Below are 144,179 nucleotides of genomic sequence, written 5' to 3'. Positions count from 1 at the left end.
GTCTCCAATTTTTTTTCATCTAAACCTTCCATTTAATGGGCCTTGCTTTGGATCTCCAACGGCCTCAAAATGAATTGTTCAGATCAGACAAAGTTAGGATAATTGCCATAGAGGGTGCACCTCATTGTATTACAACGAGGCCGCCCTCTACTAATTTAGTCCTCTATAAAGAGGTCATTAAGGCCCTGTTTGTTTTGGCTTTTGAGAACCAATTGTGAGACCAAAATTGATTATTGCACTCAAATTTAGGTTTAAGCCCCCTTTTTTGGATTTTGAGAACCAATTGTGAGTCCAAACCTGATTTTGGACTCACAATCAGTTCTTAAAACCCAAAAACAAATATGGCCTTAATTTCAAGTTCAATAAGGACTCACAATCAGTTCTCAAAATCCAAAACAAAAAAGGGCCTAAATATCTTAGCAAAAGAAATTTGAAAATCGTTACCCCCGCCCACCCTTTCAGCATTTTTTGAAGAGTAATGCTAGGTGGACCAGTTGCAACAGAAGAGGAGACCGAACAAATCAGTTGTTGCCACCACATCACATGTGATACAATTGTTCCTTTGTTTTAGGAAACTCACCAAAAATTTGATTTTTTTAAACACACAATGCTTTCTCATTGTTGGTTTCTCCCATAGGTCTTAATCTCAGTTACCATATCATTTTCCTTTTTTCAACGATACCCTCATTTTCTAGTACTACCACCCGTTTTAAGCGAACAAAAGGGGTGCAAATATCATCTCCCTAAGTAAAAGTAAAGTCTCATCTTACCTAATAGAAGACATCCCCTGACTTCCAAAATAGAGCCTGTAGCTTTTGAACATGGAGTAGTATGTGTTCATGTCCTTGTACATATCTTGGCCTAGCGCCCAAGCTTGTAGCGAAGAAATGAAGGGGAATTCACCATCGTTTGTTCGAAACAGACATACATTGATATTGTCGCTTTTTGATAGGAAGATCACTTCATGAAGAATGGGTTCTCCCCCGAGGATAGTAACGACGGTCGCCCATTGGTTTCCGTTTAAATGAAGATCAAAGGTAGGAGGTTTCGAAAGTCCGTCATAGTTGCCGTAGTAAAAACCTGCTTGAATAAGTACCTTGCTGGAACTATCATACGAAGATTTCGGAGTAGGTAATGTGTAGCAGTTCTTGTTTTGATTCGTAAAGAAACGGAGGGAATTCATCTGCTCAGATAGAGAAATCCCTGAAACTTCTTTGTTTTGTCCTGTTTTAATGAAGTCACCATCTGTTTTCCACGTAATTCCATTGTCTGTGTATTCTTTATCACTTCCGCAATCGATACTTACTTCTTGCTCACCTATGGTTGCTGAAATACATGATAAAAAAGAGAAAGAAATATGTTGGGAGAAACTTACCAAGAAAAACAATTTCTAGTGAAACATGGAGGCACATTATGAATTACACAATCCTTAAGAAAAATATGACCCCACTTAAGAGAGATATCTAGGACATATGTTGCCCCACTTATTAGAGTGTATGAGATCTCATCATTGGATCGTCTAGGTGGTAGATTAGACAACTAAGCTAGATAAGGTAACTAGGCTGCATGAGGTAGCTAGGCTTAGACAAAGAATCATACCATATTTATCGTATTTTTATGATTATCCTTTTGAGTATTCTATATAAACACTCGTTGAGGTTCTTTGTAATAAACTAAGTAGCATTAATAATTAATCCCTTCAACCTCTTTTTATATTAGGATAGTTGTATATAAGAAAAAATCAAAGAGAATGAAATCACATATTCATCTAGATTAGGCAGTTACAGATTTGGTTAAATTTCGAATAGGACAAGAATTTTAGCTATGTTAATGCTATTAAAATTTTATTTAAACTCTTGTTAGGGTCTTGGTATGCAATAGATCTCATAAATATTGTTGAGAAATCCAACAGACAAAAACCAATCTGAATCCGCGCAAATAAACAGAATAGTAAAAATAAGCAAGTCCTAAGATGCACAATTAGAGTTTTTATGTGGTCCTTCAGAATGCGTATATCTACGGACAAGAACACGATCTTTCACTATGAGAAGGTAATAACCAAGGATTACAGTGGTTTTTACATTGGTGTATATAATATATAGAACATTTGCATATATATATATATATATATATGAGAAAATGGTTCTGAGGTGGCGCTAGCGCTACCTTATATGAGGTGGCGCTCACAAAACATAGGGGCCCACTTTGTTTGGATGGTCCAAAGCATTCATTTAATAGGCCCTCACATAGATAGTCAACTTCATAGGATCATCCTAACCCTTCCATTTATGGAGGTTAAAATGGATGGGTATAAACCTCCATAAATCTAAACCTCTACATGAATAGCTATAGAGAGTTTACATGAATAACTCTATACAAGAAAATTTACATAATAAGGCATTTATTTACCAAAAGAAACTTGTATTAATAAGGTTTTAAATAACCACAGAGTGACCCAAGTTTTCCCATATAGATTTGCAATCTATCAAATCATATGTCTTGGTAGTATGTTTCCAAGAATGAAACTCAGAGGAATTCATAGGGCCCGTTAAAGCCATGGAGTGCGCGGTTTAATTTGATGCAAAGCTAAGAACCTTACCAGGCTTGAAATCTGCATTTATAATATTAATTTTTAATAACCACAGGGCAACCCAAGATTTCATGCATAGATCCGTCAAATTGTATGTTTATTTGATGTTAACAAACTTGGTTAAATATAGAATTATGCCAAATGTAAGTCTTATTTGTACTGAAATCATGTATCTTCACTACAAAAATCCTACTTAATTCCTCGTAGTGCTTCTAGGGAGGAAGGATCTCTCTCAAGCTTACCGGTTAAAAGTAGGAACCACACACACACGGACACACAAGAGTTCAAGGATCCTCAAAAGTTTAATTATCAATTTGCTCCCTTACAAGCCTAACATATGCAGTATTTTCAGAAAAAAATAGGGAAAAAATAAGAAAAATTTTTATTTCAGGCCCAAAACATACCTTGGTAATGGATTGAAAAAACCAGAAACAACACTACCCATTTCCCCATTTAGGATGGAGGTATTCCTGACGCTGCAAAAATCATGTATTGAAAGTTTAGATTGGTCATAGAAAACGAGGTTGGTTTTGGGTTTATGAAGCCTGTAATTCTATGGACCCACACGCTTCGATAATTACAACAACAAAAATAAGAGTTTTTTAGCTGATCAGACAAGCTTCTGTCGTTGGTTTTGACAATAGATTGAGAGGTTTCCATATCATTTCATGGCTCCCTTTCTTTAACACTCTCAGGGAAGGTCGAGGGAAGAATCATTCCAAGTATATTATATAGATGAGAATCTCTGGGTCGGTGTTTGCCGAACACTATTTTCGAAATTTTCAGCTTTTTTAGTTAGCCGCACCTAAAAAAATGGAAGAAGCCCTCTAAAGAAATTTTCAGCTTTTTCATGGTTTTTCAGCCACTTTTCGCACTATCCTCATTCATGCCCTCTCAGTTCTCCCCCTCTCCTACCCACTTGATAAACAAATATTTCATGGGAAAATCTTTCATGGCTGTCAAGCATGGCCTTAGATGAAAATAATATTTTAAACAGTGTAATGCAAGATTAATACATAAAAGCAAGTAATTTAATAAAACAAACGAAGAGATGAGGATATCATTTCCCAAATCATTAATTTGGGCTCTGTTCACTTGCCTTCTTGAGAAAGGAAAGGAGAAGAAAGAAAGCCAAATTTTCCCGTGATTTGACATTTTCCACCGTTCACTTGTTTTCTCGGGAAAGCGGAATTACACAGGTGGAAAATATAAATAATGACGTGGAAAACCAACTTTCTTTCACTTTCCCTCTAAATTTTCTCACCAAAAGGATGAGAAAATCATTTTCCTGAGAAAACGACTTTGCCTGCATACTTTCTTTTCTTTTCTCGGCCAAGTGAACAACGAGAAAAAGGAATTATCTCACAGTTTCTTTTCCTTTCTTTTCCAGTTTTCCACGTCAGATTCTTTTCCTTTCTTTTCTTTTCCTGAAGCTAGAAAACAAGTGAACAGAGCCCGACTTACAGATGAAGAGTAAAGGACTCTCCCATTGGTCAGTATCCACTTATGACAGTTATCATTGTAATCTTTTGTGCCATCCTAAATGGATATTGACTAATGGGAGCACCCTTGACCCATTTTTTTGCATAGGCACCTGTGAGCTTAAGATTCCTCTCTCTCTCTCTCTCTCTCTCTCTCTCTCTCTCTCTCTCTCTCTCTCTCTCTATATATATATATATATATATATATATATATATATATATAGGAAAAATTATTAAAAAAATGTAAATTGTGAATAAAGGGTAGATATTTAAATTTTGTAAAAAAAGGGCTGTCAGGCGAGAGAGTATGAGTTTTAGGACAAATATACCCCCACTTTCATTTTCCCACCATTTTTTATGCTCTAATCCCTATGTTTTTTTCTGCTACCCACTTCACATTTTTTTTTCTTCTTCCCCACCCAACCAACGTGAAAAACACCCAGTGCAGCCATTGCCATCCTTTGGAAGCTCCAATCCCATTGTATTTTGTTAAAAACAAAACACCATTACTTGTGAGAAATTTGAACTTGGGTGATAAACATAGCTCCAAGTAGGTCCATGCTCCTCTACTTGAATAGGGTTTAACATTTTCTGAAGGTTTTCATGTTTTGTTGGGTTTTAACATTTCATAAATGTTTTCATATTTTGTTGGGTTTTAACATTTTATGAAGGTTTTCATTATTTTCATTGTTTTGTGTTGAAAAAAACAGAGAAATTACCCAAGTTGTTCTATGTTGGTTGTATAATTGTTTTCATTGTTTTCTTGGGTATTAAAAGAAAGTTAGAACCACCATTTTCTCTGTTGGAAAAAGACCATTACTTGTTTCTATCCAATTTGGTTCGTACTGGTTCCGGGGTAGAAAATGTCGCTCCGTACTGGTTCCGGCGTATAAAATGTGGTTCCCTAGTGGTTCTGAGGTATAAAATTTGGTTCCGTACTAGGTTCAAGGGTATAAAATGTCGTTCCCTAGTGGTTCTGGGGTATGAAATGTGGTTCCCTAGTGGTTCCGGCGTATAAAATGTGGTTCCCAAGTAGTTCTGGGGTTGAAAATGTGGTTCCCTAGTGGTTCCAGGGTATAAAATGTGGTTCCCTAGTGGTTACGAGGTATAAAATGTGGTTCTGTAATGGTTGCGGAGTATAAAATGTGGTTCCCTAGTGGTTCTGGGGTATAAAATGTGGTTCCTTAGTGGTTACGAGGTATAAAATGTGGTTCTGTAGTGGTTGCGGGGTATAAAATGTGGTTCCCTAGTGGTTCCGGGGTATAAAATGTGGTTCCCTAGTGGTTCCGGGGTATAAAATGTGGTTCCCTAGTGGTTCAGGGGTATAAAATATGGTTTCCTAGTGATTCCGAAGCATGAAATGTGGTTCCCTAGTGGTTCCGGCTTATAAAATGTGGTTCCCAAGTGGTTCCGGGGTATAAAATGTTGTTCCGTACTAGGTTCAGGGGTATAAAATGTGGTTCCCTAGTGGTTCTGGGGTATGAAATGTGGTTCCCTAGTGGGTCCGGCGTATAAAATGTGGTTCCCAAGTGGTTCTGGGGTAAAAAATGTTGTTCCCTAGTGGTTCCGGGGTATAAAATGTGGTTCCCTAGTAGTTACGAGGTATAAAATGTGGTTCCGTAGTAGTTGCGGGGTATAAAATGTGGTTCCGTAGTGGTTCCGGGGTATAAAATGGGGTTCCCTAGTGGTTCTGATGTATAAAATGTGGTTCCGTAGTAGTTCAGGGGTATTAAATATGGTTCCCTAGTGGTTCTGGGGTATGAAATGTGGTTCCCTAGTGATTCCGACATATCAAATGTGGTTTTCAAGTGGTTCCGGGGTATAAGATGTGGTTCCCTAGTGGTTCCGGTGTATAAAATGTGGTTCCCTAGTGGTTTCAGGGTAGAAAATATGGTTCCCTAGTGGTTTTGAGGTATAAAATGTGTTTCCCTATGGGTTACGATGTATAAAATGTGGTTCCGTAGTGGTTGCAGGGTATAAAATGTGGTTCCGTAGTGGTTCCGGGGTATAAAATGTGGTTCCCTAGTGGTTCCGATGTATAAAATGTGGTTCCGTAGTGGTTCAGGGATATAAAATATGGTTCCTTAGTGGTTCCGGCGTACGAAATGTGGTTCCTTAGTGGTTCCGGCGTATAAAATGTGGTTTTCAAGTGGTTCCGGGGTATAAGATGCGGTTCCCTAGTGGTTCCTGTGTATAAAATGTGGTTCCCTAGTGGTTCCAGGGTAGAAAATATCGTTCCCTAGTGGTTCTGAGGTATAAAATGTATTTCCCTATGGGTTACGACGTATAAAATGCGGTTCCGTAGTGGTTGGTATAAAATGTAATTTCGTAGTTGTTCCTGGGTATAAAATGTGGTTCCTGGGTATAAAATGTGGTTCCCTAGTGGTTCCGAGGTATAAAATGTGGTTCCGTAGTGGTTCAGGGGTACAAAATATGTTTCCCTAGTGGTTCCGGGGTATGAAATGTGGTTCCCTAGTGGTTCCGATGTATAAAATGTGGTTTTCAAGTGGTTCCGGGGTATAAGATGTGATTCCCTAGTGGTTTCAAGGTAGAAAATATGGTTCCCTAGTGGTTCCGAGGTATGAAATGTGTTTCCCTAGTGGCTCCGGGGTATAAAATGTGGTTCCCGAGTGGTCCCGGGGTAAAAAAAATGTGGTTCCCTAGTGGTTCCGGGGTAGAAAATGTGGTTCCGTAGTGGTTCAGAGGTATAAAATGTGGTTTCGTAGTCGTTGCGGGGTATAAAATGCGGTTCCCTAGTGGTTCCGGGGCATGAAATGTGGTTCCCTAGTGGTTCTGGGGTAGAAAATGTGGTTCCCTAGTGGTTCTGAGGTATAAAATGTGTTTTCTTAGTGGTTCCGGGGTATAAAATGTGGTTCCCGAGTGCTGCCGGGGTAAAATATGTGGTTCCCTACTGGTTCCAGGGTAGAAAATGTGGTTCCGTAGTAGTTCCGAGGTATAAAATGTTGTTCCGTAGTGGTTGTGTGGTATAAAATGTGGTTCCTTAGTGGTTCCGGCGTATGAAATGTGGTTCCCAAGTGGTCCCGGGGTAAAAAATGTGCTTCCCTAGTGGTTCCGGGGTAAAAAATGTGATTCCCTAGTGGTTCCAAGGTATAAAATGTGGTTCCGTAGTGGTTGCAGTATATAAAATGTGGTTCCGAGGTATAAAATGTGTTTCTGTAGTGGTTCCGGGTTATAAAATGTGGTTCCCGAGTGGTCTCGGGGTAACAATGTGGTTCCCTAGTGGTTCCGGGGTAGAAAATGTGGGTCCTTAGTGGTTCTGAGGTATAAAATGTGGTTCCGTAGTGGTTCAGGGGTATAAAATGTTGTTCCCTAGTGGTTCTGAGGTATAAAATGTGGCTCACAAGTCATTCCAGGGTATAAGATGTGGCTCCCTAGTGGTTCCGGGGTATAAAATGTGGTTCCCGAGTGGTCCCGGGGTAAAAAAATGTGGTTCACTAGTGGTTCCGGGGTAGAAAATGTGGTTCTGAGGTAGAAAATGTGGTTCCGTAGTGGTTGCGGGGTATAAAATGTGGTTCACTAGTGGTCCCGGGGTATGAAATGTGGTTCCCTAGTGGTTCCGGGGTAGAAAATGTGGTTCCCTAGTGGTTCCGAGGTATAAAATGTGGTTCCGGAGTGGTTGCGGGGTATAAATGTGGTTCCCTAGTGGTTTTGAGGTATAAAATGTGTTTCCCTAGTGGTTCCGGGGTATAAAATGTGGTTCCCGAGTGGTCCCGGGGTAAAATATGTGGTTTCCTAGTGGTTCCTGGGTAGAAAATGTGGTTCCCTAGTGGTTTCGAGGCATAAAATGTGGTTCCGTAATGGTTGTGGGGTATAAAATGTGGTTCCCTAGTGGTTCCGGGGTATGAAATGTGGTTCCCGAGTGGTCCTGGGGTAATAAATGTTCTTCTCTAGTGGTTCCGGGGTAGAAAATGTGGTTCCCTAGTGGTTCTGAGGTATAAAATGTGGTTCTGTAGTGGTTGCGTTGTATAAAATGTGGTTCCCTAGTTGTTCTGAAGTAAAAAATGTGTTTCCCTAGTAGTTCTGGGTAAAAAATGTGGTTCCCTAGTGGTTCCGGGGTAGAAAATGTGGTTCCCTAGTTGTTCCGAGGTATAAAATGTGGTTCCGTAGTGGTTGCGGGGTATAAAATGTGTTTCCCTAGTGGTTCTGGGGTATGAAATGTGGTTCCCTAGTGGTTCCGGGGTAGAAAATGTGGTTCCCTAGTGGTTCTGAGGTATAAAATGTGGTTCCGGAGTGGTTGCGGGGTATAAAATGTGGTTCCTTAGTGGTTCCGAGGTATAAAATGTGTTTCCCTAGTGGTTCCGCGGTATAAAATGTGGTTCCCGAGTGGTCCCGGGGTAAAATATGTGGTTTCCTAGTGGTTTCGGGGTAGAAAATGTGGTTCCGTAATGGTTCTGAGGTATAAAATGTGGTTCCGTAGTGGTTGTGGGGTATAAAATGTGGTTCCCTAGTGGTTCCGGGGTATGAAATGTGGTTCCCGAGTGGTCCCGGGGTAATAAATGTGCTTCCCTAGTGGTTTCGAGGTAGAAAATGTGGTTCTCTAGTGGTTCCGAGGTATAAAATGTGGTTCCGTAGTGGTTGCGTTGTATAAAATGTGGTTCTCTAGTTGTTCCGAGGTTTAAAATGTGTTTCCCTAGTGGTTCCGGGTATAAAATGTGGTTCCCTAGTGGTTCCGGCGTATAAAATGTGGTCCCAAGTGGTTCCGGAGTTTTAAATGTGGTTCCCTAGTGGTTCCGGGGTATAAAATGTCGTTCCCTAGTGGTTACAAGGTATAAACTGTGGTTCCGTAGTGGTTGCGGAGTATAAAATGTGGTTCCCTAGTGGTTCCGGGGTATGAAATGTGGTTCCCTAGTGGTTCTGGCGTATAAAATATAGCTCCCAAGTGGTTCCAGTGTATAAGATGTTGTTTCGTAGTGGTTCCGGGGTATAAAATGTAGTTCCCTAGTCCTTCTGGCTTATAAAATGTGGTTCCCTAGTGGTTCCAGGGTAGAAAATATGGTTCCTTAGTGGTTCTGAGGTATGAAATGTGGTTCCCTAGTGGTTCCGGCGTATAAAATGTGGCTCCCAAGTGGTTCTAGGGTATAAGATGTGGTTCCCTGGTAGTTCAGGGGTATAAAATGTGGATCCCTAGTGGTTCCGGGGTATGAAATGTGGTTCCCTAGTGGTTACGGCGTATAAAATGTGGTTCCCAAGTGGTTCTGGGGTATAAGATGTGGCTCCCTAGTGGTTCCAATGTATAAATGTGGTTCCCGAGTGGTTCCAGGGTAGAAAATATGATTCCCTAGTCGTTCCGAACTATAAAATTTGTTTCCCTAGTGGTTCCGGGGTATCAATTGTGGTTCCCAACTAGTTCAGGGGTATAAGATGTGGTTTCGTAGTGGTTCCGGGGTATAGAATGTGGTTCCCTAGTTGTTCCGAGGTATAAAATGTGGTTCCGTAGTGGCTCTGAGGTATAAAATGTGGTTCCAAGAGTCTAACTTATTGTTCCAATTGTGGTTCTAACATTCTAAAGTGGTTGTATCATTGTAAATGGTTGTTCATAGTTTGTATTGAAATTTTATGAAGGTTTAATAATGGTTCTTATCCTAATAGGGTTTGTAAAAATGGTGGAAAGAAGGGCTTCTTTTATCTTACACGTTGATGGGTACTTGAAGGATGAAGTATCATTTCAGTATATTGGCGGGACGAAGATATCTTTAATTGTGAATCGGCATATAAAATTTTCAGAATTTGAGTCTCTAGTTCACCAAAAAATTGGGACCACAGCAACTGGTATCTCGCAATCTATAAAATGTCGATATGTCGTGGATCCATATCAAATCTTATTGTACGACATTCGAAATGATGATGACCTAGCTATGGTGATGATGCTTTTTTAGAATAGCATCTTCAATTATATGAGCCTGTACATAACCAAAGAGTACAAAGTAGGAGGAATTAGTTCTGCACCGATCCCCATCCGGAGGTAAAATATTCAGTCAGGTGGAAATTTTTATTCTTTGAACTCTCATTCGATTACACTATTAGCTCATGTGAAATTTGTCATTGGTCAGGAATATGGGGGATAGAAATCAACATTATGAAGATCCTATTTTGTATGGAAATATTTGTGAACCTTCTTCTCGTCCTCTTGAACCGCCATTGAACCCCAGAAATAATTCCATCCGTGCAGCCTCAGCAACACCTAATCGAAATAACGTTGCTGGTCCGAAGAACATACCAATATTGGGCAGAATCCGAAAAGATACCAATATTGCTCGGAATCCGAAAAGATATTCAGTGGACTTGAACCAAGACTATGAGGACCCTATTTTTAATGAGACAGAGGAAAATACAACTCAACATATGAGCACTGCCATGTAATCTTCTAATTACTAGTTACATTTACTTGGCCAGTTCTATGTTTGTCTCATACAATATTCATTCTAACGTAGTCCCTACTATGCAGGCACGATGCAGAGTTCAGCAGGGATTTCCATAGTGATATGCATGTTAGTGATGGCATTGAATGCGAGGATGGTAACAGTATAAAGGGTGATGATTCATTTGGTGATGATGACTTTGTTGAGGACAGTGAGCGCGAAGGTGACTTTGGTAAGGAAGATGAGTGCGAAGGTGTACGCCCCCTTGTTGGTCTACAGAACGTTGTGGGCGACCCGTTCTGTAATACGTATACAAGAGGGCCGTTAGAAGTAGATGAGATGGTTGTAGATGAATTAAATGAGGGACGTATAGGACTTGAGGAGATCAAGGTGGGGGAATCTTCCCTTAATTTGAAAGTATTTAAGAAGAAAGTCAAAGAGTACGCAATTGAACGGAAGTTTGTATTCGTCCCTATAGATTCAAAGCCTACAAAGTATGTTGTTAGATGCAAGGATAAAAGTTGCCCCTTCAAAATCAGTGGGAGAAATTATTTGGATCATGTTGTGGTAAAAAGGTTTGTGCCAGAGCATACATGCTCACGTACTTTGAGGGATAATGACCATCCCCTTGTCACAGCAGCTTGGTGTTGGACTCGATCCCGCGAGAGGGGTGGGGCGCGAGCCGCCACGCTCCCTCTCTTGGTCTCTCGTACCCACGCGATTGGCGTGTGCATTTTAATATTAATTTTAATTCGTCTTTTATGTGAACTTGGGATCACTAAGGCAATCCGAATTCCACACAAAAGAGACTGACAGAGTCGCCACCTAGATGTGGGATCTAGGACCCATGATTAACCAAAAATCTAGACTCGCTACCTGGTTACAAGAATGGAAGGTATGTGGAGTTATCCACCACATGCACCATTCCTGCCCAATAATCGGTCTTCAATTCCAAAAGTTAACTCTTTTAAATTCATTTTAAATGGCTCATTCAACTCTTTATTAATGTGCTAGCTATGTGACATGCATCCTATAATATAATTTCAATGTGAATCCTAAATGTGTATCTTGATTTCTTAATTTGTCTGGATTCAATCTAAGTGAAAGTTCTCCTAAAATTCTAATTTCATGAAAAATCCTAAATAATTTAATTAAGCATGTATAAGCAAATTAATATACAAAAACCCCACAGTTTGTTGTGGAGCCGACTCGCGGTTGGTATGCCATCAGACATCCAAGCTGCCTACGTACCCAAGCCTCACTGGGATCAGAGTCGACGTAGTTCGGTGCACTTAAGCTAAGCTACTTATGCCTAACTCGACTAAGACACCGACCTAGACGAGATTGACTGTTTCAACAGTTTTAGGAGAAGTTATTTAATTCAAGTTGAGGATTTTATTATCCTAGGATTTCATCTAAGATGCTATATGATTCTTATCTAAATGCAAGTTATTCCTTAGACTAATGCAGGTTAGCCTACATCCTAGTTTACTAGGCTTGTCCTAGGGAAATATTGGGCGACTAGTGTAACTAGACCTATGGTACGGTTGCTATCCATAGCAAGCGTCCGTGATGAGGCTGGACTCCTAACTCTAGGACTCCCTAAAACCTAAGACTCCCTAAAACCTAGGACACGACCTGACACCAGTGTTCCTAAATTGGGCTCTAATGGTTCTTATATCGGAAACTATAATCCAATGGTTCCGAAAGACTCGAGACAAATCGATTCAAGTTCTTGAAGTTAATAAATTTCAGATTTCAAGGATTTTCAGTTTCTGGACATTTAAGGATTACCAATGGCTCTAGGGTTCCTCAATTTCGGCCTAGAATAACATCCAAGGAAGGGAATCGTGCGCTCTTTCCTTGTGCAATTTAATACTTAAGTTATAGCATCTTATTGCCTGGCATATCTCAGGATTTCCGTGGACAGTAACCTCGGAGCCAACAACATGCTATAGCTTAAATGTTCAAATTGTCAAATATCGAGTGCAATATGGATATGATTATGGATGCACTACTTTAGATCGAACACAATGGCCGGAGCCATCCCATATTTTAGAAGTAGTGTTGCCACCACGAGTAAGAAGACAGCCTGGACGACCCAAAAAAGTACGAATGGAAAGAGGGCTGCAATTTGGACAACATCACAACTGCAAATCATGTGGGGAACCTAGACACAACAAAAGAACGTGCAAAAATCCCCCCCTTGTAAATCGTCAGTTAAATATGACGCCCATCGGTCCTTCCGCACCTACAGAAAATAGGTATGTTCCATTATTACTCACTCGATATGATTTCTATATCAAACCCATCATTTTATTGATTGTTGCAAGTTTCTCTTGTAGGTCCGGTGTGTCCTTCGCACCTCCTTTTTTTGCTTAGGGATGGAGTTGTTGGTTTTTTTGTACAAAGTGGCATTGATTTTGGGACACTTCATACTGCACATGATATTTACTCACACAGAATTTGTATAAATTAAACGTTATTATAGACTTATAGTATTAAATTGGTTGTACAGCTGATCGTGAGTGTTGTAAAAGTGATCATTAATGTATCATTGGTGTTGGAAATATCATTGGTTCCAAACACTACTGAGAACTCAGTCGGCCCACATTGTCTGGATCATCCAAAGCGTTCATTTGATGGGCCGTCACATATATAGGGTGTGCCCAAAAAATCAGGTCCATCGGATCATCGTAACCATTCCATCTGTGGACCAACAATGTGTATGTAGGCCTACTCGGAAGTCTGAACCCAGCCTCGAACTTCCGAAGGAAGTACAGTAGAATTGCGATTCCACTGGATTTCATTCGGAAGTCTGAAACTTTGTTCGGACTTCCGAAACACCGTTCGGACTTCCAAAGGAAGTCCAGTAGAATTGCGATTCCACTGGATTTCATTCGAAAGTCCGAAACTGTGTTCGGACTTCCGAAACAGACTTCCGAAAAACCTTTCGGACTTCCGAATGAATTCCAGTAGAATTGCGATTCCACTGGATTTCATTCGGAAGTCCGAAACTTTGTTCGGACTTCCGAATCCAGTCTAGTAGAATTGTCATTCCACTGGAGTTCATTCGGAAGTCCGAAAGGTTTTTCAGAAGTCCGAACAAAGTTTCGGATTTCCGAATGAAGACCAGTAGAATGGCCATTCCACTAGACTTCATTCGGAAGTCCGAAACAAACTTTCGGATTTCCGATCTAACACCAATTCAAATCCCAGTGTTTGGATATGGGAATGGGGTTCAGAGGGGTGTATGGGGTCTTCATTACCATTGCTTGTGTTTTAAAGAGGGGGCTACGTTATACAAATTCAAACCTTTAAGGGGGTTGAAATACTCAAGAGGGGGGGTGAATTGAATTTAACTCAAAATTAGGCCTTTTGAAAATTACCTATGAACCCTAATTGGAATTTTCTTCACTTAGTTAAATATTTGGTTAGTGTAAATAATTAGAAACAAAAAGGAAATGTCAAACCAAAAGTTAATAATGGAAATGCAAGACAAGAAAGAACACACCGATGTATAGTGGTTCGGGCAAAGCCCTACTCCACTCTTCTTAAGATCGTCCTTAAGGATTTCCACTATTGGAGACCTCCACGATGCCCGGCTCCGAGGCGGTTACACTTCCAAGGGATATTAAATGAGGATGCCCTTACACCTTTACAAAGACTCTCCTTCTCCGCCGAGTTCTAAGCGGTTGCTCTCTAGGGAATTAAAATAAGGAATGCCCTAGCCACCTATACAAGGAATGAAGATTGAATAGCTTGGCTTCTTCTTGAAAGCTTGATGCTCTTTGTAGATCCTTGATTGCTCTTCAATGATGGTTGCAAGTGAAAGCTCTAAAATCCCAACTCAAATAGATTTGCAAGTTGCAAGGCAAGTTTGGGGAAAACAAAAATCTCAAGCAATAATAGGTTGCAAGTTTTCTTTGATGCTCAAGGATGTTTTCAAATGATCAAGAGAGTGAGAAAAACTTCTCTACATATTGTATTTATAGCCTCTCCAAAGAATATGACCGTTTGGGGGTGGAAATATCAAAATACAAGAATTAATTCAAATCCCAACGGCTATATTCTGAGCTGTCGCAGGGTTCTCGGAGTTCCGAGAATCATTCTCGGAGTTCCGAGAAATATTCTCGGAGTTCCGAGACAACGGCCAGAAGAAATAAAATTTCTACTGGACCATTTCTCGGAGTTCCGAGAAATTTTCTCGGAGTTCCGAGAAATTTTCTCGGAGTTCCGAGAAAATGTCCAGACGCTACTGGACCTTTTCTCGGAGTTCCGAGGGAACTCTCGAAGTTCCGAGCTCGGAGCTCCGAGAAAAAATCTCGGAGTTCCGAGAAGCCTAAAAATCCGCAGTTTTTTATTTTTATTGCTTGTTTGATTTTTAGCTTTTGGAACTCAACTCCTATGGTTATTTTGGAATGTTTATGAGGGTCCCAACATGTTGGTCCACCACATAACCATTCACTAATCCATTTTAAGTTCGTAAGTGTTCTTTGAAAAACAAATTGAAAACACTTTGAAAACGTTTTGCCTTGACTTGAAAATCTAAAGAGAAAGGATGTACAATGATACCTATGCAATCTTCGATCCCTCTTTAGCTTTGGTCTTCAAATGATCTTCCATCTTTGGATGCTTGCTTGAGTGATGATGTGAGCTACACTTAGCTCCTTTGGCTCTTGTTTGGTACACCTTTAAGCATGACCAAGTTGAGTGTTGGTTTCTTCAACGATCAATCCTATCTTAAACACAACACTTCAAAGCAAATTGATTAGTATTCAAAAACACAATCAATTATGTTTAGAATCATCAAAACAAGATAGGAGAGTAGACCCTTGGGCTTACAGGGGTTTACATGTAACTGTGTAAGTAATATTGGGTGCAATTCCAGTATTTTTTTCTTATGGGCAGAATTGAAAAACATTTGTCCAGCCGAGAAAAATGAATTTCAGGTGAAGGGGTCAAACAACGGCAGAGAGAACGATGACACAGATTTACTAAAAGCACTACCTTATACACACATTGATCCACAAACAAACCTGAAAAGTTCGAAGGGGAGAAACATATCCCATGCTTTGATAATGGAGCAAACTCACCTTCTCATTTTTTATTTAACTAGCTGTCAAAGTAGTACAATTACCAAAATGCTGTCATAAGCCAAAGATAAGAGGAGTTCGCCCTAATATCAAAACATTGTAGTGCCAATATCAGCGAAAATAATAAATTGCAGATTACATTTATAAATAGTGAGAGACTAATGGTTGAAAGAAAAATTAGCACCTGCCTCTTGGTTTCATTGCACATAGGGACTGAAACAAAAAGTCTTAGCTGTATCAGTTATGAGTTGGAATTAAACATACAATCAACATTTAAAAGTTAAAACAAAACAAAAATTAGAGTGTGATCAATGAGTGCTACTACTAAAAAATCATATGAGACAATCTGTTTTGTAACATCCATGACTTCTTCAACTTCCACTTCTTTGGCTTCATATTCTTCCTCTTCATCACTAGCTTCGCCATCTCATGCAACTGTCTCCAGTGCTTCCCCCATCTCTCCCATTCTTCCTGCAACTTCTTCCGCTCCTCCCGATCCTGCTCACTCAGAAGGTTGCCATTGAAGGAGCAGATGTTGAAGCCATTCTTCATCCACGACTTCTTCAAGTTGCCACTAACGCTGAAGAGAGCCAGGAATTGGAACAAGGCTTACCTGCAAACAAGCACAATTATCATAATGAATAACTAAAACATTTTGATTTTTCCCAATTGTTTGAAAATATCCACTCACCCTAGCAGGTTGATTTTCGCCACCTACTTCTGGAACGAAGAGAGCAAGTATAGGATCAGCTGGCGACCAATTGAAGTCTAATACATGTACAACCAACAATAATGTCTCCCAGGTAAGAATGTCAACAAGTTACAGGGATACTGTCCCATACACCCCATTCAACATTTCAGAAAGTAGCGAATCTCGCATAGCCGTAATATCTTTCAGGCTGGAATCGAGGCTAGCGTCACGGGTGATGTATTCCATCTCTTTCAAAACGAACAGCCCACAGTCATGGCTACAAAACATGAAGAATATATGCAACAATAAGAATTAATCGTTTATGGAGGTTTCGTAAACTGAAGTAATTGCACGTAACATACCTGTTACCTTGTATGGGCCGATCGGCCACTACATCAATGGGGAATGCACTTATATCACTGTCTTTCACCCTTCTGAACCATTGAACAAGGTAATCGACCTACAAATCAATAATTCCGTACGTTAGGGCAGTAGTCAGCACAAATTAATTAATAATTGGCCTACGAATCAAGTTTAGAGTAGTACTCACAAGGGGTTGCACCCTTCTAGAATCCGTGCGAGCGACTAGAGAATCGTAAAGAAGGTACGATGCCCCATATCCAACACTAGAAAAACCCAATGAACCATATCTATGTTAATTGGAATGAGTACTTTTCGTATCTCTTGAAGTGGGATGTTCTGTAGACGATTTATGAATCTGAAACATGCATCGAGACGTTCACATCTTTCGTGAAGTATAAGTTGCTGCAACCAGAAAAAGAAATGTTAGAATTGCCTGCAGCTTCAAAAACAAAAACCATTACTTATAAGTGAATTTAATCTCACAGCTAGATGGGTAGTAAGGCAAATGCATGCTCCCTTTTGTTTTGTTCGCAAACATTCATCCCGCAAGTTCAAGTAATCCGTATATACATTAACAATCTACAGAACAGACCATAGGTCAACGAGAAGGAATTTAAGAAGAAATGTGTAGCAACGCATTATTCACTCTTTACGTTACTAAGTGAACCATATAACATCTTACCGGAGATGATAACCACCCTCTACGATCGGTTAGTATAAGCAAGTCTTCTTTACACATGTGGTACCCATCACTGTGAATGACTATGTCACTGCAAATCCAGTAAAAAGTCATCTCCCTCTATGGACCTTTGCTCATATAATTGTACTGAAACAACCTATCTATGAAATTAATCGGAGAAATTAGAATTCCAAAACAATCTAGGTTGTACGAAAATTTACCAAGGTTGTAGCGCTGGCAATGCATCCATCTTCATCGGTGCAGGCCCGGTGACATTGCGAAGAACATAAATGCTTTTCCGCTTGCTTATGACTAGGGTTGCAACTCGGGTCGGGCGGGTCGGGTTTTTCTAGAACCCTACCCTACCCAAGAAACAACCTCGGGTCGGGTCGGGCCTGGTTTTTTTTGGAAAAACCCGTGATTCTTAAACCCGGCCCTACCCGAGATAATTTCTCGGGTAGGGTCGGGTCGGGTTTTTCCGCATTGCCGCCTCCAACTTCATGCAATGCCCTCCTTTTTATTCCAAATTGTCCTAATTTTCTCTAAACCCACTTTAAACATGATTTTAACATGTTGATTGAAACATGCTGATAAGTGATATGATTAGACAAAGTATGATTTAAACATTTTCTAATTCTCAATGAACTCGTTAGTGGCCAAACTGATCTATAAGCTTTTAACACTACTCGCTAAATATTTATGCAAAACAAAGGTTCTGAGGTTCGATAAAAAAAGAATGCAATCATGGCCTATGTTTGCCTATAGAGAATGACATAAAATTATTTTTGTGGTGGTGATATACTGATACGTATCCTACAAACATGTACATGAATGGAAAGCATGAATAAAATGGACAATCAAGTATGAGTAAAGATGCCACTTTAAACAAATTAAAGAACTACAAAGATTATTTTATGCAAGAAATAGACCTTCTTATGACTTTGATGGCCATCAGAGCAATAGGCAATTGAGGCATAAATGCGAGAAATAAACCTTCTTTCGTTCGTGTCTTACACTCTTACCGTCTTGGTGAGATGAGAAATGAGAATTACTAAATTACCCATATCAATGTTATTATTTATAACTTATAATATTAAAAAAAGAATAAATGCGGGTTTTCAGGCGGGCCGAGTTTTCCACCTCTAAAACCGGCCCAACCCGAGAATCACTCGGGCTTTGGAAAAGTAAACCCGGCCCAACAACTTACCCGGCCACTTTGAACCCGACCCATGCTTTTTTCGGGCCGGGCTGATGCGGGCCGGGTAAAACCCGACCCAAGTTGCAACCCTACTTATGACATACGGTGAAATTAGTGCTCTACTAGGTTGTAACCTCTTTCGACGTTGCTTCACATTTTTTTCAATGCTCCCAATAAGTTTCTTATCTTCTTTCTTATTTGATTTCTTACTCTGACTGGGGTTCAAATCAAGACTGTCAAGCAAGATAGTAACCATATTAGCTGCAGCATCCCTGACATCCCGAGTAATTAGGCTATCAATAGAGATATGTTCTACGCTATCATCAACCAAATATTTCCCCATATCATCTACAAAAACACCATCCCCTACTTCCCCCTTGGCAGTCACTATCTCGGCTTCCCCATCCTTATTGTCGGCCTCTCCTTCCCTCTTGCTTGTTATCTTCGTTGGGATATCATTCCCTGACTCCAAACCTTCCCTCTTTCTCGAATCTCTCCCGAACAAATGAGTTTTTATCTCCCTTATTTCACGTTCAACTTTGGTTATCCTCTCCAACAATGATCTCTTTGTAACAGATTCATCTACTTCGGACTTCTCATGTGCCCCACTTCCTCTCCTACTCCTCCTTTTTTCCCTCCCCTGCTCTGCTGCAGTTGGCGCCATTGAATCCTCCACTACAGGCACAATTGGACCCATGCCATCCCCCACTGACCTCTTTGTAACGGATTCATGTACCTCAGACTTCCCATGTTCCCCTCTTCCTCTCCTACTCCTCCTCCTTTGTTCCCTCCTCTGATATGTAGCAATTGGCCTCATTGGATCCCTCAGTATAGGCACAGTTGGACCCATGCAATCCCCCACTACAACCACAATTGAACCGACTGAATCGCAAGGAATACTAGGATCGTCGTGTTGATCATCGACTCGAAGTAAAGATTCTTCCCTTGCCATAGCTTCGACCCTCCTAACCATCTGGAATACATTCCATATTATTAATTACAAATACGACTGTAAAAAATAACACGAAAGACATACAACGACCAACATGTATTATACTCTCACCTCTGAGGCTTTCACCGTCCCATGAAGAATACGGTTAATCAACTGTTTATGCTCCATCTTCTTCGTATCCATCTGAGCAGTCCACTTAAATAGATGCGGATACGCATCAGGACAATTAGGTACCCATAACGTGGTATGCTCAAATAGACATACCTGATATCAAACTAGATTAGATCCGTATAAGATAGAAACAAAAAACTATATGCAATGAATGAAAAATTACCTGTAAAAGGATAGAGCAACCCAATATATGTCCATTTCCACAGAGTGCAGCATGTGAATCTAATGATCTGACCAAGAACTCATGAACGGGATAAGCCCATGCAACATTTCCTATAGTCTGCAGATCAATATACGGGAAGAGGCAAGAACATGCCTTCTGGTCCCTCTGCGCAAACAAGACAGTGCTGCAGAATAACAATGTCAAATGCTTCACAATCGACTTCACGAAGTCTTCTTCATCTGAATCCATATCGGCATGAATAACCTTGACCACCTCGTCAAAGGTGGCGGTTGGAGCCCCAAACCTCCAACCATCCACACTATCCCTGCTAGACTAATCTAATTGCGGCATTTCCCCAATCATACTTTAACCTAATATTTTTGCTACATCACTAACTAGAAATGGGACTACAATGCCGCCCAAACGAAATGCTTTCCGTTTGGGATCTCATTTATTTACCAATGTCTTCAAAATCTTCTTCCGCAACTCCACATCTTCGAGGCCCTCATGCAGAATCAAATCTGTAAATGGGGTCTCTTTTATGAAATTCCTATGCGCATCCCGTAACCGAATCTTTTTTAGGGACTCGTGAAAGCGTGACGGACAGCATCTAGATAAGATATTTCGCCTGCAAAAAATGGCATTATGAAACAGTTGACGTAGAAACACGAGGAGATGCAAACGAAAAATAGAACAGTTACTCACTATGACGAAGATGCAAATAATTGATGGGAAAGATCAACAATTTTCTTAACTTGGTCTGTATCTGTCGAAACCAGCAATAATCACTTCAAACACAATATTAGTCTATTCAAACACAGTATTACTCCATTGAAACAACAAGGATAGAGAAACCATAGGTAATCACTTAAAACAACACAGGGCTCCCCAAGTAACTTCAAACAACCATACGTAAAGATCATCAACACCAAATATGACAAACGTAGCTAATCCCTTCAAATTTAAACAATCAAACATCGCTTCAAACAACATACAGCTCCCCAACTCATAGCAACCATAACAAACCGTACGAGACTCATGCTAAACCATTCAAACTTAAACCACCAAAAATCACTTAAAACAACCATAGCTATATAGATACTTGAATCAAATTCATAACAACCATCAGAAACATACCATGCAAGCAAGACACAGAAATAGAACCATACTAACATATCATCCATCCATCCATAATAACATATGAAACCCCTATATAACATAACATCCATCAATCCATAATATCAACCACAACAACCATAATAACATACGATCCATATACTTGCCAAAAACAGTAAACAAAAAAAATTTTGCACAGCAACGGTCTAATGATCTGGGGGCAACAGACGGCGGACCAAGTTGGTGATTGAAGAAACCTGCTCGGTCAGTGAGGTGACCGATGTGCCGTAGTCCTGGCGGAGGGAGGTGACTGCCGTGGCGTAGTCCTGGCGGAGGGTGGAGACCTCGGTGCGTAGCCCAGTCAAAGCTTGCTGAGTCGTCAATTGGTCCTGATGATGGGATTCTAGAAGCAAATGAACCGCGGTAAACTGCCCATCAAGGTACTGACGATGTGCACGAAGCTCCTGCGCAACAAACTCCTGTGATGCAAAACGCTGACCCGGCTGATGAGGAGGGGGAGCAGGGCCCTGTACACCAAGCCGCATGGCCTATATAGTTTTAGCATTGAACATAGTAGAGGGACTAAGGCGTTCTTCACAACCTTGTATCAGCATCTCATGCTTCAAGACATGCGTGAGAAGCATCCCAAATGGTAGACTAGCCAAGGCCTTCGTCCTCGTGTCCTCCATGAACTTAAGGAGGATATAGCCAAGGTGAATGGCCGTGCCGCGAAGAAGTCGATGCATAATAAAAGCCTCAAAAGGCCGGACCATGTCAGCATTGCCTCCGCGAGGCGTGATATTACTCGTCAGAATCTTGTGTAGGACTTTGCACATAGGGGTGAGGGAATTGTATGATACGTTGGTTGAGCCGTCAGTAGGTGGGCCTTCGCAACCAAGCTCCCTATAGGTGACGACCGGATCATGTATACAGGCGCTAATGTCATCCATATTACCGGGCCAAAAGTAGATTTCGTCGCCTGTGGTGGGAAGAGAGACAACTTCACAAAACTTTTGAAGTGTCATATGGATGGTTTTATTGTTTACTCTGGATTGGAAGACCTTCGAATCTCTGTCGAATCTGTAATTGGCATAGAATTGCTTCACGAGAGTCGGGTACGAGTCACAGTGAATTTCGAGAAAATTGACCCATCCAAAGGCCAGAAATAAGGGTTTCACATTAAAATCTTCGAGATCTTTAAAAATGACTTTCCTACCTCAGAGTATGCCTTTCGTTTCTATACGACCGAGGGAGCCGACCTCTACATCTTGATCGTCATCACCCATATCCTCGTCGGAGGCAGGAGGAGTAGGGGAGGGCTCACGGATAGCCTTCCCACGCCGTTTAAGGGTGGAAGACCCTTCGTCTACATTCACATTCTTCTTTGTTTGCTTAGTGCGCCGCATGACTAAAAGGGTTTTAGCTTAGGTGGTTAGAGGGGTTCACAAAGTAAAAAGGGAGCAGCTTCCGGTCCTTATCTGCAGAAAGCAGGAGAATAAACTTTGAGGGGAAGATATTCCAAGTAGAAGATAGTTGAAAAGTTGAAAAAGAAGATACTTCGAACAAAACCATGTTTCATAATGTTCGTACAAAAACAACTATTTAGAGACTTGGAACAACTTCAAACCAATGTTAGAGGATCCATGAAACCACAAATACGACAGTTGGAACCACATATTAGAAAGTTCAAACCACAATTACTGGATAGAGGAACTACGGAACCACAAATTAGACCGTTCGAACCACTATTACTGGATAGAGGGTCCATGGAATATTGGTTCTAACTTTGTAATATGTGGTTTCATGAATCCAACTTCCATGGAATAATGGTTCCAACTTTCAAACCCCTAATTGAAACCCTTCAAACACATTCAAAACATTGCAACCATTGAAAAGCATTGAAAACCATTGAAACACCAAATGAAACCCTTCAAACCATTGAAAACCTATATGCAACCATTGAAACCCTAAATGAAACACTAAGTGAAACCAGTGAAACCATTGAAACCACAAATGCGACCCTAAAACATTGAAACCCTTTGGAACCAAAAATTTACTATCGAAACCCTTCGGAAACAAAAATGCTTCAAACTATATACAAAAAAGAAACGAATGATGAACTCATTGAAAAATGCAGAAATAGAGGATCCTTGGAATCACAAATATGAGGTTGGAACCACAAGTTAGAGAGTTGGAACCACAATTGAACCAAAATTGACAATTAGGATAATTATTTCCATAGAAGGAACAATAAGAACCACTATTTTCAGACTTGGAACCACTTGAAACACAGTATTAGACAGTTGGAATCACAATTACTGGTTACAAGGATCCTTGGAACCATACTTACTGGTTTCAAGGGTTCTAAAGTCTCAAAAATCCCATAAATAATCGTTGTACCTCTTTCCCTTCTGTCAAAAGAGTGGAAAACAAAATCGATAACGGTCCTTCTGCCAACAAAATCAAATGAAACCCTTTCAAAACAAAAATAAAACCCTTGGCCACCACAATTAAAACCTACAAATCCTAAATGAAATCCTTCGAAACCCCAGTTAGACCTTTGAAAACAAATGGAACCCTTTCGAACCCTAAATGAAACCCTTCAAAACATAGAGACCCTAAATTAAATCCTTGGAAACCATAGCTAAATACTTGGAAACTAAGAAAATATTTGGTTTCAAAAATATATTTGTTTCAACCCATCGAAACCCAAAAGAAACGAAAAGCAACAAAACGAAACCCTTTGCAAACCATTTGAAACCATTGATAAACTAGAAATCAAGTGAAACCTTTTCAAACCCTAACACATGAACTAATTATAGCTTCATACAATTTCAATAATGGTTCCAAGTATTTCAGATCCAACCCCTGAAGAACAAAACCCAAAAAAAGAAACCCTGATTTAAAAAATACCTTTCTGAGAGTTCAAGTAGTGGTTTTGGAAAGAGGATTATGGATCCCGGCAACATTGGAATAGATGTCCGACGACGAGCTAAGCTTTCCCGCAAGAACAATCTCCGTCGGCGAGGAATGGAAGAGAGAAATCGAGTGTAAAAAGGTAAATGGGGGAGAAGGGTAAAACGAGTGATTAAAGAGGAAGGAAGGGTATTTTAGTAATCTTTCAATCCCTACCGACCCTAAAACATTGAAACCTTTTGAACCCAAAAATTAAACTATTGAAACCCTTCAGAAACAAAAATGGTTCCAACTATATACAAAAAAGAAATCAAAGATGAACCCATTGAAAAATGTTGAAATAGTGGATCCTTGGAACCACAAATATGAGGGTTGGAACCACAAGTTAGAGAGTTGGAACGACAATTGAACCAAAATTGACAATTAGGATAATTATTTCCACAGAATGAACAATAGGAACCACTATTTTCAAACTTCGAACCACTTGAAACACGGTATTAGACAGTTGGAATCATAATCAGTGGTTACAAGGATCCTTGGAACCATACTTACTGGTTTCAAGGGTTCTAAAGTCTCAAAAATCCCAAAAATAATGGTTCTGCCTCTTTCCCTTCTATCAAAAGAGTGCAAAACAAAATCGATAACGGTCCTTCTGCCAACAAAATCAAATGACACTATTTGAAAACAAAAATAAACTTGGCCACCAAAATGAAACCCTTAAAAACCTAAAAATCCTGAATGAAATCCTAACAAACCACAATTAGACCTTTCATAACAAATGGAACCCTTTGGAACCCTAAATGAAACCCTTGAAAACATAGAAACCCTAAATTAAATCCTTCGAAACCATAGTCAAATACATGGAAACTAAGAAAATATTTGGTTTCTAAAATAAATTTCTTTCATTCCATCCAAACCCTAAAAAAACAAAAATCAACAAAATGAAACCCTTTCCAAACCATTTGAAACCATTGATAACCTAGAAATCAACTGAAACCTTTTGAAACCCTAACACAGGAACTAATTATAGCTTTATACAATTTCAATAATGGTTCCAACTATTTCATATCCAACCCCCCAACAAGAAAACCCAAAAATGAACCCTAGATTAAATGGTTTAAAAATAACCTTGGGCGAGTTGAAGTAGTGGTTTTCGCAAGAGGAGCTATACTTTCCGGCGAGGAGCGAAGCTTGCCCGTCAAGAATAGTCACCGTCGGCGAGGTAAAAGGGGGAGAACGAGTGAAAAAAGAGAGAAAACGAGTAAAAAAAGGTAAAAGGGGGAGAAAGGGTAAAACGAGTGGTTAAAGTGATGGGAGGGTATTTTAGTCATTTTTCATTCCCTACCGTACCTGCCAGCCCTTTTCTCATGAATTTGAAAACCCCACCCTTGATTCACAATATAGTATAAACTTTGCATTTTTTTCATAATTATATATATATATATATATACACACACACACACACAGTGAGGAATGCTAAACTGAAGCTCGTCTTTGCAAAACAGGAAGAAAGGGAGCCCCCATTGGTTGACCATCGCCAAAGTTCATTTATAATATGTGAACATGAATTGCGCCCCTCAGTTTAGCATAATAGTTGCCGCATGAGGGCATTTAAATCTAATTAATACAAGACATTGTGGGTGGTTATAATCATAAATATATCTCTGATATTTTTTAAAAGAGATATGCTAAACTCCAGGACACCCTTGCAAAAATGGCCCCTCTTGAGTTTAGCATTCATCTTTTTAAATTATTGCGATGTTTTGTGATTTCTTGATAAAACCATAAAACTCTGAATTTTATTTTATTTTTATTTTTTTTGAGATTATGAAAAATTATCAATATGTCTTCATATTTGATTTTTTTACCGTGAAAATAACATATAGACAAAAAAATAAATTAAAATATCCTGAGATACACCTTTCCGGGGACATTTTAGAGAGAAAAATTTGTGACTATGAGGTCGCACTATACTTTTAGGGCTTTTATAATTTATAAAGAGATATTGCCAACATTCTTACAAAGTGACCATAATGTAAAAGCTAGATATCTTGTAGAAGGTTGTAGTGATAGACAAAATCGGATAATAAGAGGTTTATTACCTGTGAGATTATAGAAATACAACCAAGAGATCTGACATTACACAAAACAAAAAAGAGCATTGATCTAATTTGGTTGATGAGGATCACTCAAAATTACGCTTACATCCTGGTAGTTTAAGATTAAGACAACAGATTGTGAGTCCAAAACCAATTATTGGTTCCTGAGGTCGGAGATTCAATCCCAACTTAGGTACCAAAAAAAAGTCAAATAATTAGTTTCGAAAATCCTACAGTCGGAGGTCAATCCAAGTTACCTACTATAAAAAAGAAAGAAAATCAATTGGTTTTGGGCTCACAGGGGTCATGGTACCCTATACTTGTGCCCTCTTGCTTGAGCCCACCTCGGTCTTCAAGCTTATCTTGCAGTTGCAGGTTTTTTTTTTTCTCTTGTTTAATAAAGCTCTCTGTTGCCATTCAGGAAAACAAGAAGAGTTTCTCCTTGCAAAGAACTGCTAAAAATCAGATGAAGTTGGACCCTCTGTAAACCTTTCTTTGGTAATTTGGAAGAAAGAAACTATTGGATTTAACAAGAGAGTGTGGAGAAGAATTGCTATGAAAAATATATATATATAATGTGAAATAACACTATCACAGAACAGTGAAAGAAAATCAAGAAGAAACGTTAAAGTTGCACTCCCTTTAAAAAAAACAAAAAAAAAACGTTAAAGTCGGACTCTAAACTTTATTCACGTTAGTCCATCCTTTTTTTCTGGTAAGTAATTGGGGTTAGGCAAGACCCCGACGAGATGCATTAAAAAAAATAAAAATAAAAAGGAAAAGTACAAGAGTTAAGGAGGCTCAAAGGCCAGCAAGAAGGGAACAAGCTCCCAGCAATACAAAAGCCAATAAATCAAAAGAGCAGCAAAATAATAGCTAACTGTAACGACCCGATTTCCGACGAGTCGCTACGAGCAAAAGAAAGCAAAAATCATGTAACTATTTTTTTTTTTTTTTTTACAAGCATCAACCACGATAGAATCTTATTACAACTGAAAGATGTCTTATCATAACAAAGTATTGATAGACATGGTAAATGACGCAAGGCGTCAAAATGTAAAAACTCAGGAACAAACTCTCTGATCACACAGTCCCTTATCCCATGGTTCCTTCATTTGCAAATGCTCCGTCATCTAATGCCTCAACCCCTGTGGTGGAGGAATCAACGTCAAGCAGAGTGATAGTAACCTAGCAGGTATGATAGTTCAATCTAAACAGCAGATCAAGATCCATATTTATTCAAATAACATTCAAATACTTTTCCAACATAATAATTCATAGAGATTTTCTAAACCAGAATTCAATTCAAATAAACTGAACAAATACTTTTCCAATTATAGAGATTTTCTAAACCAGAATTTAATTCAAATACACTGAACAAATATTTTTTTTTTTATATGATGGAAGGTCCAGCCCTGATACCATGATGTGAAATCCCGATCCTACCCATGTAGATATTGTCCGCTATTATCCGGTTCTGGGTCATGCCCTTTTGGGTCACTGCCCTTTTGGGTCCACGCCCTCCCCAGTTTTAAAACACGTCTACATAGTGAGGAGAAATTTTCCATATACAGCCCAGCAACCTTTCCTACCTTTCCTCGAGATTTTCCGAATCATTTCAAATAAATACAATTTAAACTGAATCCATTTCAACATATAATATAGAATAACTTAGAAACAATGTAAATCAAATACTTCACCATTCTTGTTGGATACATTGAAAGTCGTACGAGCAAAGTTAGGTATCACCTGCCTTGTAAAGACTTCGGATGTATATATATTGGGACGGCCTCTAAGTGAGGGTGTGAGGGGCATCATCCTGAAGATAAAATCATATTCACGTTCTGTTTTGGCATAGACACTCATTTTGAGGCGCTATACTGCTGTCTCATTTTTTTATATCAAACTTCCACCAAAGATATATATACCCCAATTTGAGGGTGGTTCCACCTTGCACGTGTATGCCTCCCTACCAAGTGGGCCCAAAAATTAACAGTTATCATCAAATTCATATTTTAAGGTAGTGTCCTTTCTATCCAGGTAATGTCCATCTATGTCCAAAATAATGTTCCCTGTGGACCCCATATTATTTGTTATCAAATTCATATTTCAAGATCATGGGGCCTAGCAGACACTATTCATATGGACCCCACATGCTACACTATTCATATGGACCCCACATGTTACTATGCATGTGGACCCCATAGGTTACCATTCATGTGGACCCCACATGCTACTATTCATGTGGGTCCCGCATGTACTATTCATGTGGGCCCCGCATGTTACTATTCATGTGGGCCTCGCATGTTACTATTCATGTGGGCCTCGCATGTTACTATTCATGTGGGCCTCGCATGTTACTATTCATGTGGGCCCCGCATGTTATTATTCATGTGGGCCACCATTCTTTGGCTACTATGCTCAGCAGTTCGCCTTTCTTCGCCTTTCTTTCCTTACAGTTTACTTTACGGTTACTATGCGAGCATTTCACCGTTCAAATATGATGATAAAGTTTGCATAATCGATAGCGAGTTATCGCCTCATATGCACGCTTTATCCATAGGTGGTAGAACCAACCATATCACCGATATTTCACTGTGTAAATAAATAACTATTGACAGACTTACCTTCTCCTCTCTCAGATTTCCTTTTCCTTCTCCTCTCTCAGATTTCCTTTTCCTTCTTCTCTCTGATTTCCTTTTTCCTTCTTCTCTCTCAGATTTCCTTTTCCTTCTCCTCTCTCAGATTTCTTTTTTTCTTTTTCTTCTTCTTCTCTTCCTCTCTCTTTCTCTTTTTTTTTTTTTTCTTCTCCTCGTCTGCGAGCCTCTATTTATAGCCTTAACCTGAATTATTATATTATTATTTTATTTATTATTTTATTTGCATGAATAGTAACTTGAATTATTATATTATTAGTTTATTTGCTTGAATAGTAACTTGAATTATTGTGTGGGACTTACTTGTTGTGGGACCTACTGTTGGTAGGACCCGCTGATGTGGGACCCGCTTGTGTGGGACCTACTTGTGTGGGGCCCACTGATGTGGGGCCCGCTGATGTGGGACCTGCGGGTGTGGGGCCCGCTGATGTGGGACCTACTGATGGTGGGACCCGTTTGTAAATAGTACTCGGTGGGTCCTACTGTGAATAATACTTTTAAATAGTGTATCTCAATAGTGAACTTGCATAGTATTTCTGCATAGTAATCTCGCATAGTGACTATTGTGAATAGTGACTATTGGAAATTTTTAACATATATATATATCTATTCCGTTTTTGTTGACATCTGGGGCGGTGGCTTAGTGGTAGGAAGCCGTTCAATCTTAGCTTAGACTTGGGTTCGAATCGTGTACGCCCCATTATGCCAGATGTCCTCATGCCCGATTAACTTGGGGAAAATGAGTAATGGCCGATGATTACCCACCTATGAGGCCATTTTTATATTTATATATATATATTTTTTACCAGTTCTTACACTAACACTGTGGTCTATGAGTATGACTACTTCAGAAGAGGAGAACAAGCTAGGCAGAAAGCACACAATGAAACAGGAGAGCCACAACATTATTTTCGAGGGTAAAGGACTCCCAGGGAATCTTCAACAGCAATGTCAATGAGGGGTTTAGGAAGAAGATGCACAGGAATGTTTTCCCCCTTGACCGGGTAATCTATCTTGGAAAGGAAGTCAGCACCACAGTTGGCTTCTTTCCAAACATGTGAAACTTCCCAGTTCTCCATAGTGGATAGCAGGGATTGAATGTTGTAGAGAGTCTACAACTTTTTCCAGGGGCACTCTGATTTGCCATTAATGACATTGACCGCTAACAGGGAATCAGATTCAATCCACACACAATGCAGGTTGTGAGTTATGACAAGCTTTAAACCATAATGTATGGCTTCTAACTCAAGTTCCAGGATGGGACTAGGATCATAATTAATGGAGAAAGCAGTTGTAATCTTGCCGGAGCCTTCTCTACTTAATCCTCCTAAACCTCCCCCAACATCAGAAAGAGATGCGTTTGTGTTAAGCTTAGCAAGGTGGGTGCCTGGAGGGACCCAAGAACAGAACTTAGCTGGTTTTGTGGCCTTGAAACAGGAGAGGTGAAGATTACTGGCTAGGCATTTCCCTCTTAAAGATGGAGCTTCATCTAAATGGAGGTGGATACATCTGGTTCTAATGGAGAAGAGAATATCAGAGAGTATACTCTGCTTGTGAGTGGATTTCAATTCGTGGATTTGAGAATTCCTTTCGAGCCATATATGGTAAATGGCTGCATTGAAAGCAATTCTGAGAGCAGTGGTAGCTTGCAGCTTACCTTTGAAGTTATTCCTTATCCAGTCCTCTTCATCTTTCAGGAATTTAAAGGGTTTTCGACGGATAGAGAATCTCCAAAGCACAGATCTCCATATCCAGGCTGAGAATGAGCATCGGAAGAACAGGTGATCAGTGCTTTCGCTCATGGAATTGCAGAGAACACATTTTGTCTCTCTGTTTGGGCCAAGAAAAACCAATCTGTCTCGAGAAATAAGCTTATTTTGGATAGCAAGCCAGCCTATGAAACTATGTTTGGGGATGAACCCTTTGAACCAGATGGATGAGAACCATTGGACCCTCTGGGATTTGGAGCGAAGGAGGTTCCATGCGCTTTTCAAATTAAATTTGCCATTCAAGGTGGGTTTCCAAACCGCTTTATTGCCTAAACCTGGAATAAGAATGGATTTTTTAAGAATACTGTGAATACCTGGGAGACTTTGGATGAGAGTTTGATCCCATGAGCCATTGGAGAATATCTGATCAACACTAATATTGGTAGGGGTAGCTCTCAAGGTATGGCCTTCAGGGTATTGTTGAAGTATTGGTCCATCTGGGTGCCAAGGCTGAGTCCAGAAGTCAATTCCCTTACCATCATCAACAATGTAGCTGGCCATGTCTCTGCCCCAAGACATGATCGAAGGGGCTTTGATGGTCCAGAAATTTCAATTTCTAACATATTTTTCATTGAACCAGCGGGACCAGAGAGTGTTGTTGCCTTTGATAAGGTTCCACAGTTGCTTGAACTTGCAGGCCAGGTTGATATCTTGCAGTTTTCGGAGGCCCATTCCTCCTTCAGCTTTAGGCATGCACATTACATCCCATCCCACATTGTGGTAGGATCTCTATTGATTATTCCCAGCCCAAATGTAATTTCTGAGAATCCTTTCGATTCGATTAAGCACTTCAAAGGGGATGTGGAAGGAGGCAGACCAGTAGAGTTGGAAAGCATTAAGGACAGAATTTGTGAGCTCGATTCTACCAGATCTTGATAGGAGCTTGTTAGACCACATAGCAATTTTCTTTTGAATTTTTCCAAGGAGAGGCTGGCAGTCAGCAGTGGAGAGCCTTGTAGTGATTAAGGAGAGCCCAAGGTATTTGATAGGAAGTTTTCCTTCTGGGTAACCCAGGGTTGAGACTATTTGATTTTTGAAGCGAAAATCTCCAACTGTGAAGTAAATTTCACTTTTGTTGACATTAACACTCAGACCAGAGCAGGAATTAAACATATTGATGCACTCTTTATGCCTCTAGAGTTCTCAGGATTAGCATCAGCAAACACCAGAACATCATCTGCAAATAAAATGTGGGAGATAGAGACGGTTCCCCGAGAGAATGGGGTTGAGATTTTTCCAGAGAGAAGAGCAAAATCAAAGATGAGAGAAAACATTTCCATACAAATGCAAAACAGCAAGGGAGAAAGAGGGTCTCCTTGCCTTAGGCCTTTAGAGGAAGGGAAGAATCCATGGGGAGAGCCATTTATCAAAACAGAGAAGTAAGCAGTTTGGATGCATTGCCTTATCCATCTACACCCAAGCTTTTCCATGAAGAGGACGAGGGAGTCGTGATTAACATTATCAAAAGCTTTTTTTAAGTCCATGTTAATGCACATTGCAGGCTTTTTCTTCTTAAGATGAAACTTGTGGACAAGATCTTGGGCTAGAAGGATGTTATCTTGGATAAGCCTACCCTTTATGAATGCAGATTGGTTGGGGCTCATGAGGTAATTCATAACATTTCGAAGGCGGTTAGCAAGGACCTTTGTTATGGTTTTATAAAGAAAATTACACAAGGATATGGGTCTGAAGCTTTCAGGAGAGGAAGCATTGATGGTTTTAGGAATAAGGGATATGAATGTAGCATTAACTTCAGGGAGGAGGTTACTGGTGTTAAAGAAGTACTGGATAGCTCTAATGAAGTCTTCACCAATAAGATACCAAAAGCTCTGGAAAAACTTCTCGTTGAAACCATCAGGACCAGGGGCTTTGTCCCCATCACTAGATTTCACAACATATTCAATTTCATCTTTAGAGATTTTTCTGGATAGGAGGGATGCTTGTTCAGAGCTCAGCTTGCGGATAGGATCAGGGATGTTTATGGGATGAGAATTAGTATTCTGAGAGTTGAGCAAATGTTGATAATAGGACACAAGAGTTTCAGAGATCTGGTCAGGGTTTGATGTTAAATTTCCATCAGGGAGAGTGAGGCCCATTATGCAGTTAAGATTTCTTCGGGCTTTCATAGCAAAGTGGAAGAAGGCTAAGTTACAGTCTCAAGAGTTAAGCCAGTTTATTCTGGCTTTTTGTCTGTACAGAGCTTCCTCCAAGTTTGCAGTTCGGATGACCTTTTCTTTGATTACAGCTTCCGCATTTCTTAGGATGGGATCAGTTGGGTTAGCAGCAATCTGAGATTGTATGGAGTTTAACTCTTGTCTGGCCATAGGAAGGAGGACATCAATTCTTCCAAAGACATTATAATTCCAAGATTTTATTCTGCTTTTGACCTCCTTCAGTTTTTTTACAAATTGGAACATCGGAATTCCCTTAATTTCAACAGCCCAAGCCCTTTCCACTACTTCAAAGAGGGAAGCATCTTCTAACCACATGTTGTGAAACCTAAAGGGTTTGGGTTTAGAGATCTCTTGGCCTTCAATCTGGATAATGATGGGGGAGTGGTCTGAGAGGCCAGAATTTTTAAAAGTGGCAGTGGATAGTGGGTAAGTGCAAAGCCAATCCTCATTAACCAAGCATTTGTCCAGTCTTCTAAGCTTGTGAATCCCTCTTATGGAACTGTTTGACCAAGTAAAGAAATGCCCCATGGCTCTAAGTTCTGCAAGAGAGCAGTCATGGATGAAGGAGTTGAAGTCATCAACATCTCCTTGAATAAGACCAGCTCCTCCATATCTTTCGTCTGCGAATCTAACAGCATTGAAATCTCCAAACACAATCCAGGGGGAATTAATAATGCTAGAAAGACTACGGATTGAGTTCCACAAATTTCTTCTTTCGAGACCAGAATTTTTTGCATAAATGGATGTAAGAGCATAATGGATGGGGGAATGAATATAGTGAACTTCTCCATGGACATGCTGACAAGAGTCACTGTGAATCAAAAAGTTTAGCACTCTAGGATCCCAAACAACCCAGATGCGGCCCAAAATGGTGTGGTCAAAGTTTGCATAGTAAGTCCAGTAATCACATATTTTAGAAATATAATCTGTCACAAGATCAGAGGTAGCCTTAGTTTCTAGAAGATAAGGGAGAGATTTTCTTCCTGGATGAGTCTTTTAACATCATCTCTCCTGCGCTTCGAACCAATCCCTCTAACATTCCATGTTCCGATTTTCATCATTTGAGTGGGTAGGGAGGGTGTGAGCATTCAAAGATGCAAGAACTGGCTTCTGAGCAAGATGCAAACCAGGAGACCAATTAGTTTTTAGGTTGGCAAAATGCTTTGTCTCCTCTGAATCAGTGATCTCATCATCTGAATTTTGGTCAGTTGTGAACACTCGATCTTCGGAGGAACACGGGGGGTTCGGAGTTTTCCTCCATATTTTCCAAGATAGCATAGGAATTAAAAAATTTGGGTGGAAAGGAGGGACTTGGAGATAAGATTGGAGTATGAGAAGAATTTCTTACTTCAGAATCTGCAGAAGGACTTCCATTCTGCGGGGATTGCAAGGGTGCAGTATCTTCGACCATGGTGTCGCAAATTGGATGGGAGGTGGGGCAAACCAGATGGTTTAAAGATTCCAGGGAAGAATGAGGGATGGCTGGTTCTATAGAGGGGTCACTCTGAGCAGATTTAGATACAGGACGCCATTGTTTCTTCCTTTCAGGTTCTATGGTTTTGGCTTGCGGGGAATGTGGGCAAGAGTTGGGGGAGTGACTGAAAGTGTTGCATTTTGGACATGGGGAAGGTTTCCAATCATATTCCACCATTTGCTTAATGACACCAGATGGGGTTGTAAGTGTGATATAGGATGGAAAATTAGAGGAGGCTTCAACCTCAACACAAATTCTGGCATAAGTAAGTCTGGTGGCATTCATAGTATAAGGGTCCATGTATAGGGGTTTTCCTACTCCACTAGCCACTTTACACAGGTTTGGCGTAGTCTAGAATTTTAGATGTAGCCCAGGGAGTCTATTCCAGACCGGAATAGATGATAAGCTCAGTTTTTCAAAAGGTAACTCGTGGTTCCATTTTCTCAAGATGAGAGGGTGCCCACCATACGAATGGTGAGTTTGGAGGATAGAAGAACAGTCCTCCGTGTTGCGGAATTTGAAGAGGAAGAATCCACCAGATAGGGCATACAATTCACAGTCCCCCTTTAGCTTCCAGGTTCTTTGGAGATGGTTTTTCAGAGTTGGAAAATAAGGTTTTTTTCCTAGGTAATAACCTATTAGGCAGTTTGACCAACGATTAGAGGCTTCAGAGAACTCGAGGTCTTCAAACTCAAAGGACGGAGAGCCATCCTCAGCAACATCAGGTGTAGAGTAGGGTAATGGGGAGATTTCAGAGGATATTGAGCTAGGATCAGAAAAAAGGGTTGAACATGATTGATGTGGAGATTTGAGTGCAGAAGCAACTGGAGGAGAGCTATTTCCAGGTAAGGATGCAGACGGGGCGTGAAAGGAGAGGGAAGGAAACTCAGTTTCCCTCTCAGCATCATCTTTTGAAATTTGATTTTGGGTATCAGTAGTAGTATTGGAAGGTAGACTTGTGCCAGCCAGGCTTTTTTCCTTTTCATGTAACAGCGGGAATTCGTGGTTATCAGCAGAAAGGATAACATGGCTCTTTTTGTGACTAATCAGGTTCGCTGCCCGAGGCTGGGAAGGAGTAGGTGGATTTTCTAATTCCGAAATTACCCCTTCCTTCTTCCTCAGATCAGGGCAGGGTTGGAGGGATGGGGAACCTAAACTCTCAGGACAAAGATCAAAGCTCACCGTCTGGCTTTGTTTCTTCTTTTTTTTCTTTGGGTTTCGATTGGATTTTGAGTTACTATCATCCTCCAGAAGTTTATCCAACTTGTCTAAGCTGAGGAGACCAGGAGATTTTTCTGAGGGGGAGGGATGAGGGTTTCCTTGTTTCCCACTATCGAGTACTCCTGAGGGAGAGTGAATACTTCCCAACCTGTCTTCTCTACAGGTTTGAAGTGGAATCCTATGAGGAGCTTTCATTAAGCTGCTTTGGAGGGCAATGGGGGAACTAAAGTCTAAGATATTGGGAGTGCCGGAATCAGGGGGTTTTGAGGCCATGGGGCTCCTTCGTGGGTCCCAGCCACAGCCGGAGAAGAAGGAGCCCTCGTATAGAGCCGGGGTGCTCACAAGGAAGAAGGAGCCCTCGTAGGGCTCTTTGGGTATCTAAAATGGTTTTTCTCAGATCCCTGCTGCGGAACCGCCGTTAGTCCATCCTCTATATACATCCGGTGGTTTTCTTAGTTTTGTGGATAAACACAACTAAGTTGACATAAACTCAAACTCTACTTTCTATTTTAGATAAAAACAAACTTCCCACATAATACCTATCACTTATGTAAACCATAGACTAAAAACTCTAAAGCAAGACAAAACAAAAAAGGACTCTTTGACTAGAGTCGGTGGTGATTCACGTTCACAATTCTCCCCCCTCAACACCGACTCACCAAACTACTCAAACCCGTTATGAATCAACCCCTTACCGTTGGCCTGGCCCCTCCGACGCCGTGCACGAGACATCAGTGACTCTAGCACTCCCCTTCAGCGTTAACTCTTCACAAGCCACACTAAGTTCCTTCCGAAACTTCACAAACTTCATGTAGCTCAACCCTTCGAAAGCATCATGAAACTTCGCTATCTCACCGTACCATGCTCTCGGAGCCAACTTCCACGACTTCCACACGTATTCCGGATTCTTGGTACTCTCAAACCCCTTGGGTTGTTCAATGAAAATTTCACGATCCAATTCACCATGTAAGAAAGCATTCTTCACATCCATCTGCCATAGCTGCCATTCTTTGCTTGTTGCCAATGCAATCAACACACGAACCGTTGAGGTCTTCGCTACCGGACTAAACGTCTCATCAAAGTCAATCCCATATTGTTGGGAAAAATCTCGTGCCACTAGCCTCACCTTGTATCGATCAATCTAACCATCCGCCTTTTGCTTCACCTTAAATACCCATCTACAAAAAATAGGCTTTACGTTTGGTGGAGGTGGGGACAAGATCCCACGTATTCTTCCTCAAGGCAGTGATCTCCTCGCCCATAGCGATTTGCCACTCCTTGATATATTTTGCCTCTTCAAAAGAAGTCGGCTCATCCACCTTACGATTTTCTGAGACATTACCATCTACCGTAATTGGCTCCTCCAACTCACAATCCTCTGAGACATTACACTCTTCCGTAAGTGTGTCTTGATCATCAACCAAATTTGTTTCACAATCATGACTCTTCACAATAGGAGATTCTGCAACATTCAGTGCAAAACAAACCTCCCCCTCAAAGTCATATTCCGTAACAGTCTCTTCCACTGCCACATCACAAGCAAAAGAAGCTTGCATATCCCATTCACCATCGTCATCATCCTCCTTATCTTTGGATTCGACGATAAAATTTGCATCATCGGTCTCAATCCAAGCCCGACAATTTCTTCTAATATGACCAGGCTTCCCACATCCATAACAATAAAAAAACACGTTTTTCTTGTGAATTGTCATTGTTATTAGCCCGATAGCCATCCTTTGGCTTTTTATTTTTCTTCCACTTCCGCTTGCTATTCACCGCAAGCGCTTCCTCATTTTCTTTCACAGTCAATCTGGTCATCTGTCTTGCCAACATCTCTTGATTAATCAAGAGATTCTCCAACTCTAGGAGAGACGGTTGCGTTGGCTAGCCACGTATAGAAGCGATAGATCCACTAAACTCGGGCCTCAAGCCGCGGATAATCATTCTCCGCATCCGGCTTTCACTAATCTTAGACTCTTCATCTAATTGAGATATCTCATTACACAAGTTTTTAGCTTTCATAAAATAATCAGTGTTAATGAGCCGATCTCGTTCTCCAAAAACTGCAACCGTGCATCGTTCGCCCGTGAAAAGAGAGATGAGAGTGCCTCCCACGCTTCTTTCGAAGTTTTCGCATCTCTAATTTGCTCAATCAACTCCTTCTGTATTGATGCCTTCAATACGTACAACGCTTTTCCGGCACGGATCTTCCACTTCCGTAGCGTACCCGCTCCCTCTTCTGGTACCTCAGTGTCGTTGCCATTCACTATCTCCCATAGATCATGGCCTTGAAGATACGACTCCAAACACGACTTCCAATAGATGTAATTGGTATTGTTGAGCTTTTCAATCCCCGCCAACATACCAACACTTTCCGCCATCTCTTCTTACAACCTCGATATCGCCTTGAAGCAACCAAAGAACAAACCGGTATTCCCAACTTCGATATCCCCTCGAAGCAAATCCAAGAACACACCGGTATTCCGATCGAAAACCTGGCTCTGATACCACTTGTAAACCTTTCTTTGGTAATTTGGAAGAAAGAAATTATTGGATTTAACAAGAGAGTATGGAGAAGAATTGCTATGAAAATATATATATATATATATATATATATATATAATGTGAAATAACACTATCACAGAACTTTATTCACGTTAGTCCATCCTCCATATACATCCAGTGGTTTTCTTAGTTTGGTGGATAAACACAACTAAGTTGACATAAACTCTACTTTCTATTTTAGATTAAAAACAAACTTCCCACATAATACCTATCACTTATGTAAACCATAGACTAAAAACTCTAAAGCAGGACAAAACCAAAAAGGACTCTTTGACTAGAGTCGGTGGTGACTCACGTTCACACCCTCTCTACATGCAATAGATACTAAACTTCAAGATGTTAAGACAAAGATCAACGTACTTTATTTAGGGCGTAGTCAGTCTAAACATAACCCACACGATAGCTAAAACATGACATAAGAATCCTATGGATTTAGAAATATTGAATTTCCTTCACTACACACCCTCAAACTCAACATGAGCGGTACTAAAATCTATATTTTCTTTTGGGCAATGATATTTACGCCCCTTTTATCCCAGGGACACCCATTTGCCAGTGCACTTTGCAATCAAAGCCACTAGATTATTCTGAGATACAGTACATTAACCCCCCTTTTGCCATTGATACACTGACGCTGGGTGTCCCTGGTGATCAAAAGGGGCGTAAATATCACTTCCCTTTCTTTTTCATCTTCAATGTTTCTTTCTCCATTCAACTCTTGAATGATGAGTCATGACCCAATCTATGATGATCTTGCTGGTGGTGAAATACCCATTTGAAGATGGTTAAACCTCAGCCATAATCCATTTCCTTGGAAGTTTGCGCGCATCATCGATAAGATTACTAACCGTTTCAACTGAAATTATTTTATCCTGGCATATTCCTGGAAGTTCTCATAAGTTAGCTGATACTTCTGGTGTTAATAGGTTATTTGAGGGACAAATCTTTTCTCTTTTCCAATAAAGTTTTCCTTCTATCAATCCCCACGCAAAGGAAAAAAAAAATTACCCAGGATTGTTGGATCATATAAATTGGGGTTAAAATATGCATCCTTAAGGAGAAGGGACGCCCCAAATGTTTTTTCCAGTCTACTAGCAACAAATGAATAATTGAAGGATAATTTAATCATCAATGTTTGCACCATAAATCACATTCCACCCAAGTATCTCTATTGACCCTAGAAAAATACCAATAGAAGGAATAGAAAATCAAATATATACAATATGATCCGAGGTGACAATTCAAAATCTGCTCTCTCTCAATATCGCAAAAATCCATGCGTGAAGTGCAACAATCTCTAGGTCATAAAAAGAACAAGAAGGGAAGTTCATTGCTCTTCCTTTAATGAAGGCTGGTATTTGATTCAAGTGGTTCTAGAAACATAATATATCAGCAAATGGATGCATTGAGAGATGTGCAGATTGGTTGGCTGCTATATAACATGCACAATACTTCACATCAATTTCAACAAAATGGTTATACAGTTGCTAAGAAGTCGATTTCTACTTCTTGGTATAACCACTCCTTACCAATTAGTTTGAAAACATGCCTTTATAAAGGGAGATGGTGTTAACAAGCTATACCCTGCCTAACTTGATTCTTGTTTGTAGGATGAAAACGAGTTACATATAGGATCTTGTTTCTCATACTTGACTAACAGAAACTATCAAATATTCCATATGATCATCATTTTGAGCTAATACTAACAATCTTGTATACCTTACATTCATCATAACTAACACTACTCACACTACAAAAATTTGGAAGGGATTATGATTTTTATCTTTATTTGAATGAAATGGTTCTATTCAGAAAAATGGAATTATAGGATTCCTGTCAAACCCTAGCCTATAAAAAAATAGCCAAATACTTTAAAAGATGTATATATTTTGTGAATGGTCGTAGGTCAACTGAGACTATACAGCCTCATCTTTATACAGCCTCATCTTCACAAATTCTCAACAGCTCTTCGCTTAATCTAGATATCCATTGGTAGAGGCCTTAAAATTCATCTTATGTTTCTCTCGATGCTGAATATGTCGTTGACTTTGATCGTCAGTGATTATGAATCCAAAGAGCACTTGGACTAGCAGTGGTATTTTAATCAGGCCTGTTGAAAAATGGCACAAGCAATTAAAGGAGACACATTTTCCTTTCACTAGCATATTTTTTACTTCTTTACCCTGATTTCTCTATTTTCTTGAGGGAATATTAGAAGGTGTTTTAGATCTTAATACCAAGTTGTACTGGATGATCTCATTGATTTACCTATAGAAGGTAACTGCTTTACCTGAGCACTAGAGGATGGGTCCTTTCTTTGCTAGGCTAGATAGGTTCTTGGGCAGTCCGGAGTGGGATGAGAATTTCTCGGGGTCGTGCCAGCATGCCTTGTCAGGATGGTTTAGTTTAGACCTGGTTCAGGCCCATTTTGATTTGAATAAATATGTTTTGAGTCTTTGATCAACTTTTTTTTTTTTTAAGTTAACAAACATACCATGAAAGATACAATGGGGACCAGTAGTCCCACGATACAAACACAGCATGATGGCCTAGGAGCATACTCCTAGGCCAAAAGTAACTAACCTTTCTGTGAGCATACATTGGCCTAGGAGTCTGTGATCAACTAATAAATAAACAATAAATGCAGAAATCACATTAACTAACCTTTCTGCTGATCCAAAACCAAAATGATGAACAATTGCTTCAGAAATTAATTTACACTAGGTTGATACAGAAGCAGCCGTCTAACTGTGTGGAGGGGTATAGTAAAGCACAACTACAAGTTTTCTCAGGGTATCGGCTTCAGAGTTAACAAAGGCAATTGAGTGAAGTTTTGGGAAGACAAGTGGTGTGCAAAGTCCGCACTTGAGGATATGTTTCCTAATCTATTTGGAGTGACCTCTAACAAGGAAGAGTGGGTCTAAGAGTGTTTCTCGAAGGAAGAGGGCAGGGTGTCCAGGAAGCTAAACTTCAAGTGAAATTTCTTTGATAGGGGAATGGACAGAGTTGCTCATGTTTTGGCCATCTTGGATGCTATGTATATTGGGTATAGCGGCAAAGACAAAAGGATTTGGATCTTGACCTCATCAGGGAAGTTCAGTGTTATGTTCTTTTACCTCCACACATCTTCTAATCCTCTAACCTCGGATCTTGCCAGAGTTTGGGGCATTCCCGCACCTCCTTAAGTACGCGTGTTTGGATAGACAGCCTTTGAGGACCAAATCCTTACAATAGATCGCTTGCAAAGCCGTGAGATGATTCTCATAGACCAATGTGCCCTTTATGTGAGGCAGGAAGTCAGTCGACCACTTGCTCAGTCATTGCAAGTTCGCCAGAAAGGTATGGTGTCGTATTCTTACCATGTTTGGTATATCGTGGGTTTTCCCTCGGTGCTTATCGATGTCCTGGATTGATAGTATTCCGTTTCTCCCTTCTTCTTCTTTTTTGAATGGTCTAGTATTCCGTTTCTTGACCGAGTAAAAGAAGAATACTATGAAGAGTCTCGCTAGTGGCCAACATTTGGACCCTTTGGAAGGAGAAATGCCCTAAGGGTTCAACCTTGGTAATTTTCCAAGTCATGTTTTGATGATTCCAAACACAAGTTGATACTTCATATTAGTTGTTTATAGTAATGTTCAAAATGTGGCTATTGTGATTTAGTATGCATACGCAAGCTATTTGAAGATCACATGAAAAAGCAAAGTCAAGAAGCTTGGAAAAAGGCAAGGAACAAATTCAAGACGTGAGCTTGAAGGCATGGAACTCAAATCCATGGAGAAAGGAGCTAAGTGGGAAGACTTTAATGCTAGAAGAAGATCCATGGAGAAGATGGGATCCCAAGACCTAAAGTGAAGAATTGAAGAAGTTTTTGTCAAGTCTAGAGTCTAATTCTAGTGCCTCAAAGTAAATAGGTAGATAATGGCACTAGAGAAGTAGACTCTCTGACGTTTCCGGAATGCACAAGAACATCAAAATCCGCTAAGAAACTAGGGAGATGTGATTTTCCAAATTTAACTGTGCAAACCAGTCCAAAACTGGAAAATACCTAGAGAGCCATCCGTCTCAAAGAGAGTCGGCAGGGTGAGCCGACCATGGGGTCATCTGTCCCAGTCGTTAGAGCCTATAACGGCTAGTTTTGTGCTCTGACTCTTATATAAGGGGTTCTATGACCCCTAAACACAGTGACAACACACTCAAGCCTATGCCATTAAAGGGTGCGAAGGGCACCGCATCAACCTTCGGTGTCAAGGCTTGGGAATAAAAGCCTTGGCTTGGTGAGAGGGACCCTTGGAGCTTCAAAGCTTGCAACGGTTTGGTCTTAACCCGAACGAAGACCGGAATAGTTCTTTAATTGTTAATTTGTTCTAAGTTTTAATTGAAATATTTTTTTTAATGGCTGCTGATTTCATTGCAAATAAAAGAAGACCGAGGTAATCGATACACAGATATAAGCACAAGACAAATAAAAAGAAAAACCATTAAAAAAAAACAAAACAAATAAAAAGAAAAGACGCAACAAGAAGAAAGAGAGAAACGAAGGAAAGAGCTCAAGGGAGAAGGGAATCAAACAAAGCTAGAGCTTCCTTAGACGCTCCCTCTCTTGCGAGGCTATCAGCCAACCTCTTGGCGGATCTCCAAACATGCTTAACGACAATAGAGGAGCACCCCACCCAATCAAGCATTTCATCGAATAGGCGATCAAACCTCCATGGATGAAAACCACTAAGCCAACGGATAACGTATAGAGAGTCCGCTTCAACCACCACTGCGTCCAGTCAATCTTTATCTAATAACTTTCGACCTTGGTGAAATGCGCGCGCCTCAGCCTCATATGCATCTCTGCAACTCCAATGGGACCCGCAAAGGCCCATATCACCTCTCCTCGCTCATTTCACAACTCAACCTCAGATGCATCTAATAACTTTAATTGAAATATTTTTAAAGAGAACAAAGCTTTTAAATCCTAATCCACAACGCGACACCCCCCCCCCCCCGGCCCCCGTTCTTCCCCCTCATTTGGGTTGCCTACCTATGCCGACAAATACTTCCAATAGCCTCAGATGCATCTCTGCAACTTCAATGGGACCCGCAAAAGCCCATATCACCTCTCCTCTCTCATTACGCAACTCAACCTCAGATGCATCTAATAACTTTAATTGAAATATTTTTAAAGAGAACAAAGCTTTTAAATCCCAACCACCTCTCTCTCTCTCTCTCTCTCTCTCTCTCTCTCTCTCTCTCTCTCTCTCTCTCTCTCTCTCTCTCTCTCTCTCGATTTGCCTACCTGGGCCAACAAATACCTCCAATAGCACCCCCGCCCCCACCCCGGTCCATATGAAGATTATTTCATTCATTATCTCGGGTACGGACTCTACCAAGCTTCAAACTTTACTCTAGTTTAGATCTCAGACAATGGTGGAAGGAGATTTGTGTCATTCTCTAGCAGATAGGAGAGAGGGGGGGGCACATCTGAGAGATGAGCTAGAATCGATCAGGTGCCTTCTCTGGACCCATAGGGGAAAAGGACTCAAACAACGCAAAAGTTAGAGCAGTGCTTCAACGAATCCGGATCATCGACAACCTCAACTTGAGTCATCTTCCGGTGGAGGGAGACTCCCTCAACGTCATTGGGTGGCTAGATGGCTCTCGTCCCCCGCCGTGGAGATTCTTGGAGTTTTTTATGATTTAGGATCGCTTGGGGGGTTCCCCTATTCAATTTGTTCATGTGCAAAGTTAGGCTAACGAAGAGGCAGATCACTTAGCGCCATATATACCCTCCTATATGGTCAACTCCTAAAAGTCCTAATTAGTGTAGAGTTCAAAGGACAAAATAAAAAGTTTCTAGAAATTGAGGACTCTCTAAACTAATGACTTTCAAAAACATTAACATAACAGCTACAGGACAAAATAAGGTAACGAAATCAGCAAATTAAACTTGTTTCATTATGAGTGAACCCATCTACGTCACAATGAAGGGGGCCCGATGTGCATTAGATTTTGCATCATGAACAGTCGCATCTTCTCTCTTCCTTAGTTCAAGTTCTGGTCCAATTCCAGGTCACAAAAAGACCTTGTTCTCCGTCTCCTTGCACATGAAGTTGCACTGCATCACGGAGGCTCCATGGTTTTGTGGCTATGTTTGGGGATGATTTGCAAAAATATTGCAAGAATTGAAGAAGTAAATAAAGTGTAGGAGGAGTAACTTGGGTCCCCTAGCCTCAAAGAAAACTAATGCTGAATTTCATTGAAGAGGTGGCCAGGAGGAGGAGACAAGTCTAGCACACGGGGCATGTTTGGTTGCACAAAATCCAGGGAGGTTTACGGATTTTGCTTGGCATTTGGGTGCTAGTTCAGCAAAATTCTCCGTTTGGTTGACAATATAGCATTGAACTCCTTGGGATGTCTCCTGGGTAATCAGTGCGTGTCTAATTTGGAATTCTTGCCCCTTCCTTATAGCATCTAATCCAAAATCCACAAAAAGGTGGTATTTTGCTCAAAATTTCTAGGGAATGGTGCTTTTTCTCTCTTTGTTTCTCTCTTCCCTCTCTCTCTCTCTCTTCTCTCTATATATTGGTAATGACACCCCCAACTTATTCCCGTACTCTGAGTCTATGTCGCACAACCAAACACTACTTACCACTATTCTCCCAGCTAATTCCAAGCAAATCCAATGCTTGTCTCCACCCTGTTGACTACTTATTCCACTACTCTCCAAGTCTACAACCAAACATACACAAGAAGAATTCAAAGGAATAAAGGACATGCACCAAGAGTATGAAAAGATCCTCATGATGGAAGAAACAAATTGGAGAAAAAAAAATCTAAGCAATAAGACTAAAGGATGCGGGTAAGGATGTGGGTAAAAACACGACATTCTTTGACAAGATGGAAAATGCTAGGAGACGTGAGAGTTACAGAAATTGTTTGCTTGCAGAAGGAAACTTGACCATGGAGAAAGAGGCTATTGCTAAAGAAATTCTAGAGATTTTATAAGAAGATTTACACTAGCGATGGGGGATAGAAGCCAAAACTTGAGGGTTTGGAGTTTAGACAAATGCCTAGAGGAAGTGTCAAGTGGTTGGAACTTCATGTAAGATGAAATTAGAGGTTGCGTTCTCTATAGAGGAGATGGGTTCACCTTTGCTTTCCACCATGAGATGTGGGATATCATCAAGAATGATGTGACAAAACAGTTCATTGATAGAGAAAGGTTAAACAAAGGTCTAAAGGAAAGCTTTATTACCCTTGTATGTGAGGATCATGAAATACTTTGAGCGAAAAAGCAATGTTGGAAGCAAGTATAATTATATAAAAAACCATTGCTTTTTTTTTAAACTGGAGAAGGAAATAATAAAAAAAATCATTGCTAAGGCCTTAACTAAGAGACTCAAGAAGGTGATAGGGGGAAGTCAACTCTCTTTTTCAAGAAGCCTTTTGCTGAAGGTCAACATATCGTGGATGGTGTTGATTGCCAACAAATGCCGTGACGTGGAGAAAGGAGGGTACCTCAGGAATGGCGAGTAAAGTGGATATGGAGAAGACCATGTGGAGTGGAATTTGTGGATTGCTTGCTGATTAGAATGGAGTTGATAAAATGGACGGGATAGATGGGGGCTTGTGTCTCACACAGATTTTTCCATTCTTGTGAATGAATGCATGGAAGGTTTATTTGAGAGGTCCAGGGGCCAGACTTCCCATCTTTTCACTTTGGTAGGATACGGTCTAAGTAAGTTTTAGTTGGTCCAGAGGAGACACACCCTTTTGCAGAGGTTGAAATGAATGGTGTTGGACCCATTACCAATATGCAATTTGCAAATGACATGCCCATTTTCAGTTTGTTGTCCCAAACGAGGTCAGAATCCCAAAAATGGTGCTAAAATTGGTTCTAGATTGTCTTAGGGCAGATTAAAAAGCTTGATGGATAGATGTAGTGTGGAAAACGACAACATGGGAGGCGGGATTAGAAAACTGTCAAGAGATCGAGGCACGGACACTTGTAAGTCCATTTGTGAGATTAGCGAGAATTTTAATCTAAGTATTGGGTTTAGGGTTAGGATGGGGAATGGGATCATGTTCTGGGAGGACAACTGGTTAGGTAATAGGTCATTTTTCAAATCATTTACGAGCCTCAATAAGACCATGAGCCGTGAGGGACAAATGGAGTGCCAATGCCTTCTTGTTATGAGAGGGTGGGGAGAAGGTTAATGAGTTTTGCTGTCTCTTGCCCCTCATCTGTAGGACTGTATGCGAATAAACTATTTTATATCTCAAGTTTAGGAGGATCATTGATTATAGCCCTCGAATCTGAGAGGGGAATTTCCAATGAGATCGTTCATCAAGTGTCTTTGCAATGAAGAAGAAGCTGCCATAAATTTGAGCAAAATCAGGACTGCTCACGTCCCTCCTAGAATTCTGGCTTTCTGTTGGACCTTGGTTTTAGAGAAGGCGAACACTATGGATAGACCTCAAAGAAGAGGTTTTTGACTTGCCAACAAATGTATCATTGTCAAGAAAGTGAAGAATCAATGAACCACTTACTCATCCACTGTAGGGTTTTGTACTTTTGTCTTGGTTTGGCCTTAGTTGGGCAATGACAAAATTAGTAGGGAGTGCAAGGCTTGGAGATGCTGTCACCTTGGTTCTTTGGAGCAACACACATGAGTCACTGGACATGCCAGTTTGATGTATTCCATTTGATATCTTCGTATCCGAGAATCAACAAATTCAACTGCATTGTTCACAAAATTTCAGGTTTTTTCTCTGGCAAATATATTCCCTACTTTGTGGGCCATCTATAAGAAGGGAAATGGCAGAAGTTTTAATGAGCAAGTTATCATTTAAATTTTAAAGGGTTTATATGAAATATTTAATCCAACATCATGAGTTGGACGTGATTAGAGAAATTCCAAGAATAGTCCTTCCAACATTTCAGTCGGAAGTGGAACGAATTTCTAGAAGGAAATATCACAAAGAAGAAAATCAAAGTGAAATCAGAGCCACCTCCTACAAGCTCATTCCAACTTAATTTTAATTGTTGTTCAATGGGTTATCTGGGCCTGGCTAGTTTTGTTTCAAACAAGTTTTTAGGATCAAATGGTGATTTCCTTCTCTCCTACATGGGACCTATTAGATGGGCTGACTCCAATCAGGCGAAGATTAGAGCCCTCCTCGTGAGAATCAGGGCATCCAAAAGCAGACTAAATGGTCCCTTGTTATTAAGGGAGATTCTTCTAACGCGATCTTTTGGGCTGCTGGAAAAAGCAGTGGTCCAAGAGACAAGTCTCGATTATTGGTGACATTATAGAGAGGTGTAGAGGGATGTTGATACCCTTTCCTTGCGTCCCTGAAATTTCAAACAAGCTAGCCGATTCTCTGGGGAAGTCTGCTGTTTGTAGAGACGTGATGCATGTGAGGCAACCTTTGCCCCTCATGTAAATTCTTTTAGCATTCCTCGTAATAAAGTTTGTTGCCATTTTCTTCCTCAAAAGAAAATGTTATCAGTCTCTCTTCTTGGCAGATTGACTTCACCAATCATTTTTGTATCAAAGCAGGTTTCGTGTGGGAGTTGACACATATAACCTGAGTTGCAACTTGTGATGGTTTTGAAACAAGTCGGATTTGCTCAGTATGCTTGTGATATTGACATGGAGAATGTATCCAAGAACAATGAGAAAGGTGGATTCTGATGCAGCTTGAAGCACAATGAGAGAAGCAAAGATTGTAATCAACTGATGTTGTAGGATCTGATTTGGGAATATATGTGGCCTTTCAAGCCATGTTTTCCAATCAATCTCAAGTGAATGATGTTCTCAAGAGTTCACAATTCAACGGGATGTTTGTGATGCTTGTAATGATGATGAAGATTTAGGAGTTCCAGAAAAGAACCAAGGTAAAAACAATGACTATATATGATGCCTATGACGGTGATAAAGAGAGTTTCAGTTGTTTTCCAGTCTTAGAACTAAGTTGGAAAAGGTGGAACACAATTTCAGAGAAGTGGAATTTGTTGAAATAAAACCAACAAACATTTAATGCTGTGTGTCAATTGTTTCATAAAATGTCAAAGGGGTGTTTGGTTGTTGGGCAACAAATTGTCAAAAGTCAAAACCAGAGAAAAATATATGGTCCAGGACAATTGTCTAATGAAATCACAGCGAGGGTAGATTGATCTTCATTGATCATTTTTTCCACTGCACCAATGATCTACTATGAGTTCCTTTTTCCTAAGGGGTGTAGAAAAAAAAAGGTCCCACATTGGGGTTTGGTATTTTGTCACATCAATAGGCAATCAAAATAATTCTGGATTTCCTTCAACTCGTCTGAAATATGAATGACACCAATAGCATTTATATTTGGGATGAATATCATTTATTATGCACATTAAGGTGTAGAGGTGGCTATCATTTTCAGGGGAACACATAGCTTGATGGTGATATTTCTTTTAAGTTCATCTGGCAAATAGTTCAGCTGTTCTTATCAAGCCTATGACCGCACATCAACAGTTAGTAGACAAATCCCATGCAAATTGGCAGGGCTTCTGAGTTGTTTATACCCTTTCAAGAAGGATGCTTTGGTCTCGTCTCTTCTATTGTTTTGAATTTATCTTTTTTCTGTTCTATCCTACAAGATGTTTTGGTCCTTTGAACCTCTGTAAGCAATTATACAAGGGATATCAGTACAGTGACACCCTGAGCAGTTAAGAACTCTGTCTAGTTACTAAGCAAATAAACCTATAACAAATTAAAGGAAATAGACTGAAACTGGTTGCAAGAACAGTAATCTAAGAGCAACTGATTTTATCAGGGCATAGTCATTTCTCGTTTCACTAAATCAAATATTCTATTATAGCAATTATATTTTCACAAGAATAGCTCAATGAAAATCATAAAACTAAATCGGAAATCATAGATAGTACAGTTTAGCGACTCATATCATTATGAATCAAGCAGTAGATATACAAAGAAAATGCATCACAATACAGAAGCAAATACAACACCTACTTCAAATTTCAGGATTAGCACAACATCGAAGCCAAATATCACTCCATTTAATAGCCAAAACTCAAAACAAAAAGGTTTAAAAGTGTTCTTGATTTCAGAACGAACGGAGAATAACGTGAGCAGCACACAACACACAACAATTCTACTTGAAACCAGAATACGTTACAGTCAGAAGGGCGAAAACTGCCTACAAATGATAGAAACTCCCCCCAACCGCATTCAGAGCTCAAACTCATCATCCTGAAGCACCGCTTGTGCGGCCTCTTCTTCTTCATCATCAATAACAAAGTACTTGTTTTTCTCAACAGGCCGAAACATGTAGAATATGAACACATAGAAAGCAAGACTTGCACACTCCTCCGCAGCAGAGCTGACCCACTGATACTTATAGGCCGCAATAGTCTTGAGAGCAAACACGACTATCCTCGTAAAATATAAGTACCCAACAACAACAATGTAGAATTGGCGGAACAAAGTGAGCTTCGCAAGATTCCTCGCAGCCTTCCCGTCGGTTTTAGACGTCTCCCTCAAAGACCGGATCGACCACACAATTGGGAAAATTATCGCGCAACAACATATTATATCAATGAGTAAAAAGACTTGATTCCAAGTCATCCAATCTTTGATAAAGGGACCGGTCTCGCCAATCACAACAGACGCTATATTCGCTAAAACTTGTAGTGGGATCACAATCATGAGAACCCTTTTCTCCCTTTCTTGAAGAAAAGGTTTCAAAAAGGACCAACCAGTACCAATTAGAATGATAACAGTGAAAAGAAGAACTCCCCTAATGAATTGGAAAATGTAGAACAGGACGTCCCAACCGTGGGGTGTCCCGGTGACCTTAACATAGTGTTTATCCTCCGCCGCGCAGATCAAATTTAAAGCTTTCATGATGATCAAAACCCCCATAAGCAGATGAATTCTATGAATTGAAAGCTTATTGTGATAACAAACATAAACCCAGATAGCGAAAAACCCTATATAAGCGATAAAGAAGGAGAAATAAAGAAAAGGGAGCTGGGTCTGACCTGCGGGGAGGTAATCGCGAAGAGTACCATCTAAATTGAAGATCTCGGTGTGGACAGACATGGAAACAAGGGTTTCAGGCGCGCAATTAGCGAAGAAGAGACTGTATTCATTAGGGCTTGGGACAGGGTAGGACTGGTTGAATGAGTTGTCTTGGCCTAGGCTTTGGAAGGTGAAAAGAAAGCGGATATAAGTGCTTGAAAGAACACAGAAATTAGGGGTTTGTTGGGCTTCGAGGAGAACGCGGAGGAGGGATTCTTCAGAGAGGAGGAAGAAACCAAGGAGATTAGGGCTAGGGTTTGGGAGGGTGGAGGTATAGGAGACGGATGAGATGGTGATGGTGACGTGACCGGTGTGGGTAAATCCGAATTTTTCAAAGAGGATCATGGGTCGGGAATCTGAGGTTATTTTTAGGGTTTTGATTTCGGCTAGAGAGAGAGGGAGGATGATGAGGAGAAGGAAGAATAAGAGGAGCGATTTATCCATGATGGGTAGATCTGAGATGGGTTTTGGTTCTGGTTCTTTTTTGTTCTTGTTTTTGCTTTCTCTCCTTTGCTTGGAGCGAAAGGGAGGAAGGTGGAATGTGATGGGGACGAAGTCTACGATGATTTTTTTTTTGAGTCTACGAGGTGAATTGAAATAGAAGTTTCTGGGTAATTTCGGGCGTTGACGGGCCGGGTCGGTGTGTTTTTGTAATCGGGATCGGATCTAAGTCTATATGATCGTTGACCCTGAGTCTACACTTTGATGGACAGTCTATTTGAAGACCGAGACATAGGAAGTAGATCGGAAGAACCCTCCGAATCCGACCCCACCGATAAGAGATTTGAATGGCTAAGAGAGGGATCCGATACCAAGTGGCTCCTTTGGCACGCCTATCTCTCTTGAGGGTTGTTTCTTTTGATTGAGAACGTATAAGGGTGTCAATTTTGGCTCGGGCTCGGAAGCTTGCTCGAGCTCGGCTCGAATCCTTAACGAGCCGAGCCGAGCCGGCTCGCTAGGCTCGCTAAGCTTAACGGCCTGGCTCGGCTCGGCTCGGCTCGGCTCGTTAAGCTTAACGGCCTGGCTCGGCTCGGCTCGGCTCGTTAAGAATTATATATATATATATATATATATATATATATATATATATACACTAAAAGGGTTGTCTATAGGGGTGGCAAAATTGGCCGAACCGAACCGGAACCGAGCCTAAACCGAACTGAAAATTCGGTTTCGGTTTGGTTAAACCAAACCGATTCAAATTTCAGTTTGGTTCGGTTTGGGGATCAAACCGAACCGAAATCGAATATTTCCAATTATTATGAGTAAGGGGTGGCAAAATTGGCGGAACCGAACCGAAACCGAACCGAAAATTTAGTTTTGGTTCGGTAAAACCAAACCGATTCAAATTTCGGTTCGGTTCGGTTTGGGGGTCGAACCGAACCGAAACCGAACCATTGCCACCCCTAGTTGTCTAGGGAGTGAAAGGGTGAGTCAAAATATGTCACTTCATTTTAGGAACCCCATTTGTTACTTGGACCACCCCTCATAGCGTAAAAAAGTAGTCAAATTACACTATATAGAGCTGTCCAACGAAGATGAGGGGTGTGAACGTAATATAACCCAAGCTCGGTAAGGCTCACGAGCCTGGCCGAGCCCGAGCCGAGCTTTTGAGCTTAACGAGCCGAGCCGAGCCTGGCCAAGCTCGGCTCGGCTCGGCTGGTTTACACCCCTGAGAACGTATAAGAGCCATGCCTTTGCTGTGTAAATCTTATACATTGTGGCCTTGTGGGTACATTTGGATTGCCAGAATCAGGCATTTTAATCAAGATTTGCCCAATTCCGAAGTTTGATTAAAAAGGTGGAATCAAGGGCCAAAATTGACACCTGAGGCATAATAAGAAGAAGGGGAGGAGGGATGTCTGAATCCGTTTCCTGCCCCACAATGTGGCATTCTTATTCCACCCCGGACTGGAACTTTTATTAGATTTTTCTGAATTAATTTTTTTTTTCTAGTGTCGTTTATGGTATAATCGGATTAGAATGGTTAAAGAATTAGAATTGATTATGGTTTCCTGATTAGATAGCTATTTTCTCTCTCTTGATTATTGACTAAGATACCCTCATTTCATGGAAAAAAATGAAAATAAAAATAACTCCTAAAATACTCATGAAAAATGACCCAAATATCTTTATACCATGAAAGACAAGAAAGTGGAAAAAACTACTAAAAAAAGAAAAAAAAAAATCCTTACTTATCACTATATCATAAAAATTATCAAAATACCAATTTGTCATAGAAAATTGCTAAAATATCTCATAAAAAATAGGGCAAATAGAAAACATGAAAGAAAATTCCTAAAATACCCTTTTCATGGAAAATATAAAAAATAACCAAGATACTCTTGTCAAAGGGAAAATTAAAAATGGAAAAAAAAATTCTAAACCATCCATGTTCCATGAAAAATAACTAAAATACCTTAACTCGTGGAAAATGCCCACAACCCTGTCTAATGGCAGGATAAGAAATAATAAAATAATTAGAGGACATTCTTTAAATAGAAAAAACTCTAAAATACCCCTATATCATGGAAAACTATCAAAAAGCCCTTATCCCATGAAAATGACTAAAATACCCTCAAAACGTGGAAAATGAGAAAATAGCAAAATTAAAAAATCCCTGAAATACGCATATATCATTTAAAATGACCAAATTACCCTTATCTCATGAAAATAATCAAAATAACCTTATATAATGGAAAATAAGAAAAATTAAATTTTTATTAAAAAAATAAAAATAAAATCCAGTAAAAGAAAAAAAATCTTAAAATACTCAAATGTCATTATCTCATGAAAAATAGCCAAAATACTCTATCTCATTAAAAATGACCAAAATTCTTTTTTTCTCATATAAAATGACCAGAATGTCCTTATATCCGTAGAAAATAACCAAAATGCCTTGTCTCGCAGAGAATGACTAAAATAAGCAACCATTCTCCCACCGGCTTTTTTTAGGTGCACTGAGGAAAATAGAAAATTTAAATAAAATGCAGTTCAACAACTTGGATTTAACCAACCTGTTTCTCTCATTTTTGCTTCATACCAGTCGAAAAAATGGGATTTTTTGAAGTGATCAGGCGTCGCTTCCGAAGATTCTCATTATCCCATTTCCGACCATTTAGTCGAATGTGAATGAGAAGACTTGTAGAATGAGCCCTAAAGCAAAACAAGTGGCGATGTTACGGAGCTAGTTATAGAGAAATGGGATTTGCTAGCAAATCCCGAAATGAATTATATGGTGCATGAGCGTCAAGTCCCGTGTGGGCGGTAGGGCAAAAGTACCACCCACAACAACCTCTTGAAAAGTAGGCTGCTATTAGATCAAATATCGAGGATGGTACTGCCCACACCAGACTTGATGCTCGGGCACCATATAAAAACTCCTTATGTAAGAGTTAGATTTTCTTTAGCACCCGAAGATTCACATTATCCCACTTCCACCCGTTTAGTCAAGAGAAAATGAGAAGGCTTGTCGAACGAGCCATAAAGCAAAGTAAGTAGCGCTATTATGGAATAAGTTACTATATGAGAGTTAGATTTTCTCTAGCAGAACAGCCACATTTTGATGATGGCACTACTCACTTTGTTTTATACTTTGTATATTGGAAAAGTATACAAAGTTTGGAATTTTTTCTGGAAAAGTTTGGAAACGAAAAACTTTCCTAAAACTATCCACTTTTCAAGTTTCAACACATAATATTAAATTTCTACCTAGTGGGATCTTCTATTCATAATAACATATCTCTAACTTTCTACTTTCTAGAAGCGGTGACTTTCTAATTACCACATGGAAAACACTTTCCAAAACTAGATTTCGGAAACACTTTCCAAAAGTAGATTTCGGACACGATCAGGTTATTTCGTAATTTGTCCAAACGTCAAGCGCATTCTCGAAAAATATAGATAGATGATACCTGTTTATGTTCATTTCTCGGTCCGATCAGTATTCAATTCGATTCAAACTCCCAACTCTATCTCCGCTAAAAACGTAAAGAAAAGTAAAATAAAAGTCTCAGTCCTCAGCTCTCACGTGGAGTCTTTATCGTTCGAATTCCAGAAAAAACTGAACGCTCTAGGGTTTCAATTCAGTGATCAAAACTGAGGTGTGATTCTTTGAATAGTGGAAATTTAATTCCTCGATCAGGTTTTTTTTTTTTTTTAAATTTCCGGTTCTGTTGTAGAAATCTTGAATGAAATCGGAATCAGAGAGAAGTGTTGGGTCTTGAATTTGATTAATTTATGCTAATCTTTTAAATTCACGTTTCTTGCTATCTTTTTACATTTATTGTTCATGGATTTTCCCTCGCTGACTTTTGAATTCTAGAAATTCTAGGGTTTTCGGATTTGATTAATTTATGTTAATCTTTTAAATTCCAGATTCTTGCTGTCTCTTTCATTTTTTTTGTTCATTAATTTTCCCTCACCGACTTTCGAATTCTAGAAATTCTAGGGTTTTAGTTTGCTTCGGAGCGATCACTGGTAATTGTCCATGTAATTATCTGCTAAATGATTCTTGTTATCTGATTTAGGATGGTAATATGATGTCGTTTTTTTTTTTTTTTTTGAAATTTGATTCTCTTTGAAATTGCTGATCTTTGCTCTCTCTTTTGTCAAATTTTGTTCATTAATTTTCCCTTGCTGATTTATGAACTTTAGATATTCTAGGGTTTTAGTTTGCTGCGTAATAATCTCTGGTAATTCTCCATGAAATTATCTGTGAAATGATTCTTGTTTTCTGATTTAGGATGGTAACATGATTTTGTGTTTTGCTTCTCTTTTTGAATTTTGATTCTCTTTGAAATTGCCAATCTTTTCTCTCTTTTTCATATTTTGTTCATTAATTTTCCCTCGCTGATTTTGAAATCTAGAAATTCTAGGGTTATAGTTTGCTGCGGACTAATCTCTGGTAATTTTCCATGTAATTATCTGCGAAATGATTCTTGTTATCTGCTTTAGAATGGTAACCTGATTTTGTGTTTTGCATTTATTTTTGAATTTTGATTCTCTTGCAGAAATCACTAGGAAAGTGGATTGTAGTCGGAATCATTTGTTTATGTTAATTATTCAGATACTCAGAGAAATTGGTCTGAGATTGTGTTGTTAATTATATAGAATCAAGATTTTGGGAGTCTTTCTTTGCTTTTGGTTAGTCGGGCAAGATGAATGTAGTTGGTAAAGTTGGGAGTCTCATTTCACAGGGCGTTTATTCTGTTGCCACCCCTTTTCATCCCTTTGGTGGTGCTGTAGACATCATTGTTGTTGAGCAAGAGGATGGCACCTACCGAAGCACGCCTTGGTACGTGCGTTTTGGTAAATTTCAGGGTGTTCTCAAAGGCGCTGAGAAAATAGTCCGCATTTCGGTCAATGGCATTGAAGCCGGATTTCATATGTACCTTGATAATTCGGGTGAAGCTTATTTCGTTCGAGAGGTTGTGTCTAATAAAGATAATGGAACGGATCAGGTTCTAAATAATTCTGACATATCGGAAGTCACCCAAGATGATAATGTTATTAATGGAAGTAATCACCGAAATGAGAATGGTGTTCCGAGTGTTGATGAAGACATCAAATTCTTGAATGGATGTGTTCCGTTAGGCACAGATCAAATTGGCAATGGCGAAGCTGTGAATGAACAGAATTTATATGAATTTCAAGATACTCAATCTCAAGTCAGTCCTGGGTCACCGGGGGATGGTTCTTATCATTATGGGAGCTTAGAACACATGGAGGATTTAGTGAAATCTCAGAGTTCAGATTCAGGAGTAGTCTTAGTGAGTGTGGATGGTCATATACTGACAGCGCCCATCTCTTCATGTGAAGAGAACACATATAACGTGCAGTTAAGTACACCACAGTTTCATCTGGGCCCAGGTGAAGGCTCAGAGGTAACAATCGAGCAGTTGCAAGATGATGTCAATGTTAGTATGAGTAGAAAAGAGGTCTTCCAGAGTTGCTTGGCACTTTCAGATCTAGCCTTTGAGATTGAGAATGAGGATACACAAGCCGCATGTTCTCCATCCACAGGTTTGGCAGCAAATGTTAGTACCCATGATTCGCAGAACTCTCCTTCTAGCCACCGATCAATGGAGGAAGCACAAGGTGGGAGGGATCTTAAATTCGAAAATGGTGCCAGAGTACCTCTTCCCAATTCTTATTCACCATGCAACAGTGGGTCCCCAACTTCAACCATACAAGTGGACTCTGAAACTAATGCATCGATTAAAGGGAACACGGAATATATGAGTTCTGATGGTGCCTCTGTACATTCTGTTAGTAATGATTTGGAACAGGAGAATGGGCTTCTTCCTGCAGTGCACGGCCCTCAGGGGCCTAGTCAAATCAGACATGCCTTTGAAGACGAATTCAATAAGCCCAGTACACCGGAACCCTAGACCGAGGTATCTGGTGGAGGGACAGCACCTTGTATAGGCACGGGTAAGGACAACTTAGAGTTTATAATATACTGTTGTGGAGGACTCCCATTTGTTCCTTGTGGAGTAGAAGATCCATCTTTTTACTTCACTGTTCTTGTGATTTGCAGGTTTTGAAATTTCTCTATGCGGGAACTTATTACGTGCTGGTATGGGACTTGGCTCTGCTGATGAAGTCTTTAATGCACATCGCATAACCAAAGAAGAATTCATAGTCTCCAGAGAGTCAATCATTAAGAATGAAAGCCTTATTGTCAGATTTAAAGAGAGGTATTTGCCATGGGATAAGGCTGCTCCTATCATTCTTGGAATGGCTGCGTTCGGTTTGCATTTGCCTGCTGAACCAAAAGATGATATTCCTGTTGAACAGGATGAGACACCAAAGATCAGGGAAGATAATCCTGGACTCTCTTCCACCCCTTCTGGTCGCAGGTGGAGGCTCTGGCCAATTCCATTTAGAAGGGTTAAATCCCTTCAACACACTAATAGTAACTGTTCCAGCGAGGAGGTATTTGTTGACTCTGAATCTTGCTTGCAGAGTCCAAATGCGGAGCCAACTTCGACAGCCAATGGTGACAATGAGTCTCCTCGCAAGCAATTCCTGCGGACAAATCTACCAACTAGTGAGCAGATTGCATCTTTGAATCTAAAAGATGGTCAAAATATGATAGCCTTCATTTTCTCTACTAGGGTTCTAGGGAAGCAACAGGTCTGCTATTTCTTGTACAGCTTAATATTTACAGCATGATTATGATCATTTGTCGTGGCATCCTTACCACTTACTAACCACTGATTGCAATTTTTCAACAGGTTGATGCCCATGTTTACTTGTGGAAGTGGAATGCACGAATAGTTATATCTGATGTTGATGGGACAATTACCAAGTAATTCCTGTTGTATCATTAATTTATTATGCCATTGATACGATAGGCTCGGCAACATATTTGAATTCTTTCGTAAATAATTTTCGTGTACAATTTGTGTATTCCTAGAAAGTTCTGCTGTGCTTGCCATGATGACCACCGTGAGGTAGTTTATTGCAGTGGTTATGGTAAAAGGACGTCCCTTGTCACCTTGATGTGGAAATCACCTTTTTTATTAGGTTTTATTTGGTTTATGTCTGGCTATCAGGATAACCTACTACAACCTTGCCCAGTCTGTATTGTGAAATATAATATTTATATTGGATAATCTATGTGTGTGTATGTATAATGGATCAAGCCATAAGATCTCTTATGTTTCTCTTTCCCAAATTTGAGCCATTACGTCTCTCAACCAGAGTGCTTCTCTTTCCATGCCCTTGCCTATCTGTTGACATGTCCAGATCAACCCGTCTCCCTTTTTTGCATTTACATCTCTTGGTGTCTGTATATAATGCATCCAACTCTTATATCTCTTGGTTTTTCTTTTTCCCCTAGGTTTATTAACAGAGATCACGCTTAAACCTCCATTTCTCAATCGATTTCCATCCCAGATTTGGATTTTCTTATGGTTTAATGAGTGAACTTTTAATTTGGCATTGTACTTCTGTAAAATCCAGTCAACGTCTTCCATGAGTAACTTTGGAGCTCTTTTGATATTGAGGTGGCATGAAATGCACCTCCATGTCTAGGGATGGTAACAAGAGTAAAGAGTTTGAAACTGATTCTCAAGGATCATCCAAGAACAAAACTATCAGAATGAAAGCATACAACCCTTATATCTATTGTTTGGTATTATTGCCATGTCTTAAAAAAAAAATCTATTGTTTCTCTTTTGCCCTTGAGGTTTATTTGCGAAAATCAAGCTTAATTCTCAATTTCTCAATTGATTTCCATCGCAAATCTGGATCTTCTTAGGCTCTTTTTGGTTGTTTTTCCTATGTCCCCATAGAATAGTGGTCAAGTGGTCTCCTTGTAAAATAGTAGTGTAGTGGTCTTAAAGTAGTCTTCGATTCAGAAAAAAAAGCCTTCGAGTACACTTCAAAAGTTTTGTTTGGTTGTCCTATAAAAGCCTAAAAGGCTAGTAGAATGCAAGAAAAGTAGAAGAGATTGTATTTGGTTCCATGTAACACTAGTAGAATGAGGCCATAATTTTAGGGTATGTGGCCCCACTCCATCATTTGGTTACCTTTTAAACAAGTAAAATGACAATCTTCTACTTGCATTTTTTGAAGGAAAACCCTTTTTTAGTGGCACTTTTCCATCTATGGCCTCACTCCTTCCTAATCCATGCTTTAAGCTGAAGCTAACAATCGCTAGATAGAGTCTGTGCTGGTTCACATCCGCTGGATTCCATTGGTGGGCACGATGGAACCGAACAGCATTGTTATAAGGTCACAGAGATTACACCAATGACCGGCAATTGGTACTCAGAAGTGGAGTATGGATTACTGTGTGATTCTCTCAGCTCGAATGGTAGCTCAAACTTAGTTGTAGGGTCTTTTTCCAACCCTGCTGGCTGCATGCAATGTATGGATAGATTATATATTTTCAGTGGAAATGCTTACCAATTCTGCTCACCCATTTTGGACAGTCAAAAGACTCAAAACCGAGAATTCCATCCTTGACTTCCATTGTACGTGACACAATTCAACCGGTCCCCAACTTGCAATTTGGTATTATATTTCACAAAATCTATTCATATTGTTACAAATAGTAGATGTCCTTAAGAAACATAATTCAAAATCTTGTTGCCGAACTTCTTCATGTGTGATGTAAAGCTGGTTTTTATTTGTAACATTTTTTTCTTGTAGTACCGTTCCTGGTGGCATACACAATTTTACTCTACAAGCAAATGTTAGCATTTTTAGCAATTATGTTAATCAAGAATGTATAGGACTGATGTATCTTTGACTCCAGATTAGGACCTCTTTGCTTCTACAAGCAGAATATGACTAATCAAGTGATTTTGTCCATGCCTTTTTTAGGTCTGATGTTCTAGGCCAGTTCATGCCTTTGGTTGGGAAAGATTGGACACAATCTGGGGTAGCACGGCTTTTCTCTGCAATTAAGGTAACTTAATCTTTCCTTGTTTATTCATTTATACACTTCAGGACTTATTTTTTCTGATTTATTTTTTTGTTCAATTCAATAATTCTATTACCTACTTCCATCCAGATAAAATGGCAGCCCAAATTTTCACTTGTGCCATGTGATGATTGGAACCATAGTTGCCAAACTCTCTATTGAAACCCTCCACAAAATGAAAGTACAAAATGTGAACTGATTTAATGAAGTTATTGGAAATGAAGGCAACTGCAGACTATTCTGTGAAACTGCCCTCATACTAGGTCCCTATGATCAACACTTCCACATTTTTCTTTAAAATCCCTAGCTTTTATATCCTTTAGGGGCTTCAAGCAGTGGTTTGGCACTTTCTAGGCAGTATTACAAGCTATTCCTTTTTACGTGTTCCGTGATTTCCTTCACAGAAAAAATCTTGATCACCATTTCCAATGAGCTCAGATAAAGCTTGCTTTCTCGTATGGGTTTTTTTTTTTTTATGGATAATCATTAATCATACTCGCAGATGACTTGCTTAGTTTTAGGCTTCAGTTTCAGGATGCATTTCAATTTCATGTGTGAAAGAAATGGAAACATGTCGGTTTCGGTTAATTTTGGTAGAAATCCTATAAAATCACGTAAACATATAGTAATATATGCAAATGATGGACATTTAGGTGCTGTTTGGTTTGTAAGAAAGGGGTGGAAAGAGATGGAAAGGAAACTCATTTCCAAGTTTCCACCCTTTCTATTGTTTGGTAGTAGAAGGAAAGGGGATACCCCGGGTGGATATGTGTTTCCATGTGGAAATGGGATTATGCCAAATCGCATAATATCTTTCTATGTTATAGGGTGGGATCCGGCTTTCCTTTCCCCACGAGAAACTATAGGGTACAACGCCCCCAACCCTCCAAAAAAAAAATATGTCTCCACTTCTCCAAAATACATGCATTTCGCTCACTCTCTCCTCTCCCTCTGATCTTCATCACGGGAGGGCGGAAATGCCAACTTGCCAAGAAAGGGTGTTGTCATCAGCAATGTCTGAGCTTAAATACCTCTCCCTCACCCTCTCCCATTCTCTCTCTTCATCTCATTTTCTCTTCCCCATCAATCCGTAGGTCGCTGCATCTGGGATCTCGTTCTCTCTCGTCTCTGGTTGCTGCATAAATCACAACAATTTAAAACAAAACTGTTATAGGATAGGTCCTATGGAGAGAGAGAGGGAGAGAGAGAGAGAGAGAGAGTTGCAGGAATCCCAAATCAAGCTGGAGAAGGCTGATAGAGGAATGGAGTGAGGTGGGTAGAGCTGTTATTGGGGTAGGCCTCTAGTAGAAGCCATGGCGATGTCGCTGCCTGTGATTGCTACAAACTGGTAAGGCCCAACTGAGTATTTGACTAAGGAGAATGGTTACACGTTGCCTACGGATCGCATGTGCAAAGTGACAGAAGGGCCATTTGAGGGTCTTTAAGGTAACAATTTTATTAAAATGAAAAACTATTACAGCGAAGGGACAAGGTGTCCCACAAGTGTAACAGATTACATGAAGACCAAATACAGAACTAACCGTCCTCGGTCAAAAAAGAAGACTGCAAAACCCTCTAGATAATCGTCGACTCCAAAATGTGATCCGACTGAATAATAACGATATCATCTCTATTTGCCCCATCTTTAGCGAGTTTGTTGGCCGCTTCATTAACCAACCGACGCATATGCTGAAACTTTGGCGATAAAGATGCAACAATGTCCCTAATTTCGTCTACAATGCTTGCAATCTCCCAAGGACCTATGGCTTTGTTGGTGGCCCAAGATATAGCATTAGATGAATCACGTTCTACAATTAAATGGCCAAACCCATGATTTGCAAACCACATCAAACCCCATAATACTGCACGAGCTTCCGCTTCATTTGAGTCGCAAATGCCTACTGGACCAGAGTAAGACTGAAGAATGGATCCCCTAGAGTCCCTGAACAGACCACCAATCTCTGCACGACCAGGATTTCCTTTAGAGCTGCCATCAAAATTCAATTTAATCCGACCAATTGGTGTGGAGGGTTCCACTTAGGCGCGATGGGCTGCTGCTTCTTTTTTTCAAAGATTACGGTCTTCAAATTTCTTAAAACGTCCCCGTAGCTTGGACTGTCCTTCCCAATACCGCTCCATGCTATGATATTCGCTTGGACTTCAAAAGCATTTCTTTCCCAACTACGATTTACACCTCTAAATATGTGGTTATTCCTTTCCTTCCGTAAGTGCCAAATCAAAGCGACAGGAACAAGTTTCCACATGGCTCTACCAACGTCTCCAAACCATTTGAGGATGATCGACTTAATAGACCCTTGAAGGGCCCACATAAGTCCAGAAAAGCAAATTGTTCTCATCCAAAGCCGGAATGAAAAGGGACAATGGACAAGAAGATGGTCCAAAGATTCATCGTTGCAACAACAAAAAATGCATTGACTCGCCAAATGTACTTTCCTCCTTTTCAATCGATCACACATATTTATTGTCTTCCTGACCACAGTCCAAGCAAAGGTCAAAACCCTAGGAGGGGCCTCTACTTTCCATATTCTTGAGCATCGAGATGCTTCCTGATCCAGGGAGCCAATCTATAGAAAAAAGAAGGACCTGAAAACGAACTAGAGGGGTCAGGGGTCCAAACACGACGATCATCAAGAAAGGGCGAGCAATAACACGACTTAAGATGGGACAGGAGCAAGGACAATACTCAATACATTTGAGGGTCATCTTTGGCCCAAGCTCTGTTGATCAGCTGGGAGTTCTGATGAGGCATGCGAGGAACGATCCTGAGGAGGCTAAAGGAAAGGTATGCATGCTCGGGAGGACATGATCTGGCGATTCTCACCTTAGTTGGTCACAGGCCTTGTTGTTGATCAGAGACTACTGAAGATTTCTAAAAAATTAAGATATAATCTTAGACCTGAGAGATAGAGTGAGGGGTGTTCACATTTTTAAAGTTGAAATCATGGATTCCACCTTTTTTCTTTATGTAGGAACATATTTCCAAAATGTGTAAGCAACTTTCGTCAAGATATGTCGTATGGTTTCTGAAACTTCCATATAAGAATTAGGGTTTCTTTTTAATAATCTGGGGAATATTAATATTCTCCTTCAATCAAACAATCAGCATTTCTAAGACAAATCTATGCTCCAGACACCTAAGACTTGGTGATTTCTTCAAACCTGAGAAATGGTGAAACCTCTGTCTGCATCATCTACCTCCAAGTTACGCTTTCCATTTACAAGTTATTGGTATCATGCATATCTGAGATATCATTGGTCTCATGCATAGCTCCATTTTCGTGCTATTTATGCCAACTTTCTGTGGTATGCAAGTGAATGCTATGTGAAATATCACTGCAAAAGCAAGATATGAGTTTGTAATTCATCTTATCGAGATTTGACAGAAGATTCCAAGTGTTAAATGATGTACATCACTGGGAGGTTGTTTTTCAATTTCCAACTTCTACCTAGCCAGGTCAATGAGAAATTTGGACTTAGCTCTTAGTCAAAAGAGTTTTTGAACACTGGGATGTAATACACAAAATGCATATCGTGTTAAATAATATAAAATGTAAGTTATTAATCTCTCTCCCATTAATGTTAGTAATACTGACACTGACACTGTATAGGGAGAAATAACAGAGGTTACAAGGCTTTGTTTTTGTTTCTACAACACCCCCCCCCCCCCAACCCACCCATGTGTGCACACGCGCACACCAATCTTGTACTCATAATATGCTTGATATTTTTGTACCCAACATCGCCATAGCGTTTTCCATTTTGAAAATTTTCCATGTTGGGGTAACATTTGTTGTCAAAGATTTAATTATTTAATTACTCCTCTCCTTCCAAATTTTGCAGTGTCTTATTTGAGTTAGTTATTTTAATCATGAGTTGGGCTTCCTCTTTAAGCATTGTTTGTGACCATTTCTGATCACTTAATGATGTGCTCTTTTTCTTTTTCAAACATCTTCCAAACGAGAGGAGTGTCTTTTAGGGAAAAAGATTTATATTTCATATTTGTAGGAAAGGAAAAGGAAAGGCTTTCCCCTTTGACTTTTCTTAGAATCCAAATAGGCACTTGAGATGAAACTTTTTAGGAGGTGCTGGAAGAAGCACAAATACACACAAAAAGCCAACACATTAGCAAAAAAACCCCACACATAATGCTTTAACAATATCGAGCAAGCATCCCATAGTGGTTTAACATCAAACACCTAGTGACATGTGCTGGTGCACATGTCTGATACGTTCAGTTCATACCACAATTCACATGTATTTCATATAAACATTTATACATAATACATGCGTCATAATGCTAAATATAATTATGCAACACATACTCACATAGTATACCACTAATATACTAACGATTTTAGTTTCAGTATGCATTTCGGTGAGGATGAAAACGGAAACATTTTGGTCATTTCATGTCGATTTTGGTGAAATTTAAAACCATGATAGCATGTAGCTGTAGAGCTATTGCACACTTGGCTTCAGACCTTAAATCCTCTGCTTCTTTTATTTTATGATTTATATAGTAAGGGAAATGATTTCAGCACAACTATGTTTTGATACAAGACGCTCATGTATCTTGTTTTTTAGCATTTAACTGTCACTAAATGCTTTTTGGGGACCATAAAAACCATTTAACAGCTCTTTAAATGTAAAAGACAAGAAACATGAGCGTCATGTATCAAAACATGTTTGTGGTGAAATCATTTCCCTATTGTAATTATGTCAAGCTGTTAGGAAACCTCCTTGTGTTTGTGTTTGATGTATATGATATTTTCTGCCAAGCATTATCGTTTCTAAAGTAATTTATCGAAGAGTTACACAAAGATAGTAGTGCCTTTTTTCCCATAATCTTTTAAACTATAGATCCATCAGTGTTTTTTTTTTTTGCATGGGAGTGACATTTTTCCTGATTGTACTTAAATACAGGAAAATGGTTATCAGCTACTTTTTCTGAGTGCTCGTGCCATTGTTCAGGCATATCTGACTAGAAGTTTCCTCCTCAACCTTAAACAGGTAATATAAACCATGATTTCTTGTCTTTCTGACACTTTATGGTCTTTTATTGGAGCCATGGTAACCATTAAACTCACAATCTCCTGGTAGATTGGATTAATTCAGATAAAAAGCAGGTCCGATTACGCCTATTTCTAATCCTAAATGGAATGTAACGACGTAGGGATCCATATGTAAACATAGTATCTATTTACATACGCTCGAATGACCCCTTCTCATAATAAGAATGTATTATGGGGTACCATAATGGGGTCTTTGACCCCTGGAACTGGAAGTTCATGAGGACTATTTTCTTTTCTTTTCTGATAATTTAAAATGGAAAAATGTGTCAGATTGGCATCAACTATGTTTAGCCTTTCCATCGATGACACACCTTGGCCTTTGGTTTGCCCTGTGGGCTGATGTTCTTTTTTGTGCTTTACTTATTAATGGTTTTCTTCTGACTGCCGTGGAGCCTATTGAAGGACTTTAATGTCCCTCAACCTTGGTTTCTTTATTAGTTTTCTGTAGCTACAGTAAGACTATGCTTGTAATAGCTGCCATATTTAGCTATATATTCTGTTGTTTAGATTTACTTTCTGATGTTTGTAGGACGGAAAAGCATTACCCAATGGGCCTGTTGTCATTTCACCTGATGGATTATTTCCCTCATTGTATCGTGAAGGTAATGTCTTTTTCCTCAGAATCTTGTATATGCTCTGATTTTGCATTAATATTTCTTTACTTTTTCCCCTTTTTTTGAGGCACTTGCTCTCATATATTTTGATAGTGATTCTGTGGAGCAAAATCTAATTTCATAAATTTAAAATTGAAAATGGTTGGTACCTTCCAATTATAAAAACCATCGCGCGAGTACTCATTCACGTTTTTCAGCAGTCGGTAGGGCTTGGTTAGCTTTCTGATTCATATCGTCGCCGATGACTCATTTCCCAAGTCAGTGATTGTGATTAAGGAGTAGTTCCTTTGTTTTTCTCTATTCAGTTACGATGTTTAAGATCATAGGAACCTTTTGTTTGCAGAAAACTTGAAACATTATGCAAATGATAAAAGCAATGCATGCAAAAATTAATTAATTTAAAACTTTGTATATTGAAGCAAAAATTCCCATATAGATTTGCTTTTCATTGAAGGGGGTATATTTGCTTTGAAAAAGTCTATGTTTAGTCTGAATGGAACTAATGTATCTGGCTCAATTGATACCTAAAAAAGTCCTGGCCCCAGAGTGTTTTTTCCCCAAACAAGAATACATCTCTGATGGTTCAATGGTAGGATAATGTCTAGTAGAATCTACAACACTGAAAATCATAGGAGCTGAAGTGAAAACAATAGTTAAAGGTGTCTAGGAGCAGCATTAAAAACTTATGCACAAACAGGAACTCATGTAACCTAGGGTTGTCAATGATTGACAAGTCAATTTTTTTTATTAGACTTTAGGTGGAGTTTCTTATTGACTTGGTAGAGCCAAGCCCTAGTTGACTTAGGTGAGTCAAGGATTGACTCTGGGAGGTTTTAAACAATGTGCTGAAGAAAATGTCTATTTAGGTTAGAAGAAAGCAAGTGAAGGCCTGTACAAAATATAGGTGCTAACATCCCATGAGTGTAATTACTCAATCTCTGCTATAGTCTTCATCCCTGTTGTGGGAGCGAGTCAATGGTTGACTCTTGATGTTGCAGTTACAGGGGATATTGATGGGGACCAAAATATAGTTTGTTTTGGGTTGGTATTTGGGTTCTATTAAAATCACTAGGTTAGAGTCTTGGAGCCCATGTTTTATTTGTCTATAAATGTAAGGCCTTTGGCCACTTTTGCGAAGAAAATACAAAATAGAAGATTGCAATTTTCTCCCAATCGTGGATGAACCCTTGCTCAGTAGAAGACCCTAAGGGGTTGTTTGGATATGCGGATTTTAGAATCCAGGTTTTAGTTTGAAAGCAGCGTAAAAGAGGGTTCATGATCAAGCTGTTGTTTGCTGTCCGGACAGTGTTTCTTGGATTTTAAGTAAGAAATCCAGCTTTTAGAAATCCCCTCCCCCCCAAATCCTGAGATTTCTAAAATCTGGAAACGGGACGATCTCCTGCTCTCTGGCTCGACGGAAAGAAGGCGAGAAATCTGAAAACGACATGAGGTTTCCCTTCTTCTCTCATCTACCATCAAGGATTTAGAGGAAATCCAGGATTCTGAAATCCGCATATCCAAACGGCCACTAAGGGATAATCTATTTTTCCTCTTTCTTTTTCTCTCCTCTCTGATCTTTCTCTTTAATTTCTTGATTTAATTCTCTTTACTTTTAGTTCTTGATCTTTATATATTATTCTTTGATTTTTAGTTCTTGATCTTTACATTATTAGTCTTTGATTCTTGCCCCCCTTTATCTCACAAAAACTCTTGCTTGCATCTTCCCGGCATATGTCTGCAGTCTGTACCTTTCCGACATATGTCTATACATTCCCGACGTATGTATGTACACTTCTAAACCTACCCTAAGCCTAGCAGAAATAATTTTCCAATCTAATTACATATTTTAGAATCCAAAACCTTAATTTTCACCCCTAATGTCCCTTCCATAGATTCGTCCTACATCAACTTTGTATCTGATGTGCATGCATAATGATATTTCCATACCCATACTACGTCAGTTTGGTATTAGAGACTAGGTTAGAATGGCTATTCAGCATAACAGGATTTTGACGGAAAGATCCGAGCTTATAAATCGTAATCAATATTCCATAAGGATTCAAGAAATACTGGATTTTTATGGAGTTATTGAATGGGAATGTATTGATTGGTTTGAAGTGTTGGAGACGTATTTTTTGGAACGTAACGCATTTGATGACTAAATGATTTCCATTTCCAAGCTAACTTTGGCTGGGCTTCCCAAAATATGGTGAACGACACTGGAGCAGCAACAAAGCCTAACGAGAAACCCACTCATCATTCGTTGGATCGACATGAGGGGCCAATTTTTGGAACGTTTTGCCCCCAAGATTTTTCAGATACACCAAAAGCTACGGTCTGGAAGTATTCAAGAGGAGAAAGCCAAGAAAGTCAAGGCTCGTGCAGTGAAGCTGTCCGCTTGTCTTGGGATCTAGAAAACTTGGCGAATGTATCAGACCATGTGTGCATACAAGAGACAAATGACATCATCCATCCAGATACAAGGTTGCGTGCGAGGATTGATAGTGGAAAGTGCTTGATGTCAAACAGTAGACGAGAGCTGCACTCGTCATCCAATGACAATTCCAACAGTATGTGGCTCGCTCGTGTTACTTTAAGAATTCAGAAAGTGTTTATAACCCTGCAAAATGGTTTTGCCAGGAGATAGCTCATGAACATTATATTGGATCAAGAGAGCAACAACTGTCATCCAGCATGCCTGGAGGAGGCGAATGGTTCGACATAGTCAATAGGAACTTTAGATCATGGCTACAAAGTCACCGATTGTAGTATTTGGACTCCTACCAAATTTTTACTACATACTCAGGGACACAGAAGCAAAAGTCTACAGACATAAGGAAGTGGAGGACCAAAGTTTTTTTCTGCCTAAGATGATACGTTGCAAGAGGCGGATCTTGTGATCATATTAATTCAAACGAACAACATAATTGCCCGAAGCTTCTTGTGTGTTGGAAATACTTATTTTGCTAGGAGGCCCAATTGTTTGCAGATTATGCAACGATCCAAAAGCCAATAAACTCTCACTCATTACAACAATCGTTAGATTCAGTGGGTCGAATCTTTTCAAGCTGCGTATAATGGAGGAGACCATCATAGGCCCCATATTTTAATTTTAAGTGTTGTTTTAGTTTTTTAAGGTCCTTCAAGTAATAGTACCACGGCCTTTTTCCATCAATATCATGTAGTTTCTTTATGTTGCAGGTGTTTAAAATGGGGCCACAATTGTATGACGAAAATCTTAATTGACAGGGATAATTATGTCATTTGTAATTAATCATTTAAGTTTAAGTGACCCCAAGGGCCCATCCTTGTAACTTAAAGAAGTCTATTAGTCTACTGCTGGTAGGAGATGTCCATGTAGAGAGTTCTAGTTAAGTTTGGAATTTTAGTGTGCTTTGAGTTGGTATTTGGGTTCTATTAGAATTAATCATTTAAGTTTAAGTGACCCCAAGGGCCCATCCTTGTAACTTAAAGAAGTCTATTAGTCTACTGGTGGCAGGAGATGTCCATTTAGAGAGTTCTAGTTAAGTTTGGAATTTTAGTGTGCTTTGAGTTGGTATTTGGGTTCTATTAGAATTAGTGGGTTAAGTCTTGGAGCCCAGGTTTTATTTGTCTATAAATGTAAGGCCTTTGGCCACTAGAAAGGCCTTTGACCACTTTTGACAATACATTACAGAATTGAAGATTGCAATTGCCCCCAAGTTTGGATGAACCCTTGCTCAAGAGAAGGCCCAAAGGGATAATTTCTTTCTTCCCCTTTCGTTATTTCTTTGAGGTATTCTAAACTGAAGGGCACTCTTGCAGAAATGGGGTGAAAGGGCCCCCCACTGGCTGCAAGGGGAGGTTATGCATTTAATGCACTTTAACTTTGAGCCATCATAAATGCTCAACTGCTCCTTGCAGCCAATGGGGGCGCCCATTCACCCCATTTCTACAAGGGAGCCCTTCAGTTTAGAATACGTCTATTTCTTTTGTCTGATATTTCTCTTTAATTTCTTGCTCTAATCCTCTTTAGTTTTAGTTCATGTTTCAATCACCTATTAAATGCAACCATGCGACACCTGAAACCTCTATTATGCGCCATCTGCCCTCCCTAGATCTATTTAAGGTGCCTGCTCGTCTCCTCATGCTCTCTATGTACTATGGTGTATGCACACAGTGTTGGACCATGACTTGGTGTATTGATATGATATATAATTGCATCATGGTGCTACCCTTTGGCCAGGTAGCCTATGCTTTTTCGAAGGCGAGCACAATTCCCTTACTTTTTGGTGGTTTGATAATTGAAAAGTACAAACATGAATTATTGGACTATTGTGCCAAATGTTGACGTGAGCCTTAACCATCTACCTAGAGTTCTGCTCCCAGTTAAGAATGTTGCAATTCCTAGACCTTCATATCCTTGCTTGCTTACTGTATTTTCTTATTTCCTTCGTTTCCTACTGCTTGCGCTGACTAAGTTTTGTTCTGCGTATGGCTTATCTTGTTTGGAATTAAATATGCATGCATGATGTACTACGCGTTTGTAGTTTCTAAGATAAATATCAGAGAAGTTAATACTGTTTCACATCTTCCTTACGTTTCAGTTATCTGTTATTCACATAGTTTGTTTCTATTAATTCTATAATGTGATGAAGCATGGTTTTCTTGCTGATGGCAGTCATACGAAGAGCACCTCATGAGTTCAAGATTGCATGTTTGGAGGTAAACTATCAGAACCTATCAGCTAATTGTTTCTTCAACTAGATATTTACTGAAAACTCTTGAACCAGATAGGCTTAATCTGCCACTCATAAATCATCCTTCCTTCCAACTTCTCAACCCATCCCCGAATCCCCACCCAAACAAAATCCTCGCCATTCCTCCTAGCAATCGCGGTCTCCATGAATGGTCAACCTCAACCCCAAATCTCCATAGATACTTACCCAATAAGACTTCATTCATTTCCATAATCTTTCTAATTCGCAAGATCCCTTCTTTTTTTTCTGGAAACTAGATCCCAATCAACTATATGATACTTCCTGAAATCCACATCATTCATAAGAAAATTCCTTTTTTATCTTTAAAAAAATAAGGAAATTCGTTTGGGGTGTATCCAAGTATGCATCCTATGGATCACACTAGCAAGATAGTGAAAGAGTGATAGGTAATAAATAGGCATTTTAGCCAAAGCTGACTTGATCTATGAAATTCGTCCCCGGGAGATGATGAATGATAGTAGATAATGCCGCCAGCAAACCAACTCTTCTTTGGTTTGAGATCACTGAGTACTAGACTTTTCATATCGTTGCCCAAAGGTTCTCAGTGTTGTATATTTCGACTTTTCTGTAGATATGTGATTTGCATTTTATTTTATTTTTGACAGGATATCAGGGCACTTTTCCCTTCCGATTACAATCCATTCTATGCAGGCTTCGGTAACAGAGAAACTGATGAGATCAGTTACAGGAAGATGGGTATCCCAAAAGGAAAAATATTAATCATCAATCCAAAGGTACTGTTTCTGTCATAGTTTAGGCTTCATTGGATGCACAAGAGTTTCAATGCAAGAAATTTCATCATAAAAAATATATCTGTGTTTTTGGTTTATTGTGTTAAGTTTCCATTTATTGCATCCAAAAAAGTTTTACCGGAACAAAACCCTACTCTATGGCCCTATTTGGATTTCATCAATTTTCTAGAAAGGTTTGTGAAGGAAAATATTTCTAAAATTTCTTACTATTTTGAACCAACCCTATTCAATTTTTAGAGGAACCATCGATATATGATGATATCCCTCTAAAATAACCATAATCATATCATTTCTCTCTAAACCTTGGAAAGAAAAAAATTTCATAAAATTTTTTCCGTCAGAAACATTTTCAAACATTTTTGCTTTAACTTTAAAAAAAAAACAGGGTTGCAACAAGAGGATTGCCAGCTGCAAACACAAGGTTTCCAGATATACCCTAAACATTTGGACACCTCTCACAATGCTTTGGGTTCAAAACACTATAACCATGTTATCACTTGGGAGACGTGAGTTTGTGGACTTTTCATCTCCAGTTAGCATTTTTCTTGCAACTTAAATTTGAATGATTTAAGACCAATCATAAAATTTTGCATGAAAGATATGTTATCTACCTCTATAAAAGACTTATTTTATTACAACAAAGTAAAATTTAGTATGCATCCAGTCCTGCCCTCACTGACCATTTTTAGAAACAGAATTATCTGCTATCTAATCTGTTTTTTTTTTCTTTTTCTGTATAACTGGCAGGGTGAAGTGGCCATTAATCACTGTGTCGATGTGAAATCCTATACATCTCTGCATACACTGGTCAATGATATGTTTCCACCCACTCGTTTGGCCGAGCATGTGAGCGCTCTCTCTCTCTCTCTCTCATATTTTTAGGGAAATGATATCAACACAACCATGTTTTTATAATTGCACAAACCCAGATTGTCTTTTCTATTTTAATTGGTTTGTGAGAGCATTTTGGGAACTGTAATGACCATTGACAACTCTTTAAATAATAAAAGACAAGATGTGTTAGTGCAAATATCAAAACATGGTTGTGGTGATATCATTTCCCTATTTTTATTGGGTTTGTTTTCTCTTTCATCATGCATGAATGAAAGCTTTGGAGTTTTTGGTTGTACAGGAGGAATTCAACTCTTGGAATTACTGGAAGGTGCCATTGCCAAACATTGACTGTTAAACTCTGAAGCTGAATAGTTACATTACCAGTCAGATTTGAAGGGTTGATGTTGTAGATGTAAATTACAGAACATTTTTCCATTGGAAATCACAAAGAGATGGGTCGGCCGTAAAAGGTCTGTCTGGTGAAGTTTTCTCCACACCTTTTATCGGCTCAAGGTGTCCTGTATTTATAGCAGAAATCGATCTGATTAATTACATCAGACTCTACTTAGGAGATGTTTTAACCTCCTAACTGCAGTCAGATTAATTACTGTTACCTGTACTAATGATTTGGATCACCAAACACTCATGATTCCAAACTATAAATGTGCAAATTATTTTAAATAAGCAATTGTCGGCTTGATTCTTGACATACTTCTCCTCAATTATTTTAAATAAGCAATTGTCACTCTTAACTACTAGCTATTCCATTAAGATTACTTCAAGGATTATAACATTAAAAGGGCATTTTTCTTTTTATCAATAATCACTGGTTCTTAACAATTTTTTCTGAGTATTTCCTTTAAAACTTTTTGTCCCACTTAACTGAGGAATTGGCTTCTCTAATTCATTAGATTTCATTCCCCTAGATGTTTTATTTCATGTCAATGTTTTAAGGTTCACAACCCTTACAAGGGCTTTTGTCAGAAGATGAGTCATATTTCCTTGGAGTTCTGACCTACCCTGAAGATGCTCCAGGGTAAAACGAATCCTCATTCCTGAGTTTCGTGAAGTTGGGGTGCCAATCTCTTGCCAAGAGATTGGTCTATCTCTTGGCAAAAGCATTGGGCAACAAAATCATTGTGCTCCCTCAGGATTTGTTGGGATAAGAGAGTGGTTTCGTTTAACAAGTCGAGAGTTTTCGACCTTTGATTCACTTGATATGAAAGATCAAACCCCTCTTCCAGAATAAACTGTGAAACAACATTTACTCCAAAAGCTTAAGTTGTTAAGAGTCGGTTCTATTTATTCATTTATAACTTCCCCTCACATGTGGCCTCTCTTTTTTGGGTAGACCTTAAATGCAAATTTTAGGCAATACCTCTGTTGCCATGTGAAACAACCTATTGCTCCAAAAGATTAAGCAGTTAGAGTTGGTGTTATCAACATTTTCAGCAAGCCAATGAAAAGATCAAGCAACAGATACCCCCCGTGGCCGAGCTAGCAGCAAACCAGTTGGATTGGATGATGACGAGCAGACGAAGAAGAGACTCCTAATGAAAGTAAGTCCACATTTCACTAAGGGTAAGATTTTGGTCACTTTCATAACCTACAGGTATTTTAGTCATATTATATGATAAGAGGTATCTTGGTCATTTCCAGTGGTAAATTGTTCATAGTCTAAGTAGTTAGGATCATCCATGGACCATTTGGTGAGGGAATGTCCATCCCCTATGACATCATGGTGGCCTACAAGATTAACAGTCCAAATTACATCCCACATGTAATGAAGGGATTTGCTAGAGAATTTCGCTGAAAGGCTAACTTCTGCATTAGAGAACAGCCACCTCAGATGAATTAAATAAATACGACAATCTGCTGAAAAGTGAGCCTGTGTGGCTGTTTTTCTTGGCAGAGCCGTGTGGCTGTTTTTCTTGGCAGAGCCGTGTGGCTGCTCTCTCATGCAAAAGTCAGCCGCAAAATTCCCTAGTTAATCCCTGTAATGAAATATGGTGGGCCAGGACTAGAAAAATTAAGCCTAGTCCAATAACTATTCTACAGCATTCCTAGTATCATCCAACAAGCCAAACCGGTGTTAATTTCAGTTAAGGCCACGTTTGGATACCTCATGTTTTTGTTTTTGGATTTGGATATTAGCTTTGGATACAAAATACATCAATCATCCTCATGCTCGTGTTGTACGGAGAGAGGGACGTCATGCTGTTGCTGCAGGAAGGTCGAATAGCAGCGGGGGTGAAGATAATTGCCACAAATATGGATTTCCAAATAATGTCTCGCAGAAAAGACTAGAAAATCAGATTTTTTTTTCACTGTTGTAGCTGATTTGGAAACCGAAGGATCCGATCCAGTTCCAAATCTCAACTGCAAATGTGAGAAATCCAAATCTAAATCGTGTGGTTATCCAAACGTGGCCTTACTGATTTCAACATAATGATGAGTCACTTTTCCCCCTTCAAAGGAGCCTGGGAGGAACTAATAAAACTCCATCATCTCTACAGAGCAATTTACAAACATAATCAGACACCATTTCAATTTAAAGAGAAAAAATGACATCCCATTTACACAGGAGAGCTGCAGTTTATAGCATTCTACAAAATTAAAGATTGATGAGGGAAAAGCAAAAACGTGAGAACCTTACTCTCGTTTCTTATAGCACAAGTTGGATGCCATGCTAGCAAGAAATGCAATTACGGAGGTGGAAAGGACAGGCTTATTCAGATTAGAGGTAGAAGATTACCACTGTGACCAAATCAAATTAAACCTCCTCAAAGGTGACCACAAACTGCTTTCGTAAAATCAGTTGTCGATGAAGAGCCGCCAAGGTCAACTGTTCTATACTTCCCTTCGGCGATGGTCTGTAGAATTGCATTGTGGATCTGATCTGCCTTATCATGGAACTCCAAATGCCTCAACATTGTCACCGCACTCAACATCAGAGCAGTTGGATTTGCGAGATTCTGGAAAAAATTACGGGAACAAACCTAATTAACCAGAGAATTAAAACAACCGACACTGAGAACAGTGAATGTATGCATGAATGTACCTATGAGCATAGTTAGCAAAACACCGTTTCAAACGCATGTATTATTGGTTTGCCTGTTTAAAACTTTTTCTTTTTCGGAGGAAAACAATTTAACCACATTTAAAACGTGTTCTAAACATTTTAAATGTGTTTGTTGGCCAACTTCCCAACTTTACCCCCACTATACTTTGTAAATGACAATTTTAAACGCATTTTTTAGCGTTTCCATTTTTTTACTATGTTATTTTTTGACCAATACCGCGTATTAAACTCGAATTTTTCCCGTCCCGTTTTTTCTCTAAATCATGTTTTGCCAACTATGCCAATGAGTAGACATGTAGGTCATGTTTGGCAGCCACGGAACTTTTTTCCATGGAATATAGGTTTATCAAGAGGTGGGAGAGGGGTGGAAGAGGGAGAGAATTGAGAGGGCATAAGTGAGGAGAGGGTGAGGAAGGTGTTAGAGGGAGAAAATTGAGAGCAGGTCAAGAGAGAGTAAGAAGTGACTGAAAAACAGAGAAAAGAAAAACTGTGCTCAAAATAGAGTTTTTGTTTTCAGCCACTTTCTCACTCTCTCCTAATGCCCTCTCAATTCTCTCCCTCTCCCACTCTCCCTATTCCTCTCTCAAGACTTACTAAGCTAATTGTAAACACCTAAAATTTAAAAAAAAAGTTTCTTTAAATAAAAATACACAAAATCATCCATAACATGATATTTCTGTTTTGTCAACCAAACACACTTTTTTATGCAATGGAAAATTCAAAAAGTCTACTTACATTTCTAATATGAATCCCCTTTTAGCAACTCTCTCTCTCTCTCTCTCTCTCTCTCTCTCTCTCTCTAAAAGAAATGCCACAAAATCCAAGAAAATAAGGCATCTTTCCCATAATTTTGAGCACTCCCCAACGACTCTATTCTCACCCTTTTCCTCTCTTCTTTTACAAAACAACAAGAGCTTTCTAGTCCCAAGACACTCTCTCTTCCAACTTCTACAAGACACTTCTACCACTTTTTCTCTCCTACTCTCTATCTATTTTCTCAAAGAAAAGAAAATTGCAAAAAAGCTCATTCTCCTCTCCTTCCTTAGGACAAAGAGGTTAAGTGAGGTCAAATACCATTTTACTATTTTCTCATTTTCCAACAAATTTAAGCTGGGGCAACAACGTTGCATCATTGGCATCCATCCCGATCTTCAACAGGGCCTCTTACGGCCAACCCACCTACTTCCCCGCAAACGTTGATTCCTCCATCAACGGTCGAAACAGTGGATCACAAGTATTGGGAAGTACTAATTCCTTTTAGTTTATACTCTTTATTTATTATTTTACATTTCATTTAAAAATTAGTCATATTCACTCTTACACAAAAAACCAGATTTTTATTTTTGTGTTTTCACTAATATTCCATGGAAAAAATTCAGGTTGTCAAACATGGCTGTAACGACCCTTGAGCGCATGAGCATATAAAGCCAATGGATTACATCATACAAACCAAGTTGCCAACATGCATGACTGACAGGCCTAGACAAACTGCTTGAATGATGAATGAAATACAGCCAAGTACTATATAAATTAGATGGTCAGAACAATGGATTTAAATTTCGGTTTCGGCCTGGCAGGCCTAGACAAACTGCTCGAATAACGGATGAAATGCAGCCAAGTACTATATAAATTAGATGGTCAGAACAATGGATTTAAATTTCGGGCCGAAACCGAAATGTTGGCCAAAATCCTGTAAAAAATGAATTAATTAATTATTTCGGCTGAAATTTCTGAGTTCGCGAGATTTTGGGAAATTTCGGTTTCTGTCCAACCGAAATCTGAAATTTCGGATTTCGAACGAAATTTAAAACCATGGTCAGAACATAAAAAAGACTGGCTCACCTTGCCCGCAATATCAGGTGCCGAACCATGAACAGCCTCGGCCAGAGCAATGCCACCCTCACCAATGTTACAGCTGGATACAAAGAGCTATATGGATGAGACAAGGAAAAAAAAAAAAAAAAAAAATATATATATATATATATATATAGAGAGAGAGAGAGAGAGAGAGAGAGAGAAGGGTTTATGCACTCGAGCGCAGAAACAGGGGGGCACTGGGGGGTGATCCAAACCATTCATTTGGAAGGCCCCATCATGGATGGGGGGTCTACCAAAAATCAGCTCTATTGGATCACCATAGGGTGTCCATTTGTGGGGCCAAAAATGGACAGATACTGTTTGTCCACAAATCTGTCCATTTTTTGGCCCCACAAATGGACACCCTAAGGTGATCCAGTGGAGCTGATTTTTGGTGGACACCCTATCCATGAAAGGGCCCATCAAATGAATGCTTTGGACCCCATAAAAAATGTGGCCCCACCCTTGTTTCTATGCTCGAGCGCAGAAACCATTTCCTCATATATATATATATGAGAAAACGGTTTCTACACACTTAAAATACAGTGGGGGGCATATTATTTGGGTGATCCAAACCATTCATTTGATTGGCCCTCACATAGATAGGGTGTCCATCCCAACCCTACGATTTGTGGAGGTAAAATGGACATGTATAAAAACCTTCACAAATCTGTCCATTGTTTGCCTCCACAATTCGAAGGGTTAGGATGATCCTATGGAGCTGTTTTTTTTGTGGACACCCTATCTGTGTGAGGGCCAATCAAATGAATGGCATGGATCACCCAAACAATGTGGGCCTCCACTGTATTTTAAGCTACTGTGTAGATAACTTATCTACCCGTGTGTAGAAACCGTTCTCTCTCTCTCTCTCTCTCTCTCTCTCTCTATATATATATATATATATATATATATATATATATATATATATATAAAAGATGATTCTGAAACAAAAGATTGATACCTAGGTGTTAATCCCAAACCCCCAATCAAGCCAGCACAGAGGTCGCTGATAATGTCACCATAGAGGTTAGGCATCACCAGTACATCAAAAAGCAAGGGATTCTTCACAAGCTGTCAGAGGCAGGTCACAAAATGAGCATTAACAGTGCCAAATCCTGATTGTTGACTTCAGAAAATATTGCATCTCTAATTAGGAGCCTGTGACGGAAATCTACTAGCAAGATCAAGAAATTTTATGATGATTGTAGACATCAAACTCTGTTTACACTTTTTTTTCTTTTTAATAATTAACTTTTATTGGGTATAGAACAGAATACAACTCGTTGATACCAAGTTTATAGCACATGGCAGTATTTAGTTTTTAATTCCATTTCAGAGGCCATTTTTTCTCTTGAATAGCCCAGAGTTCCATTTTGGAAAAGACTCTCCTAGGTGTAGATTGTAGAATAGTATGGTCGGAGAAAACTTTTAAAGCAAGCACAGAAAATGACTACAAAGTGTCGTCTTCAACCACGGTTTAGAATTTTAGAAAAAAAAAAAGAAACCTTCAATGCAGCCGAAAGAACTTCCAACCAGAAATTTGAGTTGAGAAATATGTTCTTGAATTTCCAGAATGGAATTTTCTGAAAATTGTGCCCAAAAACGAACAAAGTTGACGACTAAGATGAAAAAGCATCAGGACAATCATTGACTCACCCTAATCTACTCAGTTTTTTAACCCTATGAATCAATCTGCAATGAAAAAATAATTTACTCAACCAAGTCAACAAAGTGTTGCCTTGGGCCAGTTCTTGACCGTGTACAAGTTTGAAACATTGACGTACATTTTCCCACATTATAAATTATAGTGCTCAATCATACCATCATACAGCAATTATCAATGATGACTTCCTCATACTGTATCTCAGGATACTTCTCTGCAACCTCGCGGCAACACTACAGACAAAGACAATGTCAACTTATTATCAAAATGCTGGAAGAAAAATAGCATTAGCAGTCCATAAGCTGGAGTTCAAGCTCTAATCTCAGCATACCTTGAGGAAAAGACCGTCGGTTTTCCTCATTATATTGGCTTTGTGAATGGCAGACACCCTTTGCCGACCATGGGCCTTAGCATAGTGAAAAGCATACTCTGCCACTCTTAAGCTCGCTTGGCGAGTAATGATCTTGATACTTTCAACGACACCTCTCACCACCTAATATAACAATTAAACTCCTTTTAGGAAAAATAGAAAGATGGACTTTTTTTTTTTTGAAAGATGAACATTTAGTAGAAGCAGATTTCGCTCACTTGGTGTTCAAGGCCACTATACTCCCCTTCTGTGTTTTCACGAATTGTTACAAGATTTACATCATCATATCGAGTTTTGTAGCCAGGGAGGCTGTAGCAAGGTCTCACATTGGCATACAAGCCAAGTTCCTTTCTAAGGGTCAGGTTCAAAGACCTATGCCCCTTCCCAATAGGTGTAGCCATGGGCCCTTTCAAGCCTACACCATTTCTACGGACAGATTCCAGGCTTTCCCATGTGAGAAAGCTCTCAGTCCTCGGGTCTACTTTGTTCCCCACAAAATGTTCTTCCCATTCAATTGGCACTTCGGCTGCAATGAATACCTGCAATGACACATAAAATGGGTTTAGGGTGCAATAAACAGCTACAATTAATTCAGAGTGATAAAAAATCTGCCATCCTATGAGAAATTCTGTAAATTTGTCAGCAACACAAAACGTAGCCTAGGCTACTTATATCGGCACTACAATGTTTTAATAGCTGCACAAACTCAGTTTGTCTTTTCCTTTTAATTGGCTTCTGAGAGCTTTTTGGGAACTGTAACAACCTTTGACAGCTGATTAAATAGTAAGAGACAAGCAGAGTTTGTGCAATTATCAAAACATGGTAGTGCCAACATCACTAGCCATAGCCTATTGAGTTTCGAAGTCCCCAGTGCTCTGAAAAAAACTAAGCATGATGAAGGAACCCTAGTATCTGTCATCCTAAAGAGAGATTCTGTCTCAGCTAAAGTTGTCAGCAACACAAAATGGAGCATATTGAGTTTCAAATCCCAATTGTATAAAAGTTTAGCATTATTTCTTATGAAACCATATCAACTTTGGTTAAGCATTTCACACGGTACCATACCAATAAAAATTCATCAGATGGTTTGGATTTTACACGGTACGATTGAATAGCACCTTCCATAATACTAGACAGCAGGGCAGGAACATGATGTTGATAAAGAGTATCATAAAACATAAGGTACAAATATTATGTATTGAGAAAACTATACAACCTTACTGCCATAAGGGCTTGTCTTATAGTGACACTCAGATTATGTACATTTGGATTTCTTTTGGGGTTTCATACATCAAATAGGCATACGCAGATTCCAACTTGGCGTGCATATTATTGAGGTAGACTGGGAGAGAGTGAGTAGGTCTAACCTAGGGTTTCCAAATCTTAAGGCATTCGATCTGGTCAAGGGGTTTGTGGAAGATTCTACCTAATATAACAATAGTTGGTCACCATTCAAAAAACAAATGTAACAATAGTTGGTCCAAATCATCCGGGCTAAGCTACAGTAAATGAGCAGGCATTTTAGGTTCGGGATAATAATTGTCAAAAGTAGGGGTGCAACTTGGGTAGGGGGCATTTCCTTAGGTTGGGTTGGGTTGGGTTAAGGTTGCAAAACAGGGCGTGTTTCACGAATCTATGCAAATTTGCTTACCAGGTAATGTAGGGGGATTTGGGGATGGGCAGTTTTAATTCGATACTAATACTCATTTACAATAAGTGTATTGGGCTGGAGTCTATGTATTATGGATGGGGACATCTTGTTCCCTCCTCACATTCTAAGGATGGGGACATCTTATTCATTGCAAGGTAACAAGGGAGATTTAGGGTCTCATTCTGGACAGGTTTGGTATTTACTGGGTCTTTCCAAAATCTCTAGCAGAACTATTTTTGAGTTGGGATTTTGTGCCCTGGAAAAAGAAAGGTAAGGTGCTTTGGAGATTATGTTTAATAGCTTTGTGGTGGGTCATTTGGAAGGAAAGGAACTCGAGAGTTTTTGAAGGTGTGGCAAAGACATCGTATTGGTTATATAATAAAATCATAGCTATGGTTATTTATTGGGTGAAGAGCATCCCTCTGTTCACATTCGTATCAGCCTTCGATTTGTGGGAGGGGTGGCGCATTGTGTGCTCTGAAGGTATGAGGAGAGAGAAGAGAAGTCATAAATGGGAAGCTCCCCCTGAAGGTTTTCTTAAAATAAATTTTGATGGGTCCTGCATGGGCAATCCGGGTCCAGCAGGGGTTGGAGGGCTATGTAGAGATTCTCGAGGGTGGTATCGTGGGCTTTTGCAGGTCCAATTGGAAGGACTGATTCATCTGAAGCGGAAGTACGGGCTGCATATCAGGGGATTAAGCGTCTAAGTGATGCTTCTCTCGATAGGGTAATTGTAGTAGGAGATTCTTCAAATGTAATTAGTTGGCTAACTGGGAGAGTGGCTCCCCCGTGGAGATTTTTGAGTTACTTTTGAGAAAATTTCTGATCTAACTTTAGAGTCGTCTATGGTTTTTAAGCATGTAAGGCGCGAAGCAAATGGTGAGGCGGATTCCCTCGCTAGATCTGGAGTTAATAAAGAGGGGTTGGAGTGGTTCGATTTCCTTCCCCCGTGAGAAGTTTGTACTATATTTTCCATTGTATTTTGTTTTGTCTTTTATGTTCTTTTTCTCTGTATCTCTGGTGGACCATCTCGGTTCCCCCTTTTTCAATATATTACCATTTCAAAAAAAAAAAAATATATATATATATATATATATATATATTATTGAGGTAGACTGGGAGAGAGTGAGTAGGTCTAACCTAGGGTTTCCAAATCTTAAGGCATTCGATCTGGTCAAGGGGTTTGTGGAAGATTCTACCTAATATAACAATAGTTGGTCACCATTCAAAAAATAAATGTAACAATAGTTGGTCCAAATCATCCGGGCTAAGCTACAGTAAATGAGCAGGCATTTTAGGTTCGGGATAATAATTGTCAAAAGTAGGGGTGCAACTTGGGTCAGCGGCATTTCCTTAGGTTGGGTTGGGTTGGGTTAAGGTTGGAAAAAGCCAACCCGATTTAATTTCGGGTTGAGGCCTTGGGCAACCTAACCCAACCCGAACCCAACCTCCTTTCTCTAATTCTATGTGACTTAGGGCTATGTTTTTTAATGTATTCTTCTGTTTGGCCCTAGGTTAACCCAACTCAACCTAACCCGATTTGACAGAGCAGGTTAGACGTGTTGGGGTAGGGTTGAGAGATTTAGACGCGGGTTGGGTTAGTGTTGACCATCCTCGACCCACACTTGGGTTGGGTTGGGTCGGGTCGGGTTAGGGTTGAGGGAATGCTATCTTGAGTTGGGCTAGGGTTGGCCTCAACCTGATCCAACCCGACCTGAGTTGCACCCCTAGTCAAAAGCAGCCACCTAGATGCCTAGGAAGCTACTACAATGCCGGGAGGAAAGTCTGACCAGGCTGCCTAGACACACTCAAGTACTGGGGGCCTAGGCGGTTCCCATGTTTCTGTGGCTCCATAGATAGTCATCTGAAGCCTAATGATGGCCTATGACAAGGAGGCCACTCAGGTCATAGGTTATTAGTGCAATATATTTGCCATAGGCACTCAGGTACGAGGCAAAGTAACATTATGTGAATGCTAAAAAAATGCTAAAAAAATGTCTATAGGAGTGCACATTCACTACGTTATATACAATGTAACTATGTAATTAAATGACTAGGAGATGATACGTCCACCCTCTTGTATTAATATCCCAACCTCGGCCATTGAGCGGCTAAATAGATAATCGAGTAAGAGTAGTGAAGTTGCTAGCTTTCTCCATGCCCAAAGGTGAGTTCCCCTGTTCAGAACCAGTGTGGCTTGAAAGAAAACCACCTTGTTTTTAGCAATGAATGGAGTAGAGTATCAATGGATCAACATAATAAAAGAGTGATTATTACTAAGGCTCCCCGCTTGATCTGTTTTGAGTTCCCCTCCACGACAGGTGATAGGTTCAAATGATTCCCAGCCTCTGACTTTTCATGCAAAGGACTCCAATATCAGTATATGAGGGGGGATGGTGGAAGAGAATAGAAAGGTAGCCAGACCACTTCCAAAAGCAGGTAAGGAATCCACAGAAAGAGATAAGACATTTAGTTCATCTCGCTATTCCCGGATCAAGGGGAGTACGTCAGATGGAAGAATTTCTTAGATGGCTAACAGTATCCAAAAAAAGGTTGGGGAAAGCCTTACGAATGAAGCAGGTCAGTCACCCGTTTGATCAAGTATGCTACTAATGGATCTCTATCTATTATTATGGGGAAGTACACATGCAAGAAAAAAGTTTGAGTAATGATCAGCAAACCCTAATCAAAATTATCTATCATTTTAGATTCCTTTCCGAGCCCTAATTTATTAGATCAAAATAACAGCATTAGAAACGAGGTAGGTTGAAGAAATCGACCTGCTTTACGGATTCTGCGATCTCAGGGCCGATACCGTCACCTGGGAAAAGAGTAGCTCGGATCGGATTACAGAGAGAAGCCACAGAAGAGAGAGCTCGATTAGGGTTTGAAATCGAAGAGAACTGATCGATCGAACGGCTTCCAAGGATGCGTTTCAGAATTTGCGAAGCCATGAGTGAGAGAGAGAGAGAGAGAGAGAGAGAGAGAAGAGGAAGATTTTATGCTTATAAAATTCCCATTACGCTACTTTCTGATGAGGAACTCTTCCCTAATTTAAACGGTGGTCGTTGGTGACTGATGTTAGCACTACCATGTTTTGATAATTGCACTAACTAATCTTGTCTTTCGTTATTTAAGCAGTTGTTGGTTACGGTTCCAAAAAGCTCTCATAAAGCTGATGAATGAAAAGACAAGCTGGGTTTATGCAATTATTAAAAGATGGTACTGCTACTACTACTGCTACTGCCAATGTCAATAACCTTATGAAAATGAGAATTTTCAGCATTGTTACCTGAAAATTAAAATTGATTACTTGTTATAGTTCTTCAACCATAAGGTTGGAGGTTCAACCCCAGCTTACCTATTAAAAAAAATGGAAAATTTTGGTATATTATGGTTAATGGGACCATTTATGTTCTGTTTCTTTTGGATATTGAGAACCGATTGTGAGTCTAAAATTGATTATTGAACTCAAATTTACATTTAAAGCACTGTTCGGCTTAGATTGTGCAAACCGATCGTGAGTCTAAAATTGATTATTGGACTCAAATTTACATTTAAAGCCGTGTTGGGTTTAGATTGTGCAAACTTATTGTAAGCCCCAAACTGATTATTGGACTCACAATCGGTTGGCATAGTCTCAAACAAACATTGCCTAAATTTGACTCCAATAATCATTTTTGGACACACAATCAGTTCTCGAAATCCAGATTCAGGCTCAATTAGTTTCAGATTATGCCAACCGATTGTCTTCCCTAAACCTCTTATTGGACTCAAATTTAAATGTAATTTTGAGTCCAATAATAGATCTTGGACTTACAATCGGATGCCATAATCTCTATTTAAACTAATATGACCACCTTATTAGTTTAAATGGGGACCAAGTCATAGAATCAGTAAAATTGATGCCTAACACCTTTCAATTTTGTAACCAGCTCGCAGATCTATTTGGTATTGTATTTACAATCAGATTTTGAGAACTTGGCCTCAACCTAGGTGCTGACCCCATCACATTTTTGAGAAGTTTTTATGAGAAGCTAGGATTCCTCTTGACTCAGACGAGATAAGATCCATCTCCAAATTAAAATGAAGAAAAGAGAGAGCCAAAGGAAGGGAGAGGAGGCTCTTGGCAGGGCACCCACGGTGGCGACTTCAGTGGGGAAGTGATTTGGTCAACCTTGAAAATTTTAAGTTAAGGTTTTGCATTAAATTTTAAATTATCTTAATTTTAATAAGATTACTATTTTGTGCCATGCTTGAAGTTATTGGTTTGTTGATTTTTTATATATTTGCTTTGCTCTCAAAAGGCCCCGGGCATACCCATCGCCTTAGAACTCACACATCACTCCATGATTGCAATATGGATTGTGGATTGCATTCTACTGATCTAATTTTTAACCCCATATAAAGTACCGCGTGGCCTGGTCCAGTATGAGGATGGGGTAACTGTGTAGGAGGAAAAAATTTCAATTCACGACCTAGTACTTTCTATAGTACGTTGAATATACTCTCTAATATTGTTATATCATAAGCTCAATTGAAAAATATCTCTTGTGAGATCTATTGAAGTAAAACCAGCCAAAGAAGACCCTGGGCAGTGGGCACTCTCTTGTTGTATGTAAAGGTCTTGATGGTCAAAAACCAAAGCCAAAGAAGACTCTCGGTATTCTCAAAAGGGGATCACTGGATTGCGCCTTTCTAGCATGATTCTCAAGTCTTGGATTTTGTTTCCTACTCTTTGTGGAAGCAGAAAGCTGGTCTTGGAGGTTCAGAGAGCCATCCTGGGAGTTGTTCCCTTGATCAAAAATTCAAAAACAAACCGAATTACTCTATAAAGCCATCTTCAGGAAGCCATCCGAAGGAAAGAGAGATTGAGTGGATTCCTAATAATCCGAATACTTCCTAATCTATCTCCAGGGCATGCATCGCCCTGGGGTGATTCGGTGCTTTTGAAACCCCCTTGCTTCTGCCCCAATGGAAGTTGGATGTAAGGCTGCTTCTTGGGGTTTGGGAGCGTTAATGGTTTCTCTGACTGTCTTAGTATTATTATCAGTGCTATGTTGAAAGGATTGTTGGGTTTAGGAGGGTCTCCCTACTGTAAGAGGTGGAATTAGGGAGATAAGGCGTTCTTTAACAAAGCATAGCTACTTGAAGCAACATTTGGATGGGAAAGGGCTTGAAGTGAAGTTTTTACCTTATCATTGAAAATCGAAATTGGAAGTGGTGGCACCCGTGAATGGGACGTTAATCGTGAATATATCGTAAAGTTGGAAATTCTGTTGGGGTGTGAAGTATGTAAAGGGAATGGGGAAAGGGGAAAAGTTTTTGGATTTTTGTTCTACCAGGAACCTGGAGTTATCTCCTAGGTCATCATACGATGTACTTACTAAGGGACTCCTTGTCTCTCCACTATGTAATCTTCATATGAATTTAATATATATCTGTCAATTTTCAAATAAATAAATAAATACTGAAGCAAAACTTACTAAGGGACTCCTTGTCTCTCCACTATGTAATCTTCATATGAATTTAATATATATCTGTCAATTTTCAAATAAATAAATAAATACTGAAGCAATACTTACTAAGGGACTCCTTGTCTCTCCACTATGTAATCTTCATATGAATTTAATATATATCTGTCAATTTTCAAATAAATAAATAAATACTGAAGCAAAACCAGCCGAGGGGACCCAATCCTTGTCCATCATCAACATGCATGCATATATGAGACTAGATCCCCATACTAAGAATGTTGTCTACAACTAAAGCAAGCACTGTGCTCAATTTAGTTTGATGGATAAGTGTTCATGGGATGAATATTTCTTGCAAAAAGGGGAAAAAAGGCACATATAAGTAATTTTGAATCCAAAGAATCCTTCCAAATCACTGTTGAATCTTGAATTTCAAGTCTCTAGGATACAAGGACTTTACATTCTTCGATCATAAAATCCGGATTTTATACTCCAGCAGTTTGGATTTTACCTATAGAATCCAGGTTCTAAAAATCCATCTCTCATCTAGGGATTTCAAAAACCTGGATCTAAAAAACTGGGTATTGACATCTCGACCTTTCTCGGAATCATTCTCTCTCCATTGTAACAAACCCACATTATAGTGCAGGAAAAACTAATCACCCAAAAACAAATAAACAAAAGTAGATTCGTTTCTGATATTATGCAAAAAGAGTAACATGCTACAATACACGTAGATGATATGGAAATTACGTAGGGAGCAAAATCAATCCCAATGAATTGCACAGTATAATAAATCCTACTATATTTACTCCATAATTTGCATGCATAAAACCAGGAAACACAAGTATAGACAAAGTATATACTATTTTTCCATGCACTGGAATTATCGAAAACCCAAACTGCCACAACTAAATGTGATGACCAGGTAACCAGTTACAGCGTGAGACAAGAGTCACTAGACAGTGAACAAATGGCTCCAATTAAAGATTTATTATAACTGGAAGACGTGATGCAAGTGTTTGGGAATGTTAACATGAATCAACTCACAAAGGAACAGTAAAAATGAAAGTAAATGTACATAAAGAATAAGTGCACCAGAACATTATTCGGTACTGGTAAAAGCTGACTCTAATATGTCTTCAAGATACTTCTCAGCAGCTGCATATTGCCTCTTTTTGTCCTCAATAGTCAAAGTAGCAAGAGCTTTATCCTGCATAACTAGGAAGAGTGAGATTCACATTTACCCTAAAATGCAACAATTTTATACAAAGATGTTATTGCAATAGAGATAAGTACAGGCGGCAAGTCTCGGTAGTTTCTCAAGGTATCCAAAATGGGCTTCATGTTCTTCTCCAACTCCTTTTTATGCTCAGCCATTTCTATCAGCACTCCATGGCTACCCTCTGGGGTGTAGCCCACACGATTAAGTAATGCCTGCTCCCAAAATTATCTCCAGAATGAGTAATATAAAATTTCGGATAAAAGGACAAGGGGGGCGATTGATGCAGCTAGATCCTACGGTGAAGGTATGCATATGATATAAATGAGATGAGAATCAGATTAGAAGCCCCAAAAAAATACACTGAAAGTATTCCTGGGCCATAGAAACAAATCTTCTCCCATTGTGGTGGGCATACAAAAGTTTTTAAGTTTGAATCAGTTGTGCTGAGAGGATATAAGGTACCACAGATATCACTATCATTAGCTGTGATTTGCTATATAAAACAAAAAGGGAAAGATTAAACCCTCATCAGAAAACACAGCTTAAGCTAAATAAACCTCCAACTTGGGATGGACTCTTAACCTGCACACAATTGTGTCACTACTAAAACATGAGAAATTATATGATGAACGAGCGGACTTGCCCGTACTCATCATCCCACCTTTGATATTTGATCTGACAGCAGCACACATTTTAAGATGCTGCTGTTGGATCAAATATCAAGGGCGGTACTTCAATCGTACGTTGAATACGAGCATGTCTGGTCATTCAGCATATAATTTCTCCTAAAACATAACCCAAATCAAATCCTTGGCTTACTAAGAATCAAGTGTATGGCATGAATGAATGTGTCTCTTCCTTCTTTTTATTCCAGTTAGTGCATGCTTATTTTCTCCTTATGGCATGACTGAATGATTGTTTTCCGATAAGGGGTTTCTATAAAAAAATAAAAAAAAAATGAGATCACGAGTAGAAACCAATCGCAAGGCTAGGCAGGATTGGGTGCCTAACTCCTTCCAATCCCGTAACCATATTGCTTACCCGACCTGGGAAGAGCATATCATATTATGATCAGAGTCAATCTAGGGCCCTATAACCCTTTAATTTTCTAGGTGGGGACTCTATTTCTCAAATAAGTGCGGACCTTCTATGCAACGGACCGTTCGCATTACGGAAGAGTTTTCCAAGGCTGAAGCGCTCCGTCCCTACATGAAAGAAGAAGGGAGGCCATTGGAACAGGTCTCCACGCCTTGAAAGTTTTGGGTCAGATTAGGATTAAAGACTCTAACAAGGCAGAGGCATGTTTTAAATTTCAAATGTTTCGGCCAAAATATTTTGGTTTCGGCCACGACTGAAACGAAATTTACATGAAGTCGTTTCTTTACAAGATTTCGGCGAAATTTCGGAAATTTCACCGAAATTCCGAAATTTTGCTGAAATGTCATCAAAATTTCGGTTGAAATTTCGTTTTTAGCCTTTTTTACAAATTTTCGGAAATAGTTCCACCGAAATGTTATAATTCCCACAGAAATTTATGAAATATTCACCGAAATAGCCAAAATTTCCATTAAAATCGAATTTACACCGAAATTTTAAACATTTCGGTCGAAATAAAAAAAAAACGAAATCATAATCATATTTTTACATGATTTCGGCCGAAATTTCAGCCCGAAACCGAAACGTTTCAGTTTCGGTGGTGACCGAAACCGAAATTTAAAACCTTGGGCAGAGGTCCAGGCACTTCTTCATGGTGCTAGACTTCTAGATCTAATACAAACGAATCGGATCATCATTGAAGGAGACGTCCTTAACATGTTGAGATGATTGAGAAATGACGTCAGGCGCCCTTGGAGATTTGAGGACACCATTGAAGAGATTCAGGACATCCTGGAACGTCATAGCATATAGCTCTTCCATATTTAGCGGACTGCTAATTCTGAGGCAGACACTTAAGAATGTTCAAGGGTAACCACCACAGAGTCGATCCATCTGATAGATCAGCCCCCCTGAGTTGGTGCTCCCCCAGCAGACGAGGTGGACTGTTTCTTCATCCCTTTCCTGCTTGATTATTCCTTGTATCCACCTTTTTCTTTTTGTTTAGCTCAGCTGCTTTTACACCACCTCAATCATTGGGATTCGCCACTTTAATAAAATACTACTAAAAAAAACATAAATTCTCTTGTGAAGGATGGTATAAAAATAACACTTTTGTCTATGAAGGAAGATATTAAATCCTAGCCTCGGAGGAGGCTTTATCTTAATTCGCAAAACATCATAGAAGATGCCAATGAATCAGGCATAGAATCTTGTTAGATAATAATGATGATGTTTAATCAACACTCCTTTAGTTCTTCTTAAGCCTCTATTGTTATTCGCAGAAGGTAATTGCATACCTTTCATGAATTTTAATTCTTCAAGATTCGAGGAGCTTGATCCAATGTTGAAAATATGGTAAATCAAATTCAAACAATTGGAGATTTTTCCCAAGAATGATAGATGTTTTATATGGGTAGAAAGAAGCAGCAAACAAGAGAATTGACTTTATACTAGTTGGTGGCGAAATAAAGCTTAAAGGTAAATACAAGATCGATAACTCCTGGTTATGCTTTGTCGATGCAACCTTGAGAGATTTACAACATTATTACTTCATTTTTCCAAAGATGGTTCATTATCATGAAATACGAAAGAAGAAATTGGCAATCAAGGTACAGTTTTCAAAATAACTTGCAAAAGTGGGGCTACCATAAGATATTGGCACTTAAAGATGCAAATTCGAAGGAGAGTTTACTCCAACACAGGGAGAACTAACATAAGTAAAATTCACGAACAAACCCATAATTCAGCAAAGATGATTCAAAAGAAAATGGTGGTCGATCGAGATCCAAAAGTAGGCTGAAAGTATATGAAACATTAAGCTAAAATCAATAGTGGGCCTACAGAGTTCATTTCTCCATGAATATTAGCCAACTTAGTCGTACCCATTTATGATGACTTATAGTATTTTATTTATTTTTTATGAAAAGTTTAAGTAGGTTTTCATTGTCGATATGCAGTTAAAATGTAAATAGTATTTTAGGGCAGTAACATATAATACACTTCCTACATTTATTTTGAGCTGCTCTAAAGTAGAAATTGAGCTTTATTTAGGTTGATCCAAGGGTCTTCACGTATTTTAGGTCTATATATAAAGCTTTGATGTACTTTTCAAGAGGTCGGTGAATAGCTATGAGTTTTCCCTTATATGTTTTGGGTTTTAACCTTCTTTGATCAAGTTTTGATCAAATCTATTTTCAGATGATCTCTCTCTAGCATTGTTTTTGAAGATCTATTGGATATTTTGTGAGATTGCTCAATTCTATAGCAAGTTTACTACTTATGGTGGATTTCTAGCAGTCTACTTGCATCAATAATCAGCCAATCAAAATGGAAAAGCTATTTGCTTCATATTTCCAAGTCAACCAGGCAAAAGTCATGTTTATCAACTAGTTGAGTAAAATGTATAGAAGCATAGCCACATGATACATACAACCAACAAGAAACAGAAAATTAGTCAAGTGAACCCACATTACTTGAAATTATAGAACGGTTACAAGGAGAGCAAATCATTTACTGAGACTAATTCATTCCAAAAATTTAAAATAGAGGACTCTAGATTTGTCACTTTGATTGTCATGCTCTTTTTCCTGCCTTTAGATTTTTATTACCCTACTTGAAGTGGAAGCATGTCTTAGGAGTTACGTGCGACCGTAAAATCCCTACCAAGTTGAAGGGAAAGTTTTATAAGACAGCTGTGAGGCCAGCCATGCTGTACGGCTCTGAATGTTGGGCCACCAAGAAGCAGCATGTGCATAAGATGATTGTAGCGGAGATGCAAATGGTTAGATGGATGTGCGGCCACACAAGGCTAGATAGAATTAAAAATGAAGACATTCGTAAAAAGGTGGGGGTGGCTCCAATTGAGGAGAAGATGAGAGAGCACCGCTTAGGATGGTTTGGACATATCCAACGTAGGCCTTTGGATGCTCCGGTGAGAAGAGGCGACTCGTGCCAAATTGATGGAGCAAAAAAAGGTATGGGCAAACCAAAAACAATGTGGGTAGAAACATTGAGGAAAGACTTGATAGCTAGGAACATAACAGAAAACTTGACCTTGGATAGGATAAAATGGAAGAAAGTGATCCACGTAGAAGAATCCAACTAGAACCAGGATTAGAGCCAGGTAGAATCCTTTTACCTTCTTCATGATTTTTTTCTAAAGGATTCATTTAGCTGACCCCAACAAGTTTGGGACAAAGGCTTTGTTGGTTTGAGTTGAGTTGAGTTGAGTACTTGAGTTTATACATTTTTAAGCCTAAGTGACTGACCGAAGCCAACCCTAATCCAATTCATTTTTATGTAATCCCCAGGATTCATATGGTCCAACAAAAAAAGGAAACGAGGGAGTACCTTATAGAGGGAATATTGTTGCAAAAATTGTTGCTCTTTTGAGACCACGATAGGCAAGTTAGTCTTCCAATGAAGAATTTGCTCAAAGCTAGCTACTTCATCATCCAATTGTGAAAAAGTTCTGTAAAGAAATAACAGCATTTCTTATAAGAATCATCACGTGTATATCTGTGAATGCTTACATAGTAAACACATAATTAATATGCCTTTTTCATCCTCCATACAACACAACTACGTAAGGATGTTTCCATAACAATGGGTAATGATTTCATTATTGTCGTTACCATCATTATTTCAATTGCAGTTGATTTTTATGGGTGGATAGTATTGCTGATAAAGGAAAGAGAAACTTAACAAAAGCAAATGTGAATAAGATCAAATAGTGCATATGTAACAAGGAACCCCCATGTGGTTTACTTTTATTATTTTGTCACTTACATACTACTGATAACAACAGTCTTGGTGTAGTCCTCTTAATAAGATAGATGGTTCTATAGCTTCTGCTTGTATTAAGTATGAATCAATATTTAGCTAGAATAGTTTTTTTTAATGGTATTTAACCAGAAAATTTTTAACAGTATCATACAACTGAATGGATGCACATCTGGCCGAGCCTCTTCCCATGTTTATCTGGGTCAATGATGTAGGCTATGACTAGGAAGATGCAGCTGTGGGATGGAACAAAAACCCAACCAGCTTAATCTTACAGACCTGTTACTCTATGCAACAACCTCACATATTTCAACTATTTTAGCATCAATCCAATTACGAATTTATGTTTTCTCTCTTCAATTCAAAACCATTTAGAAGAATGATTTTCACCCAAAGTTGAAGACAGAAATTCATGAGATATGGTGAAGAACTCAATCTTAAAATAGAAGCACAAAATCCCCATAAGCCCCTCAATAATAATCTAAGAAACAAAAACAAAAAATTAAAACGATTGTGAAATACCTTTTCAAATATGTTAGTCTCGCAAGGGCCTTCCGAGTATGTTCAAGAACAACTTTTGACTCTTCTTGTATTTTAGCTCTCTTCTCTTCTACCTCAGTCTTCCTCAAACAAATATCTCCCATTGCTACAAGAAAACTACACACACACACACACACACACATTCCCAATTACTATATTCCCCAATTGATACAGAAATTCCTAAAAAAATATTAAAAAAGGCAATGTAATTAGGAAAGGCTTAGTTGAGTTGAGTTATGTAATGGGGAAAGAATGCGTGCCTACTCATTTCAGTATCACTTATATTTAGCAATTTTGCAACGTTTGCAAGAACCTGCCCAGACACAGTGGCATTCCGCGACCAGCTCTCCTGTGCCAATCCCACGTTTTCCAATATCTCTCTAATTCTCGCTGCTGCAATTTGATAGTTTTCAGTTATAGGTCCTAGAGAGATGTAAGGTTTGAAGATAGGATTGGCAGAAAGACGAAAACAAAAGAAAGATAATGTTACAAGTCCTAACCTTGGGAATGATATTCTGTGGCTTTCTGACGGAGATCAGCTGCGACAATTCCAGCCGCCTTAGTCTTTGCCCGGGAGACGGTGGCCAGAGCGTGCAAGTGAGCTACACTTTGTGGCTTGTATTCAATTTCTGGCACATCCTTTCCAGTGGTTTCAAACTGTGAAACAAGCCAAGCTTTCACTTCCGCAATTCGAGGATCATCAAAATTGCTCTCCCCATCGCCTGTTGGGCGATTGGCTGCAGAAATGAGACCGCTCATTTCTTCGTTAACTCTTCAATATAACGGCTGTCATATGAAAGGAAAGGACACAGCAGACAAAAGAAAAGAGTCACTGCTGGAATTTAGAAATAGAAAGCATGTGATTACGGTTAGAAGAAAACAAGGGATTTGAAATGAATTGAAGCAAACAGGTTTTTTGCTGAAACATCATACGGATTTGGAAAATATGTTAATTCCCAAACCATCACTGAAAATCAATACATTAATTAAATAAATAATAATAGTTAAACATGCTTACAAAAGGATTATCCAATGGAAACACAATCCCTAAAATCTAATTCATGAAGCAAACGGGTTTTTTTTGGTTAAAACGTAAAACGGATTTGGAAAAGATGTTAGGGCCCGTTTGGATACCTCATATTTTGTATTTGGATTTGGAATTGAGTTTTGAATAAAAAAATGAATAAATCCGCCAGCTTGAGAGGGGGGGGCTTAATTCCCAAACCATAACTAAAAATCAATTTCTTACTTAAATAAATAATAAATAGTTAAACATGCTCACAAAAGGATTATCCAATGGAAATTCAATCCCTAAAATCTAATTCCATCCACTTATGTTATGAGGTGAATCTTTTGCCACAAGTTTACCCTTTTCCCCAATGACCAAGTTGGTCGCAGAAAATACAATCAACTAAGCTATAATGTAATAGATACAAAGCAGGAATAACAGAACCAGTGCAAGCTCTTCAAGGAGGCATACAATCGATGTCAAAATCACTATTCTGTGAACACCCGAGCAAGCCAAAGCATCCGCCTCTCAGTTAGCCGATCGTCGGACGTGCCCAACTATAGTGTCGAGGACCTCTATTCGATCATGGATCTCTTCTATGGCATCTGCAAACCTCCAAGGGAAAGCGAGCTCGTCTCTCACCCATCTGAATACATGAGGTAATCTCTCTCGATGATCATCTGAATACATGAGGGAATCTCTTTCGATGATCATCCGGTATATCAGAGATACGTCTACCAGTATGATCCCATGAAGAAGAGTCTAAACCTCCACCTCATTAGAGCCCTTCTCACCTACAAGTCCTGAATAAGCCCTGAATAAGCCCAGAGAACTTCTCTAGCATCATTCCTTAGTAGCTCCCTGATGCCTGTCGAGATATAGGGTTGCCAACACCCGAGCCGACAAACCACCAAGAGAAAGTACACTTTTCTTTCAAGGGGAGAGTTTCTTTTCCACCCTTGAGATGTGTCCCATCTTGCACCCCAAACCCGACCCGGGATAGTTTCTCGGGTCGGGTTTTTTCACATTGTTGCATTATTTAAACTTGATTTGAAGAATACACCAGCATAAAAAAAATAGAAGTGCGCCTTTACTGCTGAACATGGAGATTAAAGTAAATGCTACAGTAGTTTCTCGATTGAAACAACAATTTATAATATAAACCGAGCCCCAAGAATCTGTTTGAAAAATCCTTGATGCAAGTTCATTTCATTGCAATCAATATAAATGAGCACCATACTAGGATTCATAATATATTAATATTCTAGATAAGAATGGAACTAGATGTGGGGCTACCACATATTTCCCCTTGAAACAGCACAGAAGAACACAAGAAGACGGTATTTTACATGGTTCGGCAAGATGCCTACTCCACGGAGAGATCTCTTGTTCTTTCTCTCATATGAAATCCATACGCATACAGCAATCTTATATAGAAAAGGGATACAATAATCATGCTCAATCAAATCCTCTCAACAAAGGCAACAATGGCATAACGGTAAAGAGGGTGAGATGGCAAGAGGCTGAAATGGAAACATGTTGAAATGGCAAGGGACTTAAATGGCAAGAGCATCACACGCTCCAACACCCCTGGAGCATGTAATATAGGCAAGCTTTTATAACAAAAGAATCTGATATTGCACTGTTTTGCATACGGAACTGTTGTTGATGGACTCAAACCATGGCAAGTCAAATTTGCCATGATTTGTGGACATGAACACAAAGTGTCGGACATGGCAAACCATCAAAATTTAGAAATGAGGACAAGGTTAAAATAGAAAGTTGCAACAACATCATTTAACAAACTAATAAATCTTAGGATTAATCAACTATAATCTAAAATAGAAATGAGAAACAAATAACAACGTATTCATTAATTTAATCTAATCTCTTCAGTCACCAATACGCAGTGAGAAAGGGAGACCGATAGGATACAATGAATATAGTATTGGAATAAGAGTTTGTTTAGGGTTTTAGGTTTAGAGGAGGGGATATAAGTATAATAACAAATATTAGATAAAGAAGAGAAAAGTTAATAATAAGGTAAACACACTATTCAATAATAAAACAAAATCTCACATTTGACATGCCCACATTAAGTTTGACACTTCTAGTAGTACATTTAAAAGTGTTGAAAGGAGTGTCAATGCGTGTGGACCAGCGTGGCGTATCGGAATTGGCCGTGTGTCAGCAATAAATTCGAAGTGTATTCTAAATAATAGCAAATTTGCTAGACAGGATCAAAAGTGTCTAGTTCAAACTCTAATTTTATGAAAAATAAGCCTTAACAGTGATCAGGCCGACAAAGTTCTTACAAAATCATGAGCTCTTACATTGACTCACCCAAATGAAAGAAGGAAATAGAGGTCCAATTTTTGGGTTCGAATCTGCCGTTTGAACATTGATCTCCATCGATACACACATCTGCATGTTGGTGTGCATACCACATGCAAGCAAGCAACATGTGCAGATGCACTTATATAGAAAAAATAAAAATTAAGAATGTGAAACTCTATTTGTGAACATTATCTTTTTGATAGGCTAGAGAAAATTGAAGACCTGACCTCACTTGTCATATACTTGGGCCATCCCCAATAGGGAGAAGGCTCAATCGTTAGAAGGTTGGTACCATGACTGCACAGTTGTTTAGATATTGATTTTTTCCTTGTCAACCACCTCTCTATGATAAGTAATAAACTTTACTGATAAAAAAGAAGCAAATATGGAGTGTTCACATAAGGAAGGGAATATGACACCCTATAGACACCACAAAATGTCCATCTCTTAGCAAGGGAGTTGGCAACGGGGCGGAGCCAGGAATTTGTTCGGGGGGGGGGGGGGGGGGGAATGGGGGGGAATGTAGGGGTGCAACTTGGGACTGGCTAAACCCGATTTTGGCTTGGGTTGGGTTCGCATTTCCTCGGGTTGGGTTGGGTTGGGAAAAGCCAACCCGATCTAATTTCGGTTTGGGTTAGGGTCGAGACCTTGGTGACCTTTGTCCTCTAAGCTTATCTTAATTTTTCTTTGGGTTATGTTTTTTCCTATATTTTTTGTTTTTGGCCCTAGATGAACTCGAACCCAACCCGACTCAACCTAACCCGATTTCAGCTTAGATGGCTTGGGTTAAGGTTGAGAGATTTAGAGGTTTTAAAATCCAGGTTTTAGCTTGGTAAAATCTAGGATTTTAAAATCCTAGATTATCCAAGCAACCCCTTTGTATTTTGGGAAAAGGTATGAGAGAGAGAGAGAGAGATGATGTGGAGTGAGCATTTTTCTTGTACATGTACCATTAGCATAGAAGCAAAGAAAAAAAAATCAAGAGAGATGACGACGACGTGGAGTCAATAGATTTTCTTTGGATTTTAAAATCATAGATTTTACCAAGCTAAAACCTGGATTTTAAAACCTCTAAATCTATCAACCTTAACCCAAGCCATCTAACCTGAAATCGGGTCAGGTTGAGTTGGGTTGGGTTCGAGCTCATCTACGGCCAAAAACAAAAATATAGGAAAAAAACTTAACCCAAAGAAAAATTAAGATAAAATTAGAGGACAGAGGTCACCAAGGTCTCGACCCTAAACCAAACCGAAATTAGATCAGGTTGGCCGCCCCTGTGAAAGACAGATAGAGATGATGTGGAGTGAGCATTTTTCGTGTGTATGTACCATTAGCGTAGAAGGAAAGAGAGACAAAAAAAATCAAGCGTGATGATGATGATGAAGACGTGGAGTCAACATTTTCGTGGGCATGTCCATTATTCACATAAAAGGAAAGAAAGAAAAAAAACGGTGGTGCATTAATTCCTGACATATGCAGGAGGCATTGATTCATGGCACATAAAAGAGAGAAAGGGAGGCATCACTTGCAGACAGAGGGGGCAAATATTAAGGGCGTTAATTACAAAGCTACTAGTACTAGCATTTAAAAACTGAATATATTTTTTTCCAAATTTCAGGGGGGGGTAACCCCTCCCCCTGGCTCCGCCGCTGGTTGGCAATCATGTTTCCATCTCATAAGGAAACTAAACATCTACAACTGCTGCCAAGGAAGAGTAAAGGATCCATGAAACCTCAATGAAAACTAAACCTCAATGTAGTGGTGATTTTACCAATTCCATCCAATTTCCACTATCATGCGTTGTTTTGTTACAAACTCGAATCGGTTCGTAACGTGATTGATCTTCTAAGAGGGAAGGTCGGCCTCTTGATCCACTTCGAGGGAAGGATCAGTCCTCCTTTGTGCAGAAACACAATTTCTTGAATAATTTCTCTATTGATGAAATAGAAGATTACAACTTATTTATATCCCATAATTCTACATACTTTCCTAATTAATAAGAATCCTACCCAAATCTACTTCCTAATTAAATAATAGCTTACTATTCTAAGAGTAGCGAATATGCTAAGAGTCTTATCAAATCTTCATCTATTACTGAATATAGATAACAACTAAAAGTATTGTCAGAAACCACATGTATATCAAAAGCCAATTTAGATATTGCTAAATCCTAAGTGGGACCCATCTAAGTACGTATCATTCCACCCGCCTTGAAATCAACCTTGTCCTCAAGGTTGAAGATTAAGCACTGATTGGTAAAAAATGAGATCGTGCGTCTCTTTCTTCCTCCCTTCGTCCTGTAATTAATCATCATTTCGCATGCCGTCATCAAGGGTTGCGACATCTCCATCTTCAAACGAATCTCATCATGTCGTTCATCAAAGCTCTTTTGCCACGCTTTTTTGAAATAATTGAGATTTAGATGCACGAATGGTCTTGGATGAGGATCTTTTCGATGGTGCTGGACATGTTGAGAGGGATGACGGATTTTACGGCGACAAACTCGTCGAACTCGACGACACTGAAAATCAGCGACGACTTTCTTTTGTGGCTTCTTCTCTTCTATATGATCCTCTTTCGCTCTTCTTCTTTTGTCCACTTTTCCTGTTTCGTCGTTTTCGTTTTATTGTGCAAGGCTTTTCGATGATGTTCTCGCTCAAATCTTCTATCATACATGGAGGTTCTTCTTACTTCACGCCAAACGATAATGTTATCTCATTGAACATGGCCTTCATAGAAGCTAGATGCCTTAGGATCTCTCTTATATTCTCATCCCACTGATCCATTGCTCCTTCGATTTGCTTCGACATGATAACGAATTGTGCTGCTCTGATACCAATTGTTACAAACTCGAATCAGTTTGTAACGTGGTTGATCTTCTTAGAGGGAAGATCGGCCCCTTGATCCACTTCGAGGGAAGGATCAGTCCTCCTTTGTTCAGAAACACAATTTCTTGAATAATTTCTCTATTGATGAAATAGAAGATTACAACTTATTTATATCCCATAATTCTACATACTTTCCTGCATGATAAGAATCCTACCCATATCTACTTCCTAATTAAATAATAGCTTACTATTCTAAGAGTAGCCAATATGCTAAGAGTCCTATCAAATCTTCATCCCCTACTGAATATAGATAACTACTAAAAGTATTGCCAGAAACCGCATTTATATCAAAAGCCAATTTAGACATTGCTAAATCCTAAGTGGGACCCATCTAGGTACGTATCATGTTTTTGGAAACATATTGCACAGAAACAAAAAAAGGGCGGCCCAGTGCACGAGGCTTCTGCCATTGTGGGGTCTGGGGAGGGCTAGATGTATGCAGCCTTACCCCTGCTTTCCAGAGAGGCTGTTTCCGTTACTCGTACTCGTGACCACTAGGTCACAATGGAGCAACCTTACCGTTGCGCCAAGGCTCGCAACATACGGTACAAAAACAAACAGTATAATAACCCACAACAAAGACACATCCAAAGAACAAAAATACATCAATTACAATAACAAAAAAAGACATTCATATACCATGCTTCATCAAAGAGCGCACCAATTCCAAGACCAGAGAACACCAGCTTCGAGACACTAAGTTACAGTTTATGTACTGGTTTTTCCAGCTAAAAATACAACGGCAGAAACTGAATTTTCAAGAACAAATGAGGAACTGCTTTTTCTAGAACAGTAGTTAGAACAGATATTTCCAGAACAGATGAGAAATTGATCTGACCATAACATTTTAGAGATTGATTTTTGCAGCTCGTTCCTCTGATGACCGAAGAGGGATAGGAGAAACCAAAACGCGTGAAACAGCATATGGTACAAAACAAAAACATAAAAAAATAATGCAATATCATATGCAAGAAGCGTGCAGAAACAGTAGAGAAAAATTATTCAATATCACATCCAAGAAGCAGCTTAAGATGCATGTTAGAGATAAATTTTCTAATTTAGATGCTTTCCTTATTTATGTTATTGTTGTCTTATATTGGGTTTCCTTATTTTCTTTTTCCTTTTCTGCTGATTTATATTTCCTTATTTTGCTTCCCCTAATTTCTATATAATGTAGATCCCGTATGGCTATTCAGGAAGGAATAATCACAATTAGTGCAATTAGCATATTGGAGGCCGAGTTTCCTCGAACTAACTCATTGGAGGCCTGAGTTTCCTCGAATTAACTCATTCTTTCCTTTTTTTTCTATCATCTTCTTCACTATTTTCTTTTCTGATATAAGGGTGTTCTATCCTTGCAGAAACACACACACAAACAAAAAAAAAACAGATAATCGAAGAAGTATAGGAGAGGAGAAGGGAGATAATTGATAAACTATGAGAAGATTTCTATTAATCTTGGATGATTTACAATCAATCTCTAATGAATGTTTATATAGAATACTCAATGAGATAAACATAGAAAGGGAATGTTGACAAGATTTTAAAAGATAATCTTAATCTAAACCCTAATTACCAAATCAAAGCTAGCTGCATATATACTGCAACCTATCTGATTTTATTCTCTAACAATAAAAGAGAGAATAAGAGGTAGCGAGAAAAAAAGGGTTTCTGCAGTTTTTGATAATACCTGTGCAGAGGGAGGGAGAATCGAGAGGCTACTGTTTGCATGGGGGGAACAGTGACACAGGTTCACTTTTCATCAGAATTTGTCTTATTATCTCCTATTCATCCGAGGTGGCTGCTCTCATATGCAACAGCCAGATTCGAAATGCCTTTCTAGGATAGTCCCTGGCAAATCCCCTAAATTATAAACAGAGGGCTAGTAGAGAGTTGAGACTCACAGGCGGCCTTGCTAAAAAGGGGGCAAAGACATTGGTCAAATCCCAAAACTATAAACAGAGAGGGAGCCTAGACTCAGAGGCCGCTTGCAAAGAACCGGCAAAGGGTGCGTGTATTAGTCAAAAAGTCAAATCCCATTTAAGATGGCATTTGAAGTTAAGATCATGTGCATCTTTAGTGTAATTTGACCAATAGGGCGTCCTTTGCTCCATTTTTTTGCAAGGGCACCTGTGAATCTAGCATTCCTCTTATAAATAAATAAAATAACAAAAACTTGGTTTTCGGTCTGGTTTCTTCTCTATTAGACCATGGTCCCTAGTTACAACCGAAGGGTGAAATCCAAAAATTTCTGGAAATTTCGGTTTCGGTCCCCACCGAAAATTTCGGATTTCGGCCGAAATTTAAAACCATGGTTGCAACCCCTAGTCTAGGGATTTGCTAGGGACCATGGCTCCTGAAAAAGGCCACAGAAAGACAAACTTGATTGCACCCAAGTTGCAACCCTAGTCTATGTATTATTCCCAATTAGGTTCTTCAACTGTCTCAAACACTTTCTACTAGCTGTTGTCTGTCATCGAACAACTGGGTGATGACGAATATTTCAAACCCATGCAACCTTTTCTCCGTCGACTGACTGATCAAACCATGGCTCCTGAAAAAGCCACGGAAAGAAGAGTCTCCAATCTTCCTCTGACAGCTCGTATCCAAGTTCAAAGGAAGTTTAGCCTTAACTACTTCTAGCCACTCGGCTACTCCTCATGCCCTACGCCCTATACCCATTGCGGGCAAAGTGCGGCTATCTTCACATCATGCTTGCTAATTTGAGATTATAGATGTATAATGTATTAGAGCTGTATTTCCTCAGCCAATGCTTCCTCCAAACTAATTTGTGACACTCAAGGGTCGCCAAGTTATATTGTTGGTGGTTGCTCTTCTTTAGAGATCTTCCTAGAGCGGTGGTCAGCATCTCCCCACGTGGTGAGCTTTGGATTCTCATGGAGGGACGGTACAACACCTTCCTTGTACAACCAAGGGCGGACTAATAGCAAATTAAAGGATGTTTTCACAAATAAAACCTGTAATTTGACGTTGAATGTCTCCCCCATATCAAAACATCTTAGGCAAAGGACTTGGTGGTGCATCTACGAGTGTTGTCATATGCCGAGATGCATTGGCCAGATGGGGTAAAATCTTCAAGTCCTAGTTCTAGGGTCATGATTGTGCAGAGGGGACACACATTCAAAGTCGACCCATGGTCTACCAGTACGGACGACACATGTTTCCTCTCCATCTCGACAATGATGTGAAGAGGTTCGACATGGTATTTCCTTCGGGAGGAAGGCCTTTGTCTACGAATGAAACATACTCACTAATTTATAAACCTCCAACCAATCACCACATCTCATGTTCAAGTTAAGAAAAGGGCAACCAGTAACCTAGAAAGTGTAAGCTGTCTGAGGAAAGTTACCACATCTTGAGCTATCTGGAAGGAACATGTGGAAATGGCTACTTAGAAATATAAAATAAAAAACAAGCGTGAAAGCTAACACAGATTGAGCTGCAGAACGACATACGCACATACGCAGAAGTGTAGTGAGATGTTACGGTCCTGAGAATGTGTGTGTGTGTGTTGGGGGGGGGGGGGGGGGGGGGGGGGGGCGTGGGTATGAGACTAGGGAGGGGACCCAATCTTGTATGGAATACGTTTAAATGGCTTAATCCAACATGTTCAATCACCTCTGGGGCTTTTGATCTATTAGTTAGGTAACCAACACCAGGGAAATAAAAAGGTATGAAAAAACAATATTGTTCATAAAAAAATTTTCATAGAAAATAAAATTACAAGGTCTAGTAGGTCTGTAGTTTTCCTTGAAGTACAAGAAATTTTGTTTGATTTTGAAAACTTATTTCATGGATAAGAAGAGAAAACAAAGCAGCTAATGCTGGCACTACCACATCAGCTGTGGAGGGTCATTACAGTTCCCAAAAAGCTCTCATGAACCAATTAAAATAGAAAAGTTAAGCTGAGTTTGTGCAACAATTAAACCATGGTAGTGCAAATATCAGCAGCCGAAAACAAATATAACATTGCCAAATGAAACGAAACGACAAGTTCAGTTAGTAGCGCCAATATCAGTAGCTCAAATAAATTAACTTAAAACAAAGGGCGATGATAAATTCGCACCGCTGTAGGATAATTCGCTTACTCGCACCCAGCACCCCCGTAAGATAATTCAAACCCCTGTAACGTGAGCTGACGTAAAAAAACGTTAAAGTCTGCCACATACCCTCCTTTAAAGGGCGTGAATTATCGTGAAGGGGGAGCGAATTTATCATCGCCCGCAAACAAAAACAGTAAAAATGATTTAAGCAGTTTGTACTGTATAATTTGTATTTAGGGCATCCGAAATGTACGGCGAGAGGGACTGAAACGATCCCAAACTTGCACTGCACTCTCTCTCTCTCTCTTTCTCTCTCTCTCTCTCTCTCTCTCTCTCTCTCTCTGTGTGTTTTTGTTCTTGGTTTGCTCTGAAAATCAACAATGTCGTGGCTGAGATCTGCGGTGAACAAGGCCGTTGAGGTGGGCGGCAAGAACAGTCTCACTCGCACCGTCAAGAACTATGCGGACTCCGTCGGCCATGCTGTTGCCGAGGGCGCCAAGATCTTCCAAGATCGCATGGTATTTTACTAATTTTCTTCCATTCCCTTTTAGCCTTGTTATGGCATATAGACATTATGAACAAGGTTTGGGTTGTGCATTTATATTCGCTGCACCAATTTAGCTCTTGCTAGGAGCCTAGGACTAATTTGAACCTTGTTCATGCTCGAATTAAGGGTAGAATCACTAGATTTTTTCCTACTTTAATGGCACCCTTTAAGATTATGTTGCACCCACTTGTTGCGTTCATTCAATTAGGCAACAAGGCCTGCGTGGAAAACATCAAACCCGCGGGAAAGATTATATGGATAAAATTTGGATGGGTGCATGCTAGGTTTTAAATTTTTGTTTATGTTGGCACGGAAATGGGATAATTTCGATTTGATTGGAAATTTTGTAAAATCAGTGAAACGTATGGAAACATATGCAAATGATGAAATTTTAATATGAAACTGTAGGAAATGCTAGAACAAGCACACATGCACATTTTAAACCATTACATAAGCAAGGAAGCCATCCATAATGGATTGATAACATTGAACACCTAGTGACATACGATGTCACACATGTCTAGATTATGGAATAATAAAGTCAATAAAGAAGTACAATGTAATAAAGTCTAAGAAAGTACAATGACTGGTCTTCCCTCCAAGGACCCCAACTACGTCAATACCACATAAAGTAATCAATACCACATAGAGTTATGAGTTATTATTTGTCCCATACTGATTTGAAATCCCGTCCATAAGATATGATTACTTTGCTATGAAGTTCAATGATGTTGCCTACCAAATATCATTAACTACAATAATCAAATGCAAAGTAAACTGTTTTACCCAAAAAAAAAAAAAATCCCCCTTTCTGTGCTTAGTCAAAGACTCATCATTCGTATGATGCTCAGGGGTTTTAAAATTTGAAATTCCCATGACGCTTCACATCGAAATGAAAGGCGGCCCACCTTCATTTCAACTAGGATGGGCCACATGGTATGTCGACAAAGATTAAAAATCTTAAATGTTTTCTACGTTTGCAGTTGGTACTGGCACCATCGAAAAGTTCATCATGTATGAATTTTCCAAGTAAAACAATTCACACACTGGACACATATCTTTGCAGATATTCACATGTATCAAGAGAATGCATACACCATGTTTGAGTGCAGTAAATTAGTTCAAGCTTATCAAATTTATTTCCTGAATAGATATTCAATATTTTATTTATTTTATGCAACTTACATAATTTTGCAGGGTGCTCGTAATTTTAAAAGCTTTAAGCACACTGTGAAAAGATTGGAAGAAGTTGCTATTTCTTGTAGGGGACTGGAAAGAATTCAGTTATTGAGAAGATGGTTGGTTGCCTTGAAAGAAATAGAAAGTGTATCCGAATGTTCTTTGGAAAAAAAGGAAAGAGCTGTGGAACGACCTGATGTTTCTGATGAATCCAACTTATCTCCAAGAAAAGCTTCAACAGTGAGTAATTTCAATGAGTTTTTTTTTTGTTGTCCGGTGATTAATGCTTTTTAAATCTTAATTCTCTGTCAAGCTTGATTTGCATCAATGTGTGTATTAGCATTTTAAGCTATAGTTGGGTGACTCAGGTCAAATGCATCATTGGGGCTGTTATATTGCTCTTTTGGCTAAAAAATATGGCAAAAAATCCATGGCAATTTGGAGAGCCCTCTTTATCTTCACGGTGTCTTGTTTCATTTTGGTGATTAGGAAATGCATAAACGCTAATAGGACAACTTTATGTTTTTACAGGACAACTAGAGAATCTCTTTGATTGTCTTCATAAGTGATCTCTCTTTCATCTTCTTTGAACTCTTTCTCGTATGCGTCTTCCTCATTTCCGTCTCCTTCATCACCATCTATGGTTCTCACACTTCCTTTGCTTTTCTGCGACGCTCAGTGGATTGATCCCAATTTCCTACATTGAAACAATTAAATTGTTGAGTTTGGTAAATTGGGACGCAATTGGGTCAGAAACAGTGTTAGTGTTGGTTGACATTCAAGACTCTAGAATGGGAAACCAAAAAAAGTAAAGCCCTAGATCCTGTAGTTCGATCAACACACGACAAATCTAGGGTTTCCAAATAACTGTATGCAAATTTAAAAGGAAAAATAAGATTCAAGAGAAGTCGAGGATCACAAGGGGTCAACGGTATGATATCATGTTAACATATAAGAGAGAAGAAAGCATAAGAGTTGATAAAAGAAAGAGAAAACAAAGTGATGTAAGGGAAGGATAAAAGTTGTGTGGTTTAGAAAGTGTTGAATACGTCCTCATGACTCTCTTTTGTTTTTAAATAATATATGAGAAAATTACATACTATGCTACTCATAAGTGAAAAAGATATAAAATCACTAGTCTGCCCTTACATCATAAGAAATGAAGATAGAGCAACAGACATAAACTTCAACAAAAAGTATGTGATTAGATTGCTAAATATTTTGCTGGGAAGGTTTAGTATTATGCATTTCCTTTTATGCACTTGCAGGATATTTCAGATCACTAAATTATTCATTTATCTTTAAACTTTCATGTCAAATTTGAGCTATGTTTGTTTAGGTTGCTGGTTAGTTGGATTTTGAAATTAGAAGACTTGACTATGCTTATTTTTCTTATGACTAAGTTGCTTAATGGTTGCATTTGTTGCTTTGAATAGGTTCTCTTTTATGATCCTGATATGGGGGTTGAACCCATGAACTTTCGCGATTTGTTTCTTTATAGTCAAGCTCTCGAAGGTGTGACATTGTCTATGGTGAGTTATGAACTGTTGATAGCTTATGTTAAATTTCTTTGGTTTATATTCTTGGAAATACTGATTTCGAATGTTCCATGCTTTTTTTACTATGAAATAGTAGCCAATAATATGCTAATAGTATTGATAGAAAATCAGAATAATCAGTAGTTTAGTAGCTTTATTTAGGAATTTATATGAATGAGTTAGGTTTAGGTATGTTAACTTACCAACTTCTCCAAAAGCTTAAGCTGTTGGAGAAGGGCGTTATTTATCTTTTATACTTTAACACTCCCCCACACGTGTGGCCCACTTGGCAAACATGTGGCACATGTGGTCCCACTTTGGGCCGACCCATGTGCCAATAATGAAATAAAAACATGGGGAAGCCAGTACGGGGTACACAGCATACAGGGGGACGAAATCAATACAAGTAGTGAGGAAGCCAATCCACCATGTAGACACAAGAAATCTAGCAATCTAGCTCATCAGTACAGCTAATTGATTCGTTAGGTGACATGAGTTACACAAGCTAATAGGAAATCGGCACGTACCTCGCTTTCCTTCTTCCTCTGGTTGAGTCAATAAAGCTAGCTGCTGCCTTTTAAACTATACTGATGTAGTGGGCGGTAGTTGGAAGCACAGTATGGGCAAAAGCAATCCCCAAGCATCATTTGAGAGCTCATAAGTCTTAGTATGAAACCCAATAAAAATGGGTGCAATAGGTCACTATAGGGACATGAACCCTCCATAAAAGACCTTCTTTTAGGCCTAGAAAGGGAATTCCACTTATAGATAGGAATAGGCCCGTGCAAAATAAGTATATCGGGATACGGGAGTCAACGGTGGCAGTTAGCCCAGTCGATAGATGCGGTGCTGAGGTCACACTTCTCTTAAGGAGTCTGTCCATTCAAGCAGTCTGTTGGAAAAGGGTTGTAATCCCTCTCTTGGTGATAGTAGCTCTTCATCAAACACGTGGCACATGTGGTCCCACTTTGGGCAGACCATCGCATGTGGATTTTTGCTATCCGGGAGGTTTGAACTCGAGACCTTTGGCTCTGATACCATGTTAACTTACCAACTTCTCCAAAAGCTTAACTTACCAACTTCTCCAAAAGCTTAAGCTGTTGGAGAAGGGCGTTATTTATCTTTTATACTTTAACAAGGTCAATGGTGGCAATACTATTTCTTGGATTCTGTCCATCACCTGTTCTTTCCTCTGATACTTAAGTATGGAATCCCCTTAGGTGCGACAAGTGAAGTTTGCAGTCCCCGTAAGGAACTTCCATTAGTTGCTTATATACTTTTTTTGAAAATTGACAAATATATTCATACCAGTGAAATTATAATGGGGACCAGTAGTCCTCTAGATTTACATAGTATGAATTGCCCAGGAGTGTTCTCCTTGGCCTAAAAGAAAACCCATTACCCCTTACATTACCCAATAACGGATAACCTCAATTGAATCGAATCCAGGAAAAAGTGCCATATTTGAGGGGCTCACCAAGTCAAAATCGTAACCCAGGGCAAAAAAGGCAAGCAGAAACAATAGGGGTCAAGATCCTTCCTTCCCCTTCCTCTTCCTGTACCAAGCTATGGGCAGATCTTACACTCCACCCTGAGAAAAGGCTCGATTCCTTCTCAAAACCCTTAGAAGATTGTCTTTTCCTAGCATCAAACCCCTTCTAAAGCCTTTAGAAGCCTCACCGAGATCCTTTATTTCTTGAGATCCCACTCCCATCCCTGCAAATCAGGAGGAAAGGCAAGGCATTCATCAAAGCAGACTTGTCATCACCTTCTAGATAGTCATTCAATTTGTACTTTTAGACAAGACTCCTATGCCGAACACTTTTCCAACTCCTCCATAATATGCTGGATTTGGAAGTCCAGCATATCAAGGAAGAGGTCCTCGGGAATCCGATAAAAAATCCAGGACTTTTTTCAGCTCGCAATCCTTTCTTCCACCAGCCGGATACCCATCGCCTTAGTAGCTTCCCAGTTTTGCTTCCTCGCAGCCCTTTCTTCAATCACGAGTAGCTTAAAGAAAGGGTGTTTGTACAACGGCGAATGGGTGTCTTTGACCGTAGTAAACCCACTGAGGCTACACCAAGTGAATGGGCTGTCTTGAGACTCTAACTTGAGTAGATTCCAGTACCCACGAAGAAGATCTCCCGATAAATCTTTGTGGGTTGGGGCATTGATGGAAGCCCTCTCTTCATTATAGACCATCGTTTCCATCCTCTTAAGGATATTTTCTAATACCATAATTTCCATAAATAGCCGTCTACGACGTCCTCCAGAGCAAGAAGACGATTCTTCTGTATTACCGAGGTTTTCCATTCCTCCTTTGTGGATGATGAGGACAAATAATACTAGGAAAATCCGATGAATGTTCCTTGTGGTTTTTATGCCTCTTTAAGGGACTGAACTAGAGTTGCCTTTTAATACCAATCTCAAAGCCTAAAAACTTCCGCTCCTAGAAAAGAGTGCTAAAACAGAGAAGTACTCAAAAGACGCGTGATGAGTAAATAGGAGTAATAACCCACTTCCCAACAACGAAGAAGCGATAAGATAGTGGAGACAGCAGCATACGCTTTAATCACTATGGCCTCCCGTCTAAGGCAGTTACTAAAAATGATGCCCCCCCGGGCCCAAAAAGTCAATATCTACAACTATCCGGGGGCAAAACCAATGGATTAGCCATAAATGGATCCAATCTTGGCCGATTTGGAGTAAAATTTTAGATGATTTAACAGCCTGCTGTTTTTCTTCCCTTACCCTAAATTTGTGACCAGAAGATTCTCCAAAATATTTATAAGGAGGTTTTCTTTTGATCTTGGCACCTGGCCAAGAGATTTAAACTGTCATGATAGCCGCGAGGGGCTCGATAATCAAAGGTGTTCCTTGCTTTTGAATGGAGGCCAATTCTCTTGTTGGTCTTGATGGGCAGATCCAGCCAGGCAACTTTCCGCCTAGGGGCAGGAGGTTTTGGCTTAGCTGTCTCGGGACCCGCCAAGGATAGACATGATTGACCTAGATTCCTATTTTCAGGTCCCACCACACCTTTTTCGAGCCCTACCTTAGGACCATCCTTGGGTGGCACAATCAGAAGATTTGATTGGTTAGATTTGAAATTTGAAATCATTAAGGGATCCGAAGGCTCACCAGGCAGCCACCCCTGACTTGCCGGGGATTGTTCAGCTGGTGAGCGGATGCCCGATCCAGGAAGGCCCAAGGGAAGAGGACTCAGGAGAACAAACACAAAATTTATTTTCCTGAAGATGAACCCGATGGTATAGGTCTGGTATAAGATCTTGATTTTAAGACATGAACTAGAAAAATGCCAACGGGGGGTTAGGATTTTAGCCGAGACGAAGCTCATACAATTCTGGTGGTTGCCTTCCATCTTGGTTTCCACAACCTTACCAACAAGGCTCCCTATAGCCTCCACCATTGAAACAACCCAAGCATGCAATGGGATGCCATAAAAATTAACCCATTGAGCTTCCTCACCTTGAAGAAACTCCCTTTTCCACGGTGTGTGTGTGAGAGAGAGAGAGAGAGAGAGAGAGAGAGAGAGAGAGAGAGAGAGAGAGAGAGAGCAAGTAATTACCCAAAGCGTCAGATCCCTTAGCGAGAATCTGTGATGCCTGCATTTCTGCTTCAAACATAAAAATAATCTCGTTCTTTGCCAAAATAGAAGGGCATTGTAAAGATGGAATGTCCTAGGACTTTTAAGCCCAACTCCAGAGCTCATCTAGGGCCCCTTTATGATCTTGCTTTTTCCCTATCAGGCAAGCTTTTAGGGTATCCATTCGTGCGTCCACTTCCCTACCCGAGATAAATAAAGATGGGCTCCCTGAACTCCTATGATGATAAATTTTGCCAGAATCTAGGCAACGATCATCCTCACCACAATCAATCTCTAGCCGAGGAGTTGAGCTAGCACAGGGTACCCATTTTGAAGGGTTTCTGCCCGTTGACACCAATGACATTTATCCCGCCATCTGAAGTTAAGGTATTTACAGGGGGAGAAAGGCCAGACTCCAGATCTATGACCTTTTTCCTGGCTTAGATCTCCCTTTGGAGCGCCCCCCCCCCCAACACACACACACACACACACACACACACCCACAAATCCGCGTAACAGGTGAGGGGATCGATTTCACTGGGACTTGCGAGCACCTTCTGCATCTTTTCTGCCATCCGAAGTTGTGGTAGAGGCAATAGGGGCATTCCTCCGTTATCAGTTCATTTTCTTGTTGGCTTTTCATCTTCTTCCCACCAGTCTGCATCTTTTCCATCCATCTATTTATTAGGACTGCCTAGCAACAAAGAAGGCTTAGAAATGCACAAATACAAATGTCACTGACTATCAATGAAATAGCTTTGGCCAATTCTGATGTCTTTTGTGTTTGATAGTTAATGAACCTGATCTTTATGTTTGTTCTGCTTGGTTGCAGCTCTTTCTAGTTGCTATTTAGTTTATACATTTGTTCCATGCTTTATAAATATCTTATTCTTTTTGAATTCTTATCCTTTTAATACATAAAATGTTATTTATATGACCAATTATAATATTATATGATGTAAAGGAATCGTTTTAGTCACATTATAATATTTCATGGTAGTTGAGCTGTTTTTTCTCTACTACTATGTCAATTTTTTAAAGTCCTGATTTTATTGGTGTTCCTGAAAATTTCTGTTACTTGTTGTTTCTTGCTTTCTTATTTATCTATGAATTTTCTTTTACTGTATTACCTACCTGGTTTCCAGCCATTAAAAAAAAACCTGGCTTACATCCGGCATTTGGACTGCTTGTGCTTTGAAGAGTTCTTCATGCTCCGGTGGCTTTTAGGAAATCAGCATTGCATGATTCTGATTCTCCATGCTCCGGTGGCTTTTAGGAAATCAGCATCGCATGCTTTTGATTATCTTATCCACAAATTATCGTATTGTTTACAGGTTCCTTGTACAATTTTATATTTTCTGTTCATATCTGTATACCCTATTTCCTTGTACAATTTTGTATTCTTTCTGCGTATGTAAACATTATTCTAATGTTAAAGTGTGGCTATAATTGAATGTTAAATTATACTTTGTATTTGGTGATCATTGAAGTTAACCACAGGTTAACTCTTTTGTATGACTCAGATTCTCGAAGCACCAAGTGAGGAAGAAGTGTCTCTACTTCTTGAGATATTTGGGTGAGTTTTCTTGCAATTAGAAATGCTATATTATATTGTGAAGTTTTTGATTGATATTCCTTTGTTCACATCTCTACTGTGATGTGAAATCCCTTGAATTAACTAAATTTTGTGTTGCTCATTATGTGCTTCATACTCATCGTGTAGAATAATTGTAAAATGGATGGAGAAGTAGCCTTTTCCAAACATGGTCCGACAGGCACCATCAAATTGCAAAATAGACTTGGAGAAGGGAGGCAAGCAACATGATAAAATTAGATACAAAATATAACACCAGCATCTATTTATTGCTGTTAGCTACTTGAATGGTAAACGGTATAGTGATGTACTAGGTGAATAAAATTTCGTGGTTGTACATATATGTTGATGAAATTATTGTTGTCATTGATGCTTCAGTGACCAGGCCAGAAATATCAATATCCTTATGGCCTTCATCGAAGAAACTACAAGTTAAAGTATATATAAAAGTAGGTCAATAATTAAAACCTCAATATCATAAGCTTTCCTAAATTAACTATCTTAATTCTAATGGGTAAAACCTTGGATAGTGGATAGAATCTTATAAATCCACTGCTGATCGGTCTAAATTCCTTAATACTGTAACCGCTCCTAAATCTTGGAATTAGGGCAATGCAAGATGCAGTAAAAGATGTTGGGCTCCCTCAACCGAAGGGTTGCTTAAGATGAACTCTGATGGTAGTAGTAACCTCCATAATAGGAGTGGGGTTGTGACCTGCTCTGTCGGCATTAAGGGAGATCCTCTCCAACTCTAACTGTTCTTTCCATTGCAAGCCCCTGTGGTGACTGTGATGTGACAGATGCTGAAGTTCATGCTCTGTGGAACAATGTCTGATTAGTTTCTCAGGTTGGGGCTACAAAGTTGTGGGATGAGGGCGATTCCCTCCACACAATTCGGTGGCTTCAAAAGGAGTCCGATCCTCTTTGGCGATTTAGACACTTATTCAGAGAGATTCTTGATGTATTGAGGGAGGTGGAGTGTTCCTTTTCCTATATTCATAGAGATGGCAATACTTCCGCTATTCATCTGGCAAATTTTGGCGTGTCAGGTTCTGAATTGATGATTTGACACTAGTTACCTATCTTGTAGTTTTTGTTTTCTTTTTCTTTGTCTTCTTTGTAATGCTCCGGATAGCTTCAAGTAGTTGGTCTTTTCTTTTGTTAATAATTTCTCACTTGTTTGCAATAAACAATACAAAAAATAATAGAACTTCTCCATGGCCAACATAACATCATAATCGAGGATCTCCTAGAGTTAATGGAAAAGGACCATCGTGTTTCTTTTGTTAATAATTTCTCACTTGTTTGCAATAAACAATACAAAAAATAATAGAACTTCTCCATGGCCAACATAACATCATAATCGAGGATCTCCTAGAGTTAATGGAAAAGAACCATCGTGTTCCCATTTCACATCTTGTAGGAAAATTAGGATGAGAAATATTGAATAATGGCTTCCTCCATGCTTGACTTGGCTTCATATGTTAACCCATCCACTTGAATACTCTGAATTTGTTTCTTCCTTCTCTTGGAGCTAGCAGTTTGTTTAAAAAATTTAATCCCCAGCCCTCTAACCTAAGAGCCTAGATCTTTGTCACCAGTCCTTTTCTTGGTGACGTTTTGGTCCCTTCTTGCTTTAACTGTGTACCAGTAAGCCTCTTTTTCTTTCTTTTTTTCTTTTTGTTAAATGGGTGTACTAGTAAGTCTCTCAAACTCAGATAGAGGGGATAATTCCTCTTTTCTATCCAAATACCTTATATCACCCTAACCTTGAATTTTTGGAGCAGTTACTGAAATTTTCTTCTTCCAATCATGAAGCTCTGACTTCAAGGCTTTGATCCTATTAGATAATCTAATCCTGAGTCCCCCTTGAGTGAATTTCTACTAGATACTCAAAAATTCTTTGAAGGTCGGATGGCTTGGCCAAAGTTGCACAAATCTATTGGAGTCCTGCCATCTCAAATTGCATTAGCTCAGCATTAAGCAGAATAGGCAAATTATTCATAATGCCACCATATTTATTTGTTGTAGAAAGTTCCGTGAGGCATTGGAACGAGAGATTTCTCGAAACAAGTCTTTCCTAGGGCTAATGATTTCATTCTTTGAGAGTGAATTGTGATTAATCTACCGCGGGGGTTGGGGGTCTATTACTTGTTAGAGTCTACTCCTTTCAAATCCAGAAGTTAATGAAGATAATACTAGGATATCAAAATATGGATTTCTATTTTTTTTTATTCCAGAAAATTCAAGGTGTTGGGTTCAGTGGTCGGTGAATCTGAACGTCTTTTTGTGTTTGGTTGTTTGCAGACTCTGTTTGACAGGTGGGAAGGAAGTTCATAATGCTATTGTGAGCAGTATACAAGACTTGGCGAAAGCGTTCTCGAGCTACCAAGATGAAGTGTTGGTACAGATATAATTACTCATTCCTTTTCCTTTTATCCGTGGGTAGAAACGTCATTGGTCGTTGTATGCAACCAGATTAAATGTTCGTATCCTATTTGTTGCAGTGAAACTGGAATATTGATTTTCCTTTCCACGTATCAGCATAAACTTGTGTGTTTATGCGCATGTCTATAAGCCTATATACAGATAAATCAGAAAGCATGCAACTTACTCCATGGTATTTGAGAGAGTGCATTTAGATTCTGCTGCTGCATAAATACCCACTAAACTTCAAATATACATGCTGCACCAATATAACATGCATCCCACTACTCAAACCCACACTTCTTATTTGCGCTAAAATTTTGGATGTACACGAGCTAATGTTATTTGGTAAATGCTTTGGATTATTATCCTGTTTTAATGCTACATGTGTGTTTGTTGCAAATATGCTAAGATGCATTTGTACGTAACTATCTTCTTAATGCTACATGCGTGTATGATTGCAAATATGCTAAGATGCATTTGTACATAACTATCTGTTAGTTAGTTAAGATGTCATTGATTAGGACCATATTGGGTTCATAAGAAATTCTTTCCCTTTCTTGTTTCGGGCCTCGCTCCCCCTTAGCTCTATAAGACTTGAACATTCTTTTGCAAAAAAAATAAAATAAAATAAAATTTATTCATTATTGTATGTTATTTGTTCCACTTGACATTCATAATAGAATCTCATGCCTATTTGTTCATTGAAGACGATTAAACTAAAGTGCTCATAAATGTGGAAAGTGTAAGACCTTTCGGATTTCCCAAAAAAAATGCTTTAGGTTTTTGCTACATGATTAGGTCCGTTCTAGAATCCTAGAGCAGTTGGAAAAATGTATCTTGTGAGCTATGCCCCATCATCAGGGAGTTGCATGATTGCCTGGTGGCATAGATAGTCATTTCCTCTTGAGTTTAGAGAACTAAAATAATTTCAGAGTTCATGTGGCTTCAGGATTAGTGAAAAGTCATCGGGGCTTCGAGATTGTGATAAAGTCTTTAAGAATTTTTCTATAGCCAGGTGGATATTGCTAGCATTCACCAATCTAAGATTAGAGACGGAATACCATTAAAACAATATTAGGGACAGAAAATGCAGTTCAGTAAATATCCTTTTTGGTTATTTTGGTTTTTACATGTGTTGAACTCGAAAGTTGCATGTGCGATTGGTATAACTCAAGTATCATTTCACCGAAATGTGTTTGGTTTGACTGAAACAGATGATACTGGGTTCAAAATGGCAGAAACCTTTTATGTCAAACCTTTTATATTGCACAATGGTTTTGGATCGTCCTCAAGCAAAAACAACAAACAAGATGTGCAAATTGGCCTGAACCATTCATGTTAAACATTTTTTTTATTGCACAACGGTTTCGGATTGTCCTCAAGCAAAAACAATAAATAAGATGTGCGAGTTTTGGTGACATTTTCTCAGATTGTCCTCAATCAAAAACAATCAACAAGATGTGCAAATTTAGGTGACATTTTCAACCTTGGTTAATAGGCAAATGAGTGGTGGGTTCTATTGATAAGAATTCTGTCTTACTACCTTTGCTGATGTCTCACAACTCTACTCGTAGCTTTCCTCCATTTTTCTCTTTGTTGTGCTTCTTATTGACCAACTTTTCTTGATAAATCATTCTTATTGATATAGGAAAATAAAACTGATTAGTTATTGAATTCATTGAGAAGATGATTCTTTTCGATCTTTATATTTAATGTTTCATTCTTCTAATACATTAAACGGTAGATTTTTATATGTCCTCAGTAACAATTTTGTTTTGAATGAAATTTGTAATCATTTGGATTTATTTTCAGGTTAAACGGGAAGAATTACTCCAGTTTGCTCAAGGTGCCATTACAGGGTTGAAATTAAATGCCGATCTTGCAAGGTGGTTTAGTTGACTTTATAACATCATTCTTGAAATGCTAATGTTACTTGTTTGTATTTATTTGCAATTGAAAATTTCATATATCCAATTAAGCACATGCGGAATAGATTACCTTTTTGAATTTTCTATGCAGATAGCAATGTCTAAGTTGTGTAAATATCCTCCTTTTAATTCTGATTGAACCGATTGCAGTTGCTGATTAATGAAGTCTGAGTCAATTTTCTGCTTGATTCTCTTTTCCTTTGTCGCACTCTGGTCTGACATTCTTCACTGCCTTTTAACTTTCTAATTTAGGTATGATGCGTTATTTGACTCTGTGGATCAGAGATGCAGTTATTGAAGCCTATATGGGTTTGATTTCATTTCTAGGAAGGGCAACAAAAAAATAAAAAATAAAAAATCAAACCATAGATTTTAGGTTTCATTCTTTTTTTAAAGTAGGCAAGCAGGGGTTAGGCAGGACCCCTACTAGAAATATTAAGAGAAGATGAAGAATTGCAATCTTGTGTGAACCTCTCCATTGCAATCATTATAGATAATGCTAAGGAGATTAGGAGGGACAGAAGAATGGGAAATGGAGAGGCTAGCATAGGGGAAGGAGTTTTTGGAGAGGAAGTCTGCAGCCCCATTTGTTTCTCTTTAAGTCTATGAGAATTTCCAGTGTACGAATATGCCCAAAACTTTCTTGGTTTCAGAAACAATACTGCGGGCCTTGCAAGGGCATTAGAATTTGCCATTAATGAATTAATGGCGAATAAGGAGTCGGATTCCACCTAGATCGCTTGTGTGAAACTAAGTAGAGGTCCCTCCCCCCCTCCCTAGGTCGATGGAAACCCTAGGGAGGGAGGCGATTTCATCTCTCTCTCTCCCTCTCTCTCCTTTTTAGTATTCCCCCCCCCTCTCTCTCCGATCTCTCCCGCTGGTCTCTCTTTCTCCTCTCCTGATCTCTCTCTTTCTCCCCCTATCTTCTTTTCTTTCATTTTTCTGATATCTCTCTTCCTGCTTTTTCTGTTCCCCCCTCTTTCTATCTCTTTGGTCTCTCTTTTTCTTAGATCCATCTCTTCTACTTTCTGATCTCTCCCTTGATGGGCAAGGGAGGTGTTGGTGGCCGGATGATGCCCGGGTTTGGGCAGATCTCGCAGGGGATGCATCAATGGTGGCTGGAGGTGCAGAATGGCCGGATCTGGGTCCGAGTGGGCCGAATTTAATGGGGAAAGGATCGGAACTGGGTAGGGTGGACAGAGAAAGTGGGCTGGTGAGTCGTCGAAAGTGGTAGACGTGGCAGGAGTATGAAAAAGGGTGGCCGGATTCGGGGGAAAAAAGGAGGAGTTGGATGTGAAGGTGTTGGTGGTGGCGGTGGAGAAAAAAGTTTGATGAAGGATGCAGACGACGGTATTGAGACGGCCGGTTATTCCAGACCCTCGCCCGTGAAACGCAGAAAGCATGTGGGATGTCGGAAATGTTGCGGCGATTGACCGGCAAAGGGCTTCGGGAAGCCGTGGGTCGCCTGATTGGGGCCTGTGTTGAGTGGCAGAGGTGATGGGTAGCCGGAGATAGCGTTGGGGTTGCCGTCTGAAGATTGGTGGTAAAAGATGGGTTTGATCGAGGTACAAGGTTGGGGCTAGAAGGGTCGGGGTGCTAGGTTAGGATAGGTGTTTTGGGTTGCAGGTAGTTAGCTGGAGTGGTGGAAGGCGGTGGTTGGAGAGGTAGTGGTTGAGGGAGGAGGTAAGACTAGGGTTAGGTGGAAGGTAGGGTAGGGTAGGGTCAGGATTTAGGGTTTGGTGGAAGTGAAGAGGAAGAATGTTAGGGTGAACAATGGCGGTCTCTAGGGTTAGGTGGAAGGGTAGGGTTGGGGATTTAGGATTCTAGTGGAGGTGAAGAGGAAGAAGTTAGGATGAATAATGGTGGTCTCTAGGGTTAGACTAGGGTTTTTTGGATTGGTGGTTTAATGGGGATCCCCCGGGACAGGAGGTGGCGCAAGGTAGAGGCCGTCGAAGATCGGATTCGATGGGTTGGCTATCGTGCACGGTTAGGGGCGCACAATAGCTTCAGGCCTTTGAGCAAGATTTTTGAAAATCGAATTCGCCAGCTAGAAAGTGGTGGAGAAGTCTGTGTGACGTGGCAGGTCACACATATGACTTGTTGGGGCCCACAAATGTGGCACTTGTTTTTGGATTCGAATCAATTGAGACCATTGGGCAGTGTAAAGGAAAGGAAGGGGGAATGGTGAAGGTACTCTCGGCTTGTTTAGCATATGAAGAATTTGGAAGGGAAGCGAAATAGTTATTCGGCATGGTGGCAGCGTATGGAAGTGTGGACCTACCTGTAGCAGTTGACCCAAAAGATCTTTTCTTTTGGTTTTTACTGGCCTAGGAGTATGCTCTTGGCCACCCTTAATTGATTCTATGTAATGCAAGTAGGAACCCCTGGTCCCCAATGTAATCTTCATAATATCAATGAAACTGTCAATTTTCAAAAAAACTAAGTAGAGGTCCGAATCGACTAATGTTGCTCCGCGCACCCCTACGCTATTTGTGGCTCCGCCCCTGGCGCCAGATCCAATATAGAGTTGCCTTTGATGTGCTTTGCATTGACCCATTCATTCCATATTGTAGGCTGACATATGGCATTCCAGATTTACAATCAGCTGTGCTGAAATTGCTTGAGGTGGAAATTTGGATACATACACAGAAACCAATGATGCTTCATTCCGATTTAGCCCACATGATTTGAGCGAAAATTTGAGCTTTTCACTCATCATTTTCTTCTCTAGCACCATTGATTCCACTAACTACCGCTGTAATTCAGAAACTGATTCAACAGAACTGTTTTTCCCAGTGCCATCCTCTGCCTTCTCTACTGCTATGTCAGGTACTCATAGAAGTCAATCAGGTTCACTTACTCGGATGCCTTTCCACATCTACCCCTTAAACTACCAGTAGATGTTTCTGATGCCTCCGCTAAGATCTCCTTAGCCCACATGATTTGAGCTTCTCACTCATCATTTTCCTCCATTTGGCTTCCTGTCATGCCTTACCAATCTGGAAGGGAACGACACGCCACGCATAGCTAATTCTGCCCCCAATTCCTCTCTATTTGCATACTGAACCAGATCTGGCCCATCTTCAGCCTCATTTCTCTCTCCCTCCTCCTTCTGTTCCTCCTGACTTGCTTCCTCAGATGATTCTTCCATCATCCCTTCTTCCCTCTCCTCAATAAGATCATTTCAAATGCTTCTCAACAATCCCTCTCTTTGGTTTTGTTAACTATACTTGCTCTATTTTGTGGTCCCAACATGAACCCATTCAAGGGTACATTGCCCATTAGATATCAGCTGTAGAGAGATTGCCACAAACATAGATCTACTTTCGAAAAATGGATAAGACTTCAAACAAAAAAGGAAAAAACAAAAAAAATAGATGGGTAAGATTTTCAAATTAAAATACTAGGTCATTATTGTGTCTAATGATGCTTCTCTTCACGAGTTCATTCCTTCACTTTTCCCCTGTCCCATCACGGTTTCCATCCACAATCCACAGTGCCATCGATCTAATGTGTCCTAAAACAGCCTCCACCTATTTTTCTAATGCTGCCCCTTTGTTTTCCTAGCTCTGATTTCTCATGCCATCGTCACCCCCTCCATCAGCCTTCATTTGGTTGCCCATTTGTCTCAATAGAGGTGCGAAAAGCCAAAAATCTAACCCCTTAAAACCCGTTCTTCTTTTTCCTTAAGGGAGATTATAAAGTCACCCCTTTGTCTACCATGTGCATGGTAAACAGAGGGGTGAGAATCTATGATCACTGAAACTTTTTCTTAAGGGAGATGATACGTCACTTGACTCGCACGAGTCAGCCAAGACGAATTGAAACGGGCATGGCCAAGTTTTTGACTGCATCCGTGTTTTAAAGCACTGATATCATCCATAAGACTCGACTAATTATCATTGGAACTACACGAAAACTAACATAACAAGCAAAATGAAGGATAGTTAATTCGAGGAGAGTGATATTTTTTGAAACATGGTAGTTATTTTGACTAACAAAACTATCTATTCACTATCCAATACAAGGATTGGTGCTATATTATGTCGGACATCGTAGGTTGGACGTACACAAGTATCCTAATGTCATAGTTGTGGGGCAGTTGTAGGGTTCTGGTAGTGGCCTTTTTTTTTAATGGTGAACTTTCTATTTTGTATTTCTTTTTTTTTTTGGAATGGTGAAAGATTTTATTAATAGCAGATAAGACCGAGATGGTCAGAACAAAAAAGAAAAGAGAGTGACACAAAGGACACAGAGAGGAGAAAGAAACCGAAATCAAAGAGGTAAGGAATCAAATATTTCAAGCGATTCCTTCTTCACCCCCTCTCTTGCTAAACTATCAGCAACACTGTTAGCAAATCTTCTAATATGAATAAATGATATTTGAGGAACACAACCAATCTTGAATTTCGTCGAAGTAATGGTCAAATCTCCATGGGTGATGATGAGACCGCGAAACCCAACGGATGATGTTTAAAGAATCCCCTTCCACCACCACTTTATCTGATATTTCTTTATCGAGCAGTTTAATGCCTTGGTGCAATGCCCGCACCTCTGCCTCGGAGGCGTCCACAATGCTAATAGGACCCTCGAAAGCCCAAAGCACCTTGCCAACCTCTTTTCTAAGAAACCCACCAATACTGGCAGGACCGGGGTTCCCCATACTAGATCCATCAAAATTTTAAGGGGAAATTTTAAGGGGTCATCATAATGCTTCTCCAAGTAAATGTTGGTGCTCACAATTCAATGCCATCTGCTGTAGCTTTTTTGAGGCTTTTGCCCCATCTTTCCTTCTCTACTTTCATGCTTTCTGTAGACGCTCATCATCCTTAGTTGTACATTATTGGTAATTTACAAGCAAGTCTGGGCTTTAGTGACAAAAGTAGGTTGTTTGTATTAATCATCATTTTTATTATTTTATGATCTCTTTGGTGACAGAATAGATGCCGAAGCTTCATCCCTGCAGCAACAACTTGATGGAATAAAAACATCAAAAGTGCCTTCAAGTGAAGGTCAAGAAAACATATCCGAGAGATCTACTCTTTCAACATCAGAGGTGAACCTGAAGTTCATGTTTGTATAGTTATTTCACGCAATTATGCAGTATCTACACATACTTTGCTAGATTTTATAGACTATGTCAAGAAGCGCCTGTCTATGCAGGTATTGAGAGGAGGTTTTGTGTGGTTGCAGGGTCTACTTTTTATGCTCATCAACAATTGTATATAATTTAGTAAATGACACACCATTTGACACATAATGTAATTATCTGTCATATAATTTGTCAGCTTGCAATACTTCTAGGTGCTGCTTGCTTTTTTGCACAAGGTATATGCCACTATCTTATAGTCACCTGGTCATAAAGTCTGCAATATTTCTTCATTTGTTGTGGATTATGGCTTTTAGCCTTTCCTGTTGTAAATGGCCCATATGATTTTTAAAGCTTCTTTACTAAATTGGGGTTTATATATGCTTATCTGTAAATGGAGGAAAGATAAATGGCACACGTTTCTATATTTTGCAAAATTATAAATTTATATGTTGTAAAATTTTAACATTTATTCCGAAACATGAATTTTCCATTCCTGAATTATGCCATACCAAAGATAAAATGTAGTTTAAATTTCCAACCATCTTTTTACTGTTGCGGAAATAGTACAGTACTGCTTCAATTGCTATCCAGTTTCTGCTTCTTTAGAACAATAGAACCCATTTCATTTATCATGTTTGTATGGTCCTTGTGATTTTTTATTTATTTATATATGTTTATATTGTATATATACTTATGTCACTGTCATTCTTTTTCCTAACTCTAAAATTGCTTATGCATTTTAAGTCTTTTACTTTTTAGGCTCTAAAGGAAGCACTAGCAGAAGTTCGTCTATGTTCCAGAATGGAAGCACTCTTACTAAAGAAAAAATCTGTGAACTGTGGAGACTCACAAGAGATTCGTACTCAAAAGGTATGCTTTACTCTTTCTCTTTCTTCTATATAGATGGGTTTTGGGGACATGCTAAGCAATTTATGCACATTTGTTTTTGCTGTTATTGTCTTCAATGTCATGTTGAAACCCTAATTTTGAGTTGAGTTGGTGATTGAATGTTTATCTATATCGTACCCGTGTCACTCCCAAGCCAATACCCATTTCAGTTCTCAACAAAAATGCATTGGATTTAGATTGAGTGGTTATCGTGCATGTGGAGATACATTGGTCTTGGTGTTTAAGTGCATATTGATTCTCTTTTATTTATTCTTAGATTATAAGAAAGTTATTTAATTACGAGTTTATGACAACTTCCTGGGTGATCATTATATTGCTCCAACTTTGACACTTGTATTACAATAGGAGGATTTTCCACTGGTATCAAAAAAATTTTCCCTAAAAATCATCACAAACACCAATAGATTGAGATCTATCTTGATCTGGTCTTCACGACTTGACTGGATCTGACCATCGATTTTATGAAATAGCATATATCCCACAGGCATGAGTAGTCCTACTTCTGATGTAGCATAAGGAAAACAATCCAAAAAAAATGAAGAATTTGGAAAGGGATTTGCAGATGACCTTGAATTAAGCTTTGATACCATGTAAACTTTGATGGAACCATGGATTATCAGTCAGAAGAAAACAATTATGTGAAATGGCTTTGCTAACCCTTGTTGACCAGCCTTGATTAATATGAAATTACGGATCCACTGCTAAATATATACAACCGTAGAAGGGTAAAAGAGGAAAGATACAATATAGTGTTAGTATGACGGATCCTCCTGGAGTTCTTCAAATTGATGCACATGGTAATTAGTTAGGGGCAGGTTATTATTTGTCAGTTGTATGTGTTTTTCTCTATATGACCCTCACTTGTGTTCAGGTTATGTATGTCATGTAATTTCTTCAATTTTTTTTTTTGAATTGTATGGAGAATTTATTAAAAAAGAGAAAGAGACCGAGAAAGTCCCATAAGATACAAGGAAAGAGATGGCTTGTTAGCCCAGAAAAGAACCAAAAAGCAAGTGAAAAAATAGCTAGGGGGAAAGGTAGTCAAAGAACTCCATCTCCCCCTATGAACACCCTCTTTTGCAAGTATGTCAGCCTCTCCATTAGCTGATCGCCTTATGTGAATAAAGGATATCGAAGAGGATCCAATTCTATCCTTAATTTCATCAAATAAATCCGCGAATCTCCATGGAGCCGTATGAGAACTTTGAAGCCACCTAATAACGTTAAGAGGGACCCCTTTTATCTGTACGCTGTCCAAGTCTTGATTTTGAAGCAATCTGATACCGTGATAAATGGCTTGAACTTCAGCCTCGTTTGAGTCTGCCACCCCAATTGGGACACTGAATGCCCAAATCACGATACCTTCTTCGTTTCTAAGGAGCCCTCCAATGCCTGAGGGACTCGGGTTCCCCATACTCCAGCCATCAAAATTCAATTTAAGTATCCCTTTGGGAGGAGTCCATACTTGTACTACTTTATGGGCATTGTTAGATGCCCCACATATCTCTCTCCAACCGTGCCACAAATCATACGCCGAGACGAATCTAAAGGATTCTAGAGTTTTCACCCAGGAATGATTAAAGCAATGACCTTATTGAAAAGAAATTGGGCTCCCTTTGAATAACCTTTAAAGATTCTAGTGTTACGCTCCTTCCATAGAACCCAAATGGTGGCTAGAAAAGAAACATACCAAAGGGTCTTACCTTTCCTCTTCCACGGTACCAAGGCTTAACTTTCAAAAAGCACCAAGAAAGTTTTTGGGAAGACCCATGTAATTTCAAATCTACACAAGACCCTACTCCATACCTTTGATGCCAATTTACAGTGAACTAGCAAATGGTCCATTGATTCCCCTGCTTCTAAGCATAGAGTGCAATGGTCAATAATCATCATATTCCTTTCTCTAAGGAAGTCAATGGTCTGGATTCTTTGAAGAATCGCCGACCAACCAAAAATCATACCCTTGGTGGAGCTAGAAAGTCCCACACTTTGGCTATTTTGGAGGTACTGAGGCAAGGTAGAAGTTGGAGATAGAAGGATTTAACGGAGAATTCCCCACCTGAGTTCCAGACCCAAATTCTTTTTATCTTTCCCATCTAGCTTTATATAACACCTTTCCAAAGTTTGTAGTAAGCTTCCCACCTCTTCTAATTGCCGTCAAAAAATTCCTCCTGAAAACTGGACACCATACCACCATATTCTCCGATCTTGTGAAACATTCTTTAACTATAACTTTCTTATTCTCTGAAACTGCAAACAACCGCGGAAACCTGTCCATGGTATATTTGATCACCATATATCCCACCAAAATCTAACTCTATCCCCTGCATGTACTTTGAATTTTACTCCTTCCAAAACCTTTGCTTTGAAACACATCACATCCCTCCATACGGTTCTCCCTGGATTCCTGAACTTATCTTCCGACTCCCAATGACCTTTGCAGGACTCATACTTGCTTGAAACTACTTTTGCCCACAGGTTATGGCCCTCCTCTCCATATCTCCAAAGCCACTTCCCTAAAAGTGCTTGGTTAGTTTCCTTTATACGTCGGATTCCTAGCCCCCATGCAAACTTCCTCCCAACTCACCAAAGAGATGCCTTTTTTTATCATTAGCCCCTCCCCATAAGAATCGCCTTTGAATTTTTTCGATGCTCAAAATGATGCTCATGAGACATTTGAAGACTGATAGCTGATAAATGGGAATATTAGCCAACACCGCCTTAATCAAAGTGAGCCTACCACCCTTGGAAACCAAATTCCTCTTTCATGTATCTAGCCTTTTCTCCACACTATCAACTATAGGTTCCCATTTACTTTCTTTGGTTTACCTACCCCCAAAGGTAACCCAAGATAAGTCGATGGCAAGAAGTCAACCGCACACCCCATTATTCCTACCAAACCTTGGAGATTCGCATCCGTTATGTTAATGCCATAGATTCTCGATTTATAAAAATTCGTTCTTTGACCCGTGATCATTTCATAACATCTAATGATCGCTTTGAGATTAGCCACTTGTAGGAGAGCTGTGGAACTGAACAACAAGGTATCATCTTCAAACTGTAGATGAGAGACTTCTAAATGATCCTCCCCAACCGTGAAGCCCTTAATTAATCCTTCTTGTTTGCCTTTTTCCAACAATTTAATGTTTCAGCTACAATTACAAAAAGAAAAGGAGAAAGAGGATCGCCTTGCCTCAACCCTGATGTAATTTCTTCAATTAATTGTGATTTAATCTTCTTTAGGTTGATTTAACATTAATCAACTGCTTTTCCCCAACACAATTTATCTTATAGGGTTAAAACCTATAGGTTAACCCTTGCAGTGGGTCTTGCTGGCAAAATGGTTATTGAGATTCGAAGATCACCTCACGAAAACATTTCCATCTTTGGGTGGATTTATGTCACCATAAGTGAAATGTCTCCAATCTCCATTATAGTGTCTCCTTGGAATGGGATCTCGAAGAAATGGGAGACGTTCAAATGGATTCATTGTTTGCATTGGAGATGGATAATGTATGGCTCTATTGTCAATACTTTACTATTGCTTCTCATGCCATGTGAAAAAATCAAATCCTTTTTAAACACATCCCTTATTGTTTTATGACATTGTCAATACATCCCCTCTAAGGTAGGTAGGTATATCAAATTTCCTTAAATATTTTCATATAAGAAGAGATTTATGGTACCTGAAGAAATGGTCACTATTCTGTGCTGTCCTTGTTGGAAATGTGTGGAATGATTGGGAGACCTTATTGTAAAAATTCCCGAAGGGGATTCAATTTTTGTCGAATGTTGAATCACTGGTCAAATCCTTTTTTCTCTTCACTCTTTTGACCCAAGTATAAAGTTTATCTTTCCAAATTACAAATGTTACTTGCCCCAAATACCCATGCAATGGAATTTCAGTGACCCCTTACCGAAAAATTACGCAGTGCCCATTTTTTCAGTGGACTTCTCTTTTTTCTTTGTTTACATGCAATGGAATTTCAGTGGTCCCTTACAGAAAAATTACGTAGTGCGCATTTTTTCAGCGGACCTCTCTTTTTTCTTTGATTACTAATCTCCTATGGAAAATAAGGTATAAGCTAATATTTAGGGTTCCCTAGCAAAGTCTTAGATTATGGGTGACTCCGTTTATCTTCGGGACCATGGTGTATTACCTTAACAAGCTAGAAATTGTGTATTCAAATTATGAAAGCAGATGCAAGTTATAGAGTGGCTTAAGGAGCAGTGTTTCTTCCATACTCTTGGTTGGACATGGCCAAACCTTGACGATTGCAGCAAAGGAACCCAGACGAGAGCTAGATGGATGGTGTTTTTTTAGTTTCATGTTATGATTCCCTGAGGATTTGAGAATTTCCACCACAAATGTGCTCCGACATCTTCCTAGCTTTTGCTCTTTGGGGGGTCATGGTACTTGCATCTCTGTATCAAAAGGGATGACTTAATGAGATGAATCGAAGATGAAGATTTTCATGATAAGCTACAATTGCATGTATTCAGAGCAAATATCGCTTTTTTAAAAACTCCCAGAGTCAATCATTGATTCACCTGAGCCGACTTGGTTTTGATCCTACAGATTCAAAAACAAAAAAAAGAAAAAAGAAACTCTTGACTCACCTTAGTCAATAAAAAAATCACCATGTAAATCATTGATCCGTAATCTTCCCTCTTTTTTCTTGAAGGTCTCTATGCAACAGCTTCATGGTTGATTTCTAGATAGGGAGAACATGCCTTGAGATTTTTGTTTCTAAATTTTGAACGGGGCTAGCATACGATTTTTATGCCTATGTTGATCAACATTATATTGGTAATTACTATCACTGCATATGAGTAGTTTGAGCCACTTTCAGTTAGCTGCACATGACTTACTGCTCCTAATTTCATATCAAGACAGGAAATGACTTCTAAAATACTTGCACTAGAGTACAATTAACAGAAATCTTGAAATGGTTATGTTTATTGCCAATATGATCTGTTATGTTTAATTATTATGCAGGTTGATAAGTTGAAGATCTTGGCAGAATCTCTGGCTAGTTCCACCTTGAAGGCAGAAAAGAAAATTTCAGATCACAGGTCCTATAGAGCATTCCCTTAGCTTATTATTCGACACTTCTCTTGTCTTTCAAGTATTCTGTTTATTGCTATGTTTCAAAATCACCAGGTCAATCATTAACTCACCAATTTTGGCCCTATTGAGCCTGTCAAAGTCTTGTTTGAGTTGGTAAAGTTAATAAAAAAACTCGTTTGTTCCATTAATGACTCACCTATATCGACCTGGTTTTTCCCAAATACGAGTTTCTAAAGATTAGGTTATTGTGTTGTGGTATTATGGGCAAAAGATCAGTCTTCTGCCTGTTTCATTGGGTGAGTGTTGGGACCTTCCTGGAATGATATGGCACAGCCCCTCTGTTTTGTCATAGGTTCCATTTTTTTGAATGGCAAATATGGTGTAAAGCTAGGAATGTCGTATACATTAATGAGAAGATATACACTGACTTCTTTGCTCTCTATGCAAAATAATCTCAAATCATATAAATATTGATGACCTTGCAATTAACATATTTCTTTATAAGTAATCTTAAATTCCCCGCAAACAACTTTAGTCTTGAATTTGTTCAGTGGCTGCTAGCATGTGTAATGGTGTGAGCTAGCATGGTATTCCGTGCAGAGTATATCAATTTTCGAATAAAAACTCTGATTCTTTGTAATTGCATTATTCTTTATGTTGTGGCATGAAACCAAATGCTAGTAAATGCATGGACAGACTGTAACTCCTGTTGGGAAGCAGCATTATCCTCTGCATTGCATTCTTTACCTTTTATCTTCTTCCATCTCTTATATCGTGGAAAATTAGATTCTAAAAGAAACTCCGCATCCGAGAGGATTGTTTACAAAAAAATCAGAGTTTCCACAAAGCTCCTCTTTTGGGATGATAAACATAATTTGTATTTAGATAGGGAACCTCTTGATGAATAACCAGAGTTATTTTCTTTCTTCAAGAAATGTAATTAACGGTCGATAGAGCTGGAAGTGTACGTCCCCACAAAATTAATAAAACCTCTTCTCGCAAGAGGGGAATTTGATCTCAATGCATTTTATGTGTGATTATCTTTTTCATGCATTTGAAATTTGTTGTGGACACCCGTTATAACCATATTATTATGTAAAAACATTAAAATTTGGTAATTTATTAAAAAATATTTTTAGATTTATTTAACCTATTAAAATTCCTAGCTTTGGCTTTTATACATCCTACTAATAGGCTTTTACATGAAAATAAAACATTCGACTTATTTAACCAATTAAAATTCCTAACAGGTTACCCGTTATAACCATATTATTATGCAAAAACATTAAAATTTTGGAATTGATTAAAATATAGTTTTACATTTATTTAACCTAATAAAATTCTCAATATATTACCCGTTAAGACCGTATTAAAATTTTGGAATTGATTAAAACATATTTTCAAATACATGAATCATTTTTCTTGAGGTTTGTCAAATTCTACACTTGGTACCCGTGTCAGATTTCGACACTCGTACCTGCACCCATGCGACATAGGTAAATGGTATATGATAAGCTCTTCTTCCTCGTCTCAATTTCCATCAACAACCAAAATATCCCTCCCCTTCGTCATAGAGATCTTGTTGAACATCAACATTAATACGTTGTGCAAATATCCTTTCCAAACCACTCTATCCATGTAGTCATAGAGTTTATCTTTTACATCATCCATGTTAGAAAACGTATATGAATTAGGGATGGAACTCGGGTTCAACCCGATTTTTGGTCGGGTCGGGTTGAGTTCTGAAAACGTCGGGTTAGGTTAGGGTTTGGAAAAGCTAACCCGAAGTAAGGTTGGGTTCGGGTTGAGTCGCTCGCAACCCGAAAACCCGAACAGCCCGAACGGATGCCTCATCTCTTTCTCCTTTCTAAAATTTTTTCCTATCCTTTCTTTACTTGTTTTTAATTAATAAGGCCCCCCTGCAAGAAAGCTGCAAAGACTAGCTGTCCTTAGTCTTGTAAAACACGCAAGCTGTTCTATGTACTTTTACATCTTATCTGTCAGTCTGTCATCCCACTTTTAAAAAGGAAAATGATATACACACCCCTTTTATTAATTGAGACAACCCCTAAAAAGAGTAGTCATAATTCATAAATACATTTGAAGAGGCTGACCCGAGTAAAAAGGGGGGCGAATATATCACTCCTTTTTGAAAAACCCAAAGCAGAGAGCTTCTACTTTCCCCCTTTAACCTAGAAACTTCAGCCTTCTTCTCTCTGAGAAACCAAAAACCAGTAACCCACAACCCATTCGAAGGAAGAAGAACCGTTCGCACAGGAAGAAGACTATGAGGAGACGAAGTAACAACGGCTTGGTCATCATCATTGTCCATACGATGAGATCACCGCTAACCTCACCGACCTTTCACCTCAACCCCTCTGAAAGACCCTGAAGGGGGAGAACTTCGAGCTAATGCCCTCACCTAGGATCCTCAAGTGAAGGAAGCACCCAGATACCTTCTTTTCCCGTTTATTTTTCAGCTTTTTTTTTAATTTCTTATTTGTTTTCTGCAACTCGGGTACATTTCAATATTTCAATTCAACTTTCATGATCCATGTCCTCATCTCATGAATGGAAGGCGGCTTGAAGCTAATTTCAAATTCACCAATCACCTCATGCATACGCACAAAAGATAGGCTATTAGCTACGTTAAAAAAGGGCATTTGCATGAGGAATTCTTCCTATCTTTCTAGAAGTCATTTCTTTCCTCCATTCACCTAGAATTTAATGTTGCTTATCGAGCTTTGCACATGACAAACTGATCAATGGTACCTACCAAAAAAACTGATCAATGGGACTGCTCAACCTAGTTGGTTGGGAAGCACCATCACTAATGGGGTCCCTTTATTTACTTCTTCACCATCTTAGAATCAACTCTAATAGTTGTTGGGCTCCCTCCATAATTCTATCCGATATCCACACAAATTAATGGGGTCCCTTCATTTTTTTTCACTTTTATCAGATTTAAAATCCTTAACTAGCATTTTTATATGCTTTGTGAACTTCTGGTTGTGACACTTGTTGCATGATTTTATTCCATAATCTGTTCCCGCCAAGTCATGCTGATGCAGTTAATATCTCCTGTGCACCTTTAAACACAAAACTTAAGGAAAATATATCCCCTTGGCCGATCCCCAGTTCTCTCAGCCACATATCCATGCAAAATTTCCTCTCACCCATCTCACAACTCTAAAGTTTCAACATACTCCATAAAACACAAATTAAAGGAAACAAATATACAAGGGACGGATGTAGCAAGTAAAACGGGTAAAAAATAGGAATTTCTACTTATCTTTCAGTTAGATGCTCATTCATCCATTAATCCACCATTAAAAGCTTATTTTGATGAGAGAAATCCACCATATCCATAAGTGATAGGTATTTAACTATTTATTATGTTGAGTGGTTGGTAATGAAGAAAATGACATTTCTCCAAAATAAAATTAAATTTCTTAAAGGTTGAAAATTAGGTATTTGTCGTTCATGAAGTGGGTATTGGATGCCCGCATCCAGTTAAAGTTTAGAATAGATTAAGTAAAAATAAAATAAATCGAATTTCAAAGTCACAGTTTCCACAAGTTACAGTGTTACCTGGGAGGCTTAGGGTGTAGTCATTCAACATGAGGCATATGCCTTGGTGCGCCTCAGTACATAATGCGTACGCCTTATTGGTCTTATGGTTATTGATATGCATCTTAGTGTGTTTTTTGTGCATCTTGATCACTTTTTAAAACACAGGTTGTTTCTAAATGTTGTACTTTGTTTCTTAATAAGATAATCAACATAAGGAAATATATATATGTTCCTGTTTCTATGAAGGCCTCTGATGAATAGTTATACTGGGGAAAAAATTTCTTGTAGTAAACAAACGGGGATTTGTATAAACAGCTTCCTGAACTTTTTTCACTTTCATCGACAATAGAAATTATATTTGTAGACACTGAAGGAAAACCACCAATGAGAAAGAAAATGAGTCTCAGCACCTCGAGAAAAGTCTAGAAAAGGATACCCATCATTATTTTTTATAACTTCTATTTGTGGCCTACATTAGTTTTGGTCCTTTTGGATTGTTGTGTTTTCTCATATTTTATTGAATTTTGTAAACAATGTTGAATCTTACATGATAGGTACGGATGTGCTGATTAGTTTCTTAAATCTTCCAATCTCTTTAGAGAAATCGTTCCCTTCCTTCTGTTTGCACAATTTCATAAATGTTTTCAACTTCTGCTAATATTCAAGTTCTCTTTCAAAATTTTGATTTCTCTGTTCTAATTTTAGAACCAACAGTCTTAGTATTAGACATTTCTGATTCTTTCCTTTCATATTTTAAGCAGGTGTCAAAAAGAAGAGGCACTCAACTTTCGTGTGGCCAAAGCTAATGAAGTTAGTGAGATTGAGAAGGTATGTTGCTTTGAGCGGTTGAAAATGCTATGATTTTTGTCTAGTTAAGATAGGAGGGGTTTGGTGATTCGACTAGGTAAAGCAAGCACCAGAGAGAGGGAGATCAACAAAGGTATATTGATTCACTAAGTCATAGAAATCTACCATACATGATCTAATTTGGGAGGGCACATTTTCTTATGGACAAAGCGAATGGCTTTCAAGTTACCTCCAAGGCTTCAATGCACCAAGTACCGACTCATTTTCCCTGCATGGTGTCCAGCTCTCTATGTTGGGAAAGTTGCTTGTTTTCCACCACCACTAGTTACCTATTATAATTAGGTTTTCCAATTGTGGTGGCAAAGGCAAAACGTGAAAGTGTGTTTTTTAGGTTTTGTAAAAACCTAAGATATAAAAAGGCAAGGGATAGGCAATTTTCTCTTGGTGGGAGGCTCTTTGTGTGGCGGCAGCAAAGAGGAGACAAGAGAGAGAGAAAAAGAGAGAGAAGAGAAAGGGAGAGAGAAGAGTGCTTCGTCGTTTTTCTCTTGGGTTTTTCTCAGGTTTTCTCTCGTGCACCGTCTTGGTTGAGAGGACAAGAGAATGGGCTGCGGTTTGAGGGTTTGCAGGTTAGTCCCATTGTAATCATTGTACATTGTTTTCTCAAGGTGGAAGATCGTGTTCTTACGCGTGGATGTAGGCATCTTGGCCGAACCACGTAAAATCTCGGTGTTCATTTTGTGGCTTGTTTATTTCTATTTTTCCGTTTATTTGTGCACAATCAGATCGGATTTGCCCGTCGGATTTTCTCAACAAATGGTATTAGAGCTCAAGTTGGAGCGAATGTCGTTGGGCCACAATTGGATTGATTGTGGGTGTTCGTTGTTAGATCACAGTTTGAGTGATTGTCATAGGTAGAATGGTTGTCTAGGAAATTCTCATTCGAGGTGGAACTCGGCAATGGGGGTGATTTGAGATGATGGTAAAATCGGTTTCTACGTAAATTTAACATTGTCAGTTTAACGAAACGGTCAGTTTCACCCTATGACAGATGAGAGTGAAGGAGGACATCCTTGTTCAATGGGGCCTGTTAAGGCGTTGAAGGAAAAAGTGGGGCAAGTGTAGCGGATTTCATGATCTGGTCGGGGGCACAATGACTAGTGGTCCTAAGATCTCGACGGCTACCTGGAAATGGAGTGATAATGTGTGCACACATAGGGTCTCTTTCGCAGTTGGTGCAGAGATGGGTTTCCAGGTTACAGACGATGGGTTTCCAGGTTGCAGACAATGGGTTTCTCGGTCAGTTTCACTCTATTAGTGCACTTCTTGTTCGCTTCGAACGAGTGTTATTAAATGTGTCATGTTTACTTTTAATGGCACTTCCCACTTATTTTCTCTTTAGTTTCTTTAAATCTTTTCGCTTCACGCACTCTTTTCTCAACCTATTGTGTCCCGCTTCCACTTCTCTCATTTCTTCTTGCCCTCGCTTGCCACTCTAGCAACTATGGTCTATTTTCGAAACGAGCTCTGCCAATTCCATATTTCTTAGCTGTCGACTGACTCCTTTGCCTAGGGGACCAAATTCCTTCCCCGTCCCCGCTTTGTATGTGGATTCATCTTTGGCTCTCTTTCTCTTTTCAGCAAAAGAATAGGAATTGGCTGACTTGCATGTCTGCTTTTCCCACTCATTGTGAGGTAGCCAGCTCCACTTTCAACCTGAACTTCAAGCTGCTATCGACGACTAAGGGTCTGTACTCCCCGAGGACAGTTTTGGGCATTCGGCGACTCACCTTGATAAGGTCCGTTACTATCCTTGTGCCAGACCCCATGAGAAAAGGAATGCATGCTCAGACCGATTGTCCGTCACCATCCTTGAGGCAGACCCCATGAGAGCAGGAATGCATGCTCAGACTGATATTGCCTCACTTAGTTCATTAATGAGTCAGTCTTCTGTAATGCAAGGCTAAGGGACTCGACTGTTGGGGCTATCCCCAGAGAAGAATAACACAATGGCCCAAGCGTGAGGGTCGTGAGCAAGGGAGTGATAGTGTGAGATCACAACTGTTATCCACCAGGGAGCAAGCCAAAGATGAAGCCTATGACCAGGTAACGGGTAGGCGACAACCTATGAGCAGGTAACGGGTAGGCGTCAACCCTTGGATTCAAAGCTAACACGCCGTCCAAATCTCGTTATTTGGTTTCAACAGGCAAGTTGGTCTGTTCCCAGCTGAGCTATCATCCCCCGAATAGGTTCACCTGGATCCATTTTGGGTCTGTGCTTGCTCGGTCCCACCAAACTGTAGCCAGGTCCTGGTCTCACGGTGAGCATCCTTTCAACTAGTAGCTCCCACTCGCACTAGATGTACCTACCTGAAACGCCTCCATCCAGTCAGGAGTAAGGTTTGGCACTGCTTCTACCAAGCAGGAAAGAGAGTTACGTGACTGCGCGTGGCTGGTCACCTCCCTGGCCCCGCCCCTAACCTGAACAGATACTGGGTCCTCGCTATCTTGGCTGCTAAAAGTATCCACCATCACTCCTTGAGGCTTGTGTTGTCAAAGAGTTTCATCATTATTTACAATCTAATGGGAATTTAATTTTTTTAACATCGGTTTTTTAGTGTTCCTGTTGTCTTTGGGTTTTTCACTTAATTGTTGTTTTATTATAGTTGGAAATAAATAGATACGGTAACCGTGGACGATTATCAAATTGAAACCCCCAAAATTCTTCTTCTTGCATGTTATTAGATATGTGGTACACTGACAATTTGTTAAAAAGAAAAAGACAAAGGTTTTTTAGGAGAAGAAAACCAATCTCTTGCCTTTTGCGGGTATCAGTATTGAACGACAAAATAAATTATTAGCAAGGAAAACGCCCTGCTTGATAGTGTATCGATAATAAAGAATGAAATGACTTGTTTGAGTCTGTATTGTTATTGTTTGCACCTGTCTATGTTAGACAACTTGTTCATCTCATTGATACATCCTGAAAACATTGCTTGAACTCATTCTGTATTTGTATAAAAAATCACGTTTTATAATCCTATCATTTCATTCCAAAATCCATTTGAGATGGTAATTGAGATGCACAGTCTAAGGATACTATTCTGTAATATTTATCCATCAAATTTTTTTGGGTAAAGTTTCTTCCAAGGTTTAAGTTTGTCTCCACTTTTAATCTTTGGTGCGGGTGGAGGGAAGTGTGTTTCAGCTCATAGCGAAGACCTATGATTGTGCAGGTTTGGGAACCGCCGGCTCCCGGGACCTTGAAACTAAATTTTGATGGATCAAGTTTTGGCAATCCGGGACCGGCTGGTATAGGGAGAGTCCTAAGGGATGAGGAGGGTTTGGCCAAGTGGGCTTTTTGCCGGCCCTATTGGAGAGGCTGACACGAGTGAGGCGGAGGTTCGTGCGGCTTATCAAGGTATCAAGTTGTTAGCGGAAGAAGACTTAGATAGAGTGGTGGTAGAAGGGGATTCCCTTAGGCCACGTTTGGATACCCACTAGATTTAGATTTGGGTTTCTCATTTCTCACATTTGCAGTTGAGATTTTGAACTGGATCAGATCCTTAGATTTCCAAATCAGCTACAACAGTGAAAAACAATCCAATTTGTAAATCTGTTCTGCAATACATTATTTGGAAATCGATAATTGTGGAACTTACCTTCACCCTTGCACCTCAACCTTGCTGGCAGCAGCCAGACGTCCCTCCCTCTCCCCCCTCCTCTCTCTCTCTCTCTCTCTCTCATACAACATGAGGATGATTGTTGTATTTTGTATCCAAAAATCAAATCCAAATCCAAACACAAAAATATGAGGTATCCAAACGTGGCCTTAATGTAATTCGTTGGCTAAGCGGGCTCGCAGGTATTCGAATATCTCATTGTGGGGAGCTCGAATGTCTCATTCTGCCATATAAGGAGATTGGCTAATGGGGTGGCGGATAGGTTAGCCAGGGAAGGGGTGCTTATGTCGTCTTTTGAACAATTCGATTGCGTACCACCTTAATTTCTTCTGCTTTTCAATATTTATTTTCATTCTTCTCTTCTTTTCTGCATTTGTACTTGGCCATCTCGGTCTGTTCTTTTGAATGAAAATTTTGGTCATTAAAAAAAAATATTTATTTATCAGAGACTCAAGCTCTTCTGTTTTTTTTTTTTTGGAATGGTTCAAGCTCTTCTTTCTGCTTCACTATTTCTTTTTATTTCCTTTTTTTTTTTTGGAAAAATAACAACTTATTTAAAAAGAAAGAGATGTAGAAAATTACAAAAAGGTAACAATTCTTTTTTTGGTTCACGATTTCTACGTGCACGAATGAACCAAAATCTATTTGTTATTCTTGATCCAAATAAAACTATAGTTAAGCCATTTTTTCATTTCCATCTTATAGGAATTGGCATCTGAAAGCAAAGAGATGAATTGGAGGCCAAATAAAATTATAGTTAAGGCATTTTTTCATTTCCACCTTACAGGAATTGGCATCTGAGATTGCAGTACTTGAGAAGCAAAGGGATGAATTGGAGGCTGAATTGAAAAAGGTATTTCTGCTCTGATGTTATGTTTTAGCAATGAAAACTTCCTTGCTTCCATTTGATACTCCTACCTATAACTTGTGTATATGAATTTCTATTTACCTTTTGTTTGGGTCAGCTATACCATGCAATTTTATTCTTAGCAGCTGTTTATGGTTACTGCCATGATAGCCGTTATCCTTTACCTCTGATTGTGGTGTTTGTTTACCTCCACATCAACGACTACCTACTCAAAGAAAGATTTGGGACCTCATTCATGTTGAGTTAAAGGTGCAAGGGTGTACATTTCATTTATGGTAGTTTACTAATTACCTATTTTGTCATTTCTTATCTTTATCAAGGGCATACTTGTCCTTTATTTATTTATTTTTTGTAAACCACTTAATGTATGCATCGTTTAGGGTTTTCCTCACATAATTTTCTTGCCCAAACTTTTCTCCTTCTCTTTTCTTCTCTTCCCCACTTCTCTCAATCTCCAACCTCGATTGTAACTTGGTATTAGAGCCAAAACTTACCTTTCTTTCCATTGCTCGAACAAAAGGTGTCAAGAGATTCTCTTATTGTAAAGTGTTAATGGTGTTTAGTATCCAAGGAAGAAGAAGAGGAAAAGAAAGAAGAAAGATGAGGGAGAACGCGAGAGTGATTTCAGTCCCTCTCATAATATGTATTATATGCTCAAGAGTTCAGGGTTACATGTGAGAAGACAAGAATACCCCTAATTGGGTACTCTAATTACACCACTCATCCAACACTCCCCCCTCAAGCTGGAGTGTATATATAATACAACCCCAGCTTGTTACAAATATCAGTTAGCTTTGCCTTTCTGAGATTTAGTGAACACATCAGCTAACTGATCTCATGTTCTGGTAAAAACTATACATATTTCTCCACTCTGTATCTTCTGCCGAATAAAATGGCAATCCACCTCAATATGCTTAGTCCGTTCATGAAAAACAAGATTCGAGGCAATGTGAACAACAACTTTATTATCACAATAAAGCTCGAGATGAAGAGGGAATACCAATTGTAGACATAAACGACCTTAACAAGGTCAATTCCCCACAGGTATGGGCCAACTAGATACTCAACCTCTGCACTAGATCTGACCACTACATTTGGCTTCTTGCTTCTCCATGACACTAAGTTTCCCCTAATAAAGGTGTAATATCGATGGTACCCTGTAATTCAATCACTGACTCTGCAAAAGAGATCAGTGAGTCGACTGTCTATCTGCAGGAGACCCTGCCCAGTCTGCATCAGTGAACCTTTCAAGGTTCAAGTAGCCATGTCGCTTGAAGAACACGCTTTTACTAGGAGGCTTCTTAAAGTATTTGACAATTTGGGTAATTGCTCCCAATGAGGTGTACGTGGCGAGCTCATAAACTGACTCACAACTTACACAGCAAAGGAAATATCTGGACGAGTCACTGTCAAGTGGATAAGTTTGCCAACTAGTCTCCTGTATCTACCTGGATCCTCTAACAAATCCCCTTGATCAAGATAAAGCTTCATATTTAGATCCATGGGCACTTCAACTGGCTTCACTGTCAAGATCCTGCATCTACCTGTTTCTTCTGGTATGTCTGGCACGTGTTTCCTCTGAGACAAGGGCAATCCTCTTCGTGAATAGGCGACCTCAATTCCAAGAAAGTATCTAAGACGGCCTAGATCCTTAGTGCAAAATTCTTTCTGAATGAATGTCTTTAGTTTTTTAATATCTTTCCTATCACTTCCAGTGATGACAATATCATCCACATAGACGATCAAGAAGATACACCCATCAGTTGACTGAGAGCTGAACACTGAACGATTTGCACAGTGCCTCATGCCAAATCTCAACTGAATCTCCTAGGAGACTGTTTTAGCCCATAGATGGCTTTACGCAATCGACATGCAGATAGCCGATTCTCCCCCTGAGCAACAATCCCTGGAGGTTGCTCCATATAAATTTTTTTCTTTTCTAGATCACCATGCGATAAAGTGCCCAGCCGTTATTCACAACTAATGAGATCAGAACCCGCACCGAAGGAATTTTGGCAACCGGAGAAGACGTCTCAGTATAGTCAACTCCAAAGGTTTGAGTGTAACCCTTGGCTACCAACCACGCCTTTAACCTTTCAACTGTCCCATTTGGCAAGTATTTGGCTGTGTACACTTTAAAAACATCGGACACCTAGTGACATGCAGGGTCACTCATGTCTAATAATTTAATACATACCAAATTTCACATGTAATTCATATAAATATTATACATAATACATGCACCCCATTTCCCATGCAATTCATATACTTATAATTATGTAATACATACTGATATATTATGCCATTTTTTTTTTGAAAGGTATATTATACCATTATTACATTTACGATTTTGTTTTTGCATTTCGGTTGTTTCGATTTCAGTTTCGGTGGGGATGGAAATGGAAACATTTCGGTTGTTTCGTGTCATTTTCGGTAGAAATTTAAAACTACGGTTAAAAGTTGATACAACTGCTGAAATTCGAAACCATTCCATATGGGATACTGGATGTTGGTAAAGTTCTCAATGCCATTTATCTGATTGTGAAACAACCAATTACTCCAAAAGCTTAACTGTTGGAGTTGGCGTCATTTAATCTTTTATACTTTAACACTCCCCCTCATGTGTGGCCCCTCCTTTTAGGGTTGGCCTACACGTGGCACATGTGGCCCCACTTTTGGGTTGGCCATTGCATATGGGTTTTTAATATGAAGGAGTTTTGAACCCACGACCTTTGCTTTGATACCATGTGAAACAACCAATTACTCCAAAAGCTTAAACTGTTGGAGTTGGCGTCATTTAATTTTTTATACTTTGACACTGATAAAAAAACAAATTTTCAATGCCATTTATCTGATAAACAACATTAAGACATCCTTGTTGTCTTTGCTCATAGCAAATTTCCATGATGGAAACGAAAGGGTCTGCACTTATTGGTCAAGTTCTTCGATGTTTTTTACAACCGGATCATCCATTGTAGGTCAATGTCTCCTTGACAGCTGCTCTGGCACGCCTTCACAATGCCAGGGAGGAGAAAGAGCAATTTAATGCAGCAAGCAATCAAATTGTTGCCCATTTGAAAACAAAGGTCTGAAAATTGCTCACCATATTTCCTTTTGTTTATAGGTAATAACAATGTCTGGATACAATATCATAGTGTAGAATGGTGCTTCCATCTTTCAAATATCAGAAACCTCCATCTGTTTAAATTATAGGAAGAGGAGCTTTCAAGGTCTGTGGCTTCATGCAAGGTAGAAGCAAATGTTGTCCATACATGGATCAATTTTTTGGAAGATACATGGGTTCTCCAATCATCATATACAGAACATAAGGAAAAGCAAATTAAGTATGTATGTCTTCTTTTCTTTTAAGTCATATTACAACTCGCAATTAGTCTTCACCTAATGAATATGTTGCTTCTAATTCCTAAAAGGAGATACCTGTTCCTTTATTTACCTCCAGATTTAAAAATTTGTGCTTGCATGCGAGTGAGTTTTGTATCACCAATTAGAGTCACCTTAATTCTTTGTAGTTATTCATTGTTTTTTTTTGTCCTTGTTCAAGTGATGAATTGGAGGAGTATGGAAACTATTTTGCAAAGTTGGTCATTCATCACCTTTCTGCATACAAGGTATTGCTTATTACAATGATTCATTTGAAACGATCAAAGCCATATATATTTAGGCATAGAACAATGTTAACTATAATTGCATCGCCATACAAAGAATGCAATTTTTATTTCTTCCTTATTGGTGTACATTTTATTTGTTATATAGGAAGAGTTGGGGCCTTCTATCAATAGTATCAAGAAACTTGTGGATAATTTAAAGAACTTTAGTGAAAGGTAATGTGATTAGGTGTTTGTGAAATCTTCATCATGAAGTAACACGAATAACTTTGAGATTGACTAATTTGTTTCTTCATGCCATTTACCAGGTCAGAAATGGAATCCACTCTGCATAGTGAAATTTCAAACCAACAGAAAAATCTTGAAGAGGAATATCTGGAATGGGAAGCAAAGGTAGACATTCATTTACTTCGCACCTACTGTTGCAATTTTTGATTTTCGCATGGTCGTTTTGAATGTGGCAACCACCATGTCACAACCACTAACTAGGTCACCTGCTTTTTAGGCAATGTGGTAGTTTTCTCATGAAAAATGACCATGTAAAATTGCATATATGTATATAAAAATGTTTCTGGTTGACGGATCATATATATATATATATATATATATATAGTGTTCCTGCACAAGTGCCTAAAAATGTGGGACCACCCAAAAAACAGGGTGGTCCCACATTTTTTGGGGGATCCAAAGCATCCACTTACTCTAGGTCATTTTTGACCCGGCCAGGTCAATTTTTAACCTGGCCCGTACGACCCGGACCGGTACGGGTTGGGTGAAATCCGGCCCCGCCCACCCGTTTGCCAGGTAGGATCTTGATGAGAACTGGGTCTCGGCCAAAGTGTTGAAGGGACATACTCTAGCAGGAGTGGTGTAGGGACATGTCATTAAACCGTCATTACTTTTCTAAGAGATTGATAGCAAGCCATTTCAGTTTTTTTGAATGATGAATAGTATTAATAATAGAGAAAGAAGACCGAGATGGTCAACATAGATAATACAAGGAGAATAACAAGAGAAAATGAACAAAAAAAATCGATAGCTGGCTATTTCATTGGTAGACTGTAAGGCCGTTCTGCTGGCATGGCACATAGAACAAGGAGGATAATGGTTTCTTTTTCCTTAAACATAGCTTGACCATCAGAAGTTCCTGCTTCATTTGTATTTTGAATATTGTTTTGAATGGCTTTCCTTTGCACTATTCTTTGAAACCTGTCAGTTTTAGTTTTAAAAACAATCAAATGTTGAAGTTGGTTACTTCTTGAGGAGTGTGTTCTGCTAATTTCATTGCCTGATCATAAGGTCTAGAGCAGTGTCCTTTACGTTTGTAATAGAAGGGGGAAGAAATAATAAGCCTCTTTATAATCGGTCTCTAGCTCTTTTGTTAGAAGATATTTGATATTTCTACTCGCCTTTAGAGATCTCATTCATGGTGACATGATTTTCATTTTCTTCTCAGATTGTAACTACCTTCAGGGTAGTGGACCGCATGAAACAACAGTTTTATGATCAGCATGGAAGTATTTCCAGGTTTATTTCTTTGGTCATGGCATCTTTCCCTTCCAATCAATCTCTCTGTGTGCTGTGTTGCATGCATATATAAACTTCCTGAAAAAAAATGCCCATGGTCCTTGCTAATGCAGGCAAGATAATCCCAAGGTCAAAGACCTATTTGCTGCTATTGAACAGACAGAAAAGGAGTTCGAAGCTATCGAAAGACCAACATTAAAAATCGAGACTCCATCTCCGAAAGGAGAGACACCATCTGAGAAGATATCAGAGAATAGTTCGTCCCATGCAACACAGATTGTCGAGACATCACCACTGAAAGGAGAAGAGTCCCAAAAATCAGCCCTTGCCACAGCGGATCAATCCTTAGATACTGAGGCAGAATTGGCAAAGTTGGAATCCGAATTTGGGAAGGTTAGCAGAGATTACTCAACAGAGGAGATTGGTGGGTGGGAGTTTGATGAACTTGAGCAGGAATTAAGATCTGGTGACTGACAGATAACTGAATATGCTCTGTCAACTTAAAGATCCTCCTGTGAGTTAAACAACCAAGATAGCTTTTGTATATACAGTACAGATTTAAGCTGCATGTTATTGTTATCCATTGAGGAGATCTCCATTAAACTGCACTGCATTTAATGTATAGTTCTCTTCTAATTGTGGAATCAGACATGTATTCATCTATTGGGTGTAAATCTCTTGAACTTGCAATGTAATTATATATAATTGATACACAGACTTCCAGTGTATGCTTTGGTACACCCACCAACTGCATTGTTTGTTTCTTATGTTTCATACCATTTCTTCTCAGCTAATTTTGTTAAACACCAAACGTGTGTAGATGCAGCTATGTTTTGGCCACCCTATTCACAGAATAACTTAAATATAGGGCATTGATAAAATCTCTCTCTCTCTCTGCCCCCAAACATGAACCTTTAGTGGGCCTAGCGAGTGATTGTTTAGATCTTTGAACAAGGTAGGCCCGACCTATACTAATTATCACAATTAATGCTTTATGCTCTCTTCCATAACAAACCTTGCGTGGGGCCAAACAATTAATGGTCTGGATCTTTGAAGAAGGTGGACATCATAAAAAGGGTATTTAAAAAAAAAAAACACTTGGGCACACCTGATCCAAAGATCCAAACCGTTCTTTTGTTGGGCCCATCGTAAATATGAATTTCCCCAAAAATCATATCCGTAGGATGATCCAATCAGCCTCTACAAATCGGAGAGTTAGGATCATCATGCGAAGATGATTTTGGGGGAAGGCCACATAAAAAAACGGTTTGGATATTGGAATAAGCGATGCAATGGATTGTCTAATAAATATGTTCTATATGGTGTAGTAGGAAGCTGCACATATATATTTTTTAAAATAGAGTGGGGCCCACCTTGTTCAAAGATCTAAACCATTCAATTGGTAGACCCCAACATAAATACTTCGTACCACGAAAATCATATCCGTCGGATGATCCTAACTCTATGGTGTAATTTATCTATAGATTTGAGAGTTACGATCATCCAGTGGAGCCAATTTTTGGGGCACAGTCTAGGAACATTTGGGCCTAGGAACTGAGTAGGTCTGGATCTTTAAACAAGGTGGGCTTCATTGTATTTTTCAAAGTACATGTTCACCTACGAATAGACGCAATATACATGAGGCCGACCACACCTACTGTGCATATGTCATTTTTTTTCAAAAATTCATTGGCCACTTTGTTTGAAGATCACATTGTTAATTTATTGAGCTTCAATATAAATAGGCCGTGTCCCAAAAAAAAACTTCTCGATAACGATCCAATCTAGTAAGACGACACCATATATGAATCTCCATGGATCAAAGAGTTAGGATCATCACAGGGAGATGATTTTCTGGGCAAGTCCTATTTACTGGGTCTCAACAAATGAACAGTTTGAATCTTCTAACAAAGTGAGCCCAAGTAATTTTTTGTTACAAAAACACACTTTTTATGGTGTCTCAATTCAAAGATATAAAGCATTCATTCTTGGGCCCCACTAAGGGCTTGTGTTCAATGAGAGAACAGGGTGTGTGTTAGTTGTGAGAATGAGTATAGGGTGGGCCCTACCTATGTTCAAAGATTTAAGCAATTCAATTGTTGGGCCTCAGTAACTGTTCTTGTTGGGGGAGAGAGGGAGACTACTAGGAGAGGGAGAGAGAGAGAGAGAGAGAGAGAGAGAGAGACACGGTGGAATCGATAATCACGGTGGAAGCTAGATTGCGCTACAAATAAAATTATTTCGTTCCAACAACTGAGCCAAGATCCTAGTTACTAGATGAATCCATGATGATGGATTGAAATACAAAAAAGAAGACGAAAACATACCAATTGATTGACCTACTCCCTACTAGGTGCTCGGCGTTTCTCAAACTCAAACTGCTCCAGAAGTTGAAGTAGTGCTTGTCATGTCACGTAGTTGAAGGAGGAAGAGGGGAACTTCCTGAGATCCCATCCTAGACTTGAAATCCATGGTGGCTTCCTTGTTCTTTCAAGAACTAGGAGAGAGAGAGAGAGAGAGAGAGAGAGAGAGAGAGAGAGAGAGAGAGAGTGCTGGAAAAGTCCTAAAAGATCCTACCCAAATCAAATACTAAAAGATCTCTCTCATATTCAAAACGAATTGGCAGTTTTTGAAAAGTAAGGAAAATCCCTACAAAATAGCAACTAATACTAAAACAAGCCAGGTGACTAGGAAATAAGCCAAGGTGGAGATTGTTTAGAAACTTTGCCTTATTTCCCATCGCTTGAGGTAGGAACGTAGAAACCGAAAAATGGGAAGTTGGGTTTTTAGGTTTTTAGAAAACCTAGAGCACTCTCTGCATGACTAGTTGAGTGTGGCCGCAAAACAGGCGCTGGCTTGAGAACGTTAGAAAGAGGGAGAAGGAGAGAGAAAGAAAGAGGGAGAGAGGAGAAGAGAAGAGAGAGGAGAGAGAATAGAAGAGTTTCATCTCGGGTTCTTATCTGGTTTTCCCCACGGGTTTTCTTCTTGGGTTATCTCTTGTAGGCTTTTCTCACGAGTTACTCTCCGTGAACGGTCGTGGTTGAGAGGACAACGAAAGTGTTGCGGGTTCTGGGTTAAATCCATTGTGATTCTTGTATATTGTTTTCTCATAGGCGAAGATTGTGTTCTCGTCCGTGGTGGTTCTAGGATTTTGGCCGAATAACATAAAATCTCAGTGTTCATCTTGTGGCTTGTGTTTATTTTATCTTTTCCGTTTATTTGTGCACGATTGGATCGGATTTGCCAGGTGGACTTTCTCAGCAAAACCCAAGCACAAAACACAAATGAGACACCCTGTTATGGTGAATGAATGTGTTGCAAGTCTATCATGTTACATACTTACATGGCCCCCACATTGATTGATTACCTTGTTCTTTTCAGGCCCGTTTGTTTGGGATCTTGAAAATTGATTATCCGACCCAAAGATGAATTTAATTTTTAGTCCAAAACTTACTCAAAATCAATTCTAAAAATCAAGAATGAACATGGCCAATTATAAAACAAGATATTCATTCTTACAAGGGATTTGCTAGGAACCCATTACATAAGGCATTTCACAGATGGGCTGTTGCATGTGAGAGAAACCACCTCACATGAATTAAATGAATAAGACAAAATCTGAGCCTGTGTGGCTAGCTACTCTCATATGCAACAACCCATCCGCGAAATGCCTTCTGGAATGGTCCCTAGCAAATCCCATCCCTTTTTACAAAGGACTAAGAATCTCTTTTTTTAACCTTAGAAGAGCTCAGCTAGTGTTTAAAGAGCTGTCAAAGGTTATTACAGTTCCCAAAAAGCTCTCACAAGCCGATTAAAAAAGAAAAGACAAGCTGGTTTTGTGCTCCTATTA

The 144,179-nt window shown here is 39.3% G+C and overlaps 7 protein-coding genes across 11 annotated transcripts in view; 2 read left to right on the top strand and 5 right to left on the bottom strand.

Annotated features, from left to right (window-relative positions):
• The window catches only part of LOC143847975 (putative LRR receptor-like serine/threonine-protein kinase At1g51860), a 4,054-nt gene extending 2,642 nt beyond the window's left edge, over window positions 1-1,412 (bottom strand). Inside the window, exons 1-2 of the mRNA XM_077356746.1 lie at window positions 1,376-1,412; window positions 771-1,326 (exon numbers count right to left, since the gene is read on the bottom strand). Coding sequence (XP_077212861.1) covers window positions 771-1,326; window positions 1,376-1,412 — 593 coding nt within the window. The remainder of the gene's footprint in view (window positions 1-770; window positions 1,327-1,375) is intronic.
• A 31,065-nt stretch (window positions 1,413-32,477) lies between these two features.
• LOC143847974 (uncharacterized) lies at window positions 32,478-34,269 on the bottom strand. Its single transcript, XM_077356743.1, has 3 exons — window positions 33,844-34,269; window positions 33,533-33,605; window positions 32,478-33,421 (listed from the first exon to the last, which is right to left on the bottom strand). The coding sequence occupies exons 1-3, from the start codon at window positions 34,267-34,269 to the stop codon at window positions 32,478-32,480; spliced, it is 1,443 nt and encodes a 480-aa protein (XP_077212858.1).
• Window positions 34,270-48,782: 14,513 nt separating this feature from the next.
• LOC143848589 (protein CANDIDATE G-PROTEIN COUPLED RECEPTOR 7-like) lies at window positions 48,783-50,415 on the bottom strand. The gene has a single exon (XM_077357553.1). The coding sequence runs from the start codon at window positions 50,268-50,270 to the stop codon at window positions 48,975-48,977; it is 1,296 nt and encodes a 431-aa protein (XP_077213668.1). The 5' UTR covers window positions 50,271-50,415; the 3' UTR covers window positions 48,783-48,974.
• A 3,357-nt stretch (window positions 50,416-53,772) lies between these two features.
• PAH1 (Lipin family protein) lies at window positions 53,773-72,027 on the top strand. Its single transcript, XM_077356742.1, has 11 exons — window positions 53,773-53,929; window positions 54,839-56,213; window positions 56,368-56,966; window positions 57,068-57,141; window positions 59,166-59,250; window positions 64,210-64,296; window positions 64,888-64,960; window positions 69,633-69,676; window positions 70,338-70,466; window positions 71,232-71,330; window positions 71,617-72,027. Exons 2-11 carry the CDS (start codon window positions 54,986-54,988, stop codon window positions 71,671-71,673), a joined length of 2,475 nt encoding a protein of 824 aa, XP_077212857.1. The 5' UTR covers window positions 53,773-53,929; window positions 54,839-54,985; the 3' UTR covers window positions 71,674-72,027.
• Window positions 72,028-73,839: 1,812 nt separating this feature from the next.
• Window positions 73,840-82,976, bottom strand: LOC143848817 (isocitrate dehydrogenase [NAD] catalytic subunit 5, mitochondrial-like). Its single transcript, XM_077357883.1, has 7 exons — window positions 82,722-82,976; window positions 78,509-78,829; window positions 78,252-78,413; window positions 78,079-78,153; window positions 77,219-77,328; window positions 76,243-76,315; window positions 73,840-74,293 (listed from the first exon to the last, which is right to left on the bottom strand). Exons 1-7 carry the CDS (start codon window positions 82,893-82,895, stop codon window positions 74,102-74,104), a joined length of 1,107 nt encoding a protein of 368 aa, XP_077213998.1. The 5' UTR covers window positions 82,896-82,976; the 3' UTR covers window positions 73,840-74,101.
• Window positions 82,977-86,265: 3,289 nt separating this feature from the next.
• LOC143848982 (AUGMIN subunit 1-like) lies at window positions 86,266-100,407 on the bottom strand. Of its 5 annotated transcripts, none has more exons than XM_077358023.1 (7): window positions 99,983-100,406; window positions 92,559-92,844; window positions 92,319-92,448; window positions 92,041-92,175; window positions 91,087-91,207; window positions 86,715-86,852; window positions 86,266-86,628 (listed from the first exon to the last, which is right to left on the bottom strand). In XM_077358023.1, the coding sequence occupies exons 2-7, from the start codon at window positions 92,815-92,817 to the stop codon at window positions 86,521-86,523; spliced, it is 891 nt and encodes a 296-aa protein (XP_077214138.1). In that variant the 5' UTR covers window positions 92,818-92,844; window positions 99,983-100,406; the 3' UTR covers window positions 86,266-86,520. The 5 variants fall into 5 exon arrangements, with proteins under 5 accessions (XP_077214138.1, XP_077214134.1, XP_077214136.1 ...); XM_077358019.1 differs by having other exon boundaries at window positions 92,319-92,451; window positions 99,983-100,403; XM_077358021.1 differs by lacking the exon at window positions 99,983-100,406 and adding an exon at window positions 99,869-99,982 and having other exon boundaries at window positions 92,319-92,451.
• Window positions 100,408-102,592: 2,185 nt separating this feature from the next.
• Window positions 102,593-141,103, top strand: LOC143848362 (uncharacterized). The gene is made up of 18 exons (XM_077357286.1): window positions 102,593-102,874; window positions 104,101-104,322; window positions 105,519-105,614; window positions 110,748-110,800; window positions 113,126-113,222; window positions 115,061-115,134; window positions 120,115-120,232; window positions 121,028-121,138; window positions 126,177-126,253; window positions 130,583-130,649; window positions 135,096-135,161; window positions 138,155-138,262; window positions 138,390-138,520; window positions 138,739-138,805; window positions 138,951-139,018; window positions 139,111-139,195; window positions 140,259-140,329; window positions 140,443-141,103. The coding sequence occupies exons 1-18, from the start codon at window positions 102,737-102,739 to the stop codon at window positions 140,801-140,803; spliced, it is 2,010 nt and encodes a 669-aa protein (XP_077213401.1). The 5' UTR covers window positions 102,593-102,736; the 3' UTR covers window positions 140,804-141,103.
• Window positions 141,104-144,179: the final 3,076 nt, after the last annotated feature.

The sequence above is a fragment of the Tasmannia lanceolata genome, unplaced genomic scaffold (genome assembly GCF_043159265.1).
Source record: "Tasmannia lanceolata isolate RefF3 unplaced genomic scaffold, GAP_Taslan_0.1 ptg000016l, whole genome shotgun sequence".
In the NCBI taxonomy this organism is placed as follows: Eukaryota; Viridiplantae; Streptophyta; class Magnoliopsida; order Canellales; family Winteraceae; genus Tasmannia; species Tasmannia lanceolata.
This window is presented reverse-complemented; position numbering and strand designations above follow the sequence as displayed.

What these genes read in the sequence shown, in the direction of transcription:
- LOC143847974 (XM_077356743.1), bottom strand. Translation starts at nt 34,269, where the DNA reads ATGGACCCTTATACTATGAATGCCACCAGACTTACTTATGCCAGAATT. An exon ending in GTCCTTCTGCAGATTCTGAA is followed by an intron (nt 33,606 to 33,843) that starts GTAAGAAATTCT and finishes CATCTTGCTCAG; the next exon opens with AAGCCAGTTCTTGCATCTTT. An exon ending in TGAAAATCGGAACATGGAAT is followed by an intron (nt 33,422 to 33,532) that starts GTTAGAGGGATT and finishes ATCTTGTGACAG; the next exon opens with ATTATATTTCTAAAATATGT.
- PAH1 (XM_077356742.1), top strand. Translation starts at nt 54,986, where the DNA reads ATGAATGTAGTTGGTAAAGTTGGGAGTCTCATTTCACAGGGCGTTTAT. An exon ending in GGGTTCTAGGGAAGCAACAG is followed by an intron (nt 56,967 to 57,067) that starts GTCTGCTATTTC and finishes ATTTTTCAACAG; the next exon opens with GTTGATGCCCATGTTTACTT. An exon ending in TCAAGATTGCATGTTTGGAG is followed by an intron (nt 69,677 to 70,337) that starts GTAAACTATCAG and finishes TATTTTTGACAG; the next exon opens with GATATCAGGGCACTTTTCCC.
- LOC143848362 (XM_077357286.1), top strand. Translation starts at nt 102,737, where the DNA reads ATGTCGTGGCTGAGATCTGCGGTGAACAAGGCCGTTGAGGTGGGCGGC. An exon ending in AAGAGATTCGTACTCAAAAG is followed by an intron (nt 121,139 to 126,176) that starts GTATGCTTTACT and finishes ATTATTATGCAG; the next exon opens with GTTGATAAGTTGAAGATCTT. An exon ending in CATAAGGAAAAGCAAATTAA is followed by an intron (nt 138,521 to 138,738) that starts GTATGTATGTCT and finishes TCCTTGTTCAAG; the next exon opens with TGATGAATTGGAGGAGTATG.
- LOC143848589 (XM_077357553.1), bottom strand. Translation starts at nt 50,270, where the DNA reads ATGGATAAATCGCTCCTCTTATTCTTCCTTCTCCTCATCATCCTCCCT.
- LOC143848982 (XM_077358019.1), bottom strand. Translation starts at nt 92,817, where the DNA reads ATGAGCGGTCTCATTTCTGCAGCCAATCGCCCAACAGGCGATGGGGAG. An exon ending in AACAATATTCCCTCTATAAG is followed by an intron (nt 86,853 to 91,086) that starts GTACTCCCTCGT and finishes TTTTGGGAGCAG; the next exon opens with GCATTACTTAATCGTGTGGG. An exon ending in ACTACCGAGACTTGCCGCCT is followed by an intron (nt 86,629 to 86,714) that starts GTACTTATCTCT and finishes CTAGTTATGCAG; the next exon opens with GATAAAGCTCTTGCTACTTT.
- LOC143848817 (XM_077357883.1), bottom strand. Translation starts at nt 82,895, where the DNA reads ATGGCTTCGCAAATTCTGAAACGCATCCTTGGAAGCCGTTCGATCGAT. An exon ending in ATAGTGGCCTTGAACACCAA is followed by an intron (nt 78,414 to 78,508) that starts GTGAGCGAAATC and finishes TTGTTATATTAG; the next exon opens with GTGGTGAGAGGTGTCGTTGA. An exon ending in GGTTTGGGATTAACACCTAG is followed by an intron (nt 76,316 to 77,218) that starts GTATCAATCTTT and finishes CTTTGTATCCAG; the next exon opens with CTGTAACATTGGTGAGGGTG.